This window comes from Vitis riparia, chromosome 10 (assembly GCF_004353265.1).
Source record: "Vitis riparia cultivar Riparia Gloire de Montpellier isolate 1030 chromosome 10, EGFV_Vit.rip_1.0, whole genome shotgun sequence".
Classification (NCBI taxonomy): domain Eukaryota; kingdom Viridiplantae; phylum Streptophyta; class Magnoliopsida; order Vitales; family Vitaceae; genus Vitis; species Vitis riparia.
The window spans coordinates 15,778,103-15,896,478 of NC_048440.1; the positions used below are offsets into that span (position 1 = coordinate 15,778,103).

Sequence of the window (118,376 nt, forward strand, 5' to 3'; positions counted from 1 at the left end):
CCTTGCCCTTCCTGCTTGCAATTCACAAGATTTGATTTCAATTGTTGTACACATGGACCATTCCCAATAGAAAATCGTTGCTTGATTTCTTCCCAAAGTTCCTTTACGTTTTCCATGTAAGATATGGTTGATCGAAGTGTGGGTTCAATGGTGTTAAACACCCATGAGACAAGCATTGAATTGATGGTCCACCAATCTTCAAGTTCTGGTGAATCGTTGTCCGGTTGTTTGATTGATCCATCCACAAATCCATATTTCTTTTTGGCTCGCAAAGCAGTACACACAACACGCGCCCATTCACCATAGTTCTCACATTTCAGTTGAACTTGGGTAATTATATTACCTGGATTATCGTTGAAAGCCAATGCATAGGGGGTCAGCATTTTTCTGTCAGAGTTGAACCCTTCATCATCTCATTTCTTCCCATCACCAACCATGATGATGTATGTTTAGCTCACAATGGCTATGATACCATGAAAAAATTCTAGGTGATTTTGGATCAATTTTCTTCTATGCTTTTATTCTCATCGGTTGCCAATATATATACACAGAGAAGAGATACATCAAGACTCCTAAACAAGGTAAAACTAAACAAGGAAGAAAATATGTACAAATTACAAACACAATATTTGCCTACCATGCCATTCAAGGCTTACAAAAAACTTGCTAATCAAGGCTTACCATAATTAGCTTGCCAATCAAGGCTAACCATAATCGCTAATACATTTATATATGTAAACCAAATCACAGGTGTTTATATAATGAGGAGGATTGTATTTTGGTAGTTGATGGCCTTAAAGTCTTTATTTCTCACCCACTGTATACATGCTTCTATACATGTATATCTAAACTACATGCATATATATATGGTTGTCCTTGTCAAACTGAATATAAAAAACACTACTATATATTCACAATTTTGATATATGAATAGCAAAATTTTTATGAACATGGATTAGTAATTATAGTCATAAAGTGGTAAGAAATTATAAGATCTCGAGTTATTATTTTTTTTAAAATTTAATATGAATACACTAGAACCCATTTAATAATGATTTTAGAAAGTGTTTCTAATTTTTTTTACACTTGAAAATTTTTATATTGAAATGTTATAAAAATTAGAAATATTTATTAAAATCACTATAAAATGTATTCTTAATAATCAAGTTTAAATTCAATATAGTGATGTAGGATGCTTCAAAATAACTTCATGGGTAATGGATTCTCAATGTATTTTCAAGTCATATACTGTAATTTTACTGTAGAAAAGTTAATTTGCAATTACGAAGAAATTAAATAACTAATTACTTGGTATAAAAAATGAAGTCATATATTATTTCCGCGGTTAATCATAATTAAAATAATATATCATTTGTATAGGCCATTGAATAGAATGTTATTTAAAGGGTGTTTGATAAACCTAATTTAAGTCATTAAATAGCTTAAGTATATTTGGTAATTTAACTTAATATCATAACTTAAAAATAACTTTAAGCGGGGGGTATATCTTTTTTTCGTATTAAAGAAAAGAAAAGTATGTTTTCATGTATTCATATGAAAAAAATCGTAAAATAGGAACTCAAATTTATAAAAAAAATAAAATTAAATAGATAACTAAAAATAATTAGCATTTCATACACTTTTTGATCGAAGGTACTACCTTTAACCATTCAGGTATTACCTTTTAATGATATAGGTACCATTATTTTTTCATCTAGAAATTACCTTTGATCGATAGATGTATAAAACTTGAATTATTTTTAAATGATTTTTATTTTATAATTATTTTTACATGAGGATTCCTAATTACTACATAAGTCAAGATGTTGATAGTTTTGATCCGATATATATTACATGAGATATCAAATAATGGAAGAAAGCCCTTTATTTATCATCTATTTTACATGATAATTGAATCTAAAACAAAAAAGAAAAAAAGAAAAACATTTTTTATATGGTGAAAGTATTATGCACATAGCTCCATCCATTACAGCAACCTTATCCAAGAACAAGATATATCCTCATATTAAAGAGTAATTTATCCTTTAGATTTGTTTCTCATTGGTCCCATGTGATAAGGCAATTTCTTTAGATTTTGATTCTAATTTGTATAGGCTACATAATGTATCCTTATAAGGCCAGAATGGACTTCAATCTGAATCAAAATTGAACTCCAACCCTTGTGAGGTTAAATTTGTGACATTGAATATGTTTGCTGGAATTTCACTCAATTTATAAAATAGGAACTCAATTTATAAAAAATAAAAATTAAATGATAACTAAAAATAATTAGCATTTTATACACTTTTTGATCGAAGATACTACCTTTAATTATTCAGGTATTACCTTTTAATGATATAAGTATTATCGTTTATCATTTAGAAACTACCTTTGATCGGTAAATATATAAAACTTAAATAATTTTTAGAAAAATTTTATTTTATAATTATTTTTACATGAGAGTTCCTAGTTACCACGTAAGTCAAGATGTTGACAGTTTTCATCCGATATATATTACATGAGATATCAAATAATGGAAGAAAGCCCTTCTGTTATTTATCATCTGTTTTACATGATAATTGAATCTAAAACAAAAAACAAAAAACAAAGAAAGAACAGCATTTTTTATATGGTGAAAGTAGTATGCACATAGCACCATCCATGACAGCAACCCTATCCAAGAAAAAGATATATTCTTATATTAAAGAGTAAATTTATCCTTTAGATCTGTTTCTCATTGATCCCATGTGATAAGGCAATTTCTTTAGATTTTGATTCTAATTTGTATAGGCTACATGATGTATCCTTATAAGGCCAGAATGGACTTCAATCTGAATCAAAATTGAACTCCAACCCTTGTGAGGTTAAATTTGTGACATTGAATATGTTTGCTGGAATTTCACTCCATAGAATGCTGTTAAATATGTGATTTTCTTCACATGAGAAAAGTGGGTTACTTCAGTAAACAGCTACCAGATCTTTTGCCAGTTTCTGCATTACATATTTACATCAATCTTTTGCCAGGAGCACATTTATTAAAATATGAGAATCTAATTGTACCACAAAATTTCTTGAAATTTTATACAACAAACTCTCACTATTAAAGAGAACTATAGACCAAATAAAAAAAAAAAATTGATGTACAAGATGCGGGTGTAGCCCCATTGAATAGAAGTTTGATTAAATAACCAAAACTTTAGGATGCTCATTGAGATGGAGATGCAGATCAGTAAATCCATTCAGAGCCTTCAGGAGTAGGATCAGCATTCTTTAAAAGAAAAACACTTCATCATTAACAGGATTCCGAATCTGGGTTGATTTCATGGAAATCAGGGCCAGATGTAGAGGTAGAGCAAAGCTCTAGCTCTGTATGACCTGTTAAATTTAGGGATTGATTACCTTCACTCAGACTCTGGTTTCTCTTGTCTTGACGAAAGTCTCTCATTGCCTTAAACCTCAAATCTTCGGTGTAGGTACTTGGTCCTGGGATTATATCAGGAATAGGCATTCGGGCTTCAAGCATGCTTACCACTTCAGACATGGTAGGCCTAAGTGATTGGGATGCATTTGTGCACAAAAGAGCCACTTTAATCATCCTTTCTGCCTCTTCTTCATTGACTTTAGACTCCAACTTCTCATCAACCAGCTCCAGAAACTTTCTGCTTTGCTGCAACAGACAGGCCTGCAATTTAAACATATCACCAATCTTAACTTCCATCATGCAGATGCTCATTATATCCTTTCAACTGAAAAACACAACCTGATTGATTATTAACACCGATATATAGAAAGTTAGTGAGTACCCAATCTAAAAGACAAAGGCAGCCATTGCTGGGTATATAATTGTTGTTGTGTTTTCCACTAACAATTTCCAAAGCCACAATCCCAAAACTGTAAACATCTGCCTTGTATGTCAGATAACCCCACAGTGCATATTCTGGTGCCATATATCCTCTGCAAGTGAATAGTGTGATGTCTTGTCACTCAATAATCAACAGTAAAAAATTCTCAACAATTATGAGCATTTGACTATGTATGAAGTGTGGAATAATCTGTCAATTTGATAAGGACACAGTAACTCACATGGTTCCAGCAACCCTGGTGCTAATATGGCTCTTCTCCCCTTCATCAAGCCTAGCCAGTCCAAAGTCAGATATTTTAGGGTTTAGGTCTCTATCAAGAAGCACATTAGTAGCTTTAATATCTCTGTGGACAATCTTAATCCTTGATTCTTCGTGGAGAAAAGCTAATCCCTTGGCAATACCAATACAGATTTTAAGCCTAGTTGGCCAGTCCAGGTTCGGCAGACCATTTTCTGGACCTGTGAAAAATTCCCTTTCAAAACTTAATATTTGATATTATCTATATTTTACTTGTCTTAGCAGAAAGTGTATTCAAATTAAGTAAATGATACTTACCAAACAGAGCGCCAGCTAGGCTATTGTTTTCCATGTACTCATATACCAGTAACAGTTGATCTCCTTCAACACAACATCCATGAAGTTTCACCAGATTTGGGTGTTGCAAACAAGAAATCATGGCTATCTCATTCAAAAATTCACGATTTCCTTGCCTTGATATAGAGGAAAGCTGTTTCACTGCAACTATGGTACCATCGGATAACAGACCCTGCACCCAATTTTTCTTAGAATTCTAGGTAGAATCTATAAAGGAAGATTACAATGTCATGGTTTAGCTAGAATACCTTATAAACTGGACCAAAACCTCCTTCTCCAATCTTGTTTGCAAAATCAAAATTTTTGGTGGCAGCTTTTATTTGTTTTAAGGTAAAAGAACCTGTTTGCATATCTAGTCCTTCGAGATCTATCCAGGAAGGAAACATAGAAACATAGGCTGTAAGATAACAACAAATTTATTTGGTAGTTCTCAACTCCTTCCCAAAAAGGAAAAAAAATGCATCCACCAAATTGATTTGAGTGTTGCAGATTAAGATAGAGAACCCATACCAGTTAATCCCATGCATAAAGAGCATGCATCGTTGGTAAACCTAACCTATTCTAAATATATTTAAATGATAACCTCTATATCACGAGACCACAATCTCATAACCTGATGTGTAACTAATTGAGATAAATTGGGTTGCAATGTTGCTTTCACTTGTAGAACCTTCCTTCAGTTATTAGAAAATAAAAAAACACCTTTTAATTGTTAATTGATTAGATATTGCCTTCTTAGGAAAAATACAGAATCACTTCTATAATAATTTTTCCACATGAAATAAAAATTTTAAAAAAATTATATTTCTTAATGGATGAAAAAATAACCTTTCAAGACAATTAAAGAAAGCTAGATTTTGTCGTATTCCAAATATGATTATTTGGTCCCACAATAATGCAATTATAAGACAGACTATGTTTGGTTCCTATAAAGTGCTAAAAAAAGAAAAAAAATTGTTATGGAAAATGACTTCTTATATTCAGATACAAGATACCATGAAAAATGATAAGGAATAAAAGTTGAGGAGAAGATGAAAGAAAATGCTAAAAGATTTTTCTTCCCATTTTGCTTTAAAAAAGGTGGAAAAAGTGCATCCTCAAAATTTAAATTTCTTTGAAAATATAAAGCCCCCTCCAAAGTAAAGATGTTTGCATGGTTTGTGGCTAGTAAGAGGGTTAATAACAATAGCATGCTCTAGAAATGGAGGCCTCACAAGAAGCTTAATCTAGAGTGGTGTATTATGTGCAAGTGTGGAAATCCGGTATGATTTGAATGGTGATTTGTAGGATATTGTGGGAAATATTGAGGCCCCAATTGTGACAAATTTTGTGGTGATTTGTGTGATTTTTTTTTTTTCCATATTTTTATTTTTTCCATATTTTACTCTCTGTGTATATGTTAAATAGGGACCCGATTATGTAAACACATACAATTGAATGAATATTTGAGTGATTCTCAGTTTCTTCATGATATCAGAGCACGGTTTGCTCTAAAACCCTAACCAATCCATGGCTGACCAAAAAGGAGACAACCATGAGTCCAATCAATCAGCAACCCATGAAAGAGAGTCGGAGATAAACTCCTCAATGGGCTCGGCCAATGCATTCGACAACTCTCCACTCCATCTTACCGTTGAAAAATTGAAAGGTAAGAATTACAGAGAGTAGGCGTAGGCAATCAAGCTTGTTATTGACGAAAATGGAAAGTCGGGTTTCTTACTGGCGAGACTTGGCGACCACCTCCGACTGATGTAGCAGCATCCCAAAAATGGCGGTCCGAAAACTCCTTCATCACCTCATGCTTGATTAACTCCATGAAGCCAGCCATTGGCAAAACTTATATGTTCCTCCCGACGACAAATTATGTGTGGGATGCGATATGGGAATCATATTTCGATGCCGAGAATGCTTCCCAAATCTTTGAACTCAAGACGCGGCTCTGGCAGATAAAGCAAGGAGATCGGGAAGTCACGAAATACTACACCGAGATGTTGGGTTTGTGGCAAGATCTCAATCTCAACTACGAAGAAGAATGAGAGTGCACGGGTGATAGTGTGCGCTTCAAGAAGAAGATGGAGAACGAGAGGGTCTTCGAGTTTCTAGCGGGGTTGAACCGTGAGCTTGACGACGTTAAGAGCAGAGTTCTCAGTCGTCGGCCATTGCCCTCCATCCGAGAGGTTTTCTCTGAGGCGCGACGAGAGGAAAACAGAAGGAGAGTGATGCTGAGGGAACATCTCTCGTCTGGACCCGAGGCTTCAGCCCTTGTAACCCATGGGCCTCACTCTGGATCAGGCCCAAGACAGTCCAAGAGGACTTATTGTGAGCATTGTAAAAAATTGGGCCACACTAAAGACACTTGCTGGACTTTACATGGCAAGCCCGCGGATCGGAAGCCCAGATAGCCCAATAAAGCCCATAGTCATCAAGCCTCCGCCGAAACCTAGGCAGACAAAACACCCATAGAAATTCGTCAGTCAATTTCTAGTGTGGGGTTTAATTCCAACCAGCTTGCGAAATTATATGAGCTTTTTCTAATTTCCAAGCCTCTGGTTAGTCTTCTACTACTCTGTCCTCTGGTTCTTTGGCCCACAAAGGTACCTTTCTGACAGCACTTAGCACCATGTCTCATATTACTCCCTAGTTGCACCAGTAATTTAAAAGTAAAAATTGCAGATGATACTTTATCCCTAGTTGCTGGCAAAGGGAGTGTTCATATTTCTGAGTCTATTACTCTCAATCCTGTCCTACATGTACCTAATTTATCTTGCAATTTGTTGTCTATTAGCCAGTTAACCAAACAGTCTAATTGCTCAGCTAAATTCCTACCCTCTCATATGTCCCACACACCTCCTTTCTCCAACGGCCTGAATCCCACGCGCTGGCGCGTGAGGGCGCGTGGCCCACTTTCTGGTGCCGCGCTTCTACCAGCAGGCTCATCCGGCACCGTCTTGCACTTCTAAGCCTCCGTTAGTCCTCTTTGAACCCTGCTTCTCCATTTTTTGGCATTTCAACCTCCACGGGTCTTCTTTCAGCCTCCGACGGCAACTCCATTCCTTGGCCGAGACCTGTGTGTGCCTTGGGAAGGCCTCTTCTTCATCTCCAGTCATTTTTCTCCTTTGTTTAGGTCCTGACATACTAGGTTCTTCTTCCACAGTTGTGATCCGACCTCCCTTTAAGGCTCTTTTCGATCCAAACGTGATTCAAACTCAGGTGAAGTGCATATGGCGACTAAAAATCCTATTTTTACATCCATCATCTCTGGATCTCCTACTATCACATCGGAAAAATTGATTGGTAGTGAGAATTATCTCTCCTGGTTAGCGTCCGTGGAACTCTGGTTTATGGGACAAGGTTATGAAGATCATCTTGTTATACCTGAGGATGCTATACCTGATGTTGACAAAGTGCAATGGAAGAAAATCGATGCACAATTATGCAACGTATTGTGGCAATTTGTTGATCCCAAAATTTTACATCATCTTCATGCCTAAAAAACCTGCTTTAAATTTTGGACTCAAGCCTAAGGATTATACACGAATGATATTCAACGATTTTATAAGGTGGTTTCTGATATTGTTCATGTGAGACAGCAAGACATGGATCTGTCTACTTATATTGGCCGGATTGCGTCTCTTAAGAAAGAGTTCTTAACTTTGATGCCCTTCACTAATGGTGCTGAAGCTCAACAAATACAGACTGACAAGTTCTTTATGGTGTTAACCCTCATTGGCCTCCGTTCAGATCTTAAGTCTGTCCGAGATCAGATTCTTGCTAGTCCATCAGAACCATCATTGGATGATGTGTTATCTCCTTTACTCAGACCTTGTCGACTGATGGTCCTTCAGATTCATTTGTGTTAGCCTCTCAGACTAACTCTCGAGGAGGACGTAGTGGCAATCGGGGTCGAGGACAACGTCCTCAGTGCACCTATTGTAATAAGCTTGGTCACACTCGAGATCGTTGCTATCAGTTACATGGACGGCCTCCTCACACTGCCAACATTGCTCAGTTATCTGACCATCTGCTATCTCGACCTGACTCTGCTGCGAGCTCCACATCTCAGAGTGTCACCCTTACTGGTAGTGATTATGATGCCTATCTCTGATATCAGGCAGCCACATCAGCTTATGTTGCTTCTGTTGCCCAGACCGGTAATGTCTCTATCTGCTTTACTCAGTCTCCTTCTCTTGGCCCATGGATTCTAGATTCTGGAGCATCTGATCATATCTCTGGTAATAAACACTTTTCCTCCTCTATTACTACTACCTCTGCCTTACCTATTGTTACTTTAACTAATGGTTCCCAAACTATGGCTAAAGGTATTGGTTTGGCTCATCCTCTCTCTTCCCTACCTCTCCATTATATCCTTTATGCCCCTGAGTGTCCTTTTAATCTTATTTCCATCAGCAAAATAACTCGCACTCTTAACTGTTCTATCATTTTTTCTGATAAATCAGTGATCTTGCAGGACCGGAGTACGGGGAAGACGATTGGCATAGGGCGTGAGTCTCAAGGCCTCTATCACCTCACATCACCTTGATCTCATGCAGCTTGCATTTCCACCGATGCTCATTTTCTCATTCACAGTCGTCTGGGTCATCCTAGTCTCTCCAAGTTCCAGAAGATGGTCCCTCATTTTTCCACTTTGTCGTTGCTTGCGTGTGAGTCGTATCAGCTTGGGAAACATACTCGTGTCTCGTTCCTAAAGCATTTGAATAATCAGGCAAAGTCTTCTTTTGAACTTGTCCACACTGATGTTTGGGGTCCGTGTCGGACCGCGTCCACTTTAGGATTTCAGTATTTTGTCACTTTCATTGATGACTATTCAAGATGTACTTGGTTATTTTTGATGAAAAATCGAGCTGAGTTATTCTCTATTTTCCAGAAATTTTATGCTGAAATCCAAACACAATTCAATATTTCTATTCTAGTGTTACGCGGTGACAATGCTCGGGAATATTTTTCTACACCCTTTACTTCTTTTATGTCCCAACATGAGATCCTCCATCAGTCATCTTGTGCTCATACTCCTCAACAAAATGGGGTTGCTGAATGTAAAAATCGACATCTTGTTGAGATAGCTCGTACCCTCCTTCTCCATAGTCATGTTCCTTTTCATTTTTGGGGGGACGCTGTTCTTACAGCCTGTTACTTGATTAATCGTATGCCCTCATCTATATTACATGACCAAATCCCTCATTCCCTCACTTTTCCTACCCAACCTCTTTATTTTTTTTCTCCTCGTGTCTTTGGTTGTACTTGTTTTGTTCATACTCTCACACTTGGACAGGACAAGCTCTCCGCCAAGGCTATGAAATGCATCTTCTTGGGATACTCTCGACTTCAGAAGGGTTATCATTGTTATTCCCCTGACACTCATTGTTATTTTCTCTCCGTTGATGTCACCTTCTTTGAGGACTCTCCATTCTTCTCATCCTTTGAATATTTTCCTATTTCTGAAGTATTGCCACTTCCCTATATATCCCCCCTTCAGATGAGCACTCTCGTCCTCTTCAGGTTTATCATCTTCGACATCGTGTTGTTGCTCCTCCTCTCTCTTCAGCTGAGGTACCTGATGACTCACCTCTTGTCCCACCGATTTCTCCTACCCCGACCCTATCATCTACTGACCATTTGCCTATTGCTCTTCGGAAAGGTAATTGATCTACTCGTAATCCTCATCCTATTTATAATTTTTTGAGCTACCATCGATTATCTTCATCGTATTCTGCCTTTGTCTCTACTTTATTCTCTGTTTCTCTTCCTTAGAGCATTAGTGAGGCATTTTCTCATATTGGGTGGCGACAGACAATGGTTGATGAAATGACTGCTCTGCACTCCAATGGCACATGGGATCTTATTTCTTTAACTCCTAGTAAATCTACAGTTGAATGTCGTTGGGTCTACACTATTAAAGTTAGTCCTGATGGTCAGGTTGATCGCCTTAAGAGCCACTTGGTTGCTAAAGGTTATACTTAGATTTATGGTTGTGACTATGGTGACACCTTCTCTCCTGTTGCCAAGATTGCTTCTGTTCGCTTATTTCTCTCCATGGCAGCTATGTGTCATTGGCCTCTTTATCAGTTGGATATTAAGAATGCTTTCCTTCATGGTGAACTTATCGAGGAAGTGTATATGGAGCAACCGCCTGGTTTTGTTGTTCAGGGGGAGTCTGGTTTAGTGTGCAAGTTACGCCGCTCTCTATATGGCTTGAAACAGTCTCCTAGGGCATGGTTTGGGCGTTTTAGTTCAGTTGTTCAAGAGTTTGGAATGCTTCGGAGTGAAGCAGATCATTCGGTTTTCTATCATCATAACTCTTCGAGCCAGTGCATCTATTTGGTAGTTTATGTCGATGACATTGTCATTACAGGCAGTGATCAGGAGGGTATCCAAAGACTAAAGCAACACATTTTCAACCACTTTCAAACCAAAGACTTGGGTAAACTCAAGCACTTTCTAGGACTTGAAATAGCTCAATCCAGTTTAGGTGTGGTTATGTCACAAAGGAAGTATGCCTTAAACATCTTGGAAGAAACAGGTATGTTAGAATGTAAACCTATTGACACTCCTATGGATCCAAATGTCAAACTTGTACCAGGACAGGGGGAGCCTCTAAGAGATCATGAGAGATATCGACGACTTGTAGGCAAACTGAACTACCTCACAATCACTCGGTCAGACATCTTTTTTTCTGTGAGTGTGGTTAGTCAATTTCTACAGTCACCATGTGACAACCATTGGGATGTTGTGATCTGCATTTTTCGATATATTAAAGGAACACCAGGCTAAGGTATGTTGTATGAAGACAGGGGTCATACCTAAATTGTTGGTTACACAGACGCAGACTGGGCTGGTTCACCATCAGATAGGCGTTCCACCTCAAGGTATTGTGTTTTTATTGGAGGTAACTTAATATCCTGGAAGAGTAAGAAACAAGATGTAGTGGCCAGATTAAGCGCTGAAGCTAAGTATCGAGCTATGACTTTGGCAACATGTGAACTCATATGGTTGAGGCAACTCCTTCAGGAATTGAGATTTGGAAAAGATGAACAGATAAAGTAAGTCTGTGACAATTAGGCCGCATTACATATTGCATCCAATCCAGTCTTTCATGAAAGGACTAAGCATATTGAAGTTGACTGTCACTTCATTAGAGAGAAGATCGCATCAGGGTGTGTTGCTACAAGTTTTGTTAATTCAAATGATCAACTAGCAGACATCTTCACTAAATCTCTCAGAGGTCCTAGGAATAAATATATTTGTAACAAGCTTGGTGCATATGACATATATGCTCTAGCTTGAGGGGGAGTGTTGAATATAATGTATTTATAGTGTACAATCTTTCTTTCCTTTCTTAATATAGGTCGCATATATGGTAGTTAATTCAACCTAGCCTTATATATATATTTCTCTATTGTAAGAAGTTAATCACATGAATGAGAATTAAGGTTTTCTCTTTCTCTCTCTTTCAACATCATCTATTACCATAATTGAAATAAAACTATTGAAAATTCTATATGATTGCTAGCATGCCTGTAAGAAATATAATTAAGTTTAGTTTGTGTAGTAGTTTAACACCACCTTGTTCCTGGGAGATTCTGCCACCAAAGCAAACTTTCCACCAAAGAATACCTAAAATAAGGAATATCATGAAAGCCACAGCCCCAACTGCAATGAATATCTTCTTTTTTCCATGAGAAGACGACTCAAAATCTACACAAAGAAGAACAAAAAATATAAAAGAACATGTCAGATTGCATAGTGCATATGATGAATTATGAATGTTTCATCCAATCCAAACATTAATATGGATATAAAAACATCAATTGGATAATACACTTCCCAGACAAGCAAATGAGCTGGCAAGAAAATAAGACAGCAAATTGATTTGGTCTCTTGTCAAATACCAATGTAATCTTGCCTTAGGTATTGATTTTTGCATCACATAATTTAAGGGAGTGTTTTCTAAATGTATCACTATGCATATATATTTATTTATTCACACAAAGTGCAGAACAAGTTGGACAAACTAAGAATCTCAAACTCAAATATGATAAGAGTGACAAGAAGAATACAAATACATCACCATATATATAAAGAGCATACAACTCACCAGCTTTTACAGAAATGGCTGATATGAGAGGACCATAGGTTCCTCCCTCTGGGGCAGCTGTTGTACCTTTCCCAGCCCAATGAAATCGGATCTCCAAAGTCTTATTCCTTACGACTGCTTTAAATTCTCTTACAACTACCTTATCAACCCCTTGTGCTGCTTGTACAATATTAAAATCTTGCAACTCCAGCTTTTCCTGCAATAAACTAATTGAATTAAATTATTGTCTTTGACAATTCAGTTGCAGAATATTAAGATTGACTACCTGGATGTAAACATCAAAAATACGTCTTCCAAGACTATGAAAGGATTTATTGTCTCTGATCACTATCTCTGCAAAATGAAGTTTCACAGTATAGGTCCCATCTGCTAAGCAGCGTCCATAGTAAGTGAAAGATAGAGGAGAAAGTCGTGCTCTTGTGTACAATTCAGAGTCATTCATCCCAAGCATGGATACATTCTGTGCTATATAATTTTTTGTGGTTCTGTCACGATCCCAAAAGTCTCCTGTGCTACTAAAACCCCAATTATCTCTAGTGGGGACAAACTTGGATGGACCTGCTAAGTCTTCATCCGCTTCATAGACTATGTCTCCAATGATGGTTCTTCCTCCACCACAATTTATATGCAGTGAATACTGATCTTCAGAAAACAACAACAATATAAGTGATGATCAAATAAGTTTAAAACATAGAAAAAGTAAAATAACTAAAATTCATGCATGGAAATAAGTCCATAAAACAGAATTGAGGCATTTACCTTTGAGACATGGAAAACTGTTCAGGCACTCATCAAATTCTCTATATTAAAGCATAGATTTGATAAGCATCAGTATTGTACAGGGAAACTAACAAACCTACATATCACTACTCTTCAAAGTTTAGTTAGAAAAAAAATTACAAGCTTACAATTTTCCCCTTTCAGAAAAGCTTCGGAACAAGTTCCTGATGAAACAACAGAAAGTTATTTTCAACCAAATAGATAGTGAATGAAGAAAAATATTTGTGTAAAGCTCAATAAGCAAGGTTTAAATCAGGAAAAAAAAAAGAGTTCTTACAGGGTTTCTCGACAAGAAGATGGCATAGAGCGCTTGGAAAAGTAATTATAAGAAATATCTGTTTGGCTGCACACAAACATTTAAGAACTCTTACAAGAATTATCAATGCTATATTAACTAGAATTTTGCAGAAGAAACCATGGAGGGAATTTGACCTAATTTTGAAATTAAGAGCTAAGGAGTTAGATTCTTTTAGAATGAGAAGCTTTTGAAGCACACATATGAGTAACTTCTCTATGATTTCTTCCCTTCAGTAGCTACAGTATGAACTGATTTGGCTAATATGCAGCAATAATGACAAAAATTTTACGAATTGAGAAAATAAGGACAAAAAGTTTATGAATTGAGAACTTCTACCTCACCATCTAAATCAGCATTACAATATATCTACCATGTCCCTATTGCACTTTTTAGATGTTGTACACTCAACTACTGACCGTTCAGGGGCTGGCCCAGCCAAAATCAGATTGTTGTGAAAATAATAAAAAAGCATAGATAATGGAGAGAATAAAAAAATGCACTTTTTTTTTTTTCAATTTCTGCAATGCCTTGCTACACCTATGAATACGCAGGGAGGATTTCAGATGTTGCACATGGTGAGATGAAAATGACTAAGACAAGTCTGCTACATACAAATCTCCAAAAGGGTTAGAGAAGCATCACTTTCTAGAGGAATTCATATATATATATATATATATATATATATATATATATATATATATATATATATATATATCCATGTATAGCTTAGGCATATAAAAATAGGAGATTGAGGCACAAAAATAAGTAATTTCATGTAAAATTAATTGAAAATGTAGGATTAAAAGCATACTAGCGATTATTTCTGCTCTCGATCCAATCCGGAATAGACCCAGTTAGCATGTTGCTTGTCAAATACCTAAACAGAAAATAACAAAGTTTCATAATTGTTAAGAGATGTAAGTAGTTACTATGTCTCAAAATTTTATGCAGAGTCATATTGAAGAAAATTGTAGTTTGAATTTTGGTGAGGGTAAAGCATAAACCATAGGTGAAATATATAGGAAATCTTCCCTACATTCAACTCGGTTTCTTATATCATTCTATACAATAACCTTCTTGGTAAACCTACATCCTTCGAGTGTGAGTTTAGTCATAGTTTAGCAACTCTATGATCTAGGTAAACTACCAAGAATGGACCAATCATACATATATTTTAATGTATCAATCTACAGGAAGGCTTCCTATGCAACAAAAATTGGCATGCTTTCTTGATTTTCAATTGCTTACATGAATTCTATTTGTGTTAAACCTTCCAAGTTTGGAACAATTCCTTCCAGCTTGTTGAAGCTAAGGTCTCTGTGAGAAAATAACAATATAGATGTCATAATTAAACAAACAAAATAAAGGTTTAGTCAAATGATCCTTCTAATGAATTTAGTGCAATACAAATTTGAAAACAAAAAATTGCACCAGTATAAAAACTAAGTAGAAAAAGGAGAGACATAATTCAATGATGGAATTACTTACAAACAGGTCAACCATATGTTCATATCACTAATCAACCTTGCCTCTTTTTTGTCAAAAGAAAAAAAAAAAAAAGGTGAATTGAGGGTCCCTATTGCTAGTATCTTACTTAAATAGCCATTTTAATCTAATAAAAAGGTTTCAATACAATCAAAAGCTCTCTTTTTCTATTTTTTTCCCCTCTTGTTCTTTTCATCACAGAGAAAAATTTTATTTAGGGAAAAAAATGCACAAGAGGGAAGGATTTGTTTTCAAAGCAAAAAAGGACAACAAACAATGTTCTCAACTAAAAAGTGGAAAACAAAACACAGTTTTGATCGAAATTTCCCAACACCCTTAGTCAGCATCTCCACATGGCAAGTTCTGGCCCATGAATCCTTCCTAGTATAGCAAAAAAAAAAAAAAAAATGGTTTACTTTTCCAATTTTTTCCCTCAGTTGAGCAGGAAAATAATTACCTTCTCTCCATGTGAAAGAAGACTCACAAATAGTAAAAGGTCAAGGCTAAAATTTAGGTCTGGATAAACTTATAATTTCTTAGTCTAATTTGAGTTACCATGATACAAAATATGAAAGAAGAAAAAACCCTTACATAGTTGTTTGTTGAAACTACTTTAGACATGTCCACTTATATTTATATTCTTTTGAAAATCAAATAAATACAGTATTTGACATCTTGCTTCCATGCATATACACACAAGTTCATAGTAATATTAGGTTTGTAATATTAGTAGTGCATTACTCCAGCGCACTCACTAGCATTGCCAAAAATGAAAGGCAATGGGGAAAAAAAAAAAGAATTAGTTGTAGAATTACAAAATTTGCAGTTCTGTCATCTCTGCTAAATATTTGGGGATTGATCCGGAGATAATACAACCTCTCAACATCCTACAAGGTAAACCCGATCCATATAAGCACTATTACAGGAGTATGAGAACGATTATGCACCTAAAGAATTTTTAAACCATAACTACAACTTACAGCTTTTTCAGGCCTTTCATGTTTCCTAGAGGCGGAAAATTTGAGCCTTCCCCAGGTAAATCACTAATCCTTCTGCATGGAATCCCACCAAGAAAAATTAAAATCCTAGTCTATTTTGATAATATGATGTGAAAGGCAAATTGCTGCAAAAATTAAGCAACTCAACAAAATATTGACTAAGAAGGTTTAACTCACAATTCAGTTAAATTCTTCAAGACAGAAATGCTAGAAGGTATGGGCCCTTTAAGACCACTTGCTTGGATCTCTCTGTTAACCACACATTTCCAATTTACTAAGATTGCACTTGAAAACTTCTAATATAAAAAAATTTTCAAAACACGAGAAGGAACTTACAATTTCTGAAGTTGTTTCCAACTATGAATAAAATTGGGAATTTTTCCACTGAAATTGTTGCTACTAATCCGACTGCATTGGATCCAACACAAAGACAAAAATGTAACCGTATAAAAGCTAATCCTTTTATCCATCACATATATGAGATATTTAGATTTACAGTATTCTAAAGGGCATTGAAATCTTACAATTCTATTAATTTGGTTAGATTAGCAAGTGCTAGAGGCAACTCCCCAGTGAGATTGTTAGTGTTAAGAATGCTAGTCATCAAAGAGAAGATCAAACCAAAATAAATTGCTATACTTTTGAAGGATTACAAATAATTAAGAAATTAATTGCCAAGAATAGTGATAAGAGGAGAAGGACCAACAGATTTTCCAAGTTGATCAGTTGCCCAAGCTGAGGAGGAACAGTTCCAGAGAACATGTTGCTCTCCATACTCCTGAAATTCAATTCAGTTTCTTTAAGATGATAGTGAGAGAAAACCTAAACAAACTAAGAAGCACTTCCCAGAAAAGAAAATGGGGCTGGTAAGATAGAGTGAATGTCACTACATACATATATCTCAGAGTAGAAATGTTTCCCAAGAAGCTTGGTATTGGTCCTGATAACCTGTTCACAGTGAGTGACCTGTAGGGAATAGTTCACTCTGTCAATCCTATAAAGATCATCTATAGACCAACCTTAAAGATGAAGTGCAGAAATATCTCACATATATTCTAATTGCAAAGAAGCCCATTCACGCGGTATGTTACCACTAAGATAGTTCCTAGTGAAATCACTATAGACAAGAGAAAAAAAAAATTGTCAAAACAATGAAACTTTGAAATCGGAATTTATGTTTTGAGAAACATACATATTTATAGAAGCACTTCTTACATTATCTTAAGGTAAGGCAATTTTGCCAAAGAGGACGGAAGCACACCAGCAAGATCTTGCCCTTTGAGAAATCTATTTGACAAAGAAACAAGGTAATACAGGTCCACAAGATTCGAGTTTTGGTTTGGTAAATTCTCAAATGTAATGTTCTGCTAGTAGATGAGAATAAAGTGAAGAAAAACACTTGGTAAACAACTATTCATGTGTGAATTGCTTTATATAAAAACATGTAATAGAGTTATGCGAGTGTGAATACAAATTAAGAAACAATGAGAAATCCATAATTCAGTAGCTCATAAAATAGAGGAACATCAAAATCACAAGCCTTAGAAGCACATAAACCATGAGAATGTAGTCCAAAGTTAGATTGAGAACTTCAGTATACTTTGTGGTCCATGGCACTATGAAAGCGCTATATCTGTACATTATAGATTAAGTATATATGTATACCATATCACAAGTGTTTATGTAATGAGGAGGATTGTATTTTAGTAGTTGATGGCCTGAGATTCTTTATTTGTCTCCCACTGAATACATGCTTATATACATGTATATCTAAGCAATATGTATATGTATATGCATGCAAGAACCCCACATCTAACTCCAAAAGTCATTTTAATTTGCATTAAAAGAAAAACATAATGACCCTGTTTTTCTTCAAGAGAATTTTCTAATCGTCTCGGATCAACTAATAGAAGATCATGGATGTTGCTTAGGAAGTGAACATATCTCCATAGACCTTCTAAACCATTGAAGCACCCCCAAAATTCTAAATGGCACAGTAATGACTAAGAAAGATTGTCAAACTCCTTGTTAATTGAGATGCAATGACTATGATAGATTTTGTAGATTGACCGAGCTTAAAGTAAGGAGAGGAGAATATATATCCTCAGAGGCATTCCAATGACAAAGCTCTCAAATAGGTAGTGGGTGAGACCAAACTCCCATATGTAAGCAATGACTAACTGAAAAGATACCAGCATTGGGGGGAAAAATCTAGTACTTGGATTTTTTTATGAATGGAAAATGATCTGTTTCTCCTCTTTCAAGTGGCAGGACCAAACTGACTACATAGACAAAAGTCACAAAAATAACTGTATATTTTGTATAAGCAAATGACTGGCTACAAAAGGGCTTGTCAATATCTCAGTTAAAAGAGTTGGGAGTTCAAACAACACACCGAGGCAAAATGGGGTTTAATCATGATTGATTTAATACTGTGTTTTTGGTATGTTCTCATAACCAACCATCCCCATCCCCACGCCCACCCCACAAAAATAAAATGACATGCACACAGTTAGAACCATAGCACCATTGAATATAGTTGCAAGAAATCAGAATGGTAACTGTTAAAACTTCAACATGTGGATGGATCTATGTATAAAATTTGGGAAGGAAGCATACATCTGAACGACGTGGCATTGACCGTTGGGATAGGAGCAATTGCAGGTGAGAGTATTGTTATACAATGGCATTTCCTTCCTGTTAGGTGTGGACCAGTTGGAGTTGCCATCACAAGGGTTTAGGCTGAAGTTCCAATCCTTTTTCCCCACTTGTTCTGCTATTTCTTCTAGAGCCTCCTCTGCACACATCAGTATATAGGAGTTGGTCGTTAATCCCAAATACACACACATATGTATATGCCCAAAATTTGAAATTCAACCTCTTACCCTTTTTTTGACATCATTTGGACAAAAATATCTTCATTATTTTCTTATAAAAATAATATTTTCTTTTAAAACTTACATGTAAATACTTAAAATAGAAAATGACATTTATGTCAAAAATTGATTACTTTTCTATAAACTTGTTCTGCTATTTCTTCTAGAGCCTCCTCTGCACACATGAGTTGGTCGTTAATCCCAAATACATACATACATACACACACACACACACATATATATATATACCCAAAATTTGAAATTCAACCTCTTACCCTTTTTTAACATCATTTGGACAAAAATATCTTCATTATCTTCTTGTAAAAATAACAATTTCTTTTAAAACCTACATATAAATAATTAAAATAGAAAATGACATTTATGTCAAAAATTGATTACTTTTCTAGAAAAAAACATGGAAAGGGTTAGATTTTCGATTTGATGATTATTTCATCTCTTTTAACCAAATATTTCTATATATTTTGCCCATATGCATATATGCTTGTGTAAAGACCGAGAAATTTTATCAATTCTATTTTCAAATTTTTTTTGTCTTATAAACGATAAAAAAACACAAACCAAGTCAATATTTTAAGATTTTAATCTCTTATGATTTGTAATTATTCAATATTTTATTAGTTTTTTTATATTTATTATTATATATATTTTGTCCACACTATTAGAATAATTTATTATTATTAGACTATAACCAAATTACTTCTTAGATACAACTTCAAACTTAGATTTGAATAATGTCTAAGTTTACTTGTCTCTAGCCAATCATCTAAATCAAATCAAATCAGGCTGAAAGAAATTTGAATTTCAATCACTAAAAGGATCAATTCAATTTTGATTCAAGCATCTATCAACTATATCAATTCAATTTCATAGCTCTTTACATCCCTCGTATACAGGTACCAAATGTGAAAACCTTTCCGCACATTGGCTTCCTCTAGGTCTTTGGGCCTAGTTGGCACTTAGCCTTGTTATCATCGGTGATTGTTGGTATTTTTAAGCCCCTAGTATAAGGATATAATTTGGGCCAATCCTAAGGAGCATGGGCTTTGTCTTGATGTCTTGGGGCCTTGGGGCCAGTGGATATGGGGCTGTGATCTAAACCCTCCGAGCAACTATTAGGTTGGGCTTAGGCCTGAACTCTTCAAGAAGAGCACCCTCAACCTCAACCTCAACCTCAACCTCAACCTCAAGTATTCGTTCTTGTATTGCACGTAGCTTCCAGTGCACAAAAATCGCACAACTCAGATTTAATATGTTGCATATAATTCATTTGATTAAGGTTCATAGTTAGGCTATTGTGGGAAAGGAAATTAATGTGAGGTGGAAGGCAGTCCATGCCTGCATGGCCGCCTGTTAGCCTCCAATCACCATACTTCAAATTTGTTTGGTGAGACGCCCTACACTCTATATATACATTCTATTTTATGATTTTATCCCTTCTGACTCAATTTGTATATAAAAACAGAAAAAAAAAAAAAAAAAAAGGATCAAGTCTGATCTCTTACCTTCATCTCGAGGAAGCTGACCACCTTGGGCTTCAACGCTGCTGGAACCGAAGCACATCAGTATGAGCAGCGTGAGAATAAAAGCGAAGAAGAGAGTCTTCCCATGAATATCTGGAAAAGTAGCCATATATGATATATCTTCTCCTCCTCAAAGTCCTTGAGCTGATCAGTTCATTTGTAGAGGTGTGTAAGATTTTATTTTTGGTGGGGAAATTTCCCGGTGTAGCCAACCTTGACTACGACTTTCTCTGCCTATTATTTTTTGACTTTTACTTGTAATTTGGGTACACTAATTTGTCCAGTAGTTGACGGATGGAAAAAAAAATGGCATACTGGAGAAGGCTGAATGGCGGAGTAAAGCTAACTGTTTCTTCTATAATTGATAATTAAATTGTGACCCATTTTATATATGTTCTTGAAAATTAGACTTTATGAGATCACCAATCAGAAAAAACTTCAAAATTGTGGTTGAAAATTGTTCTTGAAATTAATAAGTTATATTGGCAGACAATTCTCAAGACAGCTATATATATATATATATATATATATATGAAAGCATGTTTGGTTGTCTGAACAGGTTTTTGAAAATAAAATAATGTTTTTTCGTGTGAAAGGGCGTGGGGCGAGTCCCACTAGGTTTCCATATTTGACTTGCAGAAGGTAGACAAGTCATGAGGTGCACGAATCAATCATTAATCATTTAATCATGGTTTATAAAGGTGGCGTGCAAGTGGGTGGTCGGGGTGAAATGTGAATGGTCCTCACAAACCACTGATATTTCCTGTTCTGTGGGACCGACATTATTTGATTTCTTCCTTAAGGATAACTTTTCTGTTTGTTTGGATCTACAGAGTTCTAAACTAGATGATGATGATTTGATTTCTTCCTTCAGGACTTTGACCCAAAATTCAGTATAAGTTTGATTTCTTCCTTCTGGATAACTTTTCTGTTTGTTTGGGTCTAGAAAGATCTAGGAGGAGAACATCATGATGATGTATTTTCTAATTTTTTGGCTTTCTATAATAATATACATTAACTTGTTTCTTATAAAATTTGAAGGAAAGGAAATAAATAAAATGATTTTTTTAATGAAAAAAATATATAAAAAAAAAAATCAAATATTATTAAAATCACTAAGAAACCTATGTTAGTTAAATAAGTTAAATAAAAATCAATAAAAATTATTATAAAAATTATTCAATTTTTATATAAAAATTTAAAATAACTTAAATAGGTTTGAAATATTATATAAAAAAATTATTAAATTTAAATTTATTTTTTATTTTTCTTTATTTTTTTCTCTATTACATTTTTTTTCTATTTTCTTTTCCTCGTGTTCCCTTAATTGTTCTCAAAACCAAATACGTTGATGACACCAAATTCTACCCACAATACACATGACTAAGAAGATTTTTAATATTTTATCTAAAAAAATATATTTGCATTTTTTGGACAAGTTTACGGTCTGTGCTGTTTTTGAAAATTATTATGGAAAATAATTTTTGAGAACAATTTTTAAGAATAGTTTTTTGTGTTTTAAAAAAAAAAATTATGTTTAGGAACTAAATTCTGGAAAACAATTTTTTTTTTTTTTTTAAAAAAAACATGTTTGGTTGAGTTAATAAAAAAGTTTTTAGAATAAGTAAAACAAAAAACATATTTGAAAGTTTTTTTTTAATTAATAAAGTGTTTTCTTCAATTAACTTGATATTATAAATATATAAATAATTTTCATATGCACAATTCATTTAAATTTAAAAAAATTATTTCATTTTGAAAATTTTACACTAGTTATAATTTTCTTAAACAAATGATGACTTTGTCACTATGTGTAAGTATCTTAATTTCAATAATTTAAAGAAGAAGAAAAGGTTTGCAGGTGAGAGTGTGTTGGTTGGGTGAAACTTACCTTTGTGGAAACACAAAAAACAATTAAGAAAACACAAAAAAATAGAGAAAACACGAAAAATAATCTATTTTTTGAACAGTGAAAAAACAATGAAAACATCTTTTTATTGTTATAAAAAAAGTGGTTTTTCAGACCACAGAATATTAGTGATAACGATAATGATAATGATCTTTCTAATATTCAAGAAAACTCAAGTCAGTGAGCTGCGTTTCTGAGTTTATCTCCAACAGCTCTATCCTATATTTGAATGTTTGTAATCTATATTTAGATGTTTATCTCTTGTAACAACCTTAGATATATTTAGATGTTTATCTCTTGTAACAACCTTAGATTTTCTAAGGTTTGATCTGATCCCAATGTAATTACTCTATTATAAATATACGTATATACTTTGTATCTAGGAAGTTTTTTCCAGAACAATTTTGGTTTCTTTCATGGTATCAGAGCCACTATAAGCTCACGCTTTACTCGATCCTATGGTTGTTTCATCTAATGCTTCCGCTACCTTTAACCTTCTAGTACAAGTTATTTCCATCAAGCTTGATGGTACTAACTTTCTTGCCTGGAGTGCCCAATTAATTCCACTTTTTCGGAGCTATGGCTTGATGGAGATTGTTGATGGTTCCAATCCCTACCTTCCCCAATATTCTAGTGATGAGCTCTGTGATCAAGGTGTTCTTAACTCTGCATATGTAGTTTGGTAGTATAAGGATCAAACCGTGCTTGGTTGGATTGTCTCACCCATTTCTCCTTCAATTGTTTCCACTATGTATGGTCTGGAAACATCTCAGTTTGCTTGGCAGGCCCTCAATTCGCGTTTTGCTGCACCTTCCACTTCTCGAATTTCTCTCATCAAGAGAAAACTTCAATCTCTTCAGCAAGGCTCCATGTCGTGCCAAAGTTTTCTGGATGAAGTCAAATCTCTCTCAGATGAATTATCAGCAGTTGGCAAACCTGTTGAGGATTCTGACTTGATTTTATCTGTGCTCAATGGACTCAACTCCTTCTTTCATTCATTTGACACAACATACATGCTACTTGCAAAGGAAAACTCCATGTTTTTTTTCTGACTTTAATGTTGAGCTGCTCAACTATGATCTCATGCAGAAATTTCACAATCACACCATTCAACCTGAGACTGGCTCTTATGCTCTTTACTCCTATAAAAATAGTTCTAAACCAGGAGCATGTAGTAACAATATCAATCGGTCTTGCTCTTCAGGTATGTCCAAATTTCCTGGCTTAGTTCCATCTTCTTTACCATTTCGGCAGCCTCTACCCCACTTGCCATCTTCATCTTCTCCACCTGTGTCCCATGATTCTCGGTCTTGATCACCTTGTCAAATTTGCAAAAGAGAAAATCACCAGGCATTAGATTGTTACAACCGAATGAACTATGCATTTCAAGGGAGGCATCCCCCAACAGAGTTGGCTGCTATGGTTGCTGAGGCCAATACCACCTATCTGAATCAGCATCAATGGTATGCTAATAGTGGTGCGAATATTCATGTTACTTCTGATGCGGCTAATTTGGCAATTTCTCAGCCTTATGAAGGCACTGATACCGTGGGCATAGGTAATGGGGCAGGTTTGATAATCTCATGTACTGGCAATGCTACTATTAAAACTTCTTCCTCTACTCTTGCTTTAAATGATGTTGCTTATTGCCCTCAAGCCTCTGCCCATTTTCTTTCCATTAATAAATTTTTTAAGGACAATAATGTGTTATTTGAACTTACTGGTTCCAATTTTTCTGTGAAGGACCTCAAGACGAGGGACACGCTCATGACAAGGCCCAGTGATAGGGGATTGTACCCAATCAACCTACAACAGCTATCATCATCTAAATTTCATGCTTTCTCCATGACTGTTGGGGTTAAGGCCTCTACCGCTATTTGGCATTCTCGTTTGGGACATTCTTCGTCGTCTACTTTACATAATGTTCTTCATAATTATTCTCTACCAGTTAGTGATTCTTTCAATAAAAAGTCTATTTGTGTGTCGTGTCAACTAGGTAAGTCTAAGCAGTTACCATTTTCTACTTCCTTAAGAGAATCAACTGCTCCTCTAGAGTTAATTCATTCTGATGTATGGTCCACTTCCACTCCATCTTTGAGTGGTTGTCTCTACTATGTTATTTTTATTGATGACTTTACTCGCTTTTGTTGGCTATATCCCATTTCTAATAAATCTGATGTTTATGCTACGTTTGTCAAATTTAAAATTGTAGTAGAAAAGCAATTTAATCATCCCATTAAGCAATTACAAAGTGACAATGGTGGTGAATACTGCTCCACCATTTTTAAATAGTTTCTGAGTGATAATGGGATTTTTCATTGGCTCTCTTATCCGCATACCTCTCAACAAAACAGCCTTGTCGAGAGGAAATATCTTCATATAGTCAAAATGGGACTCACTCTCCTTGCACAATCCGGATTACCTAAGAAATTTTGGGTCAATGCTTTCTTAACATCCATATTTATCATTAATTGGTTGCCCACAAAAGTTCTCAATTTTTCTTCAGCCTTTGAATGTCTATTTCATCTTCCTCCAGTTTTTAGCTATTTTCGTTCCTTTGGGTGTCAATGCTTTCTGTGTCTTCGACCTTACATGCCTAATAAACTCTCTTACCGTAGAACACCATGCATTTTCATTGGTTATTGTTCTAATCAGAAAGGGTTTCATTGCTATGATCCTTCCTCCCGACGTGTGTATATCTCCATAAATGTGATATTTGATGAGGTTGTGTTCCTTGCTCGTGTACAATCTCCTCTCATGGATTCTGGCAGCAGCGTTCCCTCGACAGGTAATTCTCTACCCTTCCTTCTTTCTCATCCTTCACACATTTTCCCTTCATCTTCTCTTTCCTCTTCAGTTTCACTACCTCACACTACTCCCATAATTCCCACTGACCATGATTTCTCTATTCCACCAGACACTCCATCAGACATCAACTCTTCTGTTTCCTCTTCTCCTAGCAACATCCTTGAGCCCTCATCTTCTACTCTGACCAGTTCAACCTCTTCCTATCACGCTGTCATTAGATCACAAACTGGTCATCTTAGGCCTTGCACATACCCTGATTTTCATTTCTATTACTCAACACATCATCCCCTTTGAGCTTTGAATGCAGGTGTTATTATTTCCTAGCCTCGTTCCTATGCTCAAGCTGCTGCTATAGCTGAATGACATTTAGCTATGGAGTGTGAATTCCAAGCTTTGTTGAAAAATGAAACCTAGACTTTATGTCCTCGTCCACCGGGCAAAAATGTTGTTCCGAGTAAATGGGTTTTTAAATCCAAACGCCGACCAGATGGGAGTATTGAAAGACTTAAAGCACGACTAGTTGCAGTTGGTTATCTCCAATGTAGTGGTATTGATTTCTTTGACACATTCAACCCAGTTATTAAACCATCCACAGTTCGTATGGTCCTCACCCTTGCTGTCTCATTTAATTGGGACATTCGGCAACTAGATGTGTCTAATGCCTTCATTCATGGAATTTTGGATGAGGAAGTTTATATGGCTCAACCTAAAGGTTTTGAAGATCCTACCAATCCATAGTTTGTGTGTAAGTTGCATAAATCTATTTACGGATTAAAACAAGCCCCTCGGGCTTGGTTTAATCTTTTATCCACTACCCTTTTATTTCTCGGATTTGTAAGCTCTCAGGTTGATCCCTTTTTGTTCACCCATCATCATGACTCTAATCATGCGTTCCTACTAGTTTACGTAGACGACATTCTCGTGACATCTAATGTTCAATCGTTTATTAATGAGTTGATCTCTAATCTTCAGCTGGATTTTGCTATGAAGGACCTTGGGCAGTTATCATTTTTCCTGGGTATTGAAGCTACCTGTGATTCTTCCGATCTACATCTTCGGCAAACATGATACATTATTGATCTCTTAGATTTTGTCAACCTCATTGGCATACGTCCTTATCGTGCCTCATGTGTTTCGGGTACTAAGCTATCCAAATTTGATGGAGATCCCTTGCTTGATCCTTCCGAATATCATCACACAGTCGGTGTCTTACAATATATCACTCTCACTTGCCCAGATATCGCTTACTCCGTGAATTAACTTTGTCAACATATGCAAGCCCCAACTACAGCTCATTGGACAGCAGCCAAGCGTGTCCTACGCATACTGTGACTTGGATTGGGCTGGTGACCCTGATGACAGACGTTCAACGTGTGGCTATGGCGTGTTTGTTGGTCCCAATCTTATCTCTTAGTTGGCAAAGAAACAACCAGTGATCTCTAAATCAAGCACTGAGGCCGAATATAGATGTCTGGCTCTAGTAACCGCTGAAGTATATTGGTTGCGTATGCTGTTATGTGAACTGAAAAATTCTCTTAATTCTCCTCCTCTTATCTAGTGTGATAACATTAGTGCTCTTGCACTTGCCTCTAATCCTATTTTGCATGCCTGTTCTAAGCATATCGAAGTGGACTATCATTTTGTGCGTGAGAAAGTAGCACATCGAGACATCATTTTGGAGCACATTTCTACTTCTATTCAGCCTGCAGATATTTTCACCAAAGGACACACGATTGATAGATTTTGTTTCCTTCGTGACAAACTAGCTATCTATGATCTTCCTGCCAGTTTGCGGGGGAATGTTAGTGATAACGATAATGATAATGATCATTCAAATATTCAAGAAAACTCAAGTCAGTGAGCTACGTTTCCGAGTTTATCTCCAACAGCTCTATCCTATATTTGAATGTTTGTAATCTATATTTAGATGTTTATCTCTTGTAACAACCTTATATATATTTAGATGTTTATCTCTTGTAACAACCTTAGATTTTCTGAGGTTTGATCTGATCCGAATGTAATTACTCCATTATAAATATACGTATATACTCTGTATCTGGGAAGTTTTTTCCAGAATAGTTTTGGTTTATTTCACAGAAAACATAAAAAACAAAAACACACCCCCTTTCCCGAACAAGTTTTTTGTATTTTTTGTTTTCAAAAATAAAAAACAGTTCTTGAAAACATGAACCAAACGGGCCCTAATATTCCATCAATATTTGGACAAGTTTGACATGCAAAATATATTTGCATTTTTTGTTAGGGGCATTGTTGAAATTCTACCATATGAAATTCTTAATAATCTTAAGAAATCTCTGAAATCTCAATCTCGATCATTTTCTATCTTTCCTTGTATGTATTCTAGTCTAAATGATAGTGATCTTATAAATATACAGGTTGTGGTTGACCCTTGAACCAATATGTAATGGGGCTTGGGCCCAGTGGATATGGGGTTGTGATCCAAAGCCTCTGAGGAACCATGGGGGTGGGGGGCTTGGGCCTTAACTCTTCAAGATAAGCACCCTCAGGTGTCCATTACTAGTACTGCATGTAGCTTCCATTTCACAAAAATCTCACAACTCAGAAGTAATATCTTTCCTATGATTCATTTGTTTAAGGTTCATAGATAGGGATACACTTTTTATTTTTTATTTTTAAAATAGAAATTCTTTTTTTTTTTTTAAATTCCTTTTAAAATTGTAAAATTTGTGAAGGTAATTTAAGAATGTTTGGTTCCGAAAATTTGAAGTAAAGTAAATAGAAAGGAAAAATATAAGAAAAGAAAAGGATAAGAATTTTTTTTCCTCTTATATTCCTTTAAATTTTTTTTCTTCGCATTTTTTCATGGTCTTAATATTTTTTTTTCCTTTCTAAGAAACAAACATATCTTTCCTAATATGTTGATTTCACTCTAACACTATTTCTTAAAATTAATAATGGTTCATCTTTTTTTATTAAGAAAAAATCTAGGAAAAAAAAATTCATCTTTTAAATTATTGCAAAATTTTTATATGTTTTAATTTTAAAATTCATTTTTAAATTAAGATCTATGATTTAGTTTATTTACCATTCCTCTGATCATTCCAGTCACAAGAAAATGAGAATTTACATGTCTAAACAACTACTGCATTATCAAAATAGTCTGAATTCGTCCATTCCAGGAGTGTTCATCTACTTTTTAGTAATAGATGCAGAGACAAACGCATCTGCAACACACAGCCTAGGCTATTAACATTGAGCTCCAACATAAACTCAATGCCACAATTCCAATCATTGAAAGAAAATCACTACATTTCCATGTCATATCTTCAGCTTCATATTTTCTGTCATATGGAAAGCTAATGCATGGTTTACTGGTCAAGTCCAACTCCTAAAGTTCTAGACAAGCTTTCATAAAAGTCTAAATCCTGCCTTCTTTTTGTACAAAGCACTGATATAGACCCTTTCTTTTGTCTGTTAAGTTGCCAAGAATATAGGAGGAAAGTAATGAAAGAAAACAGGGCAACATCTGAACTTTGTTTGCTTTTCCTCCATCTTCTCACAACCAAACTGAGCATCAAGAACAATCTGGAAAGAACAACCACCAAAGCAGATGTTCATCAGAATGGAGTTTGAAAATCTGATAAGTACTGTTGGAAATATGCAAGAAGTGAAACCGAATGCTGCATAACTAATGCACTGCTCTGTCAGCAACAAGTTCAAAGCACATGGAATTGAAAGCATGATTACTTTTACTTCCAGAATGAAGCTAAAGTTTCCAAGAGATAAAAGCTCTTATGAAATGGTACTTACCAAGAAAGCTTTCACACCATGAAGAAATTAATACGAGTGAAGATTGATTTGATATAGACCCTGAGAAGATGTGGAGGAAGATTCATTCATTGTTGAGTCCAATGACCGGTTGAGTGGCTCACTGGTACTATAGCTCTCAAGTTGTATCTGATCATACTGGCCTCTGAGAGCATTGAACTTCAAGTCATCACTCTTTAAGTACTCGGATCCATGATCAGTACTTTTAATATTTTATTGTAAATATTTTTGTGTCTACAATACTTTTAATATTGATGAAAATATAAATATAAATTAAAATAAAGGGTAAATATGTCAATTTTATAATATAAAATAAATTTAAAATTAATTATATCAAACAATTATAATACTTAAAGTAAAAAATAAGTAATAAATTTTAAATCAATAATTTTACAATAATTAAAACATTATTTCTCTTTTTCATTTATTATTTTTATTTTTATTATTTATTTTCCATAAGCTTTCATGATTTTTCATACAGCCTATGATTTTAAATCAATAAATTTTAAATTCATACAGCCTGCAAGCTAGCAGCATCATAAACATAAAAACACTTTAATCACACCATCACAAGGGAACAAAAATATGTATGTTGACATCCCTAAACTGTTTACATGGAAGAATGCAGCCAGAAGTAACAGCCCCTGTAATGGATTTTTCTATAATTTCTATGCCCTGAATAAACTAAAACCCATATATTACAGTTTGAATCAATGAGTCATTAGTGATTCGTTACAGACAGCTAAACAAACAATTTGTCCTCCCTCTCGATTGAAAACTAGGGTGCTTCAATAGTAATTAACAACTAAAAAATGACTAAAAATCAAGGAAAAGATGACCCACCTTCCTAGTGTTTGCCCATAAATTTGCCCACTGCATTTGCAGAGATCACCATGTCAAAGGTCGATGGCGTAGGCAACTGCAACGAAGTATGGCAGAGAAGAAGCAAGTAGTGAAAAAACTGTAAAAGAAACATGTCAATGCATTGCCAGCACTACACCCGCTCTCTTGTATTGACACACGACGACTTTAACGGCAAAATATAGCTAAGAAACCAAATGCAAAAAAGAGCCGTTGTAATGTTTGTTTAAATCTTCTTCAAAAGCGCGCCTATGTATTCAAACCTTCTTCAAAAGCGCGCCTATATACGTCCACAAAAGGAAAGGAAGACTGGAAAAGCAGCTGTGATCATCTTCTTCATCTTCTTTCGTTAGGTCTATGGTTGTTGGCAATAGTTGTTGGCAATTGTTCTATGGTTGATCATCATCATATTTCATTAGGAAATATTGCATGTTGATTATGATCTTATCTAATATTTACCCATATAATTGCAGGTTAACCATATTGGCACAGTGATTGAATCCATTTGAGCTGCCTCTAAAACTGCAGGATTGGGTATGATATCAACCACCAAAGTGGTGAATTAGAAGAGAGTCAACCACCAGAGTGGTGAATTAAAAGATAACTTCATAGCTGATCTTTCTGTTGACTTGGTAAGTGGACGTGTTCTATCATATGAGCTCCTTAATCTCTGTTATGTGTTCTTCATAGCATAATCAGGTATAAATGGAATATTATCTCTCTCTGATACCTGCATTGCCTAACATATGGAATTTTTTTTATCATTATAGGATAAAAGATACATATTTCAAGGACCTTTTTTGCCATAGCCAACTTAGTAGCTAGGGTTAGTTTGATGTTGTTGTATGCATTTGGAAAATGCCATACTTTAATCATCAGTCTAGTATGTCTAGATAATTCAGCCAAGCTATTTAGAGCCCTAATTCAGAAGTTGACGTGGTTGGGTATTCCTGAACATCCTGTTGTTTAGTTATTTGAGTGACTAGGATAATCTGATCGGACAGTATCTAGTTCGAGATTGCAACTCTCAGCTTGATGTTTTGGTTTTTCAAACATGTTTAGTTACTGTAGGATTCATGGTAGAGAAGCTAATGGATATTTATTAATAAAAAAATAATGAAAGTGCAAGAAAAATCTTTCAGAATTTCCAGTATTTTGTCTTTCAATCAATTTTGATTTGTTGCATATTGGTCATTTTTTTTTTTATAATCATCCTTGGTTATGATTAGATACCTCACTATTGTTTTCCATTCAATTTGCTACAATTGCAGTGAAGAGGACCTTCTTGGAGAAGTATTCCTTGGTTCTGTCTACAAAGCAGAGTTTCCTAATGGCCAAGTACTACCTCAACTGAACATGCATTTGCAAGCTTCTTCTATTTCAAACATTATTATACCTCACTATTGTTTTCCATTCAATTTGCTACAACAGTTGCAGTGAAGAGGACCTTCTTGGAGAAGGATTCCTTGGTTCTGTTTACGAAGCAAACTTTCCTAATGGCCAAGTATTACCTGAACCGCATATGCATTTGCAAGCTTCTTCTACCTGAACTGAATATGCATTTGCAAGCTTCTTGTATTTCAAACATTATTATTATTATTATTATTCATCATTATGATCATCATCATCATTATTATTGTTTTATGACCTAATCTTTGGAAAACATACTCTTGTGCCTTTAGTGGCATGGTTTGTGTAGATTTTTTAAGCTTTTTGATAGTATGGTTAATTCACTTCTTGAATCTAAGAATGACATTTATTTCCTTTTTCTTTTGTTTTAAATTGTGCAATAGGAAATTCGGGTATTATGCCTCCGCCATGTGCCAACCATCTTAAGAAGTGTAGTAAGCAAAAAATCCCCAAAAAGGTATGTTCGATCTATATATTCAATGTTGTTCTTATATATTTTTTTCTCATTTAATCAATGGTTATTATCATCTTCATAATCATTACCATCATCCTTCTTGTCATTGTTGTCATTTAAGTTGTCTTTTTTCATTTTCTTCATTCATTTTTCTAAATTATCATTCGAATGATGGGTTTTGAAACCCTTATATGGTGAATAGTCTTAATTCTCAAATCTAAAAATTACATTTCTTAATTATAGTTCTTCTTTTTTTCTATTTCTAATGCTCTATGGGTTCAATCTTAACTCATGGAATTGGTACTACATCATTGCAAAACAAGTTTGCTTTACATATCCAAGGATTTTATTCTTAGTCATTTTCATTTTCTTTCATTTATTTTCTAAATTAATAATAAAAAAACTCACATCAGTACCTTTACCAACGAGTCTTATCCAAAATTTTGACGATCTTATGAAGTATGATTTGAAGAGAGTGCTTAAAGAGCTAAGTTCAGTATACATATCCAATCTTATTCTTTTTCTCATACTTCTTCCTTACCATCATTATTATCATTATATATAATTATTATCATCAACATAATTATCATAATCATTATCTTTATCATTGTTAGCACTTCTAGTAGGTTTTTTTTTTTTTTTTTTTTTTTTTTTTATCTATTTTCTTCATTCATTTTCTCCAATTGAATATTTGAGAGGTATTTGTGGGTACTTTGATAGGAACCATTTGTGTAGGTTTTGGGAGCTTTGTGTTGTTGGGACAAAAACCTTGAACAAATAAGTTTAGTTATTAAATCAAAGAATTGTATTTCTTAAATTTCTTATTTTTTACGTTTCTGACTTTAAAATAGGAAAGTCTTGTCATGTGCCTTTACTAATATTCCTCATGGGGGAGGGGGGGTGTTTGAAGCTCTAATGTAGTCTAGCAAACACAAAGTTCATGTATATAAAGGTAAGTCCCCCAATTAAACTATTTTATTCTTATTCTTGTTTTCTTTTAACTATCATTATTATAATCATTAGTTATCATCTTCATTCCCGTTTTGCAAGCTCCTTCTATTTCAAAATTATTATTATTACTATTATTTTTTTCTTACTTAATCTTTGGAAAGCATGCCCTTGTGCCTCTATGGTATGCTTTATGCAGATTTTTAAAACTTTTTAATAGTATGGTAGGAATAAAGCCGTGAAGAGATAAGTTCAATTCTTGAATCTAATAATGACATTTCATTTTATTTTATTTTTTTTGTTTTTAACGGTAAAAATAGTAAATTCGGGTGTTGTAACTCCACTATGTGCCTTATATAGGTGTTTAAAGTTATAAGAAGGTTTTTGGGAATATAAAGTTTATATATAAGTTAAAGACCTTTTGAATTATAATATTTTATTCTTATTTCTATTTTTCTTAGTGTTATTATTATTATTATTGTTGTTGTTGTTGTTACTGTTGTTGATATTATTATTATTATTATTATTATTATTATTATTATTGTTATTATTCTTGTTCTTCTTGTTCTTATTATTATTGTTATTATTCTTATTGTTGCTGTTGTTTTTGTTCTTGTTGTTGTTGTTATTAATTACTGTTGTTATTCTTTTTTTTCTTCTTCTTCTTCTTCTTCTTATTATTATTATTATTATTGTTGTTGTTCTTGTTGTTATTGTTATTGTTAGTGTTCTTGTTCTTCTTCTTCTTCTTCTTCTTCTTATTGTTATTATTGTTGTTGTTCTTCTTCTTCTTATTGTTATTGTTGTTGTTGCTGTTGTTGTTGTAAATTTAAGAATTTAATTTCTTATTTATTTTTCTTTTATTTTTTACTTTGTCATAAAAAATCAAGTTGTTTAACTTTACTTGTAAATTTCATGGAGGTGTTTAAAGCTCTTCGATGGTATAGTCATCATAAAGTTAATGGATAAATAGATTATGTCCTTTAATTAAACTATTGTCTTCTTATTCTTATTGTTATGGTTATAATTATTTTTATATTATCTTCTTTGTCTTATTATTATGGTCATAGAAAGCTTACTTTTAGTGTAAGCATGGGTTTTGAAAATTCTCCAATGGTACTGACACAAATATGTCTATTACATTCATTAACTTTATTTATGCATGTATTTGATGCTATCAAAATATATTATTGGCTCGAAAATCCTTGTCAAATAGTTTTAGTCTCAAATGATGTTGTTGGAACAAATACCTTATCAAACAAGTTCAATTTTCATATCTAAATATTTCTTTGTTTATTATTCTTCATTTTTTTTTCTTTTTACATTTTCTAAATTAATCATAAGAATGTGTGCATCAATCCTCTCCTTTGTTTTCTATAGCTAGTTAACAATCTTAAACAACATAATAGGTGTAAAGTCCTTAAATGGGCAAGTTATATATATATATATATATATATATATATATATATATATATATATCCTATTTTATTTTTATTGTACTCTCTTATCTTTTCCTCCTCATCATCCTCATCCTCATCCTCATCCTCATTATTGTCATCATCATCATCATCATCTTCATGATCTTCATCATGATCATCGCCATCCTCCTCCTCATTATCACCAACATCACCATCATTTTCATTACCATCATTTAATGATTTAACCTTTAAGGAGCATGTTGTGGTGTCCCTAACATGCTTAGGGCATGATTTTAGATTTTTGTAGTAGTGTGATGCAATACAAAAACCTTCCATAAATAGGTAGTCCTCAATAATTTTATTTCTTAGTTATCTTTCTTCTATTTTTATTTTGTTATAGAAAATCAGGTTGTTAGCCTTTACTTGTAAATTTCATGGAGGTGTTCAAAGCTCTTTGACCGTATAGTTACCATAAAGTTAATAGATAATTAGGTTAGGTCATCTAATGAAATTGTTTTCTTTATATTCTTATTATTATGGTTATAATTATTTTTATATTGTCTTTATTCTCTTTCATACTTGACAATTAGAAAGCTGCTTTTAGTCACATCAATTAGTTTTATTTATGTAGGTATTTGATGCCATCAAATCATATCATTGGCTCAAAAATCCTTGTCAAAAAGTTTCATTCCCAGTGATGTTGTTGGAACAAATACCTATCAAATGAATTAAACTATGTTAGACCTTATATTAAAAACCTTAATGGATTAATTGGACCCTCTTTATGGCAAAACAAAAAATATTGACCATAAATATTTTAACCAAAAAAATATTAAACTAGTAGAAAAAATAAAAGAACTTGTAAAGATAAAAGATATTACCCTTAGAATTTGAGTGTAAAATAGTCCAAACTAATATAATTTATGTCTTTTATTTCTTATCCTCCTAGTATTTACATTCTAGATTATTAACATGTGAAAGAACTTAATAATAGATTATGCACTCAATGTGAAGAATTTATACAAGCTTGTGATAAACTGCATACTTTAAGGCAAAATGTATAGGATTTAACTAAAGATATTAAGAAACTAACCTCTCTTAAATATTTGAGTGAATATGAGTTAGCTATAAAAGAATCTTATGATGAACTTTTTATTACAAAAACCTTAGATTAAAAAAGAAATTGTAAGATTTTATATTAATAATTTATATGCTAGTTCCTCCATATAAACAAACCACTGGTTTAGAAAACTTATGAACCTTCATCTAAAAAAGAAAAAAAAAAGGTGAAATGCTTGAAAATTTAGTGAATAACCAGTTAAAAGTAACAAATAAAGTGTCAAAAGAACACAAAAATTAAACTCAGGAAAAAAACAAAGACAACATAAACCATCTAGTTAGGACTTAGGAAAGAAATTGGAAAACTTTAAAAACCATAATTTGCTGAGAAACAACTTAGATTATATCAAAGATAATTAAAGAAGAGAAATTTGTTAGAAATGAAATAGAACAAATAAAACTAGAACAACAAAACTTGAAAGAAATATTAGAAAAAGTCAATCAAAAAGTAGATAAATTTTTTAGATCAAATATATAGTTAAAAAGACAAGTACTCTAGAAGAACAAAATATAAACAACCTTTAAAAACAATTTGGAAATTTTAATTTAGGAGAAAAACCAATAACTAGATATAATGAAAAGCAAATTTTTTTTTAACCAAAAAGCTTAAGAGTGAAACCATGGAAATAATAGAAGGAATAAATCGAAGAGAAATGTAAAAGAATTTGTAGAAGAAAAATTGAAAAAGATAGTAAAAGAAGTAACTCTTTACAAAAAAACAATTAGTTCAAAATTCTAAAATTACTAGATTTTTAAACTAACATACCATAAGTTCAGTATGAAATATTGTATATTCAGATTTAGTCTTTTTAGAAACAAAACATAAACTATTAAAAAATAAAAATTGATAATTATATGCATTTAGGAATAATTTTATTAGGAATAATATGACTTCATTGTAAAGAAATAAGAGCACTTGTAAACATTATAGCCCGTTTGGCCATGTTTTCTAAAACTTGTATTTAAAAACTGTTTTTAAGTTAAAGAACAAAAAATATTTTTCTAATATTTTACAAAAATAAGGGTGTTTGGCAAATTATTTAAAAAAAGAAAAGAAAAAATTGTTTGCACAAGTTGTTTATATATATATATATATATATATATATATATATATATTTGTTTTGATTTTGTAAAAACATTGCAAATTAAATTTATATAATATAAATTAAATTAAATTTTAAGTCTTCTTAAAAATGAAAATGATTTTGTAATTACAAATAAATTTAATAATAAATAGAATATGAGGTTGACTTTACTGAAGAAGAAGGGATAGGTCGGGTGCTTGTGGGCCCCCACCCCCGAAAAGAATAATAATAATTTAAAATAATTTTTAATAATATTTTATTTAAAATAAATAATGAATTAAGTTTTTTATTTCATGTACATATGTAGTACTGAATTGTGAACATAATATTTTAAAATGTTTTTATTTAATTTGCAATTAATTAGATTGGCTTTTTGAATTTAAAATTATTTTTTAAAATTAAAAATTTATTAAAGAATTTATATTATTAAATATGTTTTACTTAATTTATAATTTATTTACTTAAATTCAAGAAATATAGTTATGTGTATAGGAGAATGATAAAGTCATGACTTATAATTTATCAGTTTTGAATTTTTTTGAATGGTTAAATCTTTTTTTTTTTTTTAGTTCCAATTTATTTTTAAAATTTGTTAAATGCATTAATAAATTCAATACAAAGTCTTACTTAATTTGAAATTCATTTTTATAAAGAGAAAATTTATAAAAATATAATTATGTGCAGAAAAAAAAATTTATTATAAACCAATTTTTATCCATAAAAACTATAAACTTAAAAATAGATTGTTATAAATGGTATTAGAGTTGATCTCTCTTATATGAGCTTTTGTTTGTTCGTCTCACAAAAAAAACCTATTTATTTGACCTCATAATCTTATGTGACTAACAATTTAACGAAGAACACAGAGAAAAAATGAGTCCTAGATGTACTTATTAAATAAAAACCTATGAATTTGCATAATAATTACTATATGACATTCTTAGCTAAAAAAAGTGTTTATGATATTTCTTGTTTTTTTTTTTTTTTTTTTTTACATGTAAGATTAGATGAATGATAATAAGAATAGTCTCTAACAAAGATATAATGAATGTAGATCTTTATTAATACTTCTTATTTACAAATGGAGTTAACCAACATGTGACATCTATGGTTTGGAATGCATAACAAGAAGGCTGAATAATATACTGTTTGATAAGCAATTTGAAAGTACTTTTTCTTTGTATTTGGAATTAAAATGGATCACTTTTGCCTCAAAATGAAGTAACAACTTCCAACAATAAGTAGAGCACTGACAAAATACTAGCTACCAAAGAAAAATTCTCACCATGACTGAATTAATACAAGGCAAGGTAGAGACATTTTATAGATCTTGGGAAGATGTAAAGGAAGATCCACTCCGTGCTGTACGTGATGAATGAGTGAGGGGCTCAATTTCACTTGAGCTCTGTAATTGTGTCTGATCATGCTGGCCTCTGAGGGCTTCAAACCCAAATTCATCACCATAAATACGAGGATTCAGAGGGTATTCCTGAACGACAGTTTGACCTTTGAGCATGCTCACCACTGCAGACATGGTAGGTCTAAGTGCGGGAGATGCATTGGTGCATAGTAGGGCAACTTTAATCATCCTTATGGCCTCTTCCTTTTTGAACTGAGTCCCCAAGTTTGGATCCACTAGCTCCATTAAATTTCCCTTCTGTTGTAAAACAAAGGCCTGAAGGAAGCAAAAGAGAAGGTTGGAAATGTTTAGAAAAACAAATAAAATCGTATCAACCTCCATTCAGACAATCATGAGAGATTAAATAATAGTTCACAATCTAGGAAATGGCCAAGACACAAGGAAATGACCAATGCGAAAGGGGAGAAAATGAAGCAAAATGGAAAATGGAAGTGGTATTGATGCTGTCATTATGTTATGTCTATCCGCCTAACATTTGTTACACTACTACTAGGTTGATTACTTCTACTCTCTCTCTCTCTCTCTCTCTCTCTCTCTCTCTCTCTCTCTCTCTCTCTCTCTCTCTCTCTCTCTCTCTCTCTCTCTCGCTCTCCATCTCTCTCCTTCTCTCCCTCCCTCTCCACAATGGAAGCAGGTTGACCAAGTTAAACAGACAAGTTTCAGAAAAAGTGATCTGGTTTCAAACTATTATCTTGATTTAACACATGCAAAAAACAAGAAAAAAAGCTGACTTACCCGATCTAGAAGACAAACGTAATCCTCATTTGGTCTATATTTCATGTTGTTCTTCCCCGCAACAAGTTCCAAAGCAACAACCCCAAAACTGTATACATCAGCTTTATAGGTTAAATAACCCCATAATGCATACTCTGGTGCCATGTATCCTCTGCACAATAACCCCAAAACATCACTGGTATTTTAGGTAAACAAGTGCAAATTATATTTCTTGCATTAGTAATTTGTACACATCAATGCAATTAAAAAGGGTGCCAGAATCAGGCAGTAACTCCATTTGCTAAAAATGATTGTTAAAATGTAAGCAATCTTATTGATGCAAGTGCTAATAACATCTGAACTTCAAGAACCCATGAAGTGTCCAGATTGACCTATTAGTTAAACAAACTCGCTACCACAATATACCATCACTTGTAGCAACTTCTTGAATTTGACTATCAGAGTATAAATAACTACCATAGATGATAACTGATGGCAGTATTCCTTTTAACTAGTTCTCAAATAAGCCTGAATATTGATTTATCATCAAACAACAACCTCTATGCAAGTAGGGATTCAATGCTGATGTAGTTTCTGAAATACATAGATTTATACCAAAATACTGATACCACAAGAGTTTTATCCATATCAATATCCATATTAAAATTAGTTTATGTGCTGGGATGTTAACCACTGACTGTTCAAGTATAAATCAGGGCAGAAATGGAGAAATTTTGATAAACTATTTTCTATATCTCATGACAGTGATTTAAAGAAATGAAAATTGATAAGAAAAATGTGTAACCCCTTCTTTCTACTTTAGTTTAATAGGAATATTATTGAAAGATTGCAACTATGTTAAAATTGTCATGAATTGAAAAGGAAGGGAGGAGAAATTTACATGGTTCCAGCAACTCTGGTGCTAATATGGGTGTTCTCTTCTTCATCAAGTTTCGCCAGACCAAAATCAGAGATCTTAGGATTAAGATTCTTATCCAGTAGTATGTTATTTGCTTTTATGTCTCTATGAACAATTTTCAGTGTTGATCCTTCATGCAGGAAAGCCAAACCTCTTGCTATGCCAACACAAATCCTCTGCCTCGTGGACCAGTCCAAATTTAATCGGTATTCCACTTGACCTATAATTAACAGAAGTTGCCCAAACAATAGAGTTCATCAAACTTGTTAAGGACTGAATGTCAATATTTGATGACCAATCTTTTTAAATGGCATAACAAACACAATGAAATATAAAAGTATTAACCTTACCAAATAAAGCCCGAGCGAGACTATTGTTCTCCATGTATTCATATACCAATATCAGTTGATTTCCTTCAACACAACATCCATATAATCTTACAAGATTTGGGTGTTGTAAAGCAGAAATCATTCCAATTTCATTCACAAATTCACGACTTCCTTGCTTTGACTTGGTGGAAAGTTGCTTCACTGCAATTATGGTACCATCTAATAATGTACCCTATATAGAAATGTTGTGAGTATACCTTAAAGTATTGGACTAGCTCCAAATCTCATGGATCAAAAATTTAAGACTTAAAAATTAAAAATTAATAAAAGAACTAATTCTATGGAGTACCTTGTAGACAAATCCAAAACCTCCTTCTCCAATCTTGTTTGCAGCATCAAAGCTATTTGTAGCAGCTTTAATTTGTCTCAAGGTAAATGAACCAGTTTGCAGATCTAATCCTCTCAACTCTGTCCAAGGAAAAAGGTTAGATTGTTGAATTATATCTTAGTGCTACTTAATTAGTTAGAATACATTCGAAATAATAAGATCAAAGTAAATGCAACTGGAAAACAGTAGTGCTCAATTTTATTGCCAAGAAGTTATATGTAATAAAATAGAGAACCCATGGAACTTCTCAAGGCCCACTCCAACCTAAGCCGCTTATATGGTTCCCTTGGAATCTAACTGAGCATAACATCATGCCCATCTTGATTCCCCTGAGAGCTGTATATATAGATGGACCAAATATTATCAAACATCCGGTATATGCAGAACGGTGAGACTCTTGGAGATTCATATACAGGGGACATTCTAAAAAACCATAGAATTGTACATAAAAGGTGGGAAACTATAGAACTCTAGAACAAGGAATGGTAAACAGCATAAAACATTCTGGGGAAGGTTCTAGGTAAAGTATTCTAAAGTGCTTCAAGATGCCTATACATAGGTAAAGGGCCCCATTTAGAAAAAGCACCTCCAAGAACTTGCATTCAGAGGTTCCAAGCATGGTAAGGCTTTCATTATGCAGTAACACTTTCATTCTTTTTAGAGTGTGTTGTGTGCTCTTTGTGGACAGCTCCACATTTCTCATTGAAGGTTAACTTAGCATCACAAGGCTGTTTGCCAAGGGAAAACCAAGGCATTAACAATTAAGTGAAGTGATAAGCCCCAAAAAATGTTTCTTGTAATGTGTCCATTTTCTTCTTACCACTTAAAATAAAACACTTGTAGCTCAATTTCATCATGATGTTTGGATTCATTTGAAATAATTAGTCTTTCTACTGAGTTTTCTGCTTATATGGTCAATTTCTTTCTGAGATATCTGCAACATCTTAATAGCTATCTAATAATCATTCTCTTGAGAGCCAACTTTATTTCTGCTTAACATATTATTTTTTATTTAGGTCATGGCCAGTGTGAGTCTATCGGCTACTTATAATTATATTCAAGTTGCCACAAATTCTTCCTATATCCTGCAATAGTTGGGAAATATACTTATTTATCATCCTTCTCACACAGTCACACCAAAGCTTGTGTCATAGATTTACATTACCTTGTTCTCTTGATGTTCTCTGTCCAAAGTAGCATTTCCAGCAAATAAGGCCCAAAATTGTGAAAATGAAAACCAATACTGAAACTAGAACTGCAATGAGTATCTTCTTTTTGCCATTAGAAGGAGGCTTGAAATCTATCAAAAACAATAACAACAACCACAGTGTTAGCTTGAATGCTATGATTAGCACATAATTCCATTCAATTGATGTTTTCTATAATAAGATTTTCTTTAGAATTGCAGATATCAGGGAGAAAATTGGTTAGAAAAATAAAATAAAATAGAGGAATTGAGCTGGTTTTCATGAAGTTGTTAAATAACTGTCTGAGGTTACAAAACTATTGATCTCATAATTTAACAGAATAACTTTATAGTTATTTGTCATAGCAGAACAAGTTGGGCAACAAAAAGGCACATCCAACTTAACTATGAAAGAGAAAGACTACGAAATTTCACTAGGAATGAATAAGGCCTAAACTCACCAGATTCCACAGAAATAGCTGATATGAGAGGACCATAGATTCCTCTCCTTGGTATAGCTGTTGTTCCCTTGCCAGCCCAATGAAAGCGGATCTCTAAAGTTTTATTCTTCACAACTGCTTTAAATTCTTTTACAACTACCTTATCAACCCCTTGTGCTGCTTGTACAATATTAAAATCCTCCAATTCCAACTTTCCCTGCAATTAACTAATTAAATCAACTAACCTTCTATAACAAACCAAGCACCAATCTAATTTTTTCTATTATGAGTACCTGAATATAAACATTAAAAATCCGTCTGCCAAGGCTATGAAAGGATTTATTGCCTCTGATAATTATCTCTGCAAAGTGAATTTTTACTGTATAGTTCCCATCCGCTAAGCAGCGCCCATAGTAAGTAAAAGACAGAGGAGAAAGTCGTGCTCTGGTGTACAACTCAGAGTGGTCCATTCCAAGTACGGATACATTTTGTGCTATGTAATCATTTATGGTTCTGTTATGATCCCAGAAGTGTCCAGTGCTACTAAATCCCCAATAATCAGTCATAGGATGAAATTTTGCTGAGCCTCCTTCATATTGATCCCCTTCATAAACAACATTTCCAATCGTAGATTTCTCTCCACCACAATTTATATGCAATGAATAACGATCTTAAGAAAACAGAAAAGTTATAGACAATGATCAGTTATATTAAACATAAATAAATATATAAATATATAAATAAATAAAACTAAATTTTATGTAATTTCATTTCAATACCAAAGATAAGTCCCAATCATCTCGAATAATATAACTAAGAAATTCACCTCACATTTTATGTACTCACCTTTTTGACAAGGATAGTTTTTCAGGCACCCACCAAGTTCTCTGAATTAATGTAGCATTGGTCCAAAAAAGAAAGAAAAGAAAAGAATCAATGTTGTGCAAGAAAAAAAAAAAAACAAATTGCTTCCCTTCACACTCAAATTATAAAGTAATAAGCTTACAAGTTCCCCTCCTCAGAAAAGCTTCTGAACAAGTTCCTAATGAAACAAAAAAGAAGATAATTTAATATAGACAGTGAATGAAAGAAATACTGTGCATAAAGCTTGACAAGGTTTAGTTTACTAAGAAATAGTTCTTACAAGCTATCTCGACAAGAGGGTGGTGCAGATTGCTCAGAGAAGTTATTGTAAGAAAGATCTATTTCACTGCAAAAACACAAATGACTCTTTAAACACAATATAACTCCATGAAAGCTAATATACAAAACACTTTGAAAGAATTGTGTAAGTTATAAGTGCTAAAGAAGATTGTATGTGGAATTTAATCTAATTTGCAACTAATAGCTAACAAGTAGTTAGGAGTTTTTCTAATGAGAACATTTCTTTCTCCCATTGCAGATAGAGGGATGCAAATAGCAAGAATAGAATCAGCAATCAAGCTCCAAAGAGGTCAGAGATGAATGCGTTCGTAGGGGAGAGTTCATGTGTATGTTTGTGTACAACCTTACCTATGTATGGTTGGGTAGATAAAAAGAAAGGTAATAGATAACAGAAGATGGACATCAAATCTCAAGCAAAATTAACTCAAGATGCTGGATGAAAAACATACGTGCGGCTCTGCCTTCCCTTGATTCCATCTGGAATATTTCCATTAAGTCGGTTGCCTGTCAGACACCTAATCGGCACGCAAAAATGGTTTATTGTTAGAGCTTTCCAATGTAACAGAACGTGGGGAGCACAAAATAATAATGAATGTAGATGTAGAAAGACCTATTAAAGAAAATGAATGTAGATGTAGAAAGAACTATTAAATAATAATGCACTGACAGGGAATTAAACCTAGTTATGAACCATGGCAGGGTACTACTATTTTACCACTAGACCACTAATGCAACTTTTGTTATTATCTCAAAATGTTCTGCAGGAGAAGATGGAGAAAAAATTAAAATTGTAATTGAAATTGTCACGAGGGTAATCCACACAAGTATTGAAAGCCCTTGCCCCAAGTGATGCAGTCTCCTAATGCACCAGACTTGTGGCCACCTCCATGATCCATATAGCTGGGGGCAAGCGAGTATACCTGCTACTCATAACCAGACAAATGTATGACCCTGGAACAATTATAAGAGTGAACTAATAGTGTATAGTTTTAACCCCTCTATCAATTTTTATGATAGACACAATATAGATAGGGAAGACTTCTATGCATTACAATTACACATGTCCTAAGTTTCTGTTTCTTACATGACCTCCATGTTTGTTAGGCCATCAAGATTTGGAATCTCTCCGTTCAACTTGTTGAAGCTGAGATCTCTGTGAGAAAACAACAGTACAAATGTCATAATAAAGCACTAAAATAGAAGTTCATCCAAATGATGGCTTAATTGAATTTGGTGCAATATAAATCTCAAGAGATAAAAGGTCATTAGTCTGAAGATACAGGGGTAAAGAAAAGAGGCATAACTCATTGATAGACATAGAATTACCAACCCCTAGATCAGCCATTTATCCCATTTCTTAATAATAAAGTCAGGGTGTGTATATTATCATTTGAGGGCCAATTTTTAATCTCACAAAAGTATTTTGGCACAGAAAAACCACCCAACAAATTCAATAAGTGGGAGGGATGAATTACAAGAGGAAAGGATCCCTTCACAAAAGGGAAAGAGAAAAAAAAGCTTTCAACTAAGGAGTCAAAAGATAAAAATATAGTTTAGACCCAAATGAGCTAGTAATTTCCATCAACATACAGTCTCCTCATATAGCTTTGGCCCATATTGTAAAATATTTGTCTTTCCTACTTTTTCTACCTTCATATGGAAAAATAAAAATGTAGAAAAAGAAAAAAAAAAGGCGCAATTTGCCTTAATGGTTAAAGGTCAAGGGTAAAGGGAAGGAACAAGAAGAGGAAGCCCCTTACATGGTAGCCCACAATATAGGTTCTTACTGTAAAAAGCTAACGATACTTGACATAATCCACTACTCCAACTATTTAGGGACAACAAATTTGCCATAAAAGAAAAAGAAAAAGGAAAAGAAATGCATGGTAGAGTTACAAAAATCTCAATGCTGTCATCTCTGCTATATATGGGGGGATTGGTCCTGAGATATTACAGCCCCTCAACATCCTGCAACATAAACTAAGTCCATGTAAGTAGTAGTGCTAGAGAGTGTGAATAACTTTGCTTTAGAGCATTTTTTTAATCATAAATACCACTTACAACTTGTACATTCTTTTCATGCTTCTTAGGGGTGGAAAAGTGGAACCCTCTCCATTTAAGTCACTAATTCTTCTGCATAGAATCCCATCAAGAAAAAAATGGCAAAATGCTACTCTTGTCAGTAATATTTTATTAGTTTGAGAATTAATTATTATTGAAATTAAGCAAATTAAGAGATATGAACTAAGAAGGCTTAACTCACAGTTCAATTAAATTACTCAAGATTGAAATATTAGAAGGTATGGGCCCTTCCAAACCACTAGCTTGGATCTCTCTGATAATCAGGTAAATCAAATGAACATGTAGTGCACCCGAAAACTTTTAAAATGAAGAGACTGTAAAATACTTAAACCAAAAAGAAACTTACAATTGCTCAAGTTGCTTCCAACTTTGAATGAAACTGGGTATTTTTCCAGTGAAATTGTTGCTACTAATCCTACTGCATTTGGCCCAAAATAGGTGTGAACATTACTAGAATTAATTTTTTTAACATCACATATGCAAAAAAGCCTTAAAAATACACAAGCACAAAGATTTACGAGAACATACAGCTCTTTCAAATTAGTTAGGTGAGCAAGCGCTTGAGGCAATGGTCCAGTGAGATTGTTAGAATTAAGAATGCTACAGTCACCAAAAGAAGATCGAGTCCATGTAAGATTAATATGAATTTTAGAGATTATTAAAACCATCAAATTCAATAAACAAATGTTCTAAAATTGAAACAATGGAAAAAAAAATAGAAAATGAAAGACTAACAGCTTCTGCAAGTCGACCAGTTTGCCAAGCTCAGGGGGAACAGTTCCAGAAAACTGGTTGGCATCAAGACCCCTGAAAATTCAATTAGTCAAGATTAAAGCAGGAGCAAACCAAAAAGGCTATAAATATTTAAGGGGGTGTGAGAGAGTGGGAAGCAAGTATTTGGTGGGTCAGAACATACAAATTTTTAAGGGTGGTAATATTCCCCAAGAAGTTTGGGATTCGTCCTGATAATCGGTTCATAGAAATGGACCTGCATGGAGTCATCTTTATCAATCCTTGAAAGAATATTTATCTGCTAGATTGAGCATGAAATGTGAGTATCTTACAGAGTTTCTAACTTTGTAGTTTCCCATTCAGGGGGTATGTTACCACTGAGATAGTTCCTAGTCAAATGACTTCAAACAAGAGAAAAAGATTGTTAGACCAATGAAAGCTGGGAATACAAATTTCAGGTTTGAAAAATATACATGTGTGTGAAAGCACTTTTTACATTGTTTTGAGGTAGGATAGTTTCGCTAGGGCAGGTGGAAGCACACCAGCAAGATCCTGCCCTTTGAGAGATCTGTTTGAATACAGACATGAGAAAGGAGAGGAGCTTTTAATAACCAGTTATTCATGCTTAAGCCACGTTATAGAAAGCATATAAGAGAGTCATCTCTATTCAAATAAATACACAGTAAAAATAATCAAAATTCCGAATGCTTACAGACTTGCAGTAAATTAACCAAAATCATGTACCTTGGAAACACCTAACTAACATGATTAGAGCCACACTTAAGAGTAAGATTACTGTGCAGACCTTGAAAACCATTCAAGCACCCCCATGTAAAACGTTGGTATTCCTCATAGTCAGGAATAGCGGACTTGCTTCTTACTCCTTTGTTTATACATTACTGTTTACAGACTCTATAGTCTAGAGAGTGATAACTCTGTAAGTGGAAGCGCTCACACTCAATAAATATAGTTTTTCTATCTAACTCTTTAACTCGTCTATCTAAATAAATAACTCTTTAACTCCGTTCGTGCCTCTTCCCAAGAGTCACTCACTTCCCTTTACAGTTCAATTAAATTAACTCTTTAACTCCATTCGGGCCTCTTCCCAAGAGTTCTTCTGTCACTGAAACCTTTTAAAGGAAGTTATAGTTTCAACTCTATCCAATAACTTTGGCTTCCATGCTTGTCTTGAAAGCTGATGCTTCTCCCTTTTAAAACCAAAATGAAGCCAATCTTGCACTGTCCCAGAAGATACAACCTTTGAGCCTCCAAGACCACAAAACTTCATCTTGGAAAAAGAACATATATCCTTTGGGTTCATCAACTAATGCATACAGTCAAAACTCAGAAGACAAGACCAAAACCTCCATATGAGCAGTCGGTGATTTAAAAAGATCAATGGAAAAAGTACAATAACTTGGGGGGTGTGGTACTTTTCTAAATTTTCCTCTGTCAACTCTGCAAATTTGGGAGAACATGTGGGAACCAATATGGATGCCAAAATCTCAAAGGAAGTGATGTACTGGCAATACTACCTAACTACTGAAGTTGTTGCCTGGATATGGGGTGGGATAGGGAGAGCTATATCTTCAAATAATTTAATGTAGAAGAGGGTGATTTTATTTTAACGCAGTGCCAGCAGTGGAGATCCTCCAAAATTTAAAAACAGAGTCTCAACCAGCTGCATATTTTATAGAGAGGAGAATCGATGGAATAAGTTAATGTTGGAAATGAGTTTGAAAAAAAAAATAATAATTGAGCAACTTGGGGCTTAATTAAAAGTGTGACCCACACTCTGAAAATGTTGGGACCATGCACCAACGCGTTCTCCTCCGCGAGGAGTATAACGTGGTATATTTATTTGTTCAAATCCATTAAGTATTGAATGAGAAAATTGACTCCAAAGTCACCCACTTGAAATGGTATATTTGAGGAAACTTGGTATAAACTTACCATAAACACTTTGTCCCACATAGGAAGTGTGAGGGGAATGTGAAGAGTTTATATATTGAATTTTTGCACTATGGGAAGGGCCCCAAGGGGCACCCCAAGTTTGTAAAGGGGGGAGGACCTACATGGGTGTAGGCTTGTGGGTTAAACCCACCCGCCCCGACCCGTGGGCTTGGGCTATATATAATTTTTAGACAAAAATCATTTAAGTTTCTAGGTCGGGTTAGACCCAACCCGTTTTGTAACTGGGTTATCAGTTGGCTTTTCATAATTAAGATTCATTGTATACCTATTCCGAATAGGTTCATGACTATTCCAAACAGGTACGTGTCTATTCCAAATAGGTTTATACCTATTCTAAACAGACACCAGGAAGACTATAAATAGACTTTCTACCCCGGCATTAAAATCGATTTTTTCGAATATTTCTCTCTCTCTTCTTTGCATCCTTTGTCAGTTCGAGTACAAAACACAAGTTGTGTTCGTGGTGTTCTACAGATTGAAGTGCTACTTCTGTAGAATTGAAAATCCGTTCTATCTTGGGAGACATTTATTCACTACCTTGAGCACCAGAGAGGGAATAAAGTTGTCTTAAAGAAATAGTGTTGTCACTGGGCTCGAATTCATAGAATTAAAGTAAGTTCTGTAATTTCATTTATTTTATGTTTATGGTTAAACCCACACGCGCGCCCGCCCGCCCCGACCCGTGGGCTTGGGCTATATATAATTTTTGGGCAAAAATCATTTAAGTTTCTGGGTCGGGTTAGACCCAACCCGTTTTGTAACTGGGTTATCAGTTGGCTTTTCATAATTAAGATTCATTGTATACCTATTCCGAACAGGTTCATGACTATTCCAAACAGGTACGTGTCTATTTCGAATAGGTTTATACCTATTCTAAACAGACACCAGGAAGACTATAAATAGACTTTCTACCCCGGCATTAAAATCGATTTTTTCGAATATTTCTCTCTCTCTTCTTTGCATCCTTTGTCAGTTTGAGTACAAAACACAAGTTGTGTTCGTGGTGTTCTATAGATTGAAGTGCTGCTTCTGTAGAACTGAAAATCCGTTCTATCTTAGGAGACATTTATTCACTACCTTGAGCACCAGAGAGGGAATAAAGTTGTCTTAAAGAAACAGTGTTGTCACTGGGCTCGGATTCATAGAATTAAAGTAAGTTCTGTAATTTCATTTATTTTATGTTTACTTAAAGTATAAACTGTAAAAAGATTTTACTGCCTACAGTTAAGTGACAAATTTCAATGGTCATTTATGCAAAGAATGAGAAAATGTGAAGATACAACATTAGCAATCCCCGAGTCTCCAGCATCTTAACATGGCACACTTTCTCCCACCGAGGGAGGGTATATTTCTTCCTTTTTTCCCCAACCCAGATGGCGGTAGACTCTACTGATTTTTCTTGAAGCTCTGCTCAATCTTGGTAGGAATTTAAACATGAAAAGGGAAAAATTGGGAATGTTGCAGGGGTTGATTAGACTAGGGATTTCTGCCTGAAAAAGCATACTCTTTTCCCATGCAGTAATAACTTTTTACACCACAGGGTTCCAAAACTCCACAGACGTAGGATTACCATCTAAGTGATGGCGTAGGTAAGTGGCCAACTGCTATTGATATAATACAATCCAAATTTTAAGCTAAAATAATGGTGTATCATGCACAAAGTTCAAATGGAATACATGCAGCCCATCCCTCCCCATGACAAACCATTTATGCACTCTCAGCTTGGGAACAATTTGAATAAGATCATCTGGCTCTCTGGTGAAATGAAAGGGGAACGAAGTTTTGCCTTGGTTACGAATGACCTTTGTCACACCAAACACAACTTCAAGTGCTCCGCTAAAAAATATTTCAAATTGCAGGACAAAGAGAGGAGTAGCACCTAGTATAGGACTGGAAAATACCAATAAAAAAATATCTTCTTCTACTTATCTCATTTTCTCTATGCAGTCATTACTCATTAGCAGATTCCAGAACTGCCTATACTGCAAGAAATGAATTCAATTGATGCTGTCTACTTCAAAGTGAGGTGTGATTTATTGGTTAACCTAAGGCCAATTCAGGTGTTATACTAGTTTTCTACCCAAAAACAAGTGAAAGTCCAATCTAGAGATATGAACTCCTTAAATAGTTTCACTAGGTTCCCCTATATTTTGGTGGGATATAAAGTTTTGATTGCCATTTCCATTTTATACATTTTTTGAAAATTTTGATCTCAAATGTGATAAGCATACTTGCAACTGTGCCTCCATGTATCAATGGCTTGCCAAGCAATTACTTTAGAGACTTATTGTTCAAAACCTAGAGAGGTAAAATAGAAATTAGTCATAGTTAATTTCTATCTTTTATGGATACGTTCTTATACATATCAAAACCTCCAACCCCCACCCCCACACATGCACAACTAAGTTCTCCCAAAAAAGGTGATCGTCATACTTAGAAACATAGTCCTAATTGACCATAAAGAATATGCATCACTTGTCAACTTTACCATACCATTTCATTTAGGTTGGGCATCACAATCCTGAGATGCTTCTTGTTTCCATTTGCTTTCTAGGATCAAGAGATCAAGATATGATCTAGAATTAAATATGCCAATCAGCATTTATGCATGTTCTTGCTCTGTCCTGTTCTTTTCTCTGGAAGAAGAGGCTTCTTTATGGACCTTGAGCAAATTACCTATTTGAGTAATTGCAAAACTTATAAGGGAGCCATGTCTTGAGCCCCCCTTAACTTCTAGAACACATCCTACCACTTGTCATTCATTAAGTTCATTAGTTGTGGGACATTCCAAGTGGGTATGGCAGTGGATGTCCATAGTGTGTTGGTGATTTATGGTGCTCCCACATAGGTTGTGGTGGTGTTGCGGCCGCAGCCACATGACCCATTTTATCACCTATAGTCCTTCGAAGTTTGTTCATTATTGCTGATATATTCGAAGTTGTAGGGGTGAGTGAAGTTCCACTTTTTTCAAAGCAGCAGGTGAATAGGAATTGGAAAGGGACTTAGGCATGAGGCAAGAGAATCAGCCTAGGCAGTGCTGAGCCCTACGCAAAGGTCTATGCAAGAGGCTGAGGCAGAGGCCTTGTTAGAAAGTATCTCAATTTTTTGTTTGTGGTCAGTCTTAATTTCTCTATAATTCCTTGTGACAGAGGACATTATAGAGGAGAGTTCGTATTTTAATATTTCCTCATGTAAATAGGTGTTCCTTTTGTATAAGGTTTTAGGGATATTTCTGGATGAATATTCCAATGCAGTTTGACCGTTCAGCTTCATATATAAGTTTGAACAAGTGAGGAAAAGGATACCTTTTAATAGCAATAAGGAAAGGAAACATACATGCTATCAACATGGCATTCACCATTAGGGAAGGAGCAATTGCAGGTGATTGTATTGTTATAGAATGGATTTGATCTCGAGCCTAGCGTGTTCCAGTTGGAGTTCCCATCACAAGGGTTTAGTTCAAATTTCCAATCCTTCTTGCCCAATTGTTCAGCTATTTCTTTCAGAACTCCCTCTGCAAACATCAAAACTCATTATGGATCAAGCTAGATGGATGCAAATTGAACATAACTTCACATATAGGCTTTCTTTCAAAAATCCATAAGGAAAAAGTTGCAGCCCGCCCAAGCCTCAAAAACTTCATTTCTGAAAACAAGGCTATCATGCATGTCCTTTGCATAACTGAATTTCTTAATAGAGGTAAGCCCATGTCAGAAATGACTCAACTGAGATCAAGAAATAGCATGCTGCCATTTACAACTACTGAATTCCAATTTGGGTGCAAATAAAATGGAGGGACTCTTACTTTCTTCATCAGGAAGATGTCCAGCTAGTGCTTCAACACTTGTTGAGCCAAAGCATGTATGTAGAAGCAAGATGAGCAGGGGAATATGAACAACTGTGGCCATCTCTCTCCTTGAATTTGCTAGATCTCAGTTTGCAAAGGTTTGATTATGAACTCATTCAATAGGCAGTGGGTACTGCTATATTGCTGACTGGCCATACCCCATATGGATTGATTGATGTACCCATGCGTTTCTGACAAATACAGCTTTTGTGGGGCCCACGATCGATATTTTCGTCCCCTGTTTTTGACCACTTGTTTCTGGTAGGTACACTACTATAATTTTCTAACTCCTGCCTTTAAAGGACGCGTTGAAATTTTATTAATAAAAAAACAAGGTCTTTTTCTATTTGCGATCTCGAAATTCGATTCATCTTTGCTACGTCCAGCAGATAGTCAAATCGACTGCCATCCTGTTCGTTCACATGGCTTAGTGAATGGAGGGTCTATCGTTATCTTCACGATAATAATTGGGGTCATTTTCCTCGTAAGTCATAGTGGAAAAACAGTGACTGGTAAGAAACATCTTAATGCTAATCGTCCAAATTATGATGGTGTTTTCTGAAATTTGTTTTTAAAAATTATTTTTAAAAATAAGCTTTATAAAATATAATTAAATGAACTTATATTTTTTTTAAAATAAAATTAATAAAAATAATTTCTACTTATTTTTAAAAAGTTGTTTTCTATTTCTTGTTTTTAAAATATGTTTTCTAAAAACAACATCAAACAGCATTAAAATTTTCTTAAAATAGTTTTGTTTGTTTTTAACTAGCCTGATCACACAGGCTCAATAATCTAATTTGTACTTTTATTTCCCATTCGCCTCTTTGTCTTGGGTCTACATGATGTAAGGAGCTCCCACTCTACTCGGCTTTGTCTAAATTTCAAGGTTGCAGTATGATATTCAAAATTGTCTGCCTGGGAAAAGTGAGCAATTTCCGGGAATAACAATCAGATTAGATGTCATACAGACCCAAATTAGCTTCTTCATCACATTATTCTTTTGCCAGGAAATGATTACTATTACAACAATGAAATAAAATTAATTTTTTCAAAAAACATCTTTTAATTATTTTTTATCATTTTCACTTATTTTTTAATGATTGTTTTAAGAAATAATTATACAAATATATAGAATAATTAAAAATAAAATATCGGATATAAAAGTTAATTTTAAAATATATTTAAAAATATTAAAAATAAGTTAAAAACATTTTAGATTTTTAAATAGACTTTTATTTTATAAAAATAAGAAAATAAATTTTTAAAAACTATTTTTTAGAATTGTTTTCCAAAAACAATTATTAAAAGATTCAAGTTTGAGTTGTTTCTTCTATAATTGAATTTAGACCGATTTTATATATGTACATCACTGATACTCAAAGGGTCTCCAACGGGCCGGGCCGGATGGAGGGCTACCTAGCGGGCCGGCTGGGCGGGCTTGGGTAAAAATTAAAATAGTTTTCAATTTTGAAGGGAAGAGGATTCGAACCCCTTGCCTTATGAATCCATAAGGGAGCTAGCCACCAACTGAGCTAGCCCTCTTTTGTGTAAGTATTTTGCATTAGTTATATATATATTAGAAATATTGTATGATTTTTGAAAAAAAAAAATAAAAGTGAACTGGCTGTTCAATGGTCATGTGACCGTTGAACATGACCGTTGAACATGCCTGCCACTCATAATTCAATATTATGACCGTTGAACGGTCTTGAAATTAAAAAAAAAAAAAATTAAATCATAATATTTAAATCCCTATAAATATTAAATACCCTCAATTTTTTTTCTATTCTCTCAACTCTTAAGCTCTCTCCCATTCCACAATATTTCCGATTATTGCATTTTGTCTCAAATTATTCAATATTATTGGTGGTAAAAAACAAGCATTGGTGGTTCAAAAAGTTCAAATTTGAAGAAATTTCTGCTTCGGTTCTCCAATTTAGTAACATATTTCACCTTTACTTTTATTTATTTGTTACATTTTAATTTTACATTTATTATTTTTAGCATAATATTTTATCAATAATTATAATTATGACAAGTGGTTCTTGTTCTTCATCTAATGCATGTGATAGCAAAAAATTTACTTCAAATATATGGAATTTTTTTAATAGAATAGAAATAAATTTAGAAAATAATAAAAAAGAAATAAAATCAAAAATGTAAAATTTGTAACAAACTTCTTAGTGGTGGCTCAAATGCAGGTACAAGTCATTTAAAAAGGCATCATGAAAATTGTAAAACTAAAAATAATATAGATATTAGAAATTATATGCAATTAGGTAAAGATGAAAGTAGAAATTTAAAAACATTTTCTTATGATGAATCTTATTATCGTGAAGAAATGATTGGTTATATAATAACAGCAGAACAACCTTTCAATTTCATGGAAACTCATGATTTTATGGGAACAATGCAGCAAGCTGTTAATCCTTAGTTTCAAGGTTGCTCTGGAAATACAGTTAAAAGAACTCTTATAAAAAATTTTGAAACACAAAAAGAAAATTAAATTTTTTTTTTTGCAAATTTTGAAGGAATAATTTGTTTAACATCTGATATTTGGACATCTTTAACTCACATTGGTTTTTTATGTATAACTGCTCATTATATTGATAATGAATGGAAATTAAATAAAAGAATTATTTCATTTAACATAATAAATGCTCCATATAATGGTAAAAATATAGCATCTTTAATAAATGATGAAATTATAGATTTTGGCATTCGTGATAAAATATTTACAATAACATTAGATAATGCTTCTAATAATGATGCAGTAGTATCTAGATTAAAACAATATTGGCAAATAAAAGAAGATCAATGTAAAATATTTCATGTGCGTTGTTGTGCACATATTTTAAATTTAATTGTAAAAAATGGATTAAAACACGTTGATGATACATTATAAAAAATTAGAGGCATTGCTGCGGGTCTTAATAGTTCTCAAGCAAAACATGAATTATTTTTTGATTGTTGCAAAATGTTAAATATGAAAAAAAGAAATATAAATTTGGATATGCCCACTAGATGGAATTCCACTTATAAACTTTTACAAACTATTATAAAATATAGAAAAGCAGTAGAACTATATGAAATACAATTAATTAGCAATGATTGTGAAGCATATATTGATGGATTAAATGATTATGATTGGCATATTGCAGATCTTTTAAGAGATCTTTTTGAAGTATTTGATACTTCAACAAAAAATTTTGTGGTGTATATTATCCATCTTCAAACCGAGTTGTCATGCAAATAACTAATATTTTTATTGTACTTCAAAAATATTTAAATTTGGATACATTTAATGATGCAATATTTGCAATGATAGAAAAATTTAGAAAATATTGGGGAGAAATACCTTTAATTTTTTATCTTGGTTTAATTGTGGACCCTAGATTGAAATTTGAAGCTTTGGATGAATGGTTAACAATTATTTATTTTAATGATCAAATAAAAATTGAAGAAATTAAAAATGAAATAAATTCATTATTATATAATTTATATAACTATTATAAAGAAAAATATGGTGATGATATTAGTTCTATTAAATTACCACCTACATTTACAAGTTCTTCATCTTTTTATAAAGGAGCTCTAGCAATGTTAAAAAGTCGAAAGAAGACAACAAATAGTTTTTCAAACAACACAACTGATTTAGATAGATATCTTAATATTGATTTAATTTCATTTAAAGATGATGAAGATTTTGATATTTTAACATGGTGGAAATCACAACAACACAAATATCCTGTGCTTTCTATCATTGCTCGTGATGTACTAACAGTTCCTGTGAGTACAGTTGCATCAGAAGCTGCTTTTAATGCAGGTGGAAGAGTAGTTAGTGATAAACGATGTAGCTTAGCGCCGGATTCTATTGAAGCAAATATATGTGTGAAAGACTGGGCAATAGCAGATAAAAGGATATTTGATTTTATTCAAGAAGAAAATATGTTTGTCGATATGGAAAAACTAAAATCATCAAGATCTTCATGGATTTGCGATAGTTCGCCATCACCGCCAAGAGATAATGATTAAAATATTTTACTAAATGTATGTCATATTTTAATTTTTATTTTTGTGGTTGAAAAGTACAAATGATTGACAAATAAATAGGTGCCAACCTAGTTGGGATGTATTTATTTTGTAGTGATGTAAACTTTTCCCACATTTTCAAATGTAATGTATATATTCAATGAATAAAATAGTTAGCAATGAATATTTTTATTAATGTAGCATTTTCTATTTCTTGAATATATTTTTTTATATATATATATATTTTTAAGTGGCAGGCCTACGGGCGGGCCAGCCCGCAAGGCCGGGCAGGGCCTAAATTGGGGCCCGTGGCCCGGCCCATCCAAAAATGGGCTCGGGCCGCGGGCCGCGAGCTTTTTGGAGACCCTTATACTCAATGAATAGGTATTATTGTTCGGCTCAAAAGTACGTCTCCCATCATAACAAAGATATTGCAACCATAACATGTACATTAAGGGGGTGTTTGGTACGTCGGAATAGGGAGTGAAAATGAATATTTTGTTTCTATTTCTATTTCTTAGTGGATAGAAATGAATTTGATGATTCCATTTATAGCATTTGGATGAACTTAGGAATGCAAGATTGGAATGATTATTTGTTTCCATTCCAATGTTTGATAATAATAGGAATGAAAATAAAAAAGAAATAAATTTACAATAATATCCTTACATATAATTTAAAATAATTTATTTTTATTTTTATTTTAAAAAAATAAATTTTGAGAGTTTTTTTGTTATTAAATAATAAGACTAAAAAATATATATACTCAATAAATAAAAAATTAACCATAAAAAATCATATAACCCTAATGTACAAATATTCAATTATTATTATTATTTTTATTAAAAATTTGAATAATTTTTCGTAGTTATAAAATTATATTTTACCAAATATATATATATATATATATATATATATTATAATATTTAAATTATCAATCAAAATGAACATCCAAAACCCTGGAAATTAAAAATTGATTTTTTTTTCTTCTAAATGTCAGTGTAAGATTTGATTGATTCAGTTTGGGGGAATCACTTGTTGTAGAGAAATGGATGATGAATGAATACCTAGCTTTACAAAGAAGATAAGCATCGGGCTTGAAGAATGAGATAAGAGGGTAAAATAGTAAATTCAGATTATTTTATATTATCAAATGGTTTTAATGAATCAGAATATCACATACTTTTGATGAATTCAAATTCAAGTTATAAGTTGGATTTTGATTTCTGCATGAATAATTTTTAATTCCATTTCTACCTTCTTAACATTTATCCACACATAAGAATAAGGGAGAAAAGGAATGAGATGTCTATTCTCTCTCCCTATTTCCATGTATCAAACACCCCCTAAAAGGAATGAATCTTGACTTTAATCACAATGACAACAACCTTCTATCCATTCAAATTGCCACACCGACAAGTAGTACTTCACTGGGGTAAAGGCTAGTCCTACAATATATTCAACTTTATGAGATCACCAACGAGAAGAAAACTTAAAACAAAAATCTAAGTCGTGGTTGAAAATTCTTGTTGAAATTAATGATAAGACAATTCTCAAGAAACTTTGTTTTGAGAAAAAAAAAAAAAAGTTATGAGTATGCATGTTTGGTTGTGGGCTATTTCCTTTAACAGGGGAAATTGTTTTGAAAACAAAGTGTTTTTAGAAAATACATTATTATTATTTTTATTTATTTATTTTATATAAATATGAACATTAAAAATATTTGAAAACATAAAAAATAAGTTAAGAATGTTAAGTCCCACATAGATTTTTATTATAAAATACCATTTTTAAAAATATATCCTACTAAAACTCAATGACTTATTTGATAATTGTTTTTTAAAACAACTTTCTCTTCTTGAACATATTTTAAATGTTTTAACTTGTTTTTAGATAATTATTTTAAAAAATAATTATAGAAATATACAAAATGGTTAAAAAAAAAACATTATATATGAAAATATTTTTAAAATATATTTAAAAATATAGAAAAAAGTTAAAAATATTTAAATTTCCTAACAATTTTTTGTTTTATAAAACATTATAAAACAATTTTCAAAATTGTTTTTGAGGACACTTTTTTTTTTTTTAAATAAAGTTTTAATCTCTTATTCTAGATAATTATTTTTAATTTTGAAATTATATTTAATAAAATTTTAATTGAAAACAATTTTTGAGAATTATATTAAAAAAAAACAAACAAACAAATTTGAGAGTTGAAAAACATGAAAAATATAAAAGAATTTTTGAGGACTTTTGCATTTTGAATAAGATGCTTTTAGAGTATATTTGTACATATAATTAATTTTATTTATCTTATTAATCTTTTTATAAAATAATGCTTTATTTAAAAAATCTACTAAACATAACCACACCCTTTTTCCGGGAAGATGCTTCAAACTTCAAAGATGTTAAGATGGAAGAAAGATTGCAGTGGGCTAGTGTAATTTTTTTTCCATGTGAAAGCTCGTGGGCGAGGCCCACATGGCAGATTTCCATCATCTTTGACCAGGCGAACGTAGACAAGTAATGAGGTGCATGGATCAATCATCAGTCAAGGTCGTTGCGACAGTCGTGTGAGTGGTCCGCAGCAGCCACTGATAGCATTATGTGGGACCAACACTCTTTGATTTCTTTGTTTATAGGGTCCATAATTTTTATGTCTCTTTGGATCTACCAAGACTTAGAAAGGAGCATGCTAGCTAATTTCATTCAAAATTTGGAATAATAATAATAATAATAATGTATTTCCTAACTTCTGTTTTTTCTATAAATAATAATATTTATAGATTATATCTTGGTTCCATAAAATTTGAAGAAAATATAATTAAAGTTTTTCATATCTGATTATGCGATGAAAAACATAAAAAAATTAAATATTATTAAAACTAATAAAAAAGTTTATAAATTTATAAATTATTTAATTTTTATTTAAAAAGATTAAATAAATTTGAAGTAGTACATAAAAATAATTTATTATTTTTCTTATATTTTCCCTCATATATTCCGAAAACCAACTAGAGACATAATATTCGAGTAGGAGAAAGTGTTATTATATATACAATTGAAAATAAGTCACTTGTTTTTTAATTATTTTTTTTTTTGTATTATCCTTTGTGAATTGTCTTCAATACTTAAAAAATTAAAATTAAATATCAAAGAAATCTATGAAGTTACGTAGCAACATCCATGTTGGGTCACATTTATCAAGTTGCCGAGCTACATCGATGTTGGGTCACACCAAATTAATGCACTCACTCAGGACCAAGTTTTTAAATTTTTAAATAGACTTTTATCTTATAAAAATTAGAAAATAATTTTTAAAAATTATTTTAAAAAACTATTTTTTAGAATTATTTTTCGATTATTAAAAGATTCAAGTCTGAGTTGTTTCTTCTATAATTGAATTGAAACCCATTTTATATAGGGAGATAGTTGGGCCTAAAAATTAACATTTGGTCCATATAACTTCCATAATTGATAGAAAGGATATAAGATGTTAAAAGACCAATATATCCTTCAAGTTTCTATATATTACCTTTTTAAGATATAAAATAGTGATGGACTAAAATACTCAATGACCTTTCACATAAGCTTTTTTTTTTTTGTCTTTATTGCTCCACTATTCATGCAACCATAATAATTCTATTTTAACAATTTGGATTTTCCATTGTTTTTAATTTTTTTATATAAATAATTGAAAATCAACATTATTTTCTATTTTAAATTATAAATAAAGAAAAATTATGTTCAAAAACTATTTTAAAAAATACTTTCTAAAAAAATGGTAATATTTTTTATATTTTCTTTTTGAAAAAATATTTAATTAAAAAATGAAAACTATTTTTAAAAATAAAAATTGAAAACCTTGTTTAGTACTATTTTTTTATATGAAAATAATAAAAAGAATTAAATTGATTATCCATTTTTTTTCCATTAGTTATTTTAATAATAAAAAAAATATAGTATGTTTACAATTAAACAAAGAAATTGATCAATTATGTGTTTTTTGTGGGACTATCTTTTACATGAAAAATAATTAAATAACTAAATTATATATATTTATTACTCTTTTTAATTTTATTTTCTTTATTTATTTTTTGTCTAATAGAAAATTTTAATATATCCATAATTAACAAAGTAATAAATCAATTGTGCATATTTTAATCTATTAAAATAAATTACTTTCTAATTTAAATAAATAAAATGAAATAAGTAAATAAATTTGGGGTTATTTCTATTTTTTAACATATCTTATATTAATATTTTTTATGGTTAAATAATTTTTTTTCTTTAATTCCAAAAATAAAATGAAATAAATAAATAAATTTGGTATTTTCTAACTGATCTTATATTCATATTTCTTATGGTTAAACAAATTTTTTATTCTTTTTTCTTTATTTCCAAAAATAAAAGGAAATAAATAAATAAACTTGGCTTAAATAATAGTTTTTAAGTAATTTCTTTGTCTTATTTTTAATTACATTTTGCATTGAAAATAAAATAAAATAACGTTTATTTGTTTTAATTATTTTAAATGTCAAACTATTGGGAACATAGTTTACACACTCATGTGGATATAATTTATACATATATTTGAAATTTATACCATTATACAAGGCTGTTACACTAATTGTACAAATGGTGTACAAAACTATATATTTTGAACAACTTTTTTTTTCTTGTCATTTAAGGATTATACGTTCTTCTACCATAAATTCTTTTATTTCATGTACTTTATTTAACTTGCATATAACAATTCAACTATTTACCTTAATAATGATGTTTAGGGAAAAATTTTGTTTTTACGTTTTATATCATTTTTTAAATCAAACCATTGGAAACATGGTTCACACATCATATGTGGCATATAATGTATGTATATGGATGAAATTTGCACCATTGTACAAGGGTGTTATACTAACTGTACAAGGTAAATGTTCAATTGGACAAAGCAAATGTTTTAACTTTACAAGACAAATGTTTTAACTATACAAAGGGTATACAAGGCTATTATTTGTGAAAGATTTTAATCAATTTTGGACAACTTTTTTTTTTGTCTTGCCATCTAAAGATTGCACACTTTTAAGGTACACATTCCTCTATTACACACTCATCTTAGACACTTTATTTAACTCGCACATGATAATTTGAATACATATCCCATTAATGATGTTTGAGAGAAAATTTTGTTTTTCCATCTTTCACTATTTTTTGAAACAAACCAATGAAAATATGGTTAACCTACCTATGGTTACACATTGAGTAGGGGGTATATGGAATTTGAGTCACTGTACAAGGTATTTACATTAAGTATACATGACAAATATACTAACTGTACAAGAGTGTACTAAACTATTATTTGTGAAGGATTTTAAGTGATTCTGAAAAACTTGTTTGTTTATTTCCCCTAATCGAGGATAAATGACATTCCTTATACACATTGGTTAAGTATACATTCATCTCATGCACTTTATCTAACTTGTATATGGTCATTTGAATAGGTAACTCACTTATGATGATTGTAAAACAAAATTATACAACAATTTTTCTTCTTTTTTAAAACCAAATAAAAAATATACAAAATGGTTAAAAACAAAATATTATATACAAAAAATATTTTTAAAATATATTTAAAAACATACAAAAAATTTAAAAAATATTTAAATTTCCTAACAATTTTTTGTTTTATAAAAACTTATAATACAGTTTTCAAAAATTGTTTTTCAAAACTGATTTTGAGGACACTTTTTTTTTTTTTTTAAATAAAGTTTTAATCTCTTATTCTAGAAAATTATTTTTACTTTTGAAATTATATTTAATAAAATTTTAATTGAAAACAATTTTTGAGAATTATATTAAAAAAAAAACAAACAAACAAATTTGAGAGTTGAAAAACATGAAAAATATGAAAGACTTTTGAGGACTTTTGCATTTTGAATAAGATGCTTTTAGAGTATATTTGTATATATAATTAATTTTATTTATGTTATTAATCTTTTTATAAAATAATGTTTTATTAAAAAAATCAACTAAACATAACCACACACCTTTTTTCCGGGAAGATGCTTCAAACTTCAAAGATGTTAAGATGGAAGAAAGATTGCAGTGGGCTAGTGTAATTTTTTTCCATGTGAAAGCTCGTGGGCGAGGCCCACATGGCAGTTTACCATCTTTGACTAGGCGAACGTAGACAAGTAATGAGTTGCATGGATCAATCATCGATCATGGTCAATAAAGGTCGTTGTGACGGTCGGGTGAATGGTCCGCGACAGCCACTGATAGCGTTATGTGGGACCAACATTCTTTGATTTCTTTGTTTATATTTAATAAAAAATTAAAATTAAACATCAAAGAAGAAATCTATGAAGTTACCTAGCAACATCCATGTTGGGTAACATCTATGAAGTTGCCGAGCTACATCGATGTTGGGTCACACCAAATTCATGCACTCACTTAGGACTTCTTAAATGATTATGAATATCATTAGTTAGCATGTCACTAATTCCGCATATTCACTATGCTTGTAATTAAATTGAATATATAGACTTATCAAATAAGGTTATGTTCGGGTCTTGGAAAGTTTGAAGGAAAATGCTAAGGAAATAAAATAAAGAAGAAAAATAGAAGAAAAGAAAAAATGAAGGAAAATAAAAAATAGATTAAAGCCAATAAATTGTTTTTATATATTATTTCAAAATTTTTTCACTTATTTAACTATTCTATATAAGTATTAAATAATTTAAAAATATATAAATTTCTTAATAATTTTAATTATATTTGACTTATATATATATATATATATATATATATATATTCTATAGTAAAACCAAATATAAGAAAATCATCTTTCTTAACATTTTTTTTTTCTTTCCTTAATACTTTTTGGGAATCAAACATAGCCTAAATATGTCAAGGAACCCAAATAGTCCCACCCCACATGTAACAATCTTCCATTTGGATGGAGATTCAAAAGTAGCTTAGACACTAAAATATGTATAAAGAACTTGATGTAATTTTTATCTTTGCATCTAAAGATAAAACGAAATTGAACAAAGCTTCAACCTTTTAACTGTAAACACCATCATTAACATTGACTTGTCCAACTTTTTCATAAGATTTTGTTAGCCAAAGTATCTCCTTGCATACTTTTATGGTAGCAATATATTTATCTTCTATCATGGAAATAACTACAATTTTTTTTAATTGAGATACCCAATTTATTGTTGCATTACTTAAAAGTCAACACATAGCTCATAGCGTTTATTCTAGTATTAATATCTCCTAATAAATTTGTATAAAAATAACCTTATAAACAAAATTAGTGCTATCTTTAAGATATTCTCCATAGATAGAAAAAGATTAGTGTTATCTTTAAGATATATCAAAATATTCATTTAATTGCTTCTCAATGTTCCTTTCCAGGAGTACTTATGAATGTACTATCATCTACACTTTGAGCAATGTGCTTGTATATAGACCATGGCATACATTAGGTTTATCAATAGTTGAGGCATATGAAACTTTGCCATGTAGTCATGATCAACTTGTGTCTCTACACATTGTCCCTTTGAAAGCTTAAAATGACTTGCTAAAGAAGTGTTGACTAGTTAGATTGTCCCCTATTAAACCTCTTATGCACCATGACAATGCATTTAGCTTATGATAATTTTAGTTTCTTATTCACACGGTCTCTATTGATTCTCATACCAAGGATTTGATTAAGAACTCTTAAATTCATCATTGAAAATTGCTTAACAATTACTCTTTTAGTTTGAAGATCTTATTCGTGCTTGAGCCTACAATAAGCATATCATTTGCATATAGAAGGAGAATTAAATAAGAATAGTAAAGTTTCTCAAAGAAATAGTAATGATATGTATTACATCTATTAAACCTTGTTTTTTTGACGTAAAACCATTGAACTTTTCATACCATTACTTCAATGCTTGCTTAAGTTCGTACAAGCTTTTTTTAAGCTTACAAAACCATATTTTCTTTTCCACTCGCAACATAATCTTGTTGTTGATGCATGTAATCTCTTATTCTAGATCCTCATAAAGGAATGCAATATTCACATCCAACTATTCCAAATGTAAGTCTTTTATTGCCATAATATTCAAAAGTAATCTAATAGTTGAAAGTTTGACAATAAGAAATAAAATTTCAATGTGATTAATACCTTCTAGCTTTGTATCTCTTAGAGCTGGAAATTTCCTTCTTCAATCTATTCATAGGCACCTTTATTGTGTAAAGTTTTCTTATCTATGGGTTATTTAATCAAATCCTAAGTTTGATTTGATGAAAGAGACTTCATCTCGGCATCCATAACTTGCTCCCAATTTCTCCTAGTATCTACTTGTAGAACTTCTTTATAAGACTTAGATTCATCATCAGATTGATAACTAATAATGCAAAGATCGAGAATAATGATTTATAGACTTAAATAGTTTTGGATGATCTTCTTAATGGAGATAGAGTAGTTTTAGGTTCAACCCTTAAGTTTTTAGTTTGAGGTTTCATAGCATCCTTGTTATCTCCTCGAGCTCTACATATTTAGGAACTTTAATTTTCTTTTCTAGTTTCTTTAAATTATGCGTGATAGATTTGTTAAAAATCATAACATTTCTCACCACCTTTTCCAATAATATTGCATGGTTCATCATCGCTTTAGCTAATGTTTGTAGAAATCATATTGCATATAGTTATGGGAATTTCTCTTATTAGAATTAGCATGGAAAGATGCACAAGTGTTTATGACCCAACTTCCATCTAGAGAATCCATGGATCAAATTAAAGCATCATAAGTACTACTGTCATCAAAGACATTTGTTGAATCTCTTATCGATCGCTAACTAAAGTCTATGACCTAAGAATCTCATACTATCAACATTTATTTGAAATATCAATATTATAATTGTGGTTGTGCATCCCTAATTTTATTCCAACTAGTATGGCATGAGCTCACTTTTTATGCATTATGATATTGGTCCAAACATTACACTTTAATACTATCGCAACTCACTTCTCTATTATTCCTTTATCTTAATCTCATTCCATATTTCTAACTTTAATTAATTAACAAAGAAAGAAATATTCAGGTATGAAAATTGAATCTGCTTGATAAGGTATTTGTTCCAACATCATTCAAAACTGAAACTACTTAACAAGGATTCCGAGCAAACAATATAATTTGATAGCATTGAATGCCTGCGTAAATAAAGTTAATAGATGCAATTGATGTATTTATGTTAGTACTATTATAGAATTTTCAAAACTCATCTACATAATTCAAATGTTTGCACTAAAAACAAGCTTTCTAATAATTAAGTATGAAAGAGAATGAAAACAAAGAAAATAACATAAAAATAATTATAACCATAATAATAAAAATTAGAAGATAATAGTTTGATTAAGGGACATAAACTATATATTCATTAAATTTATGATAATTACACTATCAAAGAGCTTTGAACACCTCTACGAAATGTACAATAAAAGAAAGATAAATAAGAAATAAACTTTTTAAATATAATGACTAATTTATGAATGGTTTTTGTATTGCATCACATTATTACAGAAATACAAAATCCCACACAAAGCATGTTAGAGGCACCATATCATGTTCCTTTAAAGGTTAAGTCATTAAATGATGGCAATGATGATGGTGGTGATGTTGATGATGATGATGATGAGAATAAGGATGATGATGATAGTAATTGTGATGTTTGGTAACTGAAAACTGAAAATCTAATAGGGAACACCCACAGAAGGGGTGAATGGGTGATTTAAATTTTAAAATAAAGATTTATATGTATTGTCCCTAATTTTTTTTATCCTGTGAGATACCAGGGGTATCGTATATAACCAAATGGGCTCTACTTGAAATCTTTTAAGTATGAAAATTATAATTTCTATCCTCTAAGGAAAACCTAGGAGATGTTAAGGATAACAATGATAATTAATCATAGCAATGGACACCAGATTTCTAGGTGGAAAATCCTCACGCTAACTATAGAGATAAAAAAACCACAAGGTTTGAAACCTACTAATCTAAATCCACTACGCAAAGTCAAATTACACAAATTTTTATCTTACCGTTTTACCTTAAAGACCCACTCTCTAGTACCTATAATTTGATTCATGTTTATGATGCAACAACCTTCGATTGTTCTAGTGGATCACTTTAGCCTTATTGAAGGGATGACAACCTTCAACCCAATATTGAACACTTGAATCCTTTATATCAGAGATCGGGAATGGTATGGCACTTTAGACTTTTCTTTTTAATGAAATCCTCTAAAAAATTATATGATTTCTTACCTTCAAGGGATTATAATGAAGTATATATAGGCAAAAAGTGCAAAGAGTTTCAATTTTGAAAGAGTTCTAAATTCAATTTGTGTGAAAAATTCTCGACATAATAAGTATAACTGCTCTAGCTAACTAACATCGCTTGAGCGATCTTGATCGCTCGAGTGGTTATACTGTTTAAGCGATACTAACTACTTAAGTGGTCATTTTCTCTTTAAAAAAAATCAATAAAAACATTTTAACTTGAGAAAAAAAAATAATTTCTTTTAATATGTCACAAGTCAAACCTTTTTATACATACTTGTGACTTATGGGTTGGTCGACAGTAACCCTTGATCTTTAATGGAGAGCAAGACACTATACCTAAAAAAATTTTTGACAAGAAATAAAAGAAACAAAATTATCAGCATACAAACAAAACTTAATGTCCTAACAGTAATGATGATGATGAGGATGAGAAAGATGATGATGATTATGATGAGGACGAGGATGATGAGGAGGAAAAAAATGAGAGAGTACAATAAAAATAAAGATTGGTTATGGATATCGAACTTACCCATTTAAGGACTTTAGGCTTACAATGTTGCTTTAGATTGTCGATTGGTTGCAGAAAACAAAGGAGATGATTAATGCACTCATTCTTATGATTAATTTATAAAATGAAAAAAAATAAATAAAGAATAACAAATAAAGAAATCTTTAGATATTAAAATTAAACTCGTTTGATAAGGTAATTGTTCCAACAACATCATTTGAGACCAAAACTATTTGACAAATATTTTCAAGCCAATGATATAATTTGGTAGCATTGAATATCTGCATAAATAAAATTAATGGATGTATTTGTGTCAATTAGGGATGACAACATGGTGGGTTTGGGACATGGCACCCCTATCCTATTCTCATCCCAATTATATAATCATTCCCCATCCCCTTCCCAAAATCCGAGTCAGGGCATGTTGATGAATACCCATCTCTGTTTACGGGAAAAAGGATAAACTCGTCCCCGCATGTCTCAACCCGAATATGTTTTTTTTGTTTTGATAGGGATGATAATTTTCTCAAAACCAACAACATTACATCAATCCACCAAATCTCCAATGAACAAATTCATAATTTTCATGCCTACATTTTTTTGAAAAAAGTAAAAAAGTAACAAAAATTTTAGAGATCGCAATGGCTTTCAGAAAGAAAATATTGAAAAAAAATAAAAATGAATGTGTTTGAGATAGATAGATTCACACTTAGAGCAATATGGGATGCAAGTTGATTATAGAACCAAAACTCAAATTAGAAAGAAAAAAATATCCATTTTTTTTATAAAAAAAAATCAAATATTTTTACACAATCCAACATGACAAAACCCTAAAATATAACTAGAGTTGAAAACCAAATCAAAACATCTTCAGAAAATGAGAAGGCTTAAAATGGAGGCCAAAGGCTTTAACACTTGATGAATGTCAAAGTTGTCACTATCACATGGAGCCAATCATCATTATGATTCCACTTTTATTTGAAAAAAAGAAAAGGGTTTCTCCACGAACGTTTCTTGATTTTGTTGCTCTTCTTGGATTCATCCTTGAAGGTGGATTTTTGAAGGTTGAAGTAGAAATGAGTAATATGCATATATGAGATAAGAACGATGAGAAGAGAGCAACAGTTAATTTAGGGCAATGAAAAAAGAAACTATTTATAGGGAGTTGTTTTGTATTTTATAAAATTTGAAGGTTAAATTTGTAACTTAACTAGGTGGGCCGAGGCAAGTTGGTACAAAACCCATTCCTGCCTTGAACCCAATTTGGGTTTTGAAAATTTTTCCAAACCTGTCCCATCCCCGATTATCACCTACTCATACCCGTCCCAATAGGGGTGGGGTGGGTTACCCGGATAGCCCGTAAAACTACCATCCCTAGTGTCAATACCATTAGAGAGTTTTCAAAACTCATATATAGCATTCAAATTTTTACACTAAAAGTAAGCTTTCTATTAGTCAAGTATGAAAGAGAATGAAGACAAGAAAAAAAAAAAACATAAAAATAATTATAATAATAAGAATAAAAAGATAATAGTTTAATTAAAGGATGTAACCTATTTATCCACTTACTATATTGTAACTATATCGTCAAAGAGCTTTAAACACCTTCACAAAATGTATGAGTAAAGACAAACAAATTAATTTTCTATAATGAAGTCAAAAATAGAAAAAAGATAAATAAGAAATAACATTTTTAAATATGAGAACCACCTATTTGTTAAGGTTTTTTATTTGCATCACATCATTACAAAAATTCAAAATCATGCACAAAGTATATTGGAGACGATATTGATGATGATGAGGAAGATCTTGATAATGATAATGATGACAATGAAAATCATAATGATGAAAATGATGGTAATGGTCGTGGTGATGATGATGATGAGGAGGAGGAGGAGGAAGAGGAGGAGGATGAGGATAAGGATAAGGATAAGGACAAGGATGATGAGGAAAAAACATGAGCAAGTATAGTGAAAATAAGATTGGATATAGATACCATACTTGCCCATTTAAGGACTTTATGTCTACTATGTTGCTTAATATTGTTGACTAGCAGCAAAAACAAAAAAGAGGATTAATGCCCACATTCTTATGGTTAATTTAGAAAATGAAAGAAGAAAAAGATGAAAAATATAAAAGAATGAAATATATAGATATGAAAATTGAACCTATTTAACAAGGTATTTTTTCAAACAACATCATTTGAGACCAAAACTATCTGACAAGGATTTTTAAGCTAACAATATAATTTGATAGCATCAAATACCCACATAAATAAATTTAATGGATGTAATGGATCTATTTGTGTAAGTACCATTGGAGAGTTTTCAAAACCCATGTATAACATTCAAATGTTTGCACTGAAAACAAGTTTTCTAATAGTCAAGCATGAAAGAGAATGAAAAGAACATAAAAATAATTATAACCATAATAATAAGAATAAGACGATAATATATTGATTAAAGGACGAAACCTATTTATTCATTAACGTTATGATAACTATGTCGCCGAAAAGCTTTAAACACCTGTACTTGTATAAGGCAAACAACCTGATTTTTTTAAGACAGTAAAAAATAGAAGAAAGATAAATAAGAAATAAAATTATTAAATATGAGGACTATCTATTTGTTAAAGGCATTTGTTTTGCATCATACCATTACAAAAATCCAAAATCCTGTACAAACCATGTTAGGGGCATCACAACATGATCCTTAAATGTTAAGTCATTAAATGGTGGTGATGTTGATTATAAAGAGGATGACGACAATGGTGATGAGGAAAAGTTGAGAGAGTACAGTAAAAATAAGATTTGACATGGATATCGAATTTTCTTACCATATTGCTTAAGATTGTTGATTAGCTGCAAAAAATAAAAATGAAAAAGGTTAATTTAGAAAAAAAAGAAAAAAAATTAATGCACACATTCTTATAGTCAATTGAGAAAAATGAAAAAAATCATTTGAGAAGAAGAAAAAGTCAATTGAGAAAATGAAAAAAGTCGATTGAGAAAAATGAAAAAAAATCAATTGAGAAAATGAAGAAAAAGAAGAAACACACACACACACACACACACACACACTTTTATGGTCAATTGAGAAGATGAAAAAAAGTTTAAAATAAGAAAAAGAATAAGAATAAGAAGATTCTTATGGTTAATTGAGGAAATGAAAAAAAATAAAATATGCACACATTATTTTATGGTCAGTTGAGAAAATGAAAAATGTAAATTGAGAACAACAATAATAACAACAAATGAAAAAAAAAAAGTCAATTGAGAAGAAGAAAAAGATCTTATAGTCAATTGAGATAATGAAAAAATTTATCTTATGGTTAATTGAGAAAATGAAAAAAGTCAAAACAAGAAGAAGAAGAAGAAGAAGATCATCTTATGGTCAATTGAGAAAATGAAAAAAGTTAAAAAGAAAAAAAAGAATAAGAAGAAGAAAATAAAATGCACACATTATTTTATGGTCAATTGAGAAAATGAAAAAAGTAAATTGAGAACAACAACAAATGAAAAAAGTTAATTGAGAAGAAGATTTTATAGTCGATTGAGAAAATGAAAAAAAAAAATGTATCTTATGATTAATTGAGAAAATGAAAAAAGTCAAAAGAAGAAGAAAAAGAAGAAGAAAAAGAAGAAGAAGAAGAAGAAGAAGATCTTATGATCAATTGAGAAAATGAAAAAAAATCATAAGAAGATTAATGTACACATTATCTTATGGTCAATTGAGAAAATGAAAAAAGTCAATTAAGAACAACAAGAATAAGTCAAAAAAAGTCAATTGTCAAGAAGAAAAAAAGGAAAAGAAAAAAAAAAAACAACAATAACAATAGGAAAACAACAACAACAAAAGCAAGAAAAACAATAACAACAACAACAACAACAACAACAACAACAACAATAATAATAAGTACAAGAACAAGAACAACAACAACAACAACAACAACAATAATAACAGAAAGAAAAAATAAAAATAAAAATAACAACAACAAGAAGGTGTATCGCATAGGGATGGTGAGAGAAGGTAGTAGGAAATGGTTCGGTATAGAATCGAAATCTTTCGAGATTTTGATCAGCACAGTTGGGGGGAAGCTTCATGAGACCATTTTGGAGAGAAGTAGGGGTTTTTCAAATTGGATTAGGTTTGAAGATTCTAGTTTAAGGTGTTTGTTGGAAGAAGTGGAAGCTTGCTGCAAGGAGGAGAAGCTCAAGAAAGTTGTTAAAAGTTGAGAAGAGGAGGGAATGAGATATAGACTGGAAATGTGTGCTAACGAGGCGGAGAGGTTCATTCTCTACTCTGTTTGTGATCTGGAAGCGAAAAGGTTCAGTTTGGTTTTTCCATAAGGTAGAAGGATATTAGGGGGGTATGTTCTGCTAGCAGACAAGCTTCGATCTCTAGGTATTACTCTACATTTTGAAGACAAGGTGGACTTAGGAATTGTAGGTGCCAAAAAAGGAAAGAAGAGTGAAGTACAGGAGGAAGAAAAAGAGAAAAATTGGTCTTTTGTTGAAGTAGCAAAGGCAAAGGTGGGAAAAATAGGGGATACAATGTGGCTTCAACTTAAGGGCAGAGTTTTAAGGAGCAAGAAGAAGCAATTAGGGCATTGTCTTGTGGGAAAATGGGAAGTAAAGGTAGTTCAATGTCCGAATTTAGATTGTTTAAAGACATGGAGGATGCAGCTATGGAATTTGAAAGAGAGAGTGAGTTTTTCGATTGTTGAGGGTTATTTGGGCAAATGAGAGGGAGAGGGAAGCTTTGATTGTTTTGGAGGAGGGAGTTAAAGAGTATGAGGGGGGAATGGTGCAGACAAAAGATGTGGAAAGAGTTATGAAGGAGGAAAAAAAATGAGCATTTTGGATTCGTGGATGAACGATAATTTTGTGAAACTTTGTCGTTGTCTGGGTATGCCTACTGAAGGGTTTGATGGGAAAATTTTGATGTTGTTGAGAATAATGGAAGAGAGGAAAAATCTTAAGGGCGTTGAGTAGGAAAAAGAAGAGAGTTTCAAAAGGTTTCTAAATCAGAGAGAGAATTGAAAAAACTTGAGAGCTCAATGAATTATTGTGGGGCTGGAAAGAGTGCGGTGGTACTTTAGATTGCTAACTGAAGTTAAGGATTTGGTGGTTTTGTGAGGTGAAAGGGGGTTTTCGAGGTTGGTGATATGAAATTAAGAATTTTATCATGGAATGTTAGAGAGGCTAACGATTGTGAGGAAAAAAAATGATTAAGGCGTTGATTAAGGGTCAAAAGGTGGATTTGGTATGCTTACAGAATACTAAGATGTTGGAGATGTTAATGATGATAGTCAGGAGTCTCGGTGTGGGAAGATGTCTAGATTTGAAGGTCCTCAATTCGAGGGGAGCTTCTGGTGGAGTGTTGGTGTTCTGGGATAAGAAGGTGTTACAATTATTGGAAGCGAAAATGAGGACCTTCTCAGTCTTGCACTGAGGATGACTTTTGTTGGAATTTCTCTAGGGTCTATGGGCTTACGTTGAAGAAAGAGAGGGAAGATTTTTGGGCTGAATTAGGTGCGGTGAGAGGGTTATGGGGTGGACCTTGGTGCATGGCAGGGGATTTTAATGTGGTGAGGTTCCCTATGAAAAATAGTAGGGGATGTAGATTAACTTATTTAATGAGGAGATTTTCAGAGATTATCGAGGATTTAGAGTTGAGGGATCTGCCTTTACACAAAGGCTCTTTCACTTGGAAGGGTGGGTTGAATAATCAATCTCATTAAAGGATTGATCAGTTTCTAGTCTCGAATAAGTAGGAAGGTCACTTTTCTAGGGCTGTGCAAAGTATTCTCCTTAAACCTGTTTTGGACCATTTCCCAATTCTTTTAGATAGGTGAGGAGTGAGGAGAGGCCCAATGTCGTTTAGGTTCGAAAGTATGTTGTTGAAGGAAGAGGGTTTCAAGGAAAAGATGTCGGTGTGGTGGGAATGGCTCAATTTTAGTGGGTTTGCTAGCTTTGTGTTGGCAGCTAAACTGAAAGCTCTGAAGCTGCTATTAAGAGACTGGAATATATTGGAATTTGGTAATGTGGAAGTCAATAAGGCTATGGCCTTGAATTAGGTGGATTTCTGGGATAAAATAGAATTAACTCGGCCTCTTTCTGTTCAGGAGGTGGATGCAAGGAGATGAGCAAATGAGGATTTTAAAAAGTGGGCCTTTTTGGAAGAAAATTCATGGAGACAGAAATCAAGGGAAGTTTGGTTGAGAGAGGGGGACAAAAACACTAGTTTCTTCTATAAGATGGCTAATGCTCACAGGAGGAGGAACATGTTATCCCATGTCAAAATAAATGGATCTTGGTTAACATAAGAGAATAAAGTTAGAGATGGGGTGGTGAATGAGTTTAAATTATTGTTGTTTGTTGTTGGAGGCTGGAGACCCAACTAAAGGGAGATGTCTTTTGAGAAGTTGGAGGTTGTGGAAGCAGCTAGACTGGATGAGCCATTTTCAAAGTAGGAGGTGTTGGAAGCTCTTAATTGTTTTTGTGGGGATAAAGTGTTTGGGCCTAATGGATTTACTATGACTTTTTGGCAATCTTCTTGGGATTTTGTAAAGGAGAAAGTCATGGGTTTTTTTTGGGAATTTCATAACCATGGTCGATTTGTTAGAAGTCTGAATGCAACTTTCATTGTTTTGATCCCAAATAAGAGGAGGGAGGGGAGAGGTAGAAAAATTAAGGGATTTTAAGCCTATTAGTTTGATGGGAGGGTTGTATAAGTGGTTGGCTAAAGTCCTAGCCAATAGGTCAAAGATGGTGGTCTCTAAGGCTCAAAATGTTTTTATGCAAGGAAATATTCTGGATACTGTTCTTATTGCTAATGAAGTTATAGACTCGATTTTAAAAAGCAATGAAGGGGCGGTGATGTGTAAATTTGATATAGAAAAGGCATACGATCATGTAGAATGGTCCTTCTCGTTTTCAGTCATGAGCATGATGGGTTTTAGGGAAAAATGGATCAGGTGGGTACAGTGGTGTATTTCCACAGTCAGCTTTTTTATTTTGGTTAATGGGTCTTTTTCAGGATTCTTTCAAAGCTCTAGGGGTTTGAGGCAAGAGGATCTCCTCTCTCCGTACCTATTTGTGATGATTATGGAAGCTTTTAGTAGTCTCTTAAGGAGTGCAGTAAATGAAGGTTTTGTGTTAGCTTGTAAGGTGAGGACTAGAGGTGGTGAGGGGGTTTAGGTGTCTCACCTACTGTTTGTTGATGACACTTTGGTTTTTTGTGGGGCTTCTAAGGAGAAATTGTTGTATTTAATTTGGATTTTAATGTGGTTTGAGGTCATGTCGAGATTGAGAATTAATTTGGAAAAAAGTGAGCTAATTTCGATGGGTAGTGTGGAAAATGCGGAGGATTTGGCTGCAACTCTTGGGTATAATGTTGGAAGTTTTTCGACCATTTATTTGGGATTGCCATTAGGTGTGCCTCATAGATCGGTGGCTGTTTGAGATGGAGTGGAGGAAAGAATGAGGAAGAAATTGGCTAGATGGAAGAGCCGATACATTTCCAAATGATGTAGGATCACTTTGATTCGGTCTACTTTGGCGAGCATGCCCATTTACTATATGTCTATGCTCTCTATGCCCAGAAAGGTCAGATTGAGGTTGGAGTAGATTCAGAGGGATTTTTTGTGGGGAGATGGGGCCCTTGAGCGGAAAACTCATCTTGTTTGATGAGGTTTGGTTTGCCTTGAGAAGAGAAATGAGGGGTTGGGGGTAAAGTGTCTTCTTTTCCTCAATAAGGCACTTTTGTGTAAATGGAGTTGGAGATCTACTATTGAGAGAGAGACCTTTTGGGATCAAGTGATTAAGGAAAAGTATGAGGAGAAGCAAGAGGGTTGGTGTTCTAAGGAAGCAATGGGAGGTATGGTGTGAGGTTGTGGAAAACTCTTAGGAATGATTGGAATGTTGTAAGAAGTAGGTTATTTTTGTAGTAGGGAATAGGCAAAGGGTAAAATTCTGGAAAGATAGATGGTGTGGGGATGAATCTCTTTGTGTTTCTTTTCCTTCATTATTTGCTTATGTTGTTTTCAAGGATGCTTGGGTCAAAGATGTGTAGTGTTGCAATGAGGGTAGGGGGAGTTGGAGCTCGCTTTTTTCTAGACCATTTAATGATTAGGAGGTGGATGAGGTATGTAGATTCTTTTTGGCCTTAAATGAGAAGAGTGTTCAGGAAGTAGTTGATGATAGGGTGATTTGAAGAGAAACTAAATGTTGTGAGTTCTCTATTAAGCCTCTATACAAATCATTAGTATTAGGCCCTCCAACATCTTTCCCTTCGTCGGCCATATAGAAAGTCTATGTGCAGCCTAGAGTGAGTTTTTTTAGGTGGGAAGCAACTTAGGGGAAGGCTCTTACCTTAGATCAACTTCAAAAGAGATGATGGACTCTAGCAAACAGATGTTACCTTTGTCAAAGGTATGAAGAATCAATAGATCACATTCTTCTCCATTGTGAAAAGGTAAGGACTCTTTGGGCGCTACTTTGCTCTATGTTCGGGGTGCAGTGGGTGTTGTCAGCCACTATTAAGGAAACGCTTTTAGGGTGGAAAGGGTCTTTTGTGGTAAAAAATAGGAAAGGTGTTTGGAGACCAAGTCCTTTGTGTCTTTTTTTTTTATTTTTTTTTATTTATGGTTTGGAAAGCAAGAAACAAAGTTGATTTTGAGGAAGAAGAGCTGTCAATTTAAAGGCTTAAGAATTATTTTGCATATTTTCTTTGGTCGGTGACGAAATTGTCTATAAAATATGGTCTCTCAACTTTAGTTGATTTTTTTGGTTTGGTGGGAACCCACTGAGGGTGTGGGTCAAGTTGCTCCTTTGCCCTTGGCTCAGGGTGTGGGGGGTGGTTTATTTCTTATAATCTTTAAGCCACTACTTTGGTGGTTTTTAATACAATTCCTTTACTTATCAATATATATATATATATATATATATATATATATATATATATATATATATATATATAACAACAAGAACAAGAAGAACAAAAACAAATAATAATAATAATAATAATAATAATAATAATAATAATAATAATAATAATAAGAACAAGAACAAGAATAAGAACAATAATAATAAAAATAAAATATTATAATTCAAAAGGTCTTTAACTTATATATAAACTTTACATTCCCAAAAACCTTCTTATAACTTTAAACACCTATATAAGGCACATAGTGGAGTTACAACACTCAAATTTCCTATTTATATAGTTAAAAACAAAAGAAAAAGAAAATGAAATGTCATTATTAGATTCAAGAATTGAACTTATCTCTTCAAGGCTTTATTCCTACCATACTATCAAAAAGTTTTAAGAATCTGCATAAAGCATACCGTAGAGGCACAAGGGCATGCTTTCCAAAGATTAAGCAAGAAAACAATAAGGGGGTGTTTAGTATGTTGGAATAGGGAATGGAAATGAATATTTTGTTTTCATTCCTATTTCTTAGTGGATAGAAATGAATTTGATAATTCAATTTCTAGCATTTGGATGAACTTAGGAATGCAATATTAGAATGATTATTTGTTTCCATTCCAATGTTTGATAATAATAGAATGGAAATAAAAAAGAAATAAATTTACAATAATATCCTTCCATATAATTTTTTTATTTAAAAAAAAATAAAATTTGAGAGTTTTTTTGTTATTAAATGATAAGACTAAAAAAATATATATACTCAATAAATAAAAAATTAACCATAAAAAATCATATAATCCTAATGTACAAATATTTAATTATTATTTTTATTACAAATTTGAATAATTTGTCATACTTAAGTGGTTCTAAAATTATATTTTACCAAAAAAGAAAAAGAAAAAAAATGTATTTATTATAATATTTAAATTCTCAAAGCTAGCAAATGTGATGGAAGGTTTGATTGATTCAGTTTGAGAGAATCACTTTGTTGCATAGAAGTGGATGATGAATGGATCTCTAGCTTTGCAAAAAAGATAAACATCGGGCTTGAAGAATGAGATGAGAGGGTAAAATAGTAAATTTATATTATTTATATTATCAAATGGGTTTAATGAATCAGAATACCACCTACTTTTGATGAATTCAAATCCAACTTATAAGTTGGATTTGATTTCTGCCTAAATAATTTTTTATTCCATTTCTACCTTCTTAACATTTATCTAAACATAGGAATAAGGGAGAAAATGAATGAGATGTCTATTCCCACTCCCTATTCCTATGTACCAAACACCCCCTAATAGTAATAATAATAATTTTAAAATAGAAGGAGCATGCAAAACAGGAACGAAGATGATAACTAATGATTATAATATTGATAGTTAAAAGAAAACAAGAATAAGAATAAAATAGTTTAATTGGGGGACTTACCTTTATATACATGAACTTTCTGTTTGCTAGACCACATTCGAGCTTCAAACACTCCCATGAGGAATATTAGTAAAGGCACATGACAAGACTTTCCTACCTTAAAGTCAGAAACATAAAAAAGAAGAAATTTAAGAAATACAATTCTTTGATTTAATAACTAAACTTATTTGTTCGAGGTTTTTGTCCCAACAACACAAAGCTCCTAAAACCTACACAAATGGTTCCTATCGAAATACCCACAAATACCTCTCAAATATTAAATTGGAGAAAATGAATGAAGAAAGTAGATAAAAAGACTACTAGAAGTGCTAACAATGATAAAGATAATGATTATGATAATTATGTTGATAATAATAATTATATATAATGAGAAAATGAAAATAACTAAGAATAAAATCCTTGGATATGTAAAGAACACTTGTTTTGCAATGATGTAGTACCAATTCCATGAGTTAAGATTGAACCAATTCAATAAGTCTTTATGTTAACGACATCATTTCATAGCATCTAATACCACAAAGGAAGTCAATAAGTACACTAGAGTAGGCTTTTAGATTATAAAGAAAAAACATTAGAAATAGAAAAAGAAAAAAAATAATTTAGAAATGTAATTTTTAGATTTGAGAATTAAGACTATTCACCATATAAGGGTTTCAAAACCTATCATTCCAATGATAATTTAGAAAATGAATGGAGAAAATGAAAAAAGACAGCTTAAATGACAACAATGACAAGAAGGATGATGGTAATGATTATGGAGATGATCATAATCATTGATTATATGAGAAAAAAAATATATAAGAACAACATTGAATACATAGATCGAACTTATCTTTTTAGGGATTTTTTTTGCTTACTATACACTTCTTAAGATGGTTGGCACATAGCGGAGGCATAATACCCGAATTTCCTATTGCACAATTTAAAACAAAAGAAAAAGAAAATAAATGTCATTTTTAGATTCAAGAAGTGAACTAACCATACCATCAAAAAGCTTAAAAAATCTACACAAACCATGCCACTAGAGGCACAAGAGTATGTTTTCCAAAGATTAGGTCATAAAACAATAATGATGATGATGATGATAAATGATAATGAATAATAATAATAATGTTTGAAATAGAAGAAGCTTGCAAATGCATATTCAGTTCTGGTAGAAGAAGCTTGCAAATGCCTATGCAGTTCAGGTAGTACTTGGCCATTAGGAAACTTTGCTATGTAAACAGAACCAAGGAATCCTTCTCCAAGAAGGTTCTCTTCACTGTAGCTGTTTTAGCAAATTTAATGGAAAACGATAGTAAGTTATAATAATGTTTGAAATAGAAGAAGCTTGCAAATGCATATTCAGTTCAGGTAGTACTTGGTCATTCGAAAACTCTGCTTTGTAGACAGAACCAAGGAATCCTTCTCCAAGAAGGTCCTCTTCACTGCAGCTGTTGTAGCAAATTGAATGGAAAACAATAGTGAGGTATCTAATCATAACCAAGGATGATTATAAAAACAAAAAGCAAAATGGCCAATATGCAACAAATCAAAATTGATTGAAAGACAAAATACTGGAAATTCTGAAAGATTTTTCTTGCACTTTCATTATTTTTTTATTAATAAATGTCCATTAGCTTCTCTACCATGAATCCTACAGTAACTAAACATGTTTGAAAAACCAAAACATCAAGCTGAGAGTTGCAATCTCGAGCTAGATACTGTCCGATCAAATTATCCTACTCACTCAAATAACTAAACAAGATGTTTAGGAATACCTAACCAGGTCAACTTATGAATTAGGGCTCTAAATAGCTTGGCTGAATTATCTAGGCATACTAGACTGATGATTAAAGTATGGCATTTTCCAAGTGTATACAACAACATCAAACTAACCCTAGCTACTAAGTTGGCTATGGCAAAAATGGTCCTTGAAATATGTATATTTTATCTTATAATGAAAAAAAAAAAAAAATTCCATATGTTAGGCAATGCAAGCATCACGGAAAGATAATATTCCATTTATACCTGATTATGCTTGGCAAACTGCTCGCTTCAGCAAGGGGCACCATTTTGGTCTATACGACATGATTTACAATGGTTTTTTTCAAGCAACAACAAAAAAATGCAGAACACATAAGAGAGGTTAAGGAGCTCACATGATAGAACACGTCCACTTACCAAGTAAACAGAAAGATCAGCTATGAGGTTATCTTCTAATTTACCACTCTGGTGGTTGACTCTCTTCTAATTCACCACTTTGGTGGTTGATATCATACCTAATCCTGCAGTTTTAGAGGCAGCACAAATGGATTCAATCACTGTGCCAATATGGTTAACCTGCAATTATATGGGTAAATAGTAGATAAGATCATAATCAACATGCAATATTTCCTAATGAACTATGATGACGATCAACCATAGAACAATTGCCAATAACTATTGTTATATACCTCATCTCCTCTTTAGACATAAATGACACACTGATTTCTTGGTGATTTAACTCATAGGAAGGTATTTGTTGTACAGGACCCAAATCACAACCAAATAACCTGTACTTCCTCTAATTTTTGCCATCTCAATGTGTTCTTTAGCTTTTTTATTGCTTTGATAAAATAAATATTACTATTAACAATCTTTCTCATAAAAAAAAATGTAACTACAAAAATCTTCAACTCTAGAAGATATAATTCTAGAACCACCACGTCATTGTATGGATTTGCCCAAATGAAGTTTTTTTTTTAGATTCATAATTCATTCACTCATAAACTATGAAGATCAAAATAGGTAATATAATAAAGAACCCTAAAGAATTGAAGTCGCATGGACGAAGCTAGCATGGTTAGGTACTAGTTTTTGCAATCTTCTTACAACACCTATCAATGTTGTAAACTAAGGACAACATCGTCCATGTTGACAGAATAGCATGATTGTTTAAAGGAACCTCCAAAGAAGATGATTGTTGTTTCTAGCCAATTGAACCTCTACATAGTGTAAATTTTGCATTTGTTGGGATTCTGGTGGAGGAACATCTTTTAAATAAATTTTCTTAAATCTGACATGGCAAGCAGTGGGAATCCGACTTGACATAAACCTCAATGTAGGATTGAGAGCAAGGGATTGTGGCCTCTCTTCTGCTGCAATCGAAGACCGTTGAATGACTAGGAAGGAAGGTAATAATCCATAGCTGATATATAACAGTACTATAGATCATCATAAGTATGTACATAAGAAAATTAAATTTCACCTTCAATTATAGTAGTTAAAAGATAATACCATGGACTTTCATAGCTCTCCAAGCTTTTGTGATTTTGTGCATGAGCTCAATTAATGCGGACAGCAAGTAGGAGCACCACACAGCTTACCAACAGAATTCCTCCACCAACCATAAGAGTTATTTCTCCAGAACCCAGACTTTTCTTCTTGTGTTCATGTACTTTCCTAAAGGGGTAGTTCTCAACAACGCTTGATTCAATTGTTGGTGGGCTATTAATATTCTGCTCAGTTTCCAAGGGGAAATCCTAAGGTGAATAAGTTGTTTCCAGGATGGAACCTATTCCCCAAAATCCTAATAAGAGATAAAGATAAAAAATGATCAAAACACAACTCAATATGAGAGTGTAGACAAATGAAAAGCAACAACTTTACTCTGGCTATTATGACTAACCATAAATTTGGTATTGACTGAAATTATCTTGCAATGATGCAAATAAATTGGTTACCATGGATGTCCCTAGTAAGAAAGAAGAAAGTCCTTTGATAAGAGAAATATATATATAACACCAGGTGATAGAAAGGTTGCTATGAAGGGACTTACAAACTAGCCAAGAAGATCACAACCCTGTAAAGTCCCACTACCACTAGGTAACACCCAAGGCTTATCATGGTTCCTTGCTTCCTTTTAGATTCTATAAGCCGACAAATACATATTTCTTTTAGATTTTGTAGGCCAATAAAAACATTGCCAATGGGCCCAGAAAATGAATTGTGGCTCAGATTCCTGCAAGAATATAATTATCATTTATGAGTCACTAATATAAACTAACCACAGTAACCAATAAAATAGGCAGCACCAAGATAAATAATTAATAGATGTCGAAGATTTTTCATTAAAGTGAGAGAATGGGAAACATCTAGACTAAATTTGTTGCATGCCAAATTTCTGCATTCTTAGAAAATGAAATCACAAATAAAATTCCACATGTTCGGTAATACAAGCATTAGAGAGAAACAAAAATTCCATTTATACCTGATTATACTTGGCAAACCACTCGCTTCAACAAGAGGCATCATTTTCGTCTATATGACATGATATAAAACAGTTTCTTTCTAACAGCAACAAAAAAAGCAAAACACATAACAGAGGTTAAGAAGTTCAGCTTATAGAACCTGTCCACTTGCCAAGCCAACAGAAAGATCATCTATGAAGTTAACCTCTAATTCACCACTCCAATGGCTGACTAACACACACAATCCTGAAGCTTTAGAGTCTAGTGTGGCTCAAATGGATTCAATCACTGTGCCAATCTGGTAACCTGCAATTATACAGGTAAATATTAGATAAGATCAGAATCAACATGCAATATTTCATTAGGAGATATGATGATGATCAAACATAGGACGATTACCAGGTACTATTGTTGTACTACTCATCTCATGTTTAGAAAATGACACATTTCTAGGTGAAGTTTAACTCAAGAAGTTATTTGTAGTACGGGACCCAAATCATAACCAAGGAAACCATGCTTGCTCCAATTTTTGCCATCTGAATGTGTTCTTCAGATTTTTTTTTATTGCTTTGATTAAATAAATATAACTACTTTGTCTTCTTGATAAAAAAAAAGTATAATGAAGCTTTTTCAAATTCATAATTCGTCACTCAAACTCTAAAGATCAAAATAGACTATATAACAAGGAACCCCAAAGAACTGAAGTCATATAAACAAAGCTGGCATGGATAGGTACTAGTGTTTGCAATCATGCTTGTAACAACAATCAAAGTTGTAAACTAAGGACAACATGGTCCATGTCTACAGAATAGCTTGATAGTTTTAAGGGAAACTCCAAAGAATTGTTGTTTCTAGCTAATTGAACCTTTGCCATAGTAAGTTTTGCATTTGGTCGGATTCTGGGTTTCTTAGGGAAACTTCTCCTGGAAGAAATTTTCTCAAATCTGCTATGGCAAAGAGTGGGAATCTGCCTTGACATAAACATCAGTGGAGGACTGAGAGCAAGGAATTGTGGGCTCTACTCTGTTGTTGTCAAAGACTACTGAATAACTAGGAAGGAAGGTAATCAAGAAGGTAATAATCCATAACTGATATATAACAGTACTATTGATCATCAATAAGCATATACACAGGCGAATAAAATTCTACCTTTGATTGTAGTAGTAGGAAGATAACACCATGGACTTCCACTGTCCTCCAAGCTTAAGCTTTTCTGATTTTGTGCATGAGCTTAATAATACAGGCAGCAAGTAGGAGCACAGCACAGCTTGCCATCAGAATTCTTCCATCAATTATGAGGGCTATTCCTCCCGGACCTAGGTGGTGTTTGTTTTTTTACTTAATTCTAAATAGAACATTAATGTTTAATAGTATTAGATATTATGTTGTTTGTTTTTGTAGTATTTTATTTTTATTAAGTATTAAAAGTATAGAAAAACCAATATGTTATTTTTTCTATTTAGAAAAAGTTACACATTTTAGCTTTTTCCATTTAGGAAAAAGTTTATAATAAGTCATGAAAAAGTAGAAAAACAAACAACCTAAATTCTGAAAACAAATTGCTTTAAGCAAAAAGCCAAAAAGACAAACACCACCCTAGTTTTTTTTTTTTCTCGTGCTCATGAACTTTCCTAAAAGGGTAGTTCTTAACAACACTTGATTCAATTGTTAGTGGGCTATTAATATTCTAATCAGTTTCCAAAGGGAAATCCTAAGGTGAATAAGTTGCCTCATGGATGGAACCTATTCCCCCAAAACCTAATAAGAGATAAACACAAAAAATTATCAAAGCATAATCTGATATGGTAGTGTATGCAGATTAAAAGCAACAACCTTACTCAAGCTATGATCACTAATCATAAATTTGGTGTTGACTGAAATTGTCTTGGGATGATGCCACTAGAATGGCTACCATGGATGTTCTTGGTAAGAAAGAAACAAGTCTTTTGATAAAAGAAATATATAATACCAAGTGATGAGAAAGATTGCAATGAAGGACCCTACAGACTAGCAAGAAGATCAGACCCAGTAAAGTGATTGTATGATAGTGGTACAACAGATCCAAATATGGTGCAATTTCCAAGGCATATAAGTTTTGTTGATAGAACATACCAATAGAAGAGGCTAAATTATACCTAAACGTTATGATTTCTTAACAAGTAATAAAATTATACAAGGAATTGCCAAATAATTTCAACTTCATTCACAACGGAATATTAACACACAAGACATCCATATAAAGAAGGCTATTATTGTGTCATAATCTTCAAGAAAACCCACTACTACCATATAACACCCAATAATATAACTGACTTGCTTCCTTTTAGATTCTATAGGCCAGTAAATATATAATTGTCATTTATGAGTCATTAGTGTAAACCAACTATAGTAACGTCTAAAATAGACAGTACTAGGACAAACAATTAACATATGTCAGATTTTTCAGTAAAATGAGGGAGTGAGGAATATTTTGACTAAATTTTTTGCATGCCAAAGTTTTGCATTCATGGAAAATGAAATCACAAATAAATTAAATAAATCATTAGGAATTCTAATAGAAACTTATAATCAAGAATTTGATATATCAATGACATTAGGGAGTAACCTGTATGGAATTTTACCCTGAATATTATTGAAGTCAATATCCTAATAGAAAGCACAAATTGAAAAAACAGTTAGTGAATAAAACCCACATAATTTTACATAAATCTAAATTTAAATTGGCATAATCTCTTACAGTTGCTTCAAATCATAGAGATAATGGAGCTGGCCTCCTATACCTATAAAAAAAATTAATAATAATAATTATGGAGCTAGCCTCCAATAATATGTCCACCAAGGTTTAGTCCTGGAAGCTAACTGTAGAGATGAGAGACCATGTGGTTTCCACATATCATCTAAATTAGGCATATAGTTAAACAGGACCTATGTTACATTAGCAGACTCAGAACATGGGACTCTCTTCCATGATTCATCACATGGACCCCAGCATATGATCTCCACTTCTCCAACTGTGGTAGGTAGTTTAATAACTTCCTTTCCTTGTACAAGTTTTGAAGAGTTGCCACTATAGAAAGTGAAAAGAAGGGAATCACTTAAGTTTTTTCGGATTATCAGCCCATTAATTAGTCATTTTTATTTTTGATCCAATGTAGCACTCGAATGCCCATCCATTTGGTGGACCCCACTATAATTGCCCACAATATTATGTAAGCCCCATTCATACTGTAGCTACATAAAAGATCTCAGCAGTACCTAATTTGGAGAGAAAACCATTATGTTATTTTCCCTCAAAAAACCAAACAAAGAACATAGGGATCTTTGCTGACAAAGAAAACTAAGGAAAGGAAAGAGTGAAAAAAAAATTCAAATAAGAAACATGTTATCTATGTTACTCTTGAAGTGGAAAAAAATTCAATTTAGAACCATCTTATCTATGCTACTCATGTGTTGGATAAATCAAAAACTAAATTCCACCAAACGTTAGGTCCAATTATGTGGAGGTTTCGCTTTCTAAGATTCTAGAAATTTTCTTGGAGACCAAACAATTGGAATGAAGCATTACAATAACTAGTAATCGCCATGTAGTGCAAATTATCTCAATTTTCTAGAGAATTTTTTTTAAAAAAAAAATGACAAGGAAAAAATCAAGAAAACAAGAACTAGTACCATTTTTGTGATCTGCAAAAGTTGAAACTGGTTAAATTATTTTTTAATAGTCAAGATTCAATCTCCCAACAATAAAAATAAAAAGGAAAAAAAATCAGAGGATATAAGAAAATCAAGAACCAAAAAGTGGAGATGCAATCTCGTAGATATGCGATAGCCGAAGCTTGCATAGTGATGAATGTCGAGAACATTATTACAATGAGAAATAACCGTAGATATCGTTTCATCATTTCAAAAAAGCAGAGTAACATAAGCATGTTTTTTTCCTTGGAGAATCTAAAGAAAATAGAGATGTCACAAGGGAAACATATAACATCTGTTTGGATGCCGAGAAAACTCATGAAAAGAAAGAGAAAGGAAAATCTCAAGAAAAAAAATAACGTATATGAAAAAGCAATCAAATCTAAACATTATCTGTTTGGATGCCCAGAAAACTCATGAAAATAAAAAACAAGGAAAATCTTGAAAAAATGACAACGTATATGAAAAAAATATTTTATTTAGGAAAAAAACAAATAAAAATAAGGTTTTCAAGAATTCATAATCAGTTTTTCAAAGAGATTTCGTTTCATTGAGAAAACAAAGGAAAGTAATTGAAACTCTAGAGAACAAGGGTTTTGAACTAACCTTTGAGGTAGCTTTAAAAGAGAAAAACTTATAGAGAGTAAGAGAGGGATTGTAGGTTCTCTTCTCCTGCAGTTGAACAACATTGAATGACCAGGAAGGAAGGTAATCCATAGCTGACATATAATAGTACTATAGATCATTATAAGTATATACATAAGCTAACTAAAATATTATAATTCAAAAGGTCTTTAACTTATATATAAACTTTGCATTCACTATACCTCCTTATAACTTTAAACACCCTATATAAGGCACATAGCAGAGTTATAGCACCCAAATTTCCTATTATATAGTTAAAAACAAAAGAAAATGAAAATGAAATGTCATTCTTAGATTCAAGAACTGAACTTATCTCTCAAAGGCTTTATTCCCACCATACTATCAAAAAGCTTTAAAATTCTGCACAAAGCATGCTAGTAGAGGAGGCACAAGCGCTTCAAACACCCCCACGAGGAAAATTAGAAAAAACATATGATCAAACTTTCCTACTTTAAATTTAGAAATGTATAAAAAAAAAAAAAAAAGCTACCAATGACACCAAGCTCATAAAACCTACACAAATCATTCTATCAAAGCACCATAAAATACCTCTCAAATATTAAATTAGAGAAAATGAATGAAGAAAATAGATAAAAAGACAATTAAAAGTGCTAACAATGATAAAGATAAAGATTATGATAATTATATCAATAATAAAGATAATGATTATGACAAATATGTTGATGACAATAATTATATATAATGATAATAATTATGGTGATAATTATGAAGATAACGAAGAAGTATGAGAAAAAGAGTAAGATTGGATATGTATACCAAACTTAGATCTTTAAGTACTCTCTTCAAATCATACTTCATAAGATCATAAAAAATTGAACAAGACTCACTAGTAGAGGTATTAATATGAGTTTTTTTTATTATTATTAATTTAGCAAAAAAACTGAACGAAATAGAAAATAACTAAGAATAAAAGCCTTGGATATATAAACCAAACTCACCTTTTGGGGATTTTTTGCCTACCACACTTCTTAAAATAGTTGAACAGTTGCATAAAACACACTGGAAGAGGCATTAGTGCAATCTATTAAGTGGTTAATTTAGAAAACAAATGAAGAAAAAGGAAAAGAGAAGTAAATAATAAAAGATTCCTAGATATGGAAATAAAACTTGCTCAACAAGGACTTCTCTACCAACTGCATCATTTAAAATCAAATGGTTCAATCTATTAAGTGGTTGATTTTAGAAAAAAAATGAAGAAAAAGCATAGGAGAAATAAATAATAAAAGATTCCTAGATATGGAAATAAAACCTGCTTAACAAGGACTTCTCTACCAATTGCATCATTTAAAATCAAATGGTTCAATAAGGGCTCTTGTGTCAACATCATTTGTTAATGTATCGCACCTATATCAAGGAAGTCAATTAATGCATTATCAATAGGCTCTTCAATTATAAAGCAAAAAAGTCATACCTTGGAACCAAAACTTTTTACCCATAGTGTTTGTGACAATAGTACCATTAAAGAGTTTTGAAAACCCATGTAAAGCATTGAGATGTTTGCACCAAAAGCAAGTTGTCTAATAGTTAAGTTTGGAAGAGAATGAAGACAAAAAAGAGAAAATAAGAATAATAATAACCATAATAATAGGAATAAGAAGATAACAAACATCCTATTTATCCATTAACTTTGTGATAACTATACCACCGAAAAGCTTTGAACACCTCCACAAGATGAACAAGAAAAGACAAACAACCTAATTTTCCATGACAATGTCAAAAATAGAAGAAAGATAAATAAGAAATGAAATTCATAAATATGAGAACTTAACCTATTTGTGGAAGGTTTTGGTGTTGCATCTACCATTAGAGAAATCCAAAATCCTGCACAAAGTATGTTAAAGGAACCAAAGCATGCCCCTTAAAGGTTAACTTAAGGACTTTATGTCTACTATATTGCTTGAGATTGTTGACTAGCTGTAGAAAACCAGGGAGAGGATTAATAATGCGCTCATTTTTATGGTAAATTTTGAAAATGAAAAAAAAAAAAAAAAAAAAAACAAGTGAAGAATAATTTGAGAGCAATCATAAGTATAAATCGTCATAATAATTCACAGCAGATATATAATAGTACCATAAATCATCATAAGTATATACATAAGCTAACTAAATTTCACCTTCGATTGTAATGGTTGGAAGATAGTACCATGGACTTTCATAGCTCTCCAGGCTTTTGTGATTTTGTGCATGAGCTTAATTAATGCGGACAACAAGTAGAAGCACTGCACAACTTACCAATAGAATTCCTCCACCAACCAGAAGAGCTATTGCTCCATGACCCAGCCTTTTCTTCTTGTGTCCATGTACTTTCCTAAAAAGGTAGTTCTGAACAACACTTGATTCAACTGTTGGTGGGCTATTAATATTCTGCTCAGTTTCCAAAGGGAAATCCCATGGTGAATAAGTTGCTTCCAGGATGGAACCTATTTCCCCAAATCCTAATATATAAGAGATAAAGATAAAAAATTATCAAAGCACAATTCAATATGGCAATGTACACAGATTAAAAGCAACAACTTTACTCAGGCTATTATCACTAACCATAAATTTGCTATTGACTGAAACTGTCTTGGTATGATGCCAATAAAATGTTTACCATGGATGCTCCTAGTAAGAAAGAAACAAGTCTTTTGATAAGAGAAATATATAACACCAATTGATAGAAAGATTGCTATGAAGGGACCTACAGACGGGCTAAGAAGATCACAGACCCAAAAAAGTGATTGTATGATAAATCATTGGGACAACGGATCCAAATATGGAATGATTTCCAAGGCATATAAATTTTGATTATAGAACAGACCAATAGAAGAAGTTAAATAATATGTAAACATTATGATTTCTGAATGAATAATAAAACTATACAAGCAACTATCAATTAGTTTTGACTCCATCCACAATAGAAATACACATAAGACATCCATATAAAGAAGGCTTATCATTGTGCCATAATCTTCAAGAAAACCCCCTTACCACTGGCCAATAAACACATTGCCAATGGGTCCAGATGATGAATTGTGGTTTAGAATCCTGTAAGAATATAATTGTTATTTATGAGTCATTCATATAAACCAACCATAGTAACCAGTAAAATAGGCAATACCAGGACAAACAATTAATAGTTGTCAAAGATTTTTCATTAAAGTAAGGGAGTGGGGAACATTTTGACTAAATTTGTTGCATGCCAAATTTTTGCATTCATAGAAAATGAAATCACAAATAAAATTCCACATCTTCGGTAACACAAGCATTAGAGATAAGAAAAGATTCCATTTATGCTTGATTATACTTGGCAAACCACTTACTTCAACAATATTCACCATTTTGGTCTATATGATGTGATATACAATAGTTTTTTTCTAGTAGCAACAAGGCAAAACACATAACAGAGCTTAAGGAGTTCAACTGATAGAACCTATCCATTTGCCAAGCCAATAGAAAGATCATCTATGAAGTTCTGATTCACCACTCCAATGGCTGACTATCATACACAATCCTGCAGCTTTAGAGTCTAGTGCAGCACAAATGGGTTCAGTCACCATAACAATCTGGTTAACCTGCAATTATATAGGCAAACTAGCAATTATATAGGTAAACTATCAGATAAGATCAAAATCATCATGCAATATTTCATTAGGAGATATGATGATGATCAAACATGGAATGATTACCAGAAACTATACTACTCATCTTCTGTTTAGATACAAAATGACATTCATTTCTTGGTGAAATTTAACTCATAAGAACTTATTTGTAGAACAGGAGCCAAATCATAACCAAGGAACCTATGCTTGCTCCAATTTTTGCCATCTCAATGTGTTCTTTAGTTTTTTTTTTTACTGCTTTATTAAATAAATATAACAACTATCTTTTTGAAAAAAAAAGTATCTAACCACAAAGTTTTCAACTCTAAAACATATAATTCTAGAACCATCATGTCATTGTATGGATTTGGAAAATTAAGCTTTTTTTAGATTCATAATTTGTCACTTATAAACTCCGAAGATCAAAATAGACTATATAATAAGGAACCCTAAAGAAATGAAGTCACATGGATGAAGCTGGCATGGTTAGGTACTAGTGTTTGCAATCATGCTTGCAACAACAATCGAAGTTGTAATCCCTTTTTTTGGCTTTGTGGTGGGTGATGGTAAGAATGTGAGGTTTTGGAAAGACAAGTGGTGTGGAACCATCCCTTTGTGCGAGACTTTTCCTTTATTATATGCTTTAGCATCTAACAAAGAGGCTTGGGTAAATGAAGTTTGGACAGCCGAGGAGGAAATGAGGAAAGTTAGAATCCTTATTTCAATAGACCTTTCAATGATTGGGAGTTGGAAGAAGTGGAAAGGTTGTTTTGTTGTTTAGATGGGAAGAAGGTTAGGGTGGATAAGGAGGATAGGGTGAGGTGGATGGACTCAAATGATGGGGCTTTCTCGGTAAAATCTTTGTATAGGACTATGCAGCTGGTGTCTCTTGTTTCTTTCCCTTCAAAGATTATTTCGGACTTTTGTATGCAGCCCAAATTAAGTTTCGTTGCGTGGGAGGCTTCATGGGGAAGAGTTCTAACCTTGGATCGTTTGCAAAAAAGAGATTGGGCTTTGGAAAATATATGTTTTTTGTGCCATTCTTGTGAGGAGTCAATTGACCACCTCCTCATTCATTGTGAAAAAACAAGGGTAGTGTGGATGTTACTCTTTTCTTTTTTTGGAGTTTCTTGGGTTTTTCCTCTTTCAGTGAAGGAAACCCTTTTAGGATGAAGGGGCTCTTTTGTGGGTAAGAAGAGGAAAGTGGCGTGGCAAGTGAGACCGTTATGTTTGTTTTAGGTCATTTGGAATGCTAGAAATTCAATTGCTTTTGAGGATTGCGTGCTATCCATTCAAAGGCTGAAAGCTTCTTTTGTGTATTTACTGTGATAGGAAACCAATTTGTGGATAAAAGATGGTCCTTCGACCTTAATAGATTTTATAGATTGGGTGTGTTTGCGATAAAGGAGAAGTTTTTTGTTTTTTCCTTATTGTTTGTGCCCTTTTCTAAGAGGGTGAGTCCCTTTATACAGAAATTCTGTGGGTTGTTATTTTAGCGCCTCTTTGCAATACAATCTTATATTTATTGATCAAAAAAAAAACTAAGGGGGGCAACATGGTCCATGTCTACATAATAGCCTGATATTTTTGAGGGAAACTCCAAAGAATTGTAGTTTCTAGCTGATTGAACCTTTGCTATAGTGTGTTTTGCATTTGCTGGGATTCTGCAGGAAGAAACTTCTCTTGGAAGAAATTTTCTCAAATCTGACATGACAAGCAGTGGGAATCTGCCTTGACATAAACATCAGTGGAGAACTGAGAGCAAGGAATTGTGGGCTTTCGTCTGCTGCAATCAAAGATCATAGAATAACCAGGAAGGAAGACAATAAAAAAGGTAATAATCCATAGTTGATATGTTACTATAGACCATCAATAAGAATATACATAGGCTAATAAAATTTTACCTTTGATTGTAGTAGTTGAAAGATAATACCATGGACTTTCACCATGACAAAATACTAGCTACCAAAGAAAAATTCTCGCCATGATTGAATTAATACGAGGCAAGGTAGAGACATTTTATGGATCTTGGGAAGAGGTAAAGAAAGATCCACTCTGTGCTGTATGCGATGAATGATTTTTTTTTTTTTTTTTTTTGATAGGAAACGGCAAAGGAATATATTGATAAAAATGAAGTACAAGAGAAGGATGAGGAATCCCCCCACCAGAGAAAAACAAGACTACAAGTAATCAAATATAAGAAAATACAAAGAAAAAACAAGCGAACACTCTAGTTAGACCAACTCATTGGGATTACACACCACTAACCAATCAAGTTGTAACATGTTAAGAGGTATCCCCTTAAAAACCTTAGAACAAAAAGCCCAAAGAGAAGATAGGAAACAAATAGAATCCCAAAGATACTCTGAATTTCTTGCTTTATCCTAAAAAATCCTTGCATTTCTTTCCCACCACACCACCCACATTAAAGTGATGCACGCGTCTTGCCATAAAATAATCCATCTCTTAGAAGATCCAAAACCATTAAAATTAGTAGATAACATGATAGAGATGCTCCTTGGAGAGACCCAATCTGTCTTTGCTAATTGAAATAATCTGTGCCACAATGCCATTGTCAAAGAGCAATGGAGAAAAAGGTGATCTACTGTTTTTCCATGCTTCATGCACAACTTACAAATGTCAAGACTAAGTGCTTTGTAGGGTCTTCTCAACTGTAGCAAGTCATTAGTATTAACCTTCTTGTGAGCCACCAACCAGACAAAGGACTTGACTTTGAAGGAGACTTGAGAATTCCAGACAAACTTAGTAGCGAAAACTGGAGGCGAATCAGAAAATTGAGATAAGGCAAGAAAAAAATATTTGATTGTGAAAAGTCCTGAAGAAGATAAAGACTAAGATCTCATATCTGGAACTGAATGTGATATATGTAGACGATCAAGAGACCGCATGAGGCCTTCTAAATCTTCTATCTCAGAATCGGAAAGATTTCGACGAAAGTTGAAATTCTAAGAGAATGGGCGAGTAGATCCAAGAATTGAAGAAATAGGAATATTTTTATCCGTGACTACACTAAGTAGTCTTGGATATTGGACCCCCAAAGGTTGGTCCCCCCACCACAAGTCTTCCCATAACCGAATTCCAAGAGAATGTGATGAATGATTGAGGGGCTCAATTTCACTTGAGCTCTGTAATTGTGTCTGATCATACTGGCCTCTGAGGGCTTCAAACCCAAATTCATCACCATAAATACTAGGATTTAAAGGGTATTCCTGAACGACAATTTGACCTTTGAGCATGCTCACCATTGTAGACATGGTAGGTCTAAGTGCAGGAGATGGATTGGTGCATAATAGGGCAACTTTAATCATCCTTATGGTCTCTTCCTTTTTGAACTGAGTTCCCAAGTTTGGATCCACTAGCTCCATTAAATTTCTTTTTTGTTGTAAAACAAAGGCCTAAATGAAGCAAAAGAGAAGGTTGGAAATGTTTAGAAAAACAAACAAAATCATATCAACCTCCATTCAGACAATGAGAGATTAAATAAGAGTTCACAATCTAGGAAATGGCCAAGACACTAGGAAATGACCAATGCGAAAGGGGAGAAAATGAAGCAAAATGGAAAATGTAAGGGGTTTTGATGCTATCATTATGTTATGTCTATCCACCTAACATTTGTTACACTACAACTAGGTTGATTACTTCTACTCTCTCTCTTTTTTTCCATCTCTCTCTATCCCTCTCTCTCATTCTCTTACTCCCTCTCTACAATGGAAGCAGGTTGACCACGTTAAACATATAAGTTTCAAAAATAGTGATCTGGTTTCAAACTATTATCTTGATTTAACACATGCAATGAACAAGAAAAAAAGTTGACTTACCCAATCTAGAAGACAAACATAATCCTCATTTGGTCTATATTTCATGTTGTTCTTCTCCATAACAAGTTCCAAAGCAACAACCCCAAAACTGTATACATCAGTGTTGAATATAATGTATTTATAGTGTACAATCTTTCTTTTCTTTTTTAATATAGGCACATATATGGTAGTTAGTTCAACCTAGCCTTGTATATATATTTCTCTATTGTAAGAAGTTAAACATATGAATGAGAATTGAGGTTTTTTTCTTTCTTTCTCTTTCAACATGGTATCAGAGCCAAGGGAGAAAACTTTATTCTTTCTGGTTTACCCGTGTAATTAATTCTGGGAATCCGTCCAGTGGCCGTATTTCATTTCGGTCACCTTTTCCATCTCCCAAAGTTTTTCGATCAGCCATATTGTGGTTAGAAAACCCTCATCACCGTCAACATTTTTTCGGCGACTTTTTTTTCCGACTACTTTTTTTCGACACTGACCACATCATCAAGAGTGCAAATAGTAGATCTGCAACCTTTCTCAAAGCACTGGAGCCAAAAACTGATCCACGCGCCTCCCACGCGCCGTTTTTCTCTGACGGCCTGAATCTCATGTGCCTGCGCGTGAGGGCACATGGCCCACTTTCTGGTGCCGAGCTTCTACCAGCAGGCTCGTCTAGCGCCATCTTGCACTTCTAAGCCTCCGTCAGTCTTCTCCGAACCCTACTTCTCTATTTTTTTGGCATTTCAGCCTCCACAGGTCTTCTTTCAACCTCCGACGGCAGCTCCATTCCTTGGCCAAGACCTGTGTGTGCCTTGGGAAGGCCTCTTCTTCATCTCCAGTCACTTTTTTCCTTTGTTTGAGTCCCGACATACTAGGTTCTTCTTCCACAACTATGGTCCGACCTCCCTTTAGGGCTCTCTTCGATCCAAATGTGATTCAATCTCAGGTGAAGTGGATATTGTGACTAACAATCCTATTTTTACATCCGTCATCTCTGGATCTCCTACTATCACATCAGAAAAATTGATTGGTAGTGAGAATTATCTCTCCTGGTCAGCGTCCGTGGAACTCTGGTTTATGGGACAAGGTTATGAGGATCATCTTGTTACACCTGATGATGTTATACCTGATGATGATAAAGTGCAATGGAAGAAAATCGAAGCACAATTATGCAACGTATTATGGCAATATGTTGATCCCAAAATTTTACATCATATTCGTGCCTACAAAACCTACTTTAAATTTTGGACTCAGGCTAAAGGATCATACACAAATGATATTCAACGATTTTATAAGATGGTTTCTGATATTGTTCATGTGAGACAGCAGGACATGGATCTATCAACTTATATTGGCCGGATTGCATCTCTTAAGGAGGAGTTCTTAACTTTGATGTCTTTCACTAATGGTGCTGAAGCTCAACAAATACAAACTGACAAGTTCTTTATGGTGTTAACCCTCATTGGCCTCCGTCCAGATCTTGAGTCTATCCGAGATCAGATTCTTGCTAATCCATCAGTACCATCATTGAATGATGTGTTCGCTCGTCTCTTACGCCTCTCCTCTACTCAGACCTTGTCGACTGATGGTCCTTCATATTCATCTATGTTAGCCTCTCAGACTAACTCTTGAGGAGAACGTAGTGGCAATCGGGGTCGAAGACAACGTCCTCATGCACCTATTGTAATAAGCTTGGTCACACTCGAGATCGTTACTATCAGTTACATGGACGGCCTCCTCGCACTGCCCACATTGCTCAGTCATTTGATCATCTGCTATCTCGACCTGACTCCGCTACGAGCTCCACATCTCAGAGTATCACCCTTACTGGTAGTGATTATGATGCCTATCTCCGATATCAGGCAGCCACATCAGCTTCTATTGCCCAGACTGGTAATGTCTCTGTCTACTTTACTCAGTCTCCTTCTCTTGGCCCATGGATTCTAGATTCTGGAGCATCTGATCATATCTCTGGTAATAAACACTTTTTCTCCTCTATTACTACTACCTCTGCCTTACCTACTATTACTTTAGCTAATGGTTCCCAAACTATGGCTAAAGGTATTGGTTTGGCTCATCCTCTCCCTTCTCTACCTCTCCATTCTGTCCTTTATGCCCTAAGTGTCCTTTTAATCTTATTTCCATCAGCAAAATAACTCGCACTCTTAACTGTTCTATCACTTTTTCTAATAAATCTGTGATCTTGCAGGACTGGAGTACGGGGAAGACGATTGACATAGGGTGTGAGTCTCAAGGCCTCTATCACCTCACATCACCTTCATCTCCTGCAGCTTGCATTTCTGCCGATGCTCTTCTTCTCATTCACAATCGTCTGGGTCATTCTAGTCTCTCCAAGTTCCAAAAGATGGTCCCTCATTTTTCCACTTTGTCGTCGCTTGCGTGTGAGTCGTGTCAGCTTGGGAAACATACTCATGTCTCATTCCCAAAGCGTTTGAATAATCGAGCAAAGTCTCCTTTTGAACTTGTCCACACTGATGTTTAGGGTCCATGTCGGACTGCGTCTACTTTAGGATTTCAGTATTTTGTCACTTTCATTGATGACTATTCAAGATGTACTTGGTTATTTTTTATGAAAAATCGAGCTGAGTTATTCTCTATATTCCAGAAATTTTATGTTGAAATCCAAACCCAATTCAATGTTTCTATTCGAGTGTTACGCAATGACAATGCTCGGGAATATTTTTCAACACCCTTTACTTCTTTTATGTCCTAACATGGGATCCTTCATTAGTCATCTTGTGCTCATACTCCTCAACAAAATAGGGTTGTTGAACGTAAAAATCGACATCTTGTTGAGACAGCTTGTACCCTTCTTCTCCATAGTCATGTTTCTTTTCGTTTTTGGGAGGATGTTGTTCTTACAACCTGTTACTTGATTAATCATATGCCCTCATCTATATTACATGACCAAATCCCTCATTCCCACCTTTTTCCTACCCAACCTCTTTATTTCCTTCCTCCTCGTGTCTTTGGTTGTACTTGTTTTGTTCATACTCTCACACCTGGACAGGACAAGCTCTCCGCCAAGGCTACGAAATGCATCTTCTTAGGATACTCTCGACTTCAGAAGGGCTATCGTTGTTATTCCTCTAACACTCATCATTATTTTCTCTCCGCTGATGTCACCTTCTTTAAGGACTCTCCATTCTTCTCATCCTCTGAATCTCTCCCCATTTCTGAAGTATTGCCACTTTCTTATATATCCTCTCCTTCAGATGTGCTCTCTCATCCTCTTCAGGTTTATCATCGTCGACATTGTGTCGTTGCTCCTCCTCTCTCTTCAATTGAGGTACCTGATGACTCACCTCCTGTCCCACCGATTTCTCCTACCCCGATCCTGTCATCTACTAACCATTTGCATATTGCTCTTTAGAAAGGTAATCGATTTACTCGTAATCCTCACCCTATTTATAATTTTTTGAGCTACCATCGATTATCTTCATCCTATTCTGCCTTTGTTTCTACTTTATCCTCTGTTTCTCTTCCTAAGAGCACTAGTAAGGCACTTTCTCATCCTAGGTGGCGACATGCAATGGTTGATGAAATGGCTGCTCTACACTCCAATGGCACATGGGATCTTGTTTCTTTACCTCCTGGTAAATCTATAGTTGGATGTCATTGGGTCTACATTGTTAAAGTTGGTCCTGATGGTCAAGGATGAAAATTTCTGTTTTTTTGGCCGAAATTTTGGAGATATTTCATGTTTCGGTCGGCGACAAAATGAAAAAGGGAGGTGAAATGTCAACGGCAGAAATATCCAAAAATTTAGCCAAAAATTGGATTAACATCTCTGAAATTTCGGCGATTTTTTCAAAAAATCGCCTCTAGTTGGAAAATTTCTGAGAAATATCGTTTTGTTTCTGTTTATTTTGGAGATTTTTCTTCGATTTTGTGAAAAAAAAATGTACCTGTAATGATTACTACTCAAAAAGTGCTATTTTGTAGCTTGTAATTAACTCTTTTAAACACTTTTGAGTAGTAGTTATTACCTTTTAACTCAATTAGCATATTAAGTACCTTTGCAATCATTTCTAATCAAATTGTGTAAGTTTTGGTGCTTTTGATAGTAATTTGATCACCAATGAAATCCAAAATTGAGGAGAGTTCTATGGAATCCATGGCAAAGCAATTGGAAGCTCATTAACATGAAGAACCAAAGCTTTGAAGCTTTATAATCCTTTGCCAAAAGCAAATCATGAATGCAAGGAGGGAAAGTAAAGAAAGAAATCTAACAGAAGAGTTCAAGAGGACAGCAATTATTAAACACTTTTGGTGCACTTTCTAGAGCTCAATTTATGCATGCTATATGTCGTTTCGAAGCTCGAGAAGCCAGCAATCCAATGCTTTAAATAGTACGCGATTTGGAGTTGAAATGAAGAAGTTAGAGCCATTGGAAGCCGATCACACCAAGCTGAAGACCAATTTCGCAGGCTGCGAAATGGTGTCTTTCAACTTGCGAAATTTCGCAGCCATCTTGTGTGCCTGCGAAATTCTCCTGAGTACTTCCAGATATTTGCGACCGACATTTTTAGATTTTTTGCTTCAGATATTTGATGTTTAAATCCTCATTTTCTCCTTGTAACCCACTAATTATAAGATTCCTTAGTTATTAAGCAAGAACAAAAGGGTGAATAACCTTATATATATTGTTTTGTAATTTTCATTACACGCATCATCTCGGGAGCTTGTTCTCAGAGACAATTTTTGTATAGTTTTGAAGGAAGTAAAATACAGAGTTTTGCTCTGCTTTACCTACTCAATTTGATTGTATTGTATTTATTTTTTCTTATTAGTCAAACAAGCTCTAAGGATGTTTCCTCAGAGAATGGTTGGCTAGACTTTTAGTTCCTTGGAGCTAAGGTAGCCGGGTAAGGTTCCGAATGCAAGAATTGGAAGTTTTGTTGTTTCAACTGTTAATGAAAAGAAAGTGTGACCCGTTTATGGTTTCTATGTTTTTAGTTAACTTAAAACGCCTTCAATTCACCTGGGCCAACACTTGGTAAGGCAAGTGATCTCCGTCCATGAAGATGCACTAGTTTATCTCTTGCGAGCCTTTGGGAGGTGACTTGAAGGTAGGATTTTCTAGAATTGTTAACACTTGGTAAGCTTTTGGACTCTAAGAAGACATCCATTAGTTATCTCTTGCGAGCTTGAAAAGGGAAGTCCAAGGTTAATGATCACCTTGAATGGCAAATGCTAGGTGAGAGGCACGAGCTATTGCAAGATGCATCAGTGAGAGGGAATTAGTGTTGAAATCTATAAAAGGGAAGCATCTGTACAACACCGGTTAGAGAACTAACTATATGTTAATTCTCTAATGCGAGAAAAAGATTCAAGTGACCGGAGCTCTGTTTTTGCATGAGGAACCTGACCCCAGTGATCCTAAAACTCCAAGGAACGTTTTTCTTCATAAGTAATTCCCATTACTTTCTTTTTAGTTAGCTTGAAACAAATCATTTTTCAACCAAAGTTTATGTTTTCTTCTTGAGCTAACCTTGAAATGAAAAAGCACCAATTCAACTTTGAATTGGTATCAGTTGTAAGTTGAAAACCCTTCCCAGTGAACGATCCTAGAGCCACTATGCTATATTAGCTAAGGCTATCCTAGTGCATGGTGATATAGGTTATAAATTTTGTTGATTACTCCTGTCTGAGGACCAAACTCAAGGTACACCAGCTAGGCACGCAATCATGTAACACTAGCGTCGATGCTGAACGGAGGTGTTAATGGCGGGACCATCGGCGGTGTGGTCAAGTTACACAGCCACGGCTCAGATGGTGGTGTTAGGGCTTGAAGAGTGGTTGATTTCGTGGCAGAGAGAGAGAGAGAGTTGAGGCGATGGGTCCGACGAGCAAGGCGATGGGTCTGGCGAGCAGCGGCGATGGGTTCGACGAGCAACGGCGATGATGTTGGAGGCTCGGAGCCGCTTTGGCGAGGTCGAGACAGAAGTGGCAGCACATGTAATTTTGTGAGGGGCGCCTTGCACCTGCTGCTCATCCAACGACTCCTAGTTTCCCCGCGTTGATTTAACGGTTCAAATTTGGTCTGAGTTCCAACGGTCAATTTTATGTACATCTGATGGTCCAAATTGAAGCTGGATGCGATCCAACGGCCAGAATTGAACCCCAACGGCTATGTGATGATCCAATGGTTAGATTTCGCCCAGATTTCGATCCAACAGCCAATTTTGTTTTCCAACGGTAAAATAAGATTCCAACAGCTTTTTTGGCCCAATTTTTTTTTTCTATAAATAGCTTATTTTTCACCAATTTCATCCACGTTTCATATTTGATCTCTCATTGCTCCCAAGGTTACTCATTTTGTTTTTAAGGTATGTTTGTTTAAAATTTTTATTATTTTGTATTGAAGTGTAATTAATTAGTATATTATTTAAATCTTCAATTTTATTTATTTTCTTTTTAATTGTCATGAATTAGTACATCAATGTTTTTCTCTTTTCATTTGTAATTATTGAATTAATTAGTACATTTTTAAAATCTTGAATGAATAGTAGATTTTCATAGAATTATTTAGTTTAGTTAATTTATTAACTTAATTAACAATATTAGTAGCTTCCCAATTTTTAATTTTTTTTTTTATATTTTCATTCGTAATTAATTAGTACATTTGAATTAATTAGTACATTTTTAAAATCTTGAATGAACTAATAGATTTTCATAGAATTAATTTAGTTTAGTTAATTTATTAACTTAATTAACAATATTAGGAACTTCCTAATTTTTCATTTTTTTTTTTATATTTTCATTCGTAATTAATTAGTACATTTTTTAAATCTTGAATGAATTAGTAGATTTTCATAGAATTAATTTAGTTTAGTTAATTTATTAACTTAATTAACAATATTAGTAGCTTGCCAAATTTTTCAATTTTTTTTTTATATTTTCATTCGTAATTAATTAGTACATTTTTTAAATCTTGAATGAATTAGTAAATTTTCATAGAATTAATTTAGTTTAGTTAATTTATTAACTTAATTAACAATATTAGGAGCTTCCCAATTTTTTCAAATTTTTTTTGTATATTTTCAATTTTTTTCTTTTCAATTGTAATTAATTAGTACATTTGCAATAAGTTTGATTAACATGATTACTATATTTGCAATAAGTTTATTTTTTAATTACTTGTTTAATTTAAATTTTTATTCAATTCTAATGAAATAGTATATGTTTAATAGAGTTGCAATGGCTAGTGGAAGTGGAAGTGGAATTGGAGGTGGAGGTAGAGGTAGAGGTGGAGATGGAAGTGGTGGGAGTGGTACATTCGGCCGAGATTTAGTTTGGAAGTATTGTTCACCATTAGAGAGAAACCGAAATAGGACAATTTGTAATTTTTGTGGGCTGGTGATGAAGAGTGGAGGCATTAGTCGATTCAAGTATCATTTAGCGCATAGAGACACGAATAACAATACCAAAAAGTGTCTTTCAGTGCCACCCAAAGTGAAAGAAGAGATACGAGAGATGTTACATGAAAAAAGTAAAGCAAAAGAAAAGAAAGCTATAGATATTGAAGAGATCAGAGATCAATTACATGGCACTATGGGGGCTAGGCATACACATGACATGGACGAGAATGATGATGATGATGATGATGATGATGATGATGATGATGATGATGATGATGATGAAGTGTACATGTATCCAGCAAATATGGACCTGGATGAGCGGGATGCTTATCGAGAAGCGGTTTGTGCATCGAAGGCAACAGAATGGGAGCGACAACAACATGAAAATCTTATAGAAAGCAAGGGTAAAACAGGGGAGTCGTCACGACGTAGTGGTGAACCGATAATGCGGAAATCTCAAAGTATGCGACATTCAGACCCATCACTACCTATTGCACCCTCACTCTACAAGTCTTCTAAGGCAAAGCAAAAAAATATTAAAGATATGTTAAAGGGTGGTTCAATTAAAGAAATGATGGGACGCTTAATAAGTAAATTCTTCATTTATGATAGCGTCGCACCCAATAAAGCAAACTCTCACCACTTCAAGAATATGATTATTGGTGCACAACAAGCAGGTAATTTTTAAGTTATCAAATTTTATATTGTTTTATACCTTCAGTAGGTGTAGTCTTTTGTGTCATGTTTTAAATATTTCTTACATATGATTTGTAGGAATGGGAATCGAACCTCCATCTCCATATGAAATAAAGAATAAGTACTTGGAAATGGAATACAAAGATAGGGAAGCTTATGTGAACCAGCAAAGAGAAAAATGGAAGACATATGGTTGCACCATAATGTCAGATGGATGGACATGGCCCACAAGATTAAGCATAATTAATTTCATGGTTTATTCAAAAGGAAGTATGGTGTTCCTCAAGTCAGTTGATGCATCCAACAATATCAAAGACCACAAATACATATACAAGCTATTGAAGAATGTTATTAAAGAAGTCAGGGTAGATAATGTGGTCCAAATTGTCATAGATAACAAGTCAGCGTTCATAAAAGCAGGGAAGTTGTTGATGAAAAAGTTTAACTTATATTGGACCCCATGTGCGGCACACTGCATCAACTTAATGTTTGAAGACATTGGGAAAAGACCTAGTACTGCTGAGGTAATATGCAATGCTCGCAAGATAACTAACTTCATTTACAATCATTGTTGGTTACTTGCAAAAATGAGAAAGTACTATGGTGGAGACATTGTTCGACTAGGAGCTACAAGGTTTGCTACAAACTATATTGCTCTTGAAAGCCTTCTTAAAAAAATGGTCGATTTGAATAAATTGTTTATGAGTGATGAATGGGCACTACACAAGCTTAGTCGGACAAACATCGGACGAGATATAGAGAAACTAATGTTTGATCATCCATATTGGGATAGAATGAAACATGTTGTTTCATACTTTGAGCCACTATATGTGGTGCTTCGAATCATTGATTCAGAAGTTTTTCCAACAATACCGTTTGTGTACGAGCTTATGCAAGTGATGAAATAAAATCTCAACCGTCAACAAGTTGGCGATTGGATCTTCAAAATACTTAAAGATCGTTGGGAGAAAAAACTAAAACATCCACTTCATGTAGCAGGTACTTAATTTTCATCAATTGTTACTTTGATTTTATTTCATTTTCTCTTACACAATACTAAATCTACATAATTTTATTGTAGCATATTTCTTGAATCCAAGGTTTCAATATAGGTGTGGAGTTGGTAGTGATCCATATTTAATTCAATCAGTCCATGAAGTATTTGCTAAATTAGACCCAAATACTGAATCGGTTGGTCAATTTGGAAATGAAGTAAATAAGAAACTCTTATTTTACTAAAATATCTTATTTCATTCATCATTTTATTTGAACATTTACTAACAAATATTATTAACAATTTAAATTATGAATACATAGCTTGTGCTTTTTCAAGATGCAAAGAGAGGATTCAGTGATCGAGCAACGGTTGCATCAAGGTCAACCACGGTGCCCAGTAAGTACTATTTCTTAATAGAGAAAAAAAATTGATTATCATTATTGTAAATTCATCACATAAGTATTTATATAATTATGAATTCCCTTGCAGCTGAATGGTGGTTCATGTATGGGAACCAAACACCTACATTAAGAAATTTGGCCATTAAAGTTCTCTCACAAACTGTGTCATCTTCTGCTTGTGAGAGAAATTGGAGCACATTTGCTTTAATCCACACAAAGCAACACAATCGTTTGGCTTACTCCAGACTACAGCAATTAGTTTTCTGTTACTACAATATGAAGCTAAAGTTACGCGATATGGAGGCAGAAAATGAACGAGTTGCTGAGAAAGATTACCTTGATCTTCTTGACATTTCAGCCGAGGTGGGTGAAGAAGAAGAGAATCAATTATTCCAATGGGTCAGGCCTATACACTTAGATGATGAAGTTGGTAATCTTGATCCACGAATTGCTGCTCATGCTCGAGAATTTGGAGTTGATGTTGAATGTGTGTTGTCCGAAAAAGTTCACAGTGAAAGTTTTAGCAAAAATACTGAGGATTCATTTCAAGGGGCATTGAATTCCCACCAAGAGGTTGACTCCACAAGTATTGGCCAAAGTAGTAGATCTAGTGCTGCTGGTACTTCTGCTTTTGGTTACGATGGTTCAAAAAGTGGAACTGATGATGGAAGTGATCACGCAGGAGAAGATATTGGGGAACGCCAACAAAGTCAATATCCAATGAGTCAATTCACTTGTGAAAATGATTTCACACATTGCATACAAGATGAAGACCATGGCTCTAGAAGAGCTGGTCCAGGTATAGGAGCTATTGGGCAGCCATACAAAGGAAGAGAACGGACGATGACTCCATATAACGAGGAGTTACTTTCAGGGAGTTTTGAATCTATGAGTATAGAAACTCAATTTAGTGACTCCTCAAATGAGGCTAACGTTTACCCTCCTTATGTGATGGGTTATGGTCAACCTTCAAGTTCAACTGATGAAGAGTATGGTATGCCGACCTACCCCTATGCTGCACAAATGTCTTACCAAGTTCCATATCAAATGCAAAGAGGATTTGACATGAACACATGGGTCAATCTCGAGTATCATATCCATGTAGAGACAGTGGGTAAGACTTAAGAGATATATGCATGGCATGTTAGAATTTTTAACCAATATTATCGAGGCTCAATGAGTTGGTACCAATATTATCTCCAACAGCAAGACGGGGTTCCTTCATCTACCAATTCCATTGAACCACATCGATCCTCATTTTGGTATTAAAGGGTCATTGCAATGTAATATGTACAAATTATTGATATGTAATGAAATCAAGTCTTTCATGAAGCTTCATAATGAGTGTACAATTACAAAATTCACATTTCTTATCCACTGACATGATATAATTACATTTAATATCGCAAATTATATCATACATATATCAATTTTTTCAACAAAACAACTTTAAATTGTCTATTATATTTCTAATTACACTGCTATGAGGTTTTTCTTACATTTCCATGAGTTTTGAACAAATTTTGGCATACAAAAATTTTTTTCCAAAATATCCGCCGATATTTCTCCGATATATTCGATATATCTGTAAAATCAAGTGACCGATATATACGTGATTACCGATATTTTCATTCTTGCTGGTGGTCAGGTTGATCGCCTTAAGGCCCGCTTGGTTGCTAAAGGTTATACTCAAATTTATGGTTGTGACTATGGTGACACCTTCTCTCTTGTTGCCAAGATTGCTTCTATTCGTTTGTTTCTCTTCATGGCAGCTATGTGTCATTGGCCTCTTTATCAGTTGGATATTAAGAATGTTTTCCTTCATGGTGAACTTCTTGAGAAAGTGTATATGGAGCAACCACTTGGTTTTGTTGCTCAAAAGGAGTCTGGTTTAATGTGCAAGTTACGCCGCTCTCTATATGGCTTGAAATAGTCTCCTCGGGCATGGTTTGGGCGTTTTAGTTCAGTTGTTCAAGAGTTTGGAATGCTTCGGAGTGAAGCAAATCATTCAGTTTCTATCATCATAACTCTTCGAGCCAGTGCATCTATTTGGCAGTTTATGTGGATGACATTGTCATTATAGGCAATGATCAGGAGGGTATCCAAAGACTAAAGCAACACCTTTTCAACCACTTTCAAACCAAAGACTTAGGCAAACTCAAGTACTTTCTAGGACTTGAAATAGTTCAATCCAGTTCAGGTGTGGTTATATCACAAAGGAAGTATGCCTTAGACATCTTGGAAGAAACAGGTATGTTAGAATGAAAACCCGTTGACACTCCTATGGATCCAAATGTCAAACTTGTACCAGGACAAGGGGAGCCTCTAAGAGATCCTGGGAGATATCGCCGACTTGTAGGCAAACTGAACTACCTCACCATTACTCGACCAGACATCTCTTTTCCTATGAGTGTGGTTAGTCAATTTCTACAGTCACCATGTGACAACCATTAGGATGTTGTGATCCGCATTCTTCGATATATTAAAGGAACACCAGGCCAAGGTATGTTGTATGAAAACAGGGGCCATACCCAAATTGTTGGTTACACCGATGCAAACTGGGCTGGTTCACCCTCAGATAGGCATTCCATCTCAGGGTATTGTGTTTTTATTGGAGGTAACTTAATATCCTGGAAGAGTAAGAAACAAGATGTAGTGGCCGAATCAAGCGCTGAAGCTGAGTATCGAGCTATGGCTTTGACAACATGTGAACTTATATGGTTGAGGCAACTCCTTCAGGAATTGAGATTTTGAAAAGATGAACAGATAAAGCTAGTCTGTGACAATCAGGCCGCATTACATATTGCATCCAATCCAGTCTTTCATGAAAGGACCAAGCATATTGAAGTTGACTATCACTTCATTAGAGAGAATATCGCATCAGGGTGTGTTGCTACAAGTTTTGTTAATTCAAATGATCAACTAGCAGACATCTTCACTAAATCTTTCAGAGGTCCTGGGATTAAAAACATTTGTAACAAACTTGGTGCATATGACATATATGCTCCAGCTTGAGGGGGAGTGTTGAATATAATGTATTTATAGTGTACAATCTTTTTTTCCTTTCTTAATATAGGTCACATATATGGTAGTTAGTTCAACCTAGCCTTGTATATATATTTCTCTATTGTAAGAAGTTAAACATATGAATGAGAATTAAGGTTTTCTTTCTCTCTCTCTCTTTCAACAATCGGCTTTATAGGTTAAATAACCCCATAATGCACACTCTAGGGCCATGTATCCTCTGCACAATAACCCCAAAACATCACCGGTATTTTAGGTAAAAAAGTGCAAATTATATTTCTTACATTAGTAATTTGTACACATCAATGTAATTAAAAAGGGTGCCAGACTCTGGCAATAACTCCATTTGCTAAAGATGATTGTTAAAATGTAAGCAATATTATTGATGCAAACTAGCTAATAACATCTGAACTTCAAGAACCCATGAAGTGTCCAGATTGACCTATTAGTTAAATAAACTCGCTACCACAATATACCATCACTTGTAGCAACTTCTTGAATTTGATTATCAGAGTATAAATAACTGCCACAGATGATAACTGATGGCAATATTCCTTTTAACTAGTTCTCAAATAAGCCTGAATATTGATTTATCATCAAACAACAACCTCTATGCAAGTAGGGATTCAATGCTGATGTAGTTTCTGAAATACATAGATTTATACCAAAATACTGATACCACAAGAATTTTATCCATATCAATATCCATATTAAAATTAGTTTATGTGCTGAGAAGTTAACCACTGACTGTTCAAGTATAAATCAGGGCAGAAATGGAGAAATTTTGATAAACTATTTTCTATATCTCATGATAGTGATTTAAAGAAATGAAAATTGATAAGAAAAATGCGTAACCCCCCTTCTTTCTACTTTAGTTTAATAGGAATATTATTGAAAGATTGCAACTATATATGTTAAAACTGTCATGAATTGAAAAGGAAGGGATGAGAAATTTACATGGTTCCAACAACTCTGGTGCTAATATGGGTGTTATCTTCTTCATCAAGTTTCACCAAACCAAAATCAGAGATCTTAGGGTTAAGATTCTTATCAAGTAGTATATTATTTGCTTTTATGAACAATTTTTCAGTGTTGATCCTTCATGCAGTAAAGCCAAACCTCTTCCTATACCAACACAAATCCTTTGTCTCGTGGACCAGTCCAAATTTAATCGGTGTTCCACTTGACCTATAGTTAATTTTTTTTTTTTTGATAAGTAAACGCAGAATATATAAACATGAGGCAAAAGAGCCGTAAAGCATACAGGGAGTATACAAGGCGGCTAAGGCCTCACAACCAAAAAAGAACAAAACTCACCAACCCCTAATTGGAGGCTAACCACTCCAAAAAGTCTATAAGAGAGAGCGGTTCCTCTCCAATATACAATTTAGCCCAACCCCATAAATTACGCACAAATGAAGTTTTTAACTTTGAATTGCTAGCACACCCCCTCCTCAAAAGCTAGTCTATTTCTCTCATTCCAAATCATCCAAAAAATGTACAGCGGGATGGACTTCCACAGTTTTTTCCTTTTTTTTCCCCACAAAAGAGCCCTTCCAACTAAATAAAACCTCATTTACAGATTCTGGAAAGGCCCACTGAGCACCAAACAAACCAAGAATGATATCCCACAACACTCTGACAATTGTACAATGAATTAAAATATGATTTATTATTTCCTCTTCGCAACCGCACAAGAAACAACAATTAGGAAACTACCACCCTCTTCTCTGAAGCCTATCAAGAGTGAGCACCTTCCCCCAAGCGGCTTCCCACGCGAAGAAAGCAATTTTGGTTGGAACTCTATCCACCTAGATATTACTTTTCGTGAAAACGACGACAATGGGGTTTGCCAACAAGCTGTACGCTTTCTTGACACTAAACAACCCGTCTCTTCCTTTCTTCCAAAACACCGAGTCTTCCTCCAACGTGACTCTATGTTCCTTCAACGCATCCAGCAAGTTGCCCACCATATCCAAGTCCTAATCATTAAAGTCCCTTAGAAACCTTAAATTCCACCCACCTTAGCCAAAATTCTGGTCCCACATCTCTTCCACCGTGGCATTCCTATGGGCAGCCATGGCAAAAAGATTCGGGAAACTTTGGGGCAGTACATAACTCCCGCACCAAGGATCTGTCCAAAATCTGATTTTGTTGCCTTTTCTCACCTTGAATGCCATATTTTCCCAACACCAATCAAATTCCTTCAAAATCTCCTTCCAAACCCCTACTCCAAACACCCCATTTGTCTTCCTTGTCTTCCATCCAAAGTCCTCTTGCCCATACTTTGCCTCAAGCACCTTCTTCCAGAGTTCCTCCTTAGCACAAACAAACCTCCAAATCCATTTGCCTAGCAAGGCTTTATTCAAACGAGCAAGCTTCCTTAATCCCAGCCTTCCATTTTCTTTATCCACACACACCACCTCCCAATTGACTAAGTGGGTTTTTTTTTCCAGATTGCCCCCTCCCCACAAAAAGCCTCTTTGCAACTTTTCTAACCTCCTTGCCACTGATTTTGGCATGCGGAACAAAGACATTTGATACAAGGGCATGCTGGCCATCGTGCTCTTTATAAGAGTGATTCTCCCACCTTTGAAAATATATTGGCGTTTCCAAAGGGCAAGTCTCCTCCTCACCTTCTCTTCCACCCCATCCTACATGGGAATGGCCTTATTAGGCGCTCCTAAAGGCAACCCCAAGTAAACGGTAGGCAGCTGTCCCACTCTACACCCTAGTTCAACAGCCATCTCGTTCACCTCTTCCACCTCCCCTACCGGAATAACCTCATTTTTGTCCAAATTAATCTTTAACCCTGAAGCCGCTTCAAACCAAAAAAGTATCCAGCTCAAATGCGTCAAGTACTCTTTCTTTGTCTCACAAAAAACTACTGTGTCATCCGCAAAAAGTAAATGAGAAATATTGACAGTCTGCCATCTACCTCGCCAAATGCTACACTCAGAGATAAAACCCCCTTCAACAGCCCTTGTGATTAGCACACTTAGCACTTCCATTCCCATGATGACCAAGTAGAGGGAAAGAGCGTCTTCTTGACGCAACCCTTTAGAACTTGCGAAATAGCCAGCTGGCACAACGTTCACCAAAACTAAGAATTTAGCAGTAGATATACAACTCCGCATCCATCCCAACCACTTTGGCCCAAACCCCATTTTTTGCAGAACCTTCAGCAAAAATTGCCAATTAATGTTGTCGTATGCCTTCTCAATGTCCAATTTACAAATTAGGCCTTTCTCTCCCATTTTTTGCCATGAATCTATCACCTCATTTGCAATTAAGAAGGTGACAAGAATCTGTCTCTCTATAATAAACACAGTCTGATCGGATGACACCACATTTCCTATCATCTTTTTAAGCCTGTTGGCCAGCACCTTAGCCAACAATTTATACAACCCACCCCCTCCCCCCCAACAAGCTAATGGGTCTATAGTCACCCAAGTCCTCAACCCCCCATTTCTTTGGTAACAATACCATAAATGTATTATTTAGGCTCTTAAAGAAGGAGTTCTGCTCATAGAACTCCTTGAACATGTCCAAAACTTCCTCCTTAACGAACTCCCAGTAGCTTTGCCAAAAAGCCACCATGAACCCGTCCAATCCTGGGGTTTTATCCCCATTCATCTCCATTAAGTTAATAGAAGTTGCCCAAACAATAGAGTTCATCAAACTTGTTAAAAACTAAATGTCAATATTTGATGACCAATCTTTTTAAATGGCATAACAAACACAATGAAATATAAAAGTATTAACCTTACCAAATAAAGCCCAAGTGAGACTATTGTTCTCCATGAATTCATATACCAATATCAGTTGATTTCCTTCAACACAACATCCATATAATCTTACAAGATTTGGGTGTTGTAAAGTAGTAATCATTCCAATTTCATTCACAAATTCACAATTTCCTTGCTTTGACTTGGTGGAAAGTTGCTTCACTGCAATTATGATACCATCTAATAATGTACCCTATACAGAAATGTTGTGAGTATACCTTAAAGTATTGGTCTAGCTCCAAATCTCATGAACCAAAAATTTTAGAATTACAAATTTATAATTAATGAAAGAACTGATTCTGTGGAGTACCTTCTAAAAAGATCAGTAACCTCCTTCCTCAATCTTGTTTGCAGCATCAAAGTTGTTTGTAGCGGTTTTAATTTGTCTCAAGGTAAATAAACCAGTTTGTAGATCTAATCCTCTCAACTCTGTCCAAGGAAAAATGTTAGATTGTTGAATTATATCTTAGTGCTACTTAATTAGTTAGAATACATTCGAAATAATATGATCAAAGTAAATGCAACTGGAAAACAGTAGTGCTCAATTTTATTGCCAAGAAGTTACATGTAATAAAATAGAGAACCCATGGAACTTCTCAAGGCCCACTCCAACCTAAGCCGCCTATATGGTTCCCTTGGAATCAAACCGAGCATAACATCATGCCCATCTTGATTCCCTTGAGAACTGTATATATAGATGGACCAAATATTATCAAACATCTGGTATATGCGGAACCGTGAGACTCTTGGACATTCATATACAAGGGACATTCTAAAAAACCATAGAATTGTACATAAAAGGTGGGAAATTATAGAACTCAAGAATAAGGAATGGTAAACAACATAAAACATTCTGGGGAAGGTTCTAGGTAAGGTATTCTAAAGTGCTTCAAGATGCCTATACATAGGTAAAGGGCCCCATTTAGAAAAAGCACCTCCAAGAACTTGCATTCAGAGTTTCCAATCATGGTAAGGCTTTCTTTATGCAATAACACTTTCATTCTTTTTAGTGTGTGTTGTGTGCTCTTTGTGGACCGCTCCACATTTCTCATTGAAGGTTAACTTAGCATCACAAGGGTTGTTTGCCAAGGGAAAACCAAGGCATTAACAATCAAGTGAAGTGATAAACCACAAAAAATGTTTCTTGAAATGTGTCCATTTTCTTCTTACCACTTAAAATAAAACACTTGTAGCTCAATTCCATTATGATGTTTGGATTCATTTGAAATAATTAGTCTTTCTTTAGTCTTTCTACTGAATTTTCTGCTTATATGGTCAATTTCTTTCAGAGATATCTACAACATCTTAATAGCTCTCTAATAATCATTCTCTGAAGAGCCAACTTTATTTTTGCTTATCATATTATTTTTTTATTTAGGTCATGGCCAGTGTGAGTATATCGGCTACTTATAATTATATTCAAGTCGCCACAAATTCTTCTTACTTCCTACAATAGTTGGGAAACATACTTCTTTATTATCCTTCTCACCTGGTCGCACCAAAGCTTGTGTCATAGATTTACATTACCTTGTTCACTTGATGTTCTCTGTCCAAAGTAGCATTTCAAGAAAATAAGGCCCAAAATTGTGAAAATGAAAACCAATACTGAAACTAGAACTGCAATGAGTATCTTCTTTTTGCCATTAGAAGGAGGTTTGAAATCTATCAAAAATAACAACATTATTAGCTTGAATGCTATGCATAGCACATAATTCCACTCAATTGATGTTTTCTATAATAAGATTTTCTTCAACATTGCAGATATCAAGCAGTAAATTGGTTAGAAAAATAAAATAAAATAGAGGAATTGAGCTGGTTTTCATAAAGTTGTTAAATAACTGTCTGACGTTACAAAACTATTGATCTCATAATTTAACAGAATAACTTTATAGTTATTTGTCATAGCAAAACAAGTTGGGCAACAAAAAGGCACATCCAACTTAACTATGAAAGAAAAAGACTACGATATTTCACTAGGAATGAATAAGGCCTAAACTCACCAGATTCCACAGAAATAGCTGATATGAGAGGACCATAAGTTCCTCTACTTGGTATAGCTCTTGTCTCCTTGCCAGCCCAATGGAAGCGGATCTCTAAAGTTTTATTCTTCACAACTGCTTTAAATTCTTTTACAACTACCTTATCAACCCCTGGTGCTGCTTGTACAATATCAAAATCCTCCGATTCCAACTTTCCCTGCAATTAACTAATTAAATCAACTAACCTTCTATTACAAACCAAGCACCAATCTAATTTTTCCTATTATGAGTACCTGAATATAAACATTAAAAAACCGTATGCCAAGGCTATGAAAGGATTTATTGCCTATGATAATTATCTCTGCAAAGTGAATTTTTACTGTATAGTTCCCATCCGCTAAGCAACGCCCATAGTAAGTAAAAAATAGAGGAGAAAGTTGTGCTCTAGCATACAACTCAGAGTGGTTCATTCCAAGTAATCATTTATGGTTCTGTTATGATCCCAGAAGTGTCCAGTGCTACTAAATCCCTAATAATCAGTCATAAGATGAAATTTTGTTGTACCTCCTTCATATTGATCCCCTTCATAAACAACATTTCCAACCATAGATTTCTCTCCACCACAATTTATATGCAATGAATAAAAATCTTACGGAAACAGAAAAGTTATAGACAGTGATCAGTTATATTAAACATAAATAAATATATAAATATATAAATAAATAAAACTAAATTTTATGTCCTTGATGAGATGATATAATTTCATTTCAATACCAAAGATAAGTCCCAATCATCTAGAATAAAATAACAGAGAAATTCACCTCACATTTTATGTACTCACCTTTTTGACAAGGATAGTTTTCCAGGCACCCACCAAGTTCTCTGAATTAATGTAGCATTGGTCCAAAAAAGAAAGAAAAGAAAAGAAAAGAATCAATGTTGTGCAAGATAAAAATATACAAATTGCTTCTCTTCACACTCAAATTATAAAGTAATAAGCTTACAAGTTCCCCTCCTCAGAAAAGCTAAAAACTGTGCATAAAGCTTGACAAGGTTTAGTCTACTAAGAAATAGTTCTTAAAAGCTATCTCGACAAGAAGGTAGTGCAGATTAGTCAGAGAAGTTATTATAAGAAAGATCTTTTTCACTGCAAAAACACAAATGACTCTTTAAACACAATATAACTCCATGAAAGCTAATATACAAAACACTATGAAAGAATTGTGTAAGTTATAAGTGCTAAAGAAGATTGTATGCGGAATTTAATCTAATTTGCAACTGATAGCTAACAAGTAGTTAGGAGATTTTCTAATGAGAGCATTTCTTTCACCCATTGCAGATAGAGTGATGCAAATAGCAAGAATAGAATCAGCAATCAAGCTCCAAAGAAGATAATTTAATGTAGACAGTGAATGAAAGAAAAACTGTGCATGAAGCTTGACAAGGTTTAGTTTACTAAGAAATAGTTATTGCAAGCTATCTCGATAAGAAGATAGTGCAGATTGCTCAAAGAAGTTATTGTAAGAAAGATCTATTTCACTGCAAAAACACAAATGACTTGTTAAACACAATATAACTCCATGAAAGCTAATATACAAAACACTATGAAAGAATTGTGTAAGTTATAAGTGCTAAAGAAGATTGTATGTGGAATTTAATCTAATTTGCAGTTGATAGCTAACAAGTAGTTAGGAGCTTTTCTAATGAGAACATTTCTTTCACCCATTGCAGATAGAGGGATGCAAATAGCAAGAATAGAATCAGTAATCAAGCTCCAAAGAGGTCAGAGATGAATGTGTTCGTATGGGGGAGTTCATGTGTATGTATGTGTACAACCTTACCTATGTATGGTTGGGTAGATAAAAAGAAAGGTAATAGATAACAAAATATGGACATCAAATCTCAAGCAAAATTAACTCAAGATGCTGGATGAAAAACATACGTGCAGCTCTGTCTTCCCTTGATTCCATCTGGAATATTTTCATTAAGCCAATTGCCTGTCAGACACCTAATCGGCACGCAAAAATGGTTTATTGTTAGAGCTTTCCAATGTAACAGAACATGGGGAGCACAAAATAATAATGAATGTAGATGTAGAAAGACTTATTAAAGAAAATGAATGTAGATGTAGAAAGAACTATTAAATAATAATGCACTGACAGGGAATTAAACCTAGTTAGGAACCATGGCAGGGTACTATTTTACCACTAGACCACTAATGCAACTTTTGGTATTATCTCAAAATGTTCTGCAGGAGAAGATGGAGAAAAAATTGAAATTGAAATTTTCACGAGGGTAATCTGCATAAGTATTGAAAGCCCTTGCCCTAAGTGATGAGTCTCCTAATGCACCAGACTTGTGGCCACCTCCAAAACCCATATAGCTGAGGGCAAGTGAATATACCTGTTACTCATAACGAGGAAAATGTATGACCCAGGAACAATTATAAGAATGAACTAATAGTGTATAGTGTTAAACCCTCTATCAATTTTTATGATAGACACAATATAGATAGGGAAGACTTCTATTCATTACAATTACACGTCTTAAGTTTCTGTTTCTTACATGACCTCCACGTTTGTTAGGCCATCAAGATTTGGAATCTCTCCATTCAACTTGTTGAAGCTGAGATCTCTGTGAGAAAATAACAGTACAAATGTCATAATAAAGCACCAAAATAGAAGTTCAGCCAAATGATGGCTTAATTGAATTTGGTGCAATATAAATCTCAAGAGATAAAAGGTCATTAGTTTGAAGATACAGGGGTAAAGAAAAGAGACATAACTCATTGATAGACATAGAATTACAGACCCCCAGATTATCCATTTATCCTCATTCTTAATAATAAAGTCAAGGTGTGTATATTATCATTTGAGGGCCAATTTAATCTCACAAAAGTATTTTGGCATAGAAAAACCACCCAACAAATTCAATAAGAGAGGAGGGGTGATGAATTACAAGAGGAAATGATACCTTCACAAAAGGGAAAAAGAAAAAAGAGCTTCCAACTAAGGAGTCAAAAGATAAAAATATAGTTTAGACCCAAAGGAGCTGGTAATTTCCATCAACATACAGTCTCTCAATATAGCTTTGGCCCATATTGTAAAATATTTGTCTTTCCTACTTTTTCTACCTTCATATGGAAAAATAAAAATGTAGAAAAAAAAAAAGGCACAATTTGCCTTAGTGGTTAAAGGTCAAGGGTAAAAGGAAGGAACAAGAAGAGGAAGCCCCTTACATGGTAGCCCACTATACAGGTTCTTACTGTAGAAAGCTAATGATACTTGACATAATCCACTACTCCAATTATTTAGGGACAACAAATTTGCCATAAAAGAAAAGGAAAGAGGAAAAGAAATGCATGGTAGATTTACAAAAATCTCAATTCTATCATCTCTACTATATATGTGGGGATTAGTCCCGAGATATTACAACCCCTCAACATCCTGCAACATAAACTTAAGTCCATGCAAGTACTAGTGCTAGAGAGTGTGAATTACTTTGCTTTAGAGCATTTTTTTAATCATAAATACTTCATGCTTCTTAGGGGTGGAAAAGTGGAACCCTCTCTATTTAAGTCACTAATTCTTCTGCATAGAATCCCATCAAGAAAAAAATGACAAAATGCTACTCTTGTCCATAATATTTTATTAGTTTGAGAAGTTAGTTATTATTTAAATTAAGCAAATTAAGAGATATGAACTAAGAAGGCTTAACTCACAGTTCAGTTAAATTACTCAAGACTGAATTATTAGAAGGTATGGGCATTTCCAAACCTCTAGCTTGAATCTCTCTATTAATCAGGTAAATCAAATGAACATGTAGCGCACCCGACCACTTTTAAAATGAAGAGACAATAAAATACTTAAACCAAAAAGAAACTTACAATTGCTCAAGTTGCTTCCAACTTTGAATGAAACTGGGTATTTTTCTAGTGAAATTATTGATGCTAATCCTATTGCATTTGGCCCAAAATAGGTATGAACATCACTAGAATTAATTTTTTTAACATCACATATGCATAAAAGCCTTAAAAATACACAAGCACAAAGATTTACGAGAACATACAGCTCTTTCAAAATAGTTAGCTGAGCAAGCACTTAAGGCAATGGTCCAGTGAGATTGTTAGAATTAAGAATGCTAGTCACCAAAAAGAAGATCAAGTCAATGTAAGATTACTATGATTTTTAGAGATTATTAAAATCATCAAATTCAATAAACAAATGTTCTAAAATTGAAGCAATGGACAAATAATAATAATAATAATAATAATGAAAGACTAACAGCTTTTGCAAATGGACCAGTTTGCCAAGCTCAAGGGGAACAGTTCCAGAAAACAGGTTGGCCTCAAGACCCCTCAAAATTCAATTAGTCAAGATTAAAGCATGAGCAAACCAAAAAAGATATAAATATTTAAGGGGGTGTGAGAGAGTGGGAAGCAAGTATTTGGTGGGTCAGAACATACAAATATTTAAGGGTGGTAATATTCCCCAAGAAGTTTGGGATTCGTCCCGATAATGAAAAAAGTCAATTGAGAGAATGAAGAAGAAGAAAAAAAAACACACATTTTTATGGTCAAATGAGAAAATGAAAAAAGTTAAAAAGAAGAAAAAGAATAAGAAGAAGATTCTTATGGTCAATTGAGGAAATGAAAAAAGAAGACGAAGAAGAATAAATGCACACATTATTTTATGGTCAATTGAGAAAATGAAAAAAGTAAATTGAGAACAACAACAAATGAAAAAAGTCAATTGAGAAGAAGATCTTATAGTCAATTGAGAAAATGAAAAAAGTCAATTAAGAACAACAAGAAGTTAAAAAAAGTCAATTGAAAAGAAGAAGAAGAAAAAAAACAACAACAACAACAACAATAACAATAATAATAATAACAACAACAACAACAAAAGCAAGAAGAACAAGAACAATAACAACAACAACAACAACAACAACAACAACAACAACAACAATAATAATAATAATAATAATAATAATAATAATAATAATAATAATAATAATAATAAGAAAAGCATAACAATAACAACAACAACAACAACAGCAATAATAATAACAATAAGAACAACAAGAACAGGAGCATGTTGTGGTGTCCCTAACATGCTTAGGGCATGATTTTAGATTTTTGTAGTAGTGTGATGCAATACAAAAACTTTCCATAAATAGGTAGTCCTCGAGAATTTTATTTCTTAGTTATCTTTCTTCTATTTTTATTTTGTTATAGAAAATCAGGTTGTTAGCCTTTACTTGTAAATTTCATGGAGGTGTTCAAAGCTCTTTTACCATATAGTTACCATAAAGTTAATAGATAATTAGGTTAGGTCATCTAATGAAATTGTTTTCTTCATATTCTTATTATTATGGTTATAATTATTTTTATATTGTCTTTATTCTCTTTCATACTTGACAATTAGAAAGTTGCTTTTAGTCACATCAATTAGTTTTATTTATGCAGGTATTTGATGCCATCAAATCGATCATATCATTGGCTCAAAAATCCTTGTCAAAAAGTTTCATTCCTAGTGATGTTGTTGGAACAAATACCTATCAAATGGATTAAACTATGTTAGACCTTATATTAAAAACCTTAATGGATTAATTGGACCCTCTTTATGGCAAAACAAAAAATACTGACCATAAATATTTTAACCAAAAAGATATTAAACTAGTAGAAAAAATAAAAGAACTTGTAAAGATAAAAGATATTACCCTTAGAAATTGAGTGTAAAATAGTCCAAACTAATATAATTTATGTCTTATATTTCTTATCCTCCTAGTATTTACATTCTAGATTATTAACATGTGAAAGAACTTAATAATAGATTATGCACTCAATGTGAAGAATTTATACAAGCTTGTGATAAATTGCATACTTTAAGGCAAAATGTATAGGATTTAACTAAAGATATTAAGAAACTAACTTCTCTTAAATATTTGAGTGAATATGAGTTAGCTATAAAAGAATCTTATGATGAACTTTTTATTACAAAAACCTTATATTAAAAAAGAAATTGTAAGATTTTATATTAATAATTTATATGCTAGTTCCTCCATATAAACAAACCACTGGTTTAGAAAACTTATGAACCTTCATCTAAAAAAAAAAAAGGTGAAACACTTGAAATATTTAGTGAATAACAAGTTAAAAGTAACAAATAAAGTGTCAAAAGAACACAAAATTTTAACTCAGGAAAAAAACAAAGATAACATAAACCATCTAGTTAGGACTTAGGAAAGAAATTGGAAAACTTTAAAAACCATAATTTGATAAGAAACAACTTAGATTATATCAAAGATAATTAAAGAAAAGAAATTTGTTAGAAAGGAAATAGAACAAATAAAACTAGAACAACAAAACTTGAAAGAAATATTAGAAAAAGTCAATCAAAAAGTAGATAAATTTTTTAGATCAAATATATAGTTAAAAAGACAAGTACTCTAGAAGAACAAAATATAAGCAACCTTTAAAAACAATTTGAAAATTTTAATTTAGGAGAAAAACCAATAACTAGATCATAATGAAAAGCAAATTTTTTTTAACCAAAAAGCTTAAGAGTGAAACCATGGAAATAATAGAAGGAATAAATTGAAGAGAAATGTAAAAGAATTTGTAGAAGAAAAATTGAAAAAGATAGTAAAAGAAGTAACTCTTTACAAAAAAATAGTTAGTTCAAAATTCTAAAATTACTAAATTTTTAAACTAACATACTATAAGTTCAGTAGGAAATATTGTATATTTAGATTTAGTCTTTTTAGAAATAAAACATAAACTATTAAAAAATAAAAATTGATAACTATATGCATTTAGGAATAATTTTATTAGGAATAATATGACTTCATCGTAAAGAAATAAGAGCACTTGTAAACAATAGAGCCCGTTTGGCCATGTTTTCTAAAACTTGTATTTAAAAACTATTTTTAAGTTAAAGAACGAAAAATATTTTTCTAATATTTTATAAAAATAAGGGTGTTTGGCAAATTATTTAAAAAAAGAAAAGAAAAAATTGTTTGCACAAGTTGTTTTTAAATATATATTTGTTTTGATTTTGTAAAAACATTGCAAATTAAATTTATATAATATAAATTAAATTAAATTTTAAGTCTTCTTAAAAATGAAAATGATTTTGTAATTACAAATAAATTTAATAATAAATAGAATAAGAGGTTGACTTTACTGAAGAAGAAAGGATAGGTCGGGTGCTTGTGGGTCCCACCTCCGAAAAGAATAATAATAATTTAAAATAATTTTTAATAATATTTTATTTAAAATAAATAATGAATTAAGTTTTTTATTTCATGTACATATGTACTACTAAAT

At 33.2% G+C, this 118,376-nt stretch overlaps 3 protein-coding genes and 1 pseudogene across 7 annotated transcripts; 1 reads left to right on the forward strand and 3 right to left on the reverse strand.

Moving 5' to 3' along the window:
* Window positions 1-3,003: 3,003 nt before the first annotated feature.
* LOC117923315 (probable LRR receptor-like serine/threonine-protein kinase At1g07650) lies at window positions 3,004-20,728 on the reverse strand. 3 transcript variants are annotated; one of them, XM_034841558.1, is made up of 24 exons: window positions 20,531-20,728; window positions 18,751-18,928; window positions 17,347-17,418; window positions 17,180-17,248; window positions 17,026-17,097; window positions 16,838-16,909; window positions 16,656-16,727; window positions 16,468-16,539; window positions 16,309-16,380; window positions 16,114-16,185; window positions 15,949-16,020; window positions 14,897-14,965; window positions 14,460-14,525; window positions 13,628-13,693; window positions 13,479-13,514; window positions 13,330-13,370; window positions 12,836-13,212; window positions 12,571-12,766; window positions 12,039-12,170; window positions 4,706-4,824; window positions 4,419-4,629; window positions 4,084-4,321; window positions 3,804-3,954; window positions 3,004-3,682 (listed from the first exon to the last, which is right to left on the reverse strand). In XM_034841558.1, the coding sequence occupies exons 1-24, from the start codon at window positions 20,655-20,657 to the stop codon at window positions 3,293-3,295; spliced, it is 3,042 nt and encodes a 1,013-aa protein (XP_034697449.1). In that variant the 5' UTR covers window positions 20,658-20,728; the 3' UTR covers window positions 3,004-3,292. The 3 variants fall into 3 exon arrangements, with proteins under 3 accessions (XP_034697449.1, XP_034697451.1, XP_034697450.1); XM_034841560.1 differs by lacking the exon at window positions 16,656-16,727; XM_034841559.1 differs by lacking the exon at window positions 15,949-16,020.
* Window positions 20,729-37,412: 16,684 nt separating this feature from the next.
* On the reverse strand, window positions 37,413-51,648 carry LOC117923319 (probable LRR receptor-like serine/threonine-protein kinase At1g07650). Of its 3 annotated transcripts, none has more exons than XM_034841572.1 (24): window positions 51,524-51,648; window positions 51,055-51,232; window positions 46,241-46,312; window positions 46,077-46,145; window positions 45,929-46,000; window positions 45,748-45,819; window positions 45,541-45,612; window positions 45,359-45,430; window positions 45,194-45,265; window positions 44,992-45,063; window positions 44,827-44,898; window positions 44,015-44,083; window positions 43,380-43,445; window positions 42,911-42,976; window positions 42,773-42,808; window positions 42,613-42,653; window positions 42,060-42,436; window positions 41,788-41,983; window positions 41,306-41,440; window positions 40,102-40,220; window positions 39,774-39,984; window positions 39,406-39,643; window positions 38,526-38,676; window positions 37,413-38,045 (listed from the first exon to the last, which is right to left on the reverse strand). In XM_034841572.1, the coding sequence occupies exons 1-24, from the start codon at window positions 51,624-51,626 to the stop codon at window positions 37,692-37,694; spliced, it is 2,985 nt and encodes a 994-aa protein (XP_034697463.1). In that variant the 5' UTR covers window positions 51,627-51,648; the 3' UTR covers window positions 37,413-37,691. The 3 variants fall into 3 exon arrangements, with proteins under 3 accessions (XP_034697463.1, XP_034697462.1, XP_034697464.1); XM_034841571.1 differs by having other exon boundaries at window positions 38,526-38,700; XM_034841573.1 differs by lacking the exon at window positions 45,194-45,265 and having other exon boundaries at window positions 38,526-38,700.
* A 13,555-nt stretch (window positions 51,649-65,203) lies between these two features.
* LOC117923140 (prostatic spermine-binding protein-like) lies at window positions 65,204-68,410 on the forward strand. Its single transcript, XM_034841381.1, has 3 exons — window positions 65,204-65,331; window positions 66,351-66,429; window positions 68,222-68,410. Exons 1-3 carry the CDS (start codon window positions 65,204-65,206, stop codon window positions 68,408-68,410), a joined length of 396 nt encoding a protein of 131 aa, XP_034697272.1.
* Window positions 68,411-78,154: 9,744 nt separating this feature from the next.
* LOC117923142 lies at window positions 78,155-115,564 on the reverse strand (annotated as a pseudogene).
* Window positions 115,565-118,376: the final 2,812 nt, after the last annotated feature.

Coding starts and splice junctions, on each gene's coding strand:
- LOC117923315 (XM_034841558.1), bottom strand. CDS start 20,657: ATGGCTACTTTTCCAGATATTCATGGGAAGACTCTCTTCTTCGCTTTT. Junction 18,929..20,530: donor TCAGCTTCCTCGAGATGAAG/GTAAGAGATCAG, acceptor TGATGTGTGCAG/AGGAGGCTCTAGAAGAAATA. Junction 16,540..16,655: donor CTAACCAAATTAATAGAATT/GTAAGATTTCAA, acceptor GATCCAATGCAG/TCGGATTAGTAGCAACAATT.
- LOC117923319 (XM_034841571.1), bottom strand. CDS start 51,626: ATGGCCACAGTTGTTCATATTCCCCTGCTCATCTTGCTTCTACATACA. Junction 42,654..42,772: donor TTTTCTGAGGAGGGGAACTT/GTAAGCTTATTA, acceptor ACATTAATTCAG/AGAACTTGGTGGGTGCCTGA. Junction 40,221..41,305: donor GAGAACATCAAGAGAACAAG/GTAATGTAAATC, acceptor TTCCTTGGACAG/AGTTGAGAGGATTAGATCTG.
- LOC117923140 (XM_034841381.1), top strand. CDS start 65,204: ATGTTAGAGGCACCATATCATGTTCCTTTAAAGGTTAAGTCATTAAAT. Junction 65,332..66,350: donor GATAGTAATTGTGATGTTTG/GTAACTGAAAAC, acceptor ATGTCCTAACAG/TAATGATGATGATGAGGATG. Junction 66,430..68,221: donor AGGAGGAAAAAAATGAGAGA/GTACAATAAAAA, acceptor TCATGCACAAAG/TATATTGGAGACGATATTGA.